We start from the raw sequence: 144,179 nt of genomic DNA, 5'->3' as shown, positions 1-144,179 counted from the left end.
AAAGAGTGACACAGTCAATTTCCGTGAAATGATAAAGACTGTGGGGAAGCATTTCTCTGGCATTCAAATATTTACAAGCAGGTTGTAGGTGTAATAAGTACATGGTATGGATGATTAGATGATAATCCTGTACCTTGTTATGAAGTAATAGAATTAGTTATATTAAATCATAGTTTTCATGAAAATTACATTTTAAAAACTTTCCTTGTCATTAGATGTCAAAGTTCAGCAAAGTATTATTCCCCCCCCCCCACCACCATCCAAATTTAGTTTAATTGACCCCAAACTACGATTTTTGTGGTTTGCATTAACAGTTTTCTTCCTTATCTGGTTACACACAACTCCTGTATAAGTTTCTTCTTACTGGCAAAACTCAGCAGTTACCTACAATTTCATCCTATATATATATCATCTTACTAACAATTTCGGGAAGTCAGTTTATCCTGCTTATAATATGTACACACCCCTCAGAACATTGGAAGCAACTCAGAAACCACTGCCTCAAAATCCTTTGTCTGTGGGCAACTTATTTTGTGACAAAAATGAAGCATTTTGTCTTGTTTTAATTTGGTAGCAATCCATTTAACTCTGTCACAAGACATAGGGGAACAGATTTTTCAATATGATGAGGTTTGTACTGGAAGCTTGTTGGGGTGGGACTTTCACCCACTAGGATGATCCCACTGAATTTTGTAGGGTCAGCATTATAATAATGTGAGTGGACTGTCAGCACCATTAGAGCTCAATTCTGGGGGGGGGGGCGAGGGCAGAAGATTGCACACCATTCCACATTTAACTATCTGTAGCAGCTTAACGGTGCAATCCCCTAATTGAGAAGATGGGAGGAAGGTACACTAAAGTGATGCAAAGAAGTATGTCTCAGGGTGCTACAGTAGGACACAGGGCCCCAAATGAGGTAAAGGAGGGATTGAATATTTGGGACAGAGGGACGAAGTTCAAAGGACTGGTGCTGGCACAGTGAAGGGAGATGGCACTGGCAGTCAATGCCACCTCTAACATTCCCTCCACAGCAACATAGTGCTAGAAGAAGTTCAACAACCTCACAAGAGCAGTCAAGGTAAGAGGAGGCACAGATATTATACCAATGCATAATAAGCATGTTTCCCATTTGCACCACCTTGTCCTTACTGTTTTGAATGCCATCTACAATTTTCCAGCAATGTGCATGAGGTACCACAAAACTCTTCACACCCCCTCTTTACAACAACAACTTGCAGTTATATAGCACCTTTAACATAGTAAAACGTCCCAAGGCGCTTCACAGGAGCGTAATCAATCAAAATTTGACACCGAGCCACATAGGGAGATATTAGGACAGGTGACCAAAAGCTTGGTCAAAGAGATAGATTTTAAGGAGCATTTTAAAGGAGGAGAGAGAGGTAGAGAGATGGAAAAGTTTAGGGAGGGAATTCAAGAGCTTAGGGCCTAGGCAACTGAAGGCACGGTCGTCAATGGTGGAACGATGAAAATCGGGGATGCAAAAGAGGCAAGAATTGGAGGAGTGCAGAGATCTCAGAGGGTTGTAGGGCTGGAGGAGATTTCAGAGATAGGAAGGGTGAGGCCATGAAGGGATTTGAAAACAAAAATGAGAATTTTAAAATCAAGGCCTTCCTGGACTGGGAGCCAATGTAGGTCAGTGAGCACAGAGGAGATGGGTGAACAGGATTTGGTGCAAGTTAGGATACGGGCAACAGAGTTTTGGATGAGCTCAAATTGATGGAGGGTGCAAGTGTCCCTTCAAACTCAGCCTAAGATGAAGGCAAGTAGTGAGAAGCTCACATGATATACGGTTGCTCATTTCCTACAACTGTTATCACCCCACTAAGCAAAGCTTACTGACACCTGGCTTTGATTCCACGTATTGACAAACAAAGGGCCTTCAAACTGCCTTCTCCTTGAAGGAGAAAGTGATTGATAACAATTGCCAAAGTACAGGCACAGGTGATGGACTGCACCCGTAATCTCCAGTCGCAAACCCCATATGAGAAGGAAGCCCTGGAACTTTTGGTAGGCATGTGACAGAAGCACTGGGAGATGGGAAAGTAGGAGAGGAGAAGGCAGATGCGGGTTGGTCATACAATTCATGTTCTCATATCTCTTCAGTTACTGTAGCACACATATAATCTGTTATCACAATACATTGTTAATCATGTCATTCGTTGTACTGAAAGTGCAATGGCCATTGTAGTGGTTATCTACCCCTGCTTTATGCTCCTCTTTTTTGACCTCCTAGATGTGCCACAACAACAAACAGAGAAAAAGCATCAAGTCGAACCTAACCCAGCACCTCTTCACACACGCAGTCAATTTCTCCCTCCCATGCACCAGCCCAGAGACACCCACCTAGGGGCAGGAGCAATTATTGAGCCTGAGGGGTGCTCAGGGTGAGGCACAGAGCATGAGTGAATAAGACGAGCTAGGGCTTGAAGATGAGGCAGCATGCATTTTGATCAGGAGACATCTGCCCTGGCCTGAGGAATCCTCTATACCCAAATCTCAGGGGTCCTGTATTTAAAAGAAAGATGCATATAAAATATCAAATACATGTACGGGAAATGGAGATAGTGTCCCAGAACAAACTGCAACATGTCCCCCCTACTCAAGAGAGGAACTAAAGACAGTGATACCATCTGGCATGGAAGCTATAACTGCTGCCATGGATGGCTTGGATGCCAGAGTGAAGAGGATTGTTTCCTCTCGTCTCCAAGTGATTGCAGCTGGAATCCAGACACATGTCTCTCAGGGTTTCAACAATCTGATAAGAACATAAGAACATAAGAAATAGGCCATACAGCCCCTCGAGCCTACTCCACCATTCAATAAGATCATGGCTGATCTTTTACCTCAACTCCACTTTCCGCCCTATCCTGTAACCCTTGGTATCAATGATTGGTATCATTCAGGCAGCATTGCTACCGATCTGTGGCCAACTAGAGCCAAAGCCCAATGCTAATGGATGATGATGCCATCTCTCAGGGCAGCACCACATGTGTCCTCCTCCCAACCTCCTCAGGGTCAGGCTTGCCTTGCAATGGCAGATGAGACACAACCTCCACAGGTTCCCCTGGGGCCTCAGCTGCCTGAGATGAGGGCCACCGTTGTCCCAAAAGGCTCACCAACCAGCCACTTTGTACCTTTCTGCTACTTAGGGAGCACATAATGACAGGCATCAAGGGATCACACAGTGCAATGATCTAGTTACATTAAAGATATGGTTGCACGACTGTTTTTGACTAGGTGGGGGAGTGCCTTGGATGATGTAACGGAAATGGTGTGAGGCGAATCATGTTTCTGATAGCCAAATAGTGGCAGATTAATAACTTATTTTTGGAAAGGGGAAGCATGGAGACAAGACTATTCTTGCTGTGGGCTGTGATAGCAATTAGGTGAAGGTATCTCAATTAGCTGTGCTTGAATATATCTTGCAGCTGGCAAAGTGTTGTCATTTGCAACCTCTTCCTGCAGCAGGTCCTCACCTCTCTGGTCACCCTGCTGCCCTTGTCCTCCATCCTCCTCTTCTTCCAGAGCTTGCATGTAGGGGCCTCTTTGAAGAGCAAAGTTACGCAACATGCAGAACACCACCATGATTCTTGACATCCAAGCAGGACTATATGGCAACGCGCTTCCTCCGATCAATCGAGGCACCTGAAACGTGCCTTCACAATGTTGATGGTCTTCCCGATTATTGTTGTGGTGGCACCATGGACCTCATTGTAATGGAGGTCAACTGGTATCCTAACAACCCGAACTGGTGTCATCAGCCACGACTGCAGGGGATAGCCCTGAACTCCAAGGATCCACCCAGACACTTGTCTTTCCGTAGCCAAGAGTGATGGTATGGTTGACTACGTCAAAATGAACGAACTGCGGCAGCTTCCAAGAAAGTGAGCATTATTGATTGTTGTGGTCCAAAACCATTTGTACATTCAGTGAGTGAAAGCCTTCCCTGTTCAGGTTGTTGATTGCATTGTGAAAAATGGCACAATGACATGTGGGTGCAATTTCTCACATCTTGCATCTTGGGGTAAATGTGCAGGGGCCCTGTTATGCTGATGATCAATATCATAGTGAATCAGTGACGCTGGCCAGTACTAGCATCTTGCAATCCTTGATGTATTGGTGCAAAACCGATTGATTAATTTTGCAAAGATCCCCAGAAGCCAATCAAAATAACCCTAAAGAAATTGAGGATGGTGGTGATCTTTAAAGACATTGGGCAACATTTAGCATAACTCATAGATTGCTTCCCGAATGACACATAGAGGGTAAATTTCCACAGGGGTTCTGTAACTTCAGCAGAAGAGCTGCGAAAAATCCCATTAAAAGGGTGTTGGCAAAGTTACAATGGATGAGCAGTAGAACTTCCCATGAAGGTTCATCCTGTAACCTTCACAAGCACTGTTTGTTGTTTAACTGAAGATGGGACTGCCTTGGTCTATTAATGCAAGTGCAGGGGTACCTGCATTTGGGGGCCAGATGCCTCCTCTGCTGTCTAATGAGCAGGTTCTCTCTATGTCCCTGTTCCTCATCCTCACTTTCTTTCTCCAAGTAACAAAGATAAAGGGGCAATAATAACAGAGAGGCCATTGCCTCCTCTGTGCAATGTTTGAGAGAAAAAAATGGGAGCTCTGGAGAACAAGGCAGAAAGGTCAACACAGCAGTAAGCTTCTTGACATAAGAACACAAAAAAGTAATGAAAATGGTTGTCCTGCGGCACAGTTACAGCAATTTAAAGTTGCCGTGAAATATAACTTGAAATCAATTTCCAGCTGTTGACAGCTGCCTAGCACTGCTGAACACCTATTACACACTGGTTCTTAACGATGGGCAGGTCAGCGGTGCAAATATTGGGATATTCTGACATTTAAGCCCCAATATTTACGGGGAGGTGAGGAGGGTGCTGGGGGGAGGTTTGATGGCCGGGAAAGCCTTAAATACGGGTTCCTCGGAGGTCCTACTGATATTTAACAACAGGACCTGATAGAAATGTTTTGAATTGGTTTCCTGGCTGCAGCCAGTCAGATTGATGGGCTGGCTGGCTGTCAGGCTGGAAAGCCTGTGGCACCAGGCCGCAACCGGAGAGTGGAGAGGAGGGAGGGAGAGAGGGAGAGATCGTGGGATGTGGAGGACATTGGGCAGGGAGGGGGGGGGGGGGTGCCAGGAGAAGATAGGGGGCCATGGAGGACATGGGGTGGGGGGGGCGGATCAGTTGCTGGGAGAAGATCGGGATGGTCCGGGAGAAGATCGGGGTGGCTGGTGGTGGGAGAAGATCGGGGGGCCATGGAGGAAGTTGGGGAGGGCAGGAGGGTCTGTTGCTGGGAGGAGATCGGGGGGGTGGGGTAGGGCGCCCGATCGCGGCGGGGGGGGGGGTTCTGATTGATGTAGTCGGTCGACAGGGTGGTTTAAAGGTTAGTTTGGGGGGCCAGGGGAAGCACACCTGCTCCTCCTGGACAACAAGCCATACTGGAAAGGCACTTACCTGTTCTATCCAGCCGTTCTCGCCTTCCTTCAGCTGCCGGGTTTCCCATGGCCTGGATAAACCGGCCCCCAGGAGTTAAATGGGAAACAGAAGTAAAATCTGAGGCAAGCAGCCTCATTAAAATATTTTATGGATGGATCCACCTCCGGAGAGCAGGTTAATTGCTTGCTCCCCACCTCCCCCAACCCACCTCCGTTAAAATCGGAAATGGGTGCGTTGGAGGCAGGTTGGGGTCAGGTTTGGTATTCTTTTTATATTTAACACCCCCCCCCTCCCCACCCCTCACCTTCCCCCCCCCCAACCCGTCCTGGTGGGTTAAAATTACTCCCTTAATGTCAAGTCAGCATTTCAATTTTTATTTAATGATGGACACCAATATTTGGGTGGGTGCTGCTGGCCAGTTACATCACTTCTAGGGGAAGGACACAGATCACATTGTTAGGGCCTGAGACGCAGCATAATCCATCACAGCCCCAATTTCCGACCTCGCCTGCCCAAAATTGCACGGTATCAGGTGTAACTAAATTGGGAAACCTAACCCAAGGAGTTTAAAAAAACATCCGCAGTCACAATCATGTCCCCAGCCTAATTCGATAGAAATGTTGCAGTAATTTTTACATTTACCAAGAGCCGTAGGCTTGAAGGGAGGAGCCAAGCGACATTCAAACAAAAGCATACTGGATGGTTTGTTTAGTTACTGTTAAAAATTCTGAGTCTACACTAAATCGTCTCCTGGTTCAGTGTCACCAGTGTCTCTTGTAAACAGACTGTCCCTTACAGTCAGGAATTTACCTTGACTGCCCAATTCCTATTCATGTGATAGTAAGACCCAGGTGGCTGCAACAATGAAATCTATTGTTGTATGAACTGGATGGTGTATGTGCTGCCATATTCACCTATCTTCTGAGAATTGTAAACAATTTTACAACACCAAGTTATAGTCCAGCAATTTTATTTTAAATTCACAAGCTTTCGGAGATTTTCTCCTTCCTCAGGCAAATGTTTGAGGAAGGAGAAAATCTCCGAAAGCTTGTGAATTTAAAATAAAATTGCTGGACTATAACTTGGTGTTGTAAAATTGTTTACAATTGTCAACCCCAGTCCATCACCGGCATCTCCACATCATATCTTCTGAGAGACAGATTGATTAACATGTGAGTGAGACAAGGGGAAATAAAAATAATCAATGAGTTGGTTTATTTAACAATCAATAAGACAACATAGAGAATAACATTGATATTAAATGTCACCTTACTTCGTACTCCTCATAACATAGAAAGTAATAAAAACCACCACACTGTCCCTGTTAACAGGTTAAATAGAAGTTTTCTGGTCAGGAATTCCTCTGAACCTGTCCGACTCTATCTTAAGGAGACCATGCTCACCCCCTGCCCACCCTCTTTTCCAGGCATTCCAAAGCTGCCTGTCGTTGCAGACCATGGGCTCAATTTTCCAGGGAAATTGCGGGAGCGTTGGGGCGGGGGGGCTCCGAAAATCAGGGAAATCCCGAGCAGGTTCGGAAACCGGCTCCAACCCGCCGACTTCCGGGTTCCCCATTGACGCGTCTGGGTGCACGCGCGTCTCCCGAATGCAGAAGTCCCACCAGCAATTAAAGCTGGCGAGACGATAGTTAAGACACTTATTTAGATACTTAAAGTTATTTTTTATTCGTTCATGGGATGTGGGCGTCGCTGGCGAGGCCGGCATTTATTGTCCACCCCTAATTGCCCTTGAGAAGGTGGTGGTGAGCCACCTTCTTGAACTGCTGCAGTCCGTGTGGTGACAGTTCTCCCACAGTGCTGTTCGGAAAGGAGTTCCAGGATTTTGACCCAGCGACGATGAAGGAACGGCAATATATTTCCAAGTCAGGATGGTGTGTGACTTGGAGGGGAACGTGCAGGTGGTGTTGTTCCCATGTGCCTGCTGCTCTTATCCTTCCAGGTGGTAGAGGTCGCGGGTTTGGGAGGTGCTGTCGAAGAAGCCTTGGTGAGTTGCTGCAGTGCATCCTGTAGATGGTACACACTGCAGCCACTGTGCGCCGGTGATGAAGGGAGTGAATGTTTAGGGTGGTGGATGATGTGCCAATCAAGCGGGCTGCTTTGTCCTGGATGGTGTCGAGCTTCTTGAGTGTTGTTGGAGCTGCACTCATCCAGGCAAGTGGAGAGGATTCCATCACACTCCTGACTTGTGCCTTTTAGATGGTGGAAAAGCTTTGGGGAGTCAGGAGGTGAGTCACTCGCCGCAGAATACCCAGCCTCTGACCTGCTCTTGTAGCCACAGTATTTATATGGCTGGTCCAGTTAAGTTTCTGGTCAATGGTGACCCCCAGGATGTTGATGGTGGTGGATTCGGCGATGGTAATGTCGTTGAATGTCAAGGGCAGGTGGTTAGACTCTCTCTTGTTGGAGATGGTCATTGCCTAGGACTTGTCTGGCACGAATGTTACTTGCCACTTATGAGCCCAAGCCTGGATGTTGTCCAGGTCTTGCTGCATGCGGGCTCGGACTGCTTCATTATTTGAGGGGTTGCGAATGGAACTGAACACTGTGCAATCATCAGCGAACATCCCCATTTCTGACCTTATGATGGAGGGAAGGTCATTGATGAAGCAGCTGAAGATGCTTGGGCCTAGGACACTGCCCTGAGGAACTCCTGCAGCAATGCCCTGGGGCTGAGATGATTGGCCTCCAACAACCACTACCATCTTCCTTTGTGCTAGGTGAGACTCCAGCCACTGGAGAGTTTTCCCCCTGATTCCCATTGACTTCAATTTTACTAGGGCTCCTTGGTGCCACACTCGGTCAAATGCTGCCTTGATGTCAAGGGCAGTCACTCTCACCTCACCTCTGGAATTCAGCTCTTTTGTCCATGTTTGGACCAAGGCTGTAATGAGGTCCAGTGCTGAGTGGTCCTGGTGGAACCCAAACTGAGCATCGGTGAGCAGGTTATTGGTGAGTAAGTGCCGCTTGATAGCACTGTCGACGACACCTTCCATCACTTTGCTGATGATAGAGTAGACTGATGGGGTGGTAATTGGCCGGATTGGATTTGTCCTGCTTTTTGTGGACTTAAAGTACTTAATTTTGTCCACATTAAGGCAGGGGTCCGATTTTGAAACATCCCCAGCGTGTTTCCCGTGCTGTGGGAAACACTCCATGTTCTACCAGACGTGTTTCAGCCGGCAGCCAGTTGGATATTCAAATGCTTGTTTGACAGATGGGGAGAAAAGGTGAGTTCTTGCTGCAGGGCACTCAGTTCTTTCACATAAACTTTTGGCTGCGAGATCTTTGTGTTTTCACTGAAAATTCTTACTTTGCACTCACAATTCTTCTGTTCGCACATATTTAACAACTTTTTGGACCCCCTCAAACTCACCATCAGGATGAGGGGGGGGGGGGGGCGCCAAGGCTGCATTCATCACTACATCCGAGGACAAGCAACATCACCAGCCTCGCCAGGCACTTCCGCCATTTGCAGCTCCACAGCACAATGCTGCGCCACAGGCACCTGAACAAGAGCACAGAGGGCAACAACAGAGAGGGGTGCCGCTTGAGGAGGCCCCATCGATATCTGCCACCCACATGGAGGAGGAGGAGGTGGAGGAGGCCCCATGGGCAGAGCAAAGGCTCACCTGGCTGCTCGTGAGGCCAGGGTGTCACTGATATGTGAACAGTTCTCCTAACATCAGAAAGTGCGAACAGTGCAGTCCTCACCGCCTGGAAAGAGCAGCGCCAGCGCCAGCCCCCCCACTCCTCCCTGCACAAACAGTCCTGCAACTACACATACACCCACTGTAAAGTGACCCAATGAGTGGCATCAAGTGTCGCCATTCATGGAGAACCTCATGAAAGGGCCCAATCACAAAAGCCAGTCAAGAATGGGCAAGATGTGGCAGAATTGGTGACAATCATAAAATTTAATATAATTTTAACAAAAACTAAATATAAATGAAAAGCATGACAGTCTATCAAACACCCTCGTGCATCCCCATCATGCTCACAAAACCTTTGCCTTTCTCGTCCGACGACTTCTACGTGCTGCATCCCCTGTGGCTGCAGCAGATGTAGTGGGAGGTTGCTCATTTTCATGCCCTGACTGCTTAGATGCTTTGAGCCTACGCCCTCTGGGTTTGGAGCCCGTGAGGGCCCCTCCAAAGACCTGCACCTGTGCAGGGGCAGACTCGGCCACCTGGAGAGGAGGCAGCATTGCGGGTATTGGTTGAGAGGGGGCCAACGGGTGAGATGTGGGAGCATTTTGAGTGGCGTCCCCACTTCCACGTCCCCTTTCGCCATCATCCCTCCCCTGGGCCAGGGCCATATAACTCCTACCACTCTGCTGGACAACAATTTGGAGGACATGTGTGATGCCTTGTAAGGCCAGTGCTATGTATCTGTTTGCCTGTTTAAGGCAGCAGAATGTTGATCAGCCTGAGTCCGAACAGCTGTTGTCAGAGCCTGAATGGACTCATTTGTGAGCCATGCTTGAAGCTCAATGGAGGCTAGCCTTCGCTCCATCACAGATATTCTTGCACTTACCTGTGACACTATCTCAGAGAGTTGCTCACATCCCTGTGACACTATCTATGAGATTCCCGCACTTACCTGTGACACTATCTCAGAGATTCCCTCATGTCCCTGTGACACTATCTATGAGATTCCCGCACTTACCTGTGACACTATCTCAGAGATTCCCTCATGTCCCTGTGACACTATCTATGAGATTCCCGCACTTACCTGTGACACTATCTCAGAGATTCACTCATGTCCCTGTGACACTATCTATGAGATTCCCGCACTTACCTGTGACACTATCTCAGAGATTCCCTCATGTCCCTGTGACACTGTCTCAGACATTCCCTCCCGTACCTGTGCCACCATTCCACTCATGCAGGAGTTGAACTCCTCCATCCTCTGCGCTATTGTGGAGAATACGCGTGGCACCTGTTCCAGTACCTCACAAATGTGCTGCTGTCCCTCGATTATTCTCCTTTCAAAGGATGGCCCCCAGGGTTCCACATCTCTGCAGCTGCCCCTGCCACCAGTGTCTGCTCGTGCTCACATGTGTGGTAACTCACCAGGTGCCAACCCAACTAACTGAGGACTAGGACCCACCGAGGTGTGAGTACCTGCGCTAGTGGATGGCTCACTCAGATGTGCCGTGCGCCCTAAGAGGCCGGTAGGTCCTCTGAGGAATCACCGTCTGCTGTCAAAGTGGTCGCTGAAGGCCCTGTAAGAGAACAGAAGGCAATATTAAGCGTGATCACAGATGTGTCATGTTACGATGAGCATACTGAGGTGCTGAAGATGGCAAGGTATGTTAACATCAATTCATATTGTGTCATCAGACATTTGTTGGGTGCCTGTCTCACCATCCCCGACGGACAGGCACTCGAGGGTTCGGCTGAGCTCCAGCGCCTCCTGCCCCGCGTCTGTAGGGACAACGATTTGTTGCGGTCCCCCCTCCGGTCCTCGCCCTCTCCCGTGCATTTTGCACTCTCTTCTAGAAGGGGAGAAAGTACAGATGCGTGAGTGAGTGACCAACCGATTAATGCATTGGTTTGGGTAAGGCTGACCGTGAAAGAGATGCATCAGAGGGTGAGTAAGAGACAGAGCCATGACATTGGATGAGGATTGGGTTGAATGGTAGTGGTGGGGTGATTAATGGGGAGGTGAGGGAGTGCTGAGGAAGTGCAGGTAAGTTAAGGATGGGCTTTGAGTGGGTGTGAGGAGTGATGTGATAGAGTAGTGTTGGCAGTGCAGAATGAGTTGGGGGGGTGGGGGCGGTGATGTAGAAGACGGAATGTAGGAGAATCAATAAGTGTACTCACTTTGGCTGACCTAGTTAGGTCATTGAAGCGCTTCCTGCACTGGATCCAGGTGCGGGAGATGTTGCTACTGAGAGTGGCCTCCTCTGCCACCTCGAGCCAGGCCTTCTTGGTGGCAGAGGCAGGCCACTTCCTCCTGTCCACTGGGTAAAACAGATCCCTCCTCCTCCTCACCCCATCCAGTAGCAACTGGAGAGAGGCATCATTGAATCTTGAAGCAGCCTTGCCCCTGTGCTGCTCCATTATGGTGGTGGGCGTTTGCTCCAGGGAAAGCCATTGGAGTAATGGCCCTTTAAATAGAGCTCCTCCAGCTGACAGCCTGTGATGTGGATGCGCAGTCCGCCCGCTGTGTACCTTTCAGACAGCAAACCCAGAAGTCACGTTAAGTGGCACCAATTGAATCACGATCGCGTGGGAAATGGACATATTTTAAAGGTCTGGTAACCTGAACGCCCATTCACCCCCCCCTGCTGCCGTCCTGCCTCCAAACTAATATCGGGGCCCATGTGTTCCCCTTTCTTTTGTTCCCTAGTCAGGCACGAAACCAAGTGATTGACTTCTGACCCTCTCCCAGCTCTTCATGTCTGTGGAATGGCCAATAGAATTGACAATTAAATCAGTTGTCGCCCTATGAGGACTTCTAGAAAATAAACTTCTGCTGGGCTCAAATGAATGGACATTCCAACACCTAATGGGTGTGAATGGGCCACGAAATTGTCCAGACTACCATAAACCCAAATTGAAGTGCATGAAAGAGGCACCGCTTTGTGTCACATTTTGTTTAATAATGCTCCTGTGAAGCACTATATAAATGCAAGTTTGTAGTTGTTTTGGGTTTGTCTATTTCTGATACATATCCCCCAGCACTGGCTGTTCTGTGGATTTAATCCCTTAAGAAGATAACGGGTCGGACATTAAGGACTGAGGTGAGGAGGAATTTCATCACTCAGAGAGTCGTGAATATTTGGAATTCGCTCGGTCTGTGGATGCTCAGTCGTTGAGTATATTCAAGACTGAGATCAATAGACTTTTGGACTCTAAGAGAATCATGAGATATGAAGATCGGGCGGGAAAGTGGGGTTGAGGTCGAAGATCAGCCATGATCTTATTGAATGGCGAAGCAGACCCGAGGGGCCGTATTGCCTACTCCTGCTCCTATTTCTTATCTCATGTTAAATTCAATTTCATATCATTATTTCAATACAAGGTGCACCAACATTTTTTGGTGGCCAAATAGATATTTCTGAAACATGACAGTTATGTTTGTGACTAGTAGCTCTATTTGAAGTTAGCTGACAATTATTTAAATCCAAGCCATGGAAGTTGTTTGAGGGATATTTAAAAAGCCTGAACTTTAAGTTGCACTGATTGGAGTCAGTTGCAACTTTCAGAGAGTCAGGTTAGGCCATTAGGTCCCGCAATGGGAAAGACAAAGAAAAAAAGATTAACAACAACAACAACTTTAATATAAAAAAATGTCCCAAGTTGCTCCATAGAAGGAAAATGGATGCTGAACCGTAGAAGAGGTGGTGGAAAGGTTAGTGCTGGGTGTCAGTGGCATACGTACCAAGCTGACCCCATGTCTGCATGATGTTGTTAAAGGGCAGCATATAGATGAGGAAGAGGTGTGGGCCAGCAATGGATCTTGAGGGTCCACAAAGGTGATGGTGCATCAATTGTAAAAAAAGCCATGGTAGAGATTTTTTTAAAAATTCATTCATGGGATGTAGACTTTGCTGGCGAGGCCAGCATTTATTGCCCATCCCTAATTGCCCTTGAGAAGGTGGTGGTGAGCCGCCTTCTTGTACTGCTGCAGTCCGTGTGGTGAAGGTTCTCCCACAGTGTTGTTAGGTAGGGAGTTCCAGGATTTTGATCCAACAATGATGAAGGAACGGCGATATATTTCCAAGTCGGGATGGTGTGTGACTTGGAGGGGAACGTGCAGATTGTGTTGTTTCCATGTACCTGCTGCCCTTGTCCTTCTAGGCGGTAGAGGTTGCGGGTTTGGGAGGTGCTGTAGGACAAGCCTTGGCGAGTTGCTGCAGTGCATCTGCAGATGCTCTGGCTTTGATTGAATAGGCGTTGGAGGCCGAGGAAAGATAATGCACAACAATCACAATCAACAACAACTCCCATTTATATAGCGCCTTTAATATAGTAAAACCTCCCAAGGCGTTTTACAGGAGCATTATCAAAAAAAATTTGACATCGAGCCACCTAAGGAGATATTAGGACAGGTGACCAAAAACTTGGTCAAACAGATAGGTTTTAAGGCGTGTCTTAAAGGAGGAGGGAGAGGTAGAGAGGCGGAGAGGTTTTGGGAGGGAATTCCAGAGCTTAGGACCTAGGCAGCTGAAGGCACGGCCGCCAATGATGGAGCAATTAAAATTGGGGATGCGCAAGAGGCAAGAATTGAAGGAGCGCAGATATCTCAGAGGGTTGTAGGGCTGGAGGAGGTTACAGAGATAGGGAAGGGCGAAGCTATGGAGGGATTTGAAAACAAGGATGAGAATTTTAAAAATCGAGGCCTTCCCAGACCGGGATCCAATGTAGGGCAGCAAGCATAGGGATGATGGGAGAACGGGACTTGGTGCGAGCTAGGATATGGGCAGCAGAGTTTTGGATGAGCTCAAGTTTATGGAGGATGGAAGATGGGAGACCAGCCAGGACAGCATTGGAATAGTCAAGTCTAGGGGTAACAAAGGCAAGGATGAGGGTTTCAGCAGCAGAGGAGCTGAGGCGGGGCGAAGACGGGCAAGGTGGAAGTAGGCAGTCTTGTTGATAGAGTTGAAATGTGGTCAGAAACTCATCTCAGGGTCAAATAGGATGCCAAGATTGTGAACAGTTTGATTCAGCCTCAGACAGTGGCCAGGGAAAGGGATGGTGTCGGTGGCTAGGGAATGGAGTTTGCGGCGGGGACTGAAGACAACGGCTTTAGTCTTCCCAACATTTAGTCACAGAGAATGTTGTTTGTGTCTTTAATTTAGGGGTGTTTTAATGCTTTGGGAGGGTGAGAATCTGATTGGAGAGATTAAAACAGGGAGGGGCAGGTGAAGTGGGCATGGATCTGGAAGGCAACAACATGTTCAAGGATTGCAGAGAGGAAAGGGAGAATGACAATGCGGTCGTAATTAGTGAGGACAGAGCGGTCAAGAGTGAATTATTTTGATGGGAGGCTTGATGACGGAGATTTTCAATAATAGAGGGACAATGCATGAGGAGAGGGAAGTATTTACAATATTGGGTAAATTGGGGGCAAGGAAGGGAAGTTGGATTATCAGCAGTTTTGTGGGAACGGGGTCAAGGGGGCAGGAGACAAATCTCATGGATGGAATAAGCTTGGGGAGAAACTGGAGAGAGGGACATGGGCTCAATTTTAACTCATGGCTAGACTTGTGGCAATTCGAGCCGCATTCCTGTGCAGGAGCGCCAGCAAGGGACCCGCGAGAGTTGACCCCGGCACAAGGGAAGCCCAGGGGAGGCCTAAGATTTCCTTGTGTGGTCCAGAGGAGCACTCCTGCTCCTCCTGGTCCACATGAAAATTAACATTTTTTTTAAAAAACGTACCTTGCTGAGCCTCTTCCAGCCCTGGCTCCTCTTCCCGGCAGTTTGGCTTGGCAGGGAAGCCATCGCTGCTTCCCCACTCAGGCCCCAGGTTAAAATAGCAGATTGTGCCCCGATTACATTATTAAAGTCTGATCTACATATTTAAAGACAGCACTGATGTTCTTGCCACCTGCAAGTTAAAATTGCATATGGCAATATTGGGATGGGGAAGGAGAGGGTAAGTCCCCTGTTCCATTTTAACTGCCTCCTCCTCCTTCAGCCTGGTTTTACCAAGTTAACATTGACCCCAAGGATTCAGTGCTAGTGAGTGGACAGGATGAGGGGGGCAGGGGTTGGCTTAGTGGACAATTGGAGGAAGGGGGAAGGAGCAGAGGCAGGTGAATGGATGTTCTCTATCTTGGAGATGCAGGAATCTATGAGATCCTCACATTTGTTGCTGGAGGTGAGGGTGGAGGGAGCAGGGGAGAGGGTTTTAAAGAAGCCATTGGTAATAGAGAAAAGATGCCTGGGGTTATCTTTGCCTTCCAGGATGATCCGAGAGTAGTAGACCATTTTGGCAGAGGACGGCAAGGCCGAGCCAAATATAATCCAGCCAGATCTAACGATTGAAGGCTAAGCCAGTTGTGCGCAGGTTTACACAAGTTTCTACCCCTTACACTTGAGGGTGCAAAGATGGGATCCATATCAGTGGGAACGTCCAGAATAAGAGACAGTGAAGATTTTGCTGATTACAAGCGCATCAAAGGTGCAGGTGAAGGAGTGGTTGAGCAAATCAGCAGCTACAGAGGTATTGTGACAAACAGAGAACCAAAAGGCTATGCAGTACGGAATTTGAGAATGTGACTAAGTAACTTGGGGGAGAGATTTTTCCAGGGGGTGATGTAGAAGCAAGTGGGGTTGAGGGAGGATAAGGAAATGTGGATGGTGATGGATACAAGGAAGTGGTTGGAATAGCTTTGTCAGTGAGCTAGACGACAGGAGTGGAGAGGTCATGGGTGATGGCCAGGTTAACAGATGACCATGGATATTGGTAAGAGAGTTTATGTGGAGGGAGAGGTTTAGAGAGGACAGAAGGGTCATGGTAGGGCATGGGGAGCTGAGATGGAGGTTGAAATCACCGAGGATGAGTTACTCAATGCAGAGGCTCAAGGGAGAAATAAGGGAGGATATCTTTGGGTGAAACTTAGGGTGGGGTTTATGGGGCAGTGGACAATGAGAATTTTAAAGGAGAGGTAAGAGGGGAGGAACAGAGTGAAGTGCTCGAAGGAGGAGAAAGTGCCAGAGCAGAAGGCCAAAGTGTGGCTTGCTGATAAGGATCATGGTGCCACCTCAGTAGTGTGGACAGGGAAGATGGTGGAAGGTGTAGCCAGATGAGGAAGCTGCGGGAAGGGGCAAGGTATCACCGCCTACGAGCCAGATTTCAGTTAAAGCCTGGATGTCAAAAGGATGATCCACAATAAGGTGATGGATGGCAAAGGCCTTGTTCGTTTGTGAATTTTGTGTATATAAAAGTTAACAACAAAAGAAAAGCTTAGCATAGAAATATCAATGCTCCAAAAATAATGGAGAGCCAAACAGCACTCATCGTTATTTGAGGGCAAATGGAAGAGCAACTTCCGGCGAGCGTGCATGCACAGTCAAACGTGCAAATCCGAATGTTTCTCTCCGAGATACCCTGCTTGTCCGAAATCTGCGTGGGAAGGACAGGTCGCCGGTGAAATGAATGGACCAGCGCAAAGTCACTGCACTGCCCAGCTGGAAACAAACTAATCTACACAGAAAAAGGTATGTTGAGTTTTTAAAGCCTAAACTAACTTTTAACGGCGTGGTATGTTACTGCCAAACAACCTCTCTGGCACTGAAAATTAACTTTTAAAAATGTGGAGTCTCATTCCTTCCAATTTTAATTGTTGTTAGACATTTAAAAATATATATTTTTTTTACTTTTTATTCCTGTCTTTTAATTCAATATTTCTTACTCTCTCTTTATTTCACTTTCTCTAACTGATTTTACATTGAATTAACTGATGTAGCTTGCACTTCCTGGTTCTGACTGCATGGCTTAACAAGGATTCTTCAATCGAATTGGTTGAGGAGACAGAGAGATCCTTTCTCCACGCACACAGCTCACAAAGATTCCCAGCAGAGGATGCTTCACTTTTCGCAGCTCACCATTAGAGGAAGTTCCCCCACTAGAGCCCGCGGATCGTTTGTGGGCAAGTTTAAATCTAATGAGCCGCTCGTTCATCGCTCAGAGCAAATCCAGGCCATTGATACCCCTTTTATTTTTGTTCGAGGAACTGGTTTGTAGAATATCTATTGTAAAATGTATGTATACATTATATTATCGTTATATGTTCCTTTCATCTTTTGTTCAATAAATTTGCCTATTAAAGCATGAAATCCAGAAACTTAACTGGACCAGCCACATAAGTACTGTGGCTAAAAGAGCAGGTCAGAGGCTGGGTATTCTGCGGAGAGTGACTCACCTCCTGACTCCCATGACTTGTGCCTTTCCACCATCTACAAGGCACAAGTCAGGAGTATGATGGAATACTCTCCACTTGCCTGGATGAGTGCAGCTCCAACAACACTCAAGAAGCTCGACACCATCCAGGACAAAGTAGCCCGCTTGATTGGCACCCCATCCACCATCCTAAACATTCACTCCCTTCACCACCGGCGCACCATGGCTGCACTGTGTACCATCCACAGGATGCACTGCAGCAACTCGCCAAGGCTTCTTCAACAGCACCTCCCAAACCCGCGACCTCTATCACCTAGAAGGACAAGGGCAGCAGGCACATGGCAACAACACCACCTGCACGTTCCCCTCCAAGTCACACACCATCCCAACTTGGAAATATATCACCGTTCCTTCATCGTCGCTACGTCAAAATCCTGGAACTACCTTACAGCACTGTGGGAGAACCTTCACCACACGGACTGCAGCGGCTCAAGAAGGCGGCTCACCACCACCTTCTCAAGGGCAATTAGGGATGGGCAATAAATGATGGCCTTACCAGCGACATCCACATCCCATGAACGAATAAAAAAAAAATCAGGCGTTGTGATGCTTTGCTGCTTTTTGAAGATGGGAGAAGATGACACAAAATAGATCCAATAGTCAAAGTAACTTACAGAAAAGGTGTTCTGTTTGTTATCAGAGCCTATCTAGACATCAGAACTGGTGATGAAGCTCTTGATCCCATGAAGAACTAAGAACTCACTTATTTGAATAATCTAAATATAGATGCCAGAGTATCTAGGAAAATGTAATAGCCATCACATCTTGACATTTCTTTAGTATCTTAGACCTTTTGTCCATGGTATCACTTGACCCACTCGTAACATCACTGCTGGTTCAACCGTGTACCTTTAATCAGCCTTGGTTTCTATATCCTTTACCCAATATACAAATTTATCTTATACAACTTAAAATTAACTTGCCTGCACGGCCTACATTGTATCCTTTCTGTTTGAAAACCAATTACGTTAGGCCCGAGGGTAGGTGGTACACACAAGTCAATGTGCACCTTCAAATTAGAACTGATTACATTCTTATCCAGATAAAAGATAAGCACTTGGAGTTCCCTGTATCCCTTGAATTGGAGACTATCAATGTTCATCCCCAGAGAAAATGTCAAATGCATCTGTATGCGCTTTCTCAATTGAAATCTCATTCTTGAGTAGGTCAAGTGAGGGCCGACATGCTGTTAGTGTTCAAAAATAATTTGAGACACGGCAAAGGAAGTGCAGTGAAAGGAGACAGAATTTGTTGCTTTCTTGTTGAAATAAATTGAACGTTTGTTTTTACAGTCCTTTGAAGCAACAAAGAATTGCAACATTATTCTTTGTTTTAGGGTCTTTGCTGCTATAACCTTTTGTCTAATATCTCAAATTCATGAAACTGGTACCTTTGCTCTGTAAGCTAGCAACTACACTAATAAATGACCTTTCACTTTAATAAATGGGGTAGGAGAATCCTTTTAGGATCTTAAGACCGTAAGGTCAGGTATTGAACTTCGGATTTTTTTTTTCCGCTGTGGATTCTTTTCCACTGGGACCTCAATTGAAACTGCCAGAGCTTATTGTACCTGTGACCTTTAATAGCTATGAGTGGCTGGAGTATTGTATTATTTCCCCTGGGCTTCTTATAACACCCAGGTTCTAGAGTGCAAAAAGTGATTAAGGCTAATGCAGCCTGTGTGGTCATGGTGTGAAAGATCTGTAAATATACTCTGTGCGTGCAGGTGTCTTGACATTTTATGAGGCAGACAGTGACACAAACTGTGACACGTGTACAATGGCTAAGTCCATCCAGTTGTTGTTAGTCGGTCAATAGGCAAGACCGAGCTCAGTTGTGTACGCACAGCGGGAGCCTCGGTTGATTTCAAAGTCAGCGAGATAAAATGTTACTGGGTGGGAACGGTGTGGACTTGGCCGATATTAACCCCTCCTGCGCACTGCTCCCGCCGGGCGGGGGAGAGGTTGGTAGAAATCAACGCTCATGATTTTCTCTGTTTGCAGCAAGATTGTAAGCATGCTGGGGAAGATTTTAACTCCCTCCCGGTACCGGGCAGGAAGGGACAGTATCTAGGCAATTAAAATCAAGGCAGTTAACCTGCCGGCCCATTCCCACTCCACCACCATTTTAACTCAAGCCTTCCGCTGGGCGGCCCAGGCGCCCGTCCAAACTCAGGCAGGAGCCTCATTAATCTATGCTAATCGAGGTCCTATGACGTATATAGGATCCCGATGCAATTTAGAGGGCCCGCTGGATGCCATGGATGCTCCACTCAGTAAAACCTGATGGTCAAGAGGAAGAGACCCCAAGCAGGTACGTTTAAAATTATTTTTGTGGAGCTCGGGTGAACAGGAAAGTTAAAATCTCTTTCTAAACGTGCTTATGATTTTGCCACAGATAAGAGAACATGTATGGGGTTTAGCTTGCTTAATGTGTTAGGTTTAGAGCACATTCTAGTTGTGCATTAAGGGACAGCCATTTTGTGAGTTGGTAATCATTGAATAGGCATTAACTACTGTCCTAGCTCTGAAAATTGTTCCTGGGATTAGTTTTTCTTAATGTACAGACCTGGCATCAATGCTTCTTTTTGATTGTTAAACAGCAATTAACTTAAAATCTGCAGATTTACTCATTCACACATTAATTTCTTCCATTTAAAAAGGTGCTTTTAAAGCATGGGAGGGAGCAGGCTGATTAGTACTATTAAAATTTAACTCTGGGTCAGTTTTGGGCAGGTGAGTTTTCATTTCAGTTTTAAAACTCACCTGCTTCAGCCAAAAACAGAATGGGGGGGTGGGCAATTTTAACCTAAATGCCCGACGGGAAACTGAGATGGTCGACCGCCCATTTTACACTCCATTTTGACTTCATAGAATCATATAGAATCATAGAAGTTACAACATGGAAACAGGCCCTTCGGCCCAACATGTCCACGTCGCCCAGTTTATACCACTAAGCTAGTCCCAATTGCCTGCACTTGGCCCATATCCCTCGATACCCATCTTCCCCATGTAACTGTCCAAATGCTTTTTAAAAGACAAAATTGTACCCGCCTCTACTACTGCCTCTGGCAGCTCGTTCCAGACACTCACCACCCTTTGAGTGAAAAAATTGCCCCTCTGGATCCTTTTGTATCTCTCCCCTCTCACCTTAAATCTGTGCCCCCTCGTTATAGACTCCCCTACCTTTGGGAAAAGATTTTGACTATCGACCTTATCTATGCCCCTCATTATTTTATAGACTTCTATAAGATCACCCCTTAACCTCCTACTCTCCAGGGAATAAAGTCCCAGTCTGTCTAACCTCTCCCTGTAAGTCAAACCATCAAGTCCCGGTAGCATCCTAGTAAATCTTTTCTGCACTCTTTCTAGTTTAATAATATCCTTTCTATAATAGGGTGACCAGAACTGTACACAGTACTCCAAGTGTGGCCTCACCAATGCCCTGTACAACTTCAACAAGACATCCCAACTTCAACAAGACATCCCAACTCCTGCATTCAATGTTCTGACCAATGAAACCAAGCATGCTGAATGCCTTCTTCACCACCCTATCCACCTGTGACTCCACTTTCAAGGAGCTATGAATCTGTACTCCTAGATCTCTTTGTTCTATAACTCTCCCCAACGCCCTACCATTAACGGAGTAGGTCCTGGCCCGATTCAATCTAACAAAATGCATCACCTCACATTTATCAGATGGAGAACAAATAGGGCAGTGTGACCCAATCCTGTCAGTTACCCGCTGAGCCGGTTTGGTTGGAATTTTCCCAGGGTTGTTTTAAATCCCAAGTCTCATTGTAATTTTACCGGTGAGTTTCCAACTGAATTAGTATTAGTAAAAAAAATTGTGCTGGTGAAATTAATGGGACTGAAAGCCAATAAATCCCCAGGGCCTGATAATCTGCATCCCAGAGTACTAAAAGAGATAGCCATGGAAATAGTGGATGCATTAGTTGTCACCTTCCAAAATTCTATGGATTATGGAACAGTTTCTGCAGATTGGAAGGTGGCAAATGTAACCCCACTATTTAAAAAAGGAGGGAGAGAAAACAGGGAACTACAGACCGGTTAGCCTAACATCAGTAGGGAAAATGTTAGAGTCTATTATAAAGTATGTGATAACAGGACACTTAGAAAATATCAACGGGATTAGACAAAGTCAACATGGATTTATGAAAGGGAAATCATGTTTGACAAACCTACTGGAGTTTTTTGAGGATGTAACTGGTAGAATAGATAAGGGAGAACCAATGGATGTGGTTTATTTGGATTTTCAGAAGGCCTTTGATAAAGTCCCACATAAGAGGTTAATGTGCAAAATTAAAGCACACGGGATTGGTGATAATATACTGGCATGGATTGAAAATTGGTTAACAGACAGGAAACAGAGAGTAGGAATAAATGGGTCTTTTTCGGGGTGGCAGGCAGTGACTAGTAGGGTACCGCAGGGATCAGTGCTTGGGCTCCAACTGGATGCAGGGAGGATGTTTCCCCTGGCTGGGGGTCCAGAACCAGGGGTCACAGTCTCAAGATACGGGGCAGGACATTTAGGACTGAGATGAGGAGAAATTTCTTCACCCAGAGGGTGGTGAACCTGTGGAATGCTCTACCACAGAAAGCTGTGGAGGCCAAGTCACTGAATATATTTAAGAAGGAGCTAGATAGATTTCTAGACACAAAAGGCATCAAGGGGTATGGGGAGAGAGCGGGAATATGGTATTGGGATAGAGGATCAGACATGATCATATTGAATGGCGGAGCAGGTTCGAAGGGCCGAATGGCCTACTCCTGCTCCTATTTTCTATGTTTCTATGTTTCTATGAATTGGCTGACCCAACTGGAAACCTACCCACTTCATGGCAGCAATTTCCGGCAGGTTAACCAGAGGCTTATTTAAAGCGAGAACGCACCTCTTAAAGGGAGATTTCATTCCCTTCTGGCTGATTCCGCTGTTTCATCGCTGCAAGGTGGAATTTGGTCAAAAATTAGTTGCAGGCAAGCCCCGATCTATTCTGAGGCCTCCCTCGAGGCTCTTGTGGAAGAGATGAGGAGGGTATACCTGTTCCCCAGCAGTGCCAGGAGAGTTGGCAGATGTGCTGTTCACTAAAAAAGAGAAAGATTTCAGAGGGCGTCAGCTCCAGGATTTTCACCCCCCAGGATGGGATACGGTGCAGGAAACGCTACAATGAACCTACTAGAGTAGCAAGGGCGAGTACTGCTCTTCATTTATTCCTCTCTCTTAACAACACATGGCAGCACGGCCCTCCCCCGCCACTCTCAACACTTCTCTCCCCTCCATCACTTCCTTCACCACCCAGCACAAGGCCATGCTACACACATCTCTCATTCTCATTACAAACACTCACCTCTTCCTTGCTCCCTTCACACCAACCACTAGTACCATTCACTTTTTAGCCTTTGCAGAATCACCAACATCTCTTAGGATTCTTTCCTCACTTCACCCTCACTTCCCATTCAACACCTCTTCATCGTGCTTCTTCTTCTTCCTCCCGATGTATGCACTACCAGCATAAGCCCCACACACCGCACACTCCTTTCAGTATCCATTCCCTAACACCCGCCCTTCTCTTCCTGCAGAACAAAACGGCGCACAATAATTCTGAGAGGAGTAAGACTGGGACAGGACGAGCTAGCCATAAGCCTGAGCATGCTGGAGCAGGATGCCATGGAAATTTGCAGGCCTGCCAGAGCTATGCTCATCGGCTATTTCGAGGCTGGGGGCTTCACTAAACAGGATCTCTGACAATTATTGTATCCCTTCATTAAGCATTGGAAAAACACACATTCAGCCAGCTTGACTACATCAAATAACATTGTAATGTATGTCTTCTGCAACTGGGCAGCCTCCCTTTTCACTAGGTCCTTCTCAACAGCCAGAGCCCCCGAAGAAAATACCACGGAGTAGGAGAACCCTTCTGAAGAGACACCATCATGCGCACTATCACAGAGCTTGCCTTAGATTAGAAAGGCTGGATTCGAGCGTGAGGTAGCACCTAGCACTAATGCACAGGAGCAGGCAGTGGTGGCAGGGCAGCCCAGAAGACAGCTTGCTGTGAATGGCGAGGACCGTGACGGAAATAAAAATCAGGAAAGATATAAAACGGGCTGCCAGTTCGCTATCACCTGTTTTATAATGTTTTATAATAACCTGTTTTATAATGTTTTATAATAACCTGTTTTATAATGTTTTATAATAACCTGTTTTATAATGTTTTGTAATTTACTACATTACAGTGACAATATTGGTTAAAGAAACAATTACAGTTGTGAGGAGGGATGATATGTTAGAAGGATCATCAAATGAGGCCATATAGGTTGAAATGAAGAACAAAAAAGGGGCAATCACACTGCCTGGAGTGCACTACAGACCCCCAAATGGTCAGAGGGAGATAGAAGAGCAAATATGTAAGCAAATTACTGCAAAGTGCAAGAACAATAGGGCAGTAATAGGGGATTTCAACTACTCTAATATTAACTGGGCTAGAATCAGTGTAAAAGGTATAGAGGGCACAGATTTCTTCAAATGCAGTTAGGAGAACTTTTCTAGCCAGTACGTAGCAAGCCCAAGAAGAGAGGGGGCAGTTCTGGATTTAGTTTTAGGGAATGAAGCTGGGCAGGTGGAAGGAGCATCAGTAGGAGAGCATTTTGGTGGTAGTGATCATAATTCAGTTAGATTTAATGTAGTTGTGGAAAAGGACAAAGACAGAACAGGAATAAAAGTTTTCAATTGGGTCAATTTTATTAAGCTGAGATGAGATTTGGCAAAAATGGACTGGAAACAGCAACTTGAAGGTAAATCAGTGTCAGACCAGTGGGAGGCATTCAAGGGGGAGATAGTGAGGGTTCAGAGCAAATATGTTCCCACAAACAAAAAAGGGTGTGACTCCCAAATCTAGAGCCCTCTGAATGTCAAGGACCATACAGGGTAAGTTAAGGCAAAAAATGGAAGCTTATGTCAAATACAGAGAGCTCGATACTGCAGAAAGCTTAGAGGAGTATAGAAAGTGCAGGGGTGAAATTAAAAAAGGAAATTAGGAAGGCAAAGAGAGGGCATGAAGAAATATTGGCAAATAAAATCAAGGAAAACCCAAATATTTTTTTAAATACATAAAGAGCAAGAAGATAACTAAGGAAAGAGTAGGGCCTATTAGAGACCAAAAAGGTAACCTGTATGTGGAGGTGGAAGATGTGGGTGTGGTTCTTAATGAATACTTTGCGTCTGTCTTCACAAAAGAGAGGGACATTGCAGACATTGTAATTAAGGAGGAGTGTGAAATATTGGATGGGATAAACATATCGTGAGGGAAGAAGTATTAAGGGGTTTAGCATCTTTGAAAGTAGATAAATCGCCAGGCCTGGATGAAATGTATCTCTGGCTGTTAAAAGAAGCAAGGGAGGAAATAGCGGAGGCTCTGACCCTCATTTTCCAATCCTCTCTGGCTACAGGCGTGGTGCCGGAGGACTGGAGGACTGCTAATGTTGTACCGTTGTTTAAAAAGGGAGAAAGGGATAGACCGAGTAATTACAGGCCAGTCAGCCTAACCTTGGTGGTGGGTAGCGCATTTGATGTACTCTACATGGATTTTAGCAAGGTTTTTGACAAGGTCCCACGTGGCAGACAGGAAAGTAAAAGCCCATGGGATCTAAGGAAAAGTGGCAAGTTGGATCCAAAATTGGCTCAGTGGCAGGAGGCAAAGCGTAATGGTGGACGAATGTTTTTGTGACTGGAAGGCTGTTTCCAGTAGGGTTCCGCAGGGCTCAGTACTAGGTCCCTTGCTTTTTGTGGTATATATTAAAGATTTGGACTTAAATGTAGGGGGCATGATTAAGAAGTTTGCAGATGATATAAAAATTGGCCATGTGGGTGATAGTGAGGAGGAAAGCCGCAGGAAAATATCAGTGAACTGGTCAGGTGGGCAGAAAAGTGGCAAATGGAATTCAATCCGGAGAAGTGTGAGGTAGTGCATTTGAAGAGGGCAAACAAGCCAAGGGAATACACAATAAATGGGAGGATACTGAGAGGTATAGAGGAAGTGAGGGATGTTGGAATGCATGTCTACAGATCCCTGAAGGTAGCAGGACAGGTAGATAAGGTGGTTAAGAAGGCATATGGCATACTTTCCTTTATTAGCCGAGGCATAGAATATAAGAGTAGGGAGGTTATGTTAGAACCATATAAAATGTTAGTTAGACCACAGCTAGAGTACTGTGTACAGTTCTGGTCACCACATTACAGGAAAGATATGATTGCACTCGTGGGGGTACAGAGGAGATTTATGAGGATATTGCCAGGACTGGAGAATTTTAGCTATGAGGAAAGATTGGATAGGCTGCGGTTATTTTCTTTGGAAAAGAGACTGAGGGAAGATTTAATCGAGGTGTATAAAATTATGAGGGGCCTAGATAGAGTGGATAGGAAGGACCTATTTCCCTTAGCAGAGAGGTCACTAACCAGGGCGCATAAATTTAAAGTAATTGGTAGAAGGATCAGAGAGGATTTGAGGATAATTTTTTTCACCCAGAGGGTGCAGGGAGTCTGGAACTCACTACCTGAAAGGGTGGTAGAGGCAGAAACCCTCATCACATTTAAAAAGTACGTGGATTTTCACTTGAATTGCCCTAATCTACAAGGCTACGGACCAAGTGCTGGAAAGTGGGATTAGGCTGGATAGCTCTTTTTCAGTCCACACAGACACGATGGGCCGAATGGCCTCCTTTTGTGCCTTAAATTTCTGTGATTTCTTTCTATGAAAATGTCCTTCATTGGCTGTAAAGCGTCTTGGGATGCCCTGAGGTGATGAAAGACGCTATATAAATGCAAGTCTTTCTTTCTTTTACACTATCACAAAGTCAAAATCTGCCCCATACAGTCTGTGATAAATATAAATTTCCATAAATAAAAAGCATTTACCCCATAAAACGCTCAAAGTTCATCATTTATCCAATTTCCAAGTTTTAGATAAAAACAGGTTATATCTCAAAATGGTTCAGCAGAAATATTTCAATTCAATGTATACTATTAAAAGTGACATTTGATTAAAAAATAATCCATTCTTTATAAACAATCTCTTAATTTTTGAGAAGTGACAATAAACTACAAACAAGCTGTTTCATTCCCATTGCTGCCTGTCATGTGATAATGGGCTGGATTTTGCTGTGAGCTGCAAATGAACGCCGCCAGCCATTCATTAGACTTACACTTGCCCATAGACTTTCTATGAGCTTTTGCATGGCAAATTCCTGTAAATTAGAGATCCAAAAAGCGTGGCCCCCTCTACAGGGCATCTGGACCTTTGTGAACAGGGCAAGCAGCTGTGAATCTCCTCAATCAATCAGAATGACGCATCGTTAATAAGCAGTGTAGAGACAGAACCAGGAAGTGTAAGTTAGAATAGTGAATTCAATGTCAAATCAGTTACAGTAAGCGAAATAAAGAGAGGGAAAGAAATGTTGGATTAAGAGACAGGAGACAGAAAGAAAAAGTAAGAAAACATTGCTATATTTAATTTTTTTTTAAATGTCCAATAATAATTAATATTTGAAGGAATGAGACTCCACACTTGTAAAAGTTAATTTTCAGTGCTAGAGAGATTGTTTGGCAGTAATTAAGACTTACCACTCCATTAAAATGGTACTTACACTGGAATAGACAAGCCCTAACTTTTTTGGCGAGTTTAGTCTGTATCTATTAGGCAAGTCCAGGAACTTCACGCGTTCAATACGATGTGCCAGCAGCGAGTTGCAGTTTTTACACTGCTTTTGGAGGAGCAGTGCATCTCGGACAGCAAGTTACGGATTTCTGCGCATGTGCGGTCGCCGGAAGTTACTGTCCATTTGCACATGAATAACAGAGAGTGCTGTTAGCCTCGCCGTTATTTTTACAGCAATATCCGGCCTAATATTTGTTTCTGTTCACATATGTTGCTTCTGTTTTCTCTTCGAGAAGGTCACAATAGAAAAGCACAATTGTAATATATTTATATAAATTTACCACTTGCCTGAAATAAAAGCTTTGAGAATTTAATCTCCAGTTTCTTTCAAAGTCTTTTGGCAAAAAACAAAGAAACCGTCGAGCCTTCACAGGACGAGGTGACACACCCTTCTCCCCTTCAACTCTTGTTGATGCACAGATTGCAAACTGGGAAATACTGAAAAACTGTACATGCTCTGAATGTAGAGATGTGATTGAAAGGTTTCTTTTAACTGCTGAGGGATTAAAATTAAATGATCACTCATTAAAGGTGCACAAGCAATGTGATGTAGCTATACGGAGAGTAAATAGGGATTCAGGTTGTATTAGGTCATTGAGTACAAAATGAAGAGTATTATACTTTGACTACATAAGGCTCCAGTATGCTGCACATGATGAAGGGCATTGAGGGTTTGGAGAAGGTGCAGAGGAGGGGATCCAGGATGATACTCAACCTTAGATTTCCTAATTATGTGGATAGATTTCGAGAGTTAAGATCATTTACTTTGGATAAATTGAAGCTGTAAGGGCATATTATTGAGGTTTTTATATGATGAAGAGTTTGGACTCAGTCCAATTAGGTTATTTGAGATGGATATGTATGGTAGGACTAGAGGGCATCCATGTAAACCTGTAGGCAACGGGTTAGGTTAGAAGTCAGGAGGTATTCTTTTCCACTGTCACCCTCCTCTAAAACAGATAACTGAAACATGCGGTAGGTGAGGATTTGCTACAGTCGTTAAAAGGGAACTTAACAAATTCCTGAGAAGAGAACATTTCCAATTAAAGGGTTAGTTGGGATTATGGAGAGTTTAACAGTTACTGTATTTTACTGGAGCTTGCTTGATCACCTTTGGGGCTCAGAAATTTCTCAGAATTTTTCTTGAATTGGCTGCAGGATTTTTTCTCTTTTTGTTTGCTTTTTCCAGGAGCACTCCGAGGAGGATTAGCTTGGCGTCGTTAGGTGGTGGGCCAAGATGCACCGAGTTGACTGCTGTCTGGATGGGGTGGGCTTGCTGGGCCTGATGGTCTTTTCTTGCCCCTTATTTTGTATATCCGTATGAATGCATTTGTGACTTTATTGCATATAGTAACCCGAGTAATTCTTCTTCCATTACATTAATATGCATGCAACACATAAATATTACATGTACTATGGTTAACATGCTACTTGCGACTGGAATTTCCACAGGGCTTCTGCGAATCTCCCTGCCATAACTTCGGTGGAAAATCAGCAGAAACCGCAAAGGAACGGCCGTTTAGACTGTTTCTCCAGTGTTTCTGCTGACCTTCCACTGAAGTAATGGGGGGAGGGGGAGATCGGGAGAACTCAGTGGAATTACCCCCCTACCCCGTGGTGTTTATTGTACTTTCATCCTATGTACAATAAACAGAACTCCATATGAGACTAACAGCTTAAGAGTAATTTCCCAGAAAATGGACTGCTTTGTGCAATCAATTTTTGGAACAAACAACAAGTACGAAAGCCAAATCCTCTGAGTGCTTTGGTTTAAGAGAATTTCATATAGAATTTCATTTGTTGTTTTATCGTTATTACCACATTTAAAAAAAATCTTTCAGTCATGTCAGTGGTTTCCATGAGAAATATTGAAAGACTTAAAAACATTTCCCTCAAAATCACATCTTATAAAGGTTAGCATCTGAATATGAAATTTTATCTTTCATTATTATAATGCAGATGGTAACCTGTTTTGACTAAATGAGTTAATCCCCCTGTTAAAATAATGAACCGAGGAATTTTATATAAGTGCATTAAGGGGTTTGTACATTAATCTTTGTACAGGATAATATCATGGACAATGCAACAGCTTGTAAGATATGTTGGATAATAGGTTTGTGTTGCTGCTGATTTCTTTTAAACCTTGTGGTAATATGGGTTAAATTAGGCTTTGGTCCAATTTCATTTGGAGTACTGTGTCCAATTTTGATTCCCCCACCCATCACCTTATGAAGGACATTGTGACACTGTGGATCACTGAGCTATAAAGATAAACGATGCCTTGGGTTTGTACTCAGTGGAGAGACAGAGACTTGCAGGGTAACTGAGCCAGGTATTTTAGACTATTAAAAGCATGTAAGTCATGCGAGTAGTGTGAGGCTATCAGCTCAGATAGCACTAGGAACCATCCATACAAATTGAGGAAGTGAGGGGTGAGGTTGGAATTTCCAGAGGTGACTCCTCTGTGGAACAGGATTTTGGAAGAGAAAGCGGACTCTGATTCTATACAGTTTAAAGAAGGCATTAGATAGATTTCTGGAATACAAGATGATCATGGAAATGGAAGGTGAGAGTAAATTATTTCAGAAAATGGAGTGTGGATCTGTGACCTCCTGGTTGCCTAATTGCCCATGTTTGGGTCAGAGAGGAATTTTCAACAGAGTATTTCAAATTGGCTAAAGGTCTATGGTGTTTTACCTCTCCCAAGTGATAGGGAGTCTAGGACTAGGGGATATAGCCTGAAAATTAGAGCCAGGACTTTCATCAGTGAAGTTAGGAAACACTTCTACACGCAAAAGGCTGTAGAAGTTTGGCACTCTCTTCCGCAAACGGCAGTTGGTGTTAGCTCAATTGTTGATTTTAAATCTAGGACTGGTAGATTTTTGTTAACCAAAGGTATTAAGGGATATTGGGCTAAGACAGGTTTATGGAGTTAGGTCACATCAGCCATGATCTCATTGAATGGTGGAACAGACTCGAGAGGTTAAATGGCCTACTCCTGTTCCTTTGTTCCCATTTTCCTACGTCCTTGGGTAGGGAGGAAGGGATGGTTGATATACAGCCATAAAATCAACCAAAGGAGGGAGCAAGCATGAATGGGCCTGCTGGTCTTTTCCTTTCCTGGATATATGAATAAACATTGTGGGCGCTAAATTGGGCTGTGTAGCGCCCATTGTTTCAGCGCTACACGGCCTCTCTGACATCCAAGATGGCGTCTTGAATGCGCATGCATGTTTCCAGCGTGACGTGCGCTAGACGCCATCTTGGTATAGGAGTTAGCGCATGCGCAAATACCGAATGTTGGAAACATGTAAAGTAGGGAGAAAATGCGTGCAATCAGTGTGCAACGCTGATTTAAAGTGATAGACACCATTTTGGACTTTAACGCTCAACTCAACGCACAATCTTAACCCCAACCATCTGAACGTGTCTTACAGTGCCTGAAGGACCCCCACTAGTGCTATTTAAAGGGGCCATGCAGGTGTTGCAGATTAGTTGCTGGATTATTGCTTCTGGCTGCTGGACGAGTAGGAAGTGTTTTTTGAAGCTCCCTATTCTTACTCAGAGTTCCTAAATTACTTATGAGAGTGCTTTGGCAGGTACTGCCTTACGGGTCGGAAAGTTACAACCGTGGTTGAACAACATTCCTGCCAACCATGTGCGGTCTGCTAAGGCCACGCATAGCAGTTCAAGCTGTGTGGAGACGGAGGACAAGGAGGCGCAGGGCACTGAGCAGGAGGCCCTACCCAATGAGGGCCTTCCGGGATCAATTCTCTTACTTCAACATGACCGAGGAGGATTGCATCCAATGCTTGAGGTTCACCAAGGAAGCCGTGACCGAGATCTGCCACCTGGTGCGGCCACAACTGCAGCCTCAGAGTAGGGCGAGGACAGCATTGCCTGTGGCGCTGAATTTCTATGGCTCAGAATCATTTCAGGCCTCTGCTGGCGACATATGCAACATCTCGCAGTATGCAGTGCACTGCTGCATGAGGGAGCTCACAGACGCACTGTACCAGATGAGGAATAGGTTCATCACCTTCCCTCTGCACAGAGACAAGCAGAACGAGCGAGCACAGAGCTTCGTTCGCATTGCTGGCTTCCCCATGGTGCAGGGTGCCATTGATTGCACACATATTGCCCTTATGCCCCGCATATCAACTCAGCTATCTTTGTCAACCAAAAGGGCTTCCACTCCCTCAACGTGCAGCTGGTGTGCGACCACACGCATCGAATCATGGAGGTCGATGCCCGCTACCCTGGAGCAGTCACGACACCTTCGTCATGCTGCAGTCCAACGTGCCAGCTATCTTTCACCTGACTCGGCAAGTCAAAGGCTGGTTACTGGGCGACAACGGCTATCCCCTCACGACGTGGCTCATGATACTGGTCAGGAACCCATGCACACGTGCACAGCAGGCCTATAATGAGAGCCATGCTGCCACACGAAACATGGTGGAGCACACCATAGGCCTCTTCAAACAATGTTTCCACTGCCTGAACCAGTCTGGAGGAGCCCTGCAGTACTCCCTTGAGCGGGTGGGCAGATTTGTGGTGATATGCTGCATGCTGCACAACCTCGCCATCATGAGGGACCAGCCTTTGCTACCAATGATTGCAGAAGACCCTGAGCCGGAGGTGGGGGAGGAGAAGGCTGAGGAGGAAGAGGCAGAGGAGCAGGAGCAGGAAGAGGCTGAGGAGGAGGAGGAGGGAGTGGAGCCGGAAGAGGAAGTGGAGGAAGATGCAAGGGTGCAACAGGAACCACACGCCTTGTCTGCAAGGGCTCTGCGTGCTCGCCTGATCCGTGCCCGCTATCAATAATTTGAACTATATCCCCCAACTCACCAACAATCCTACACTCCCCACCTTTCTGCTCACACCAGACAATCAAATCACCCTCCATCTGATTACACATTAGTGTCCCTCTCAACTCATTGCATAAATAAAAACCACCACCAAATGCAAAATCAAAGTCTCATTTATCAATGAATAAATGAAATTATGCAAACATAACAGAACTACTCACCCTTGTGCATTCCCTTAGTGCCTGTTGTCCGTGTGCCTTTACCTATCCTAGTGCTCCTACGAGGTGCTTCCCCAGTGGCTGGAGCATGGGTGGTGGGAGGCTGCTGGCCTTTAATGGAGGAGCGTGCAGATGGCCTTGGAGGACGACCTCGAGCAGCTCTGGGCCTGGAGGGCCCGGCTTCAGACTGCACCATCGCAGCATGGGCTGCAGCAGTCCGGCCTGGCTGGCCAATAGGCAACAACAGGGGCACTGGTGGAGTGGCAGGGGTGGGCGCAGAAGGCTATCATCCTGAGAGAGGACAGCAAGTCCGACTGCCATGGTGCCACTGCCACTCTCCCGGGGCAGAGCCTCAGCACTTCTGGTGATCGGCTGGAGAACGGATTGCTGGAGTGCTGTGATGCCCCGGCAGCCCCGTTCCACAGTGGTCCCCAGACCCACGATAGCAGCAGTCTGAGCTTCCAAAGCAGCCATCTGAGCTGCAAATGCAGCAGTCAGACCTTGGATGGCAGATGTTTGTGTTGCAATGGATGCTGTGACATCAGTCATCAGACGCTGGTGGTGAGTTCCACAGGTGCGCTGATGGAGGTGACCACCCGTTCCATGTTGGAAAGGATGGGCTCCAAGCTCTGTGCAAAGCCCTGCGCCAAGTTGGAGTGGCGTAGGCTTTCTGGCAGGTTTTCTAGTGCCTGAAGCATTTGGTGGTGTACGCCCATCAGCCGTCTTCTGTAGCCTGGCTCATCAAAGTCCTCATCTGACTCCTCTGCAGCAGAACTAGTGAGCAACCTCGCTCGAGCGACCTTGCACCTGTGGTATCCGTTCCCCCCGTCCCGGCTCCTGTGCACTTGTGCTCGGTGTCTCACCACGTGCAGATCCCTCCTCTAACCTAGCCTCTAAGGGATGCGCAATGTCAGTCTCTGAGCTGGTGGAAGCAAGTGTTAGATCGAGTGATGGTGTGGCTTCAGTGTCCTCCTCCTCCACCTCCTTTTCAGACGGTGCCACCACGTGTTCTTGGGTATCTGCAATGACAAAGGGAAAAAGGTTGAGTTGTGGAATGGGGAGAGGAGCAAGTAAGATGTGTGCACTGACAGCATGTGCAGCACATGGGTCAGAAAAGATTATGGGAGGAGGGAGATGTGGAGAAGGAGAAGGAGCATTAGATATGCAGAGACCCCCTTCATCGGGACCTCCAGCGTGGCATGTTGTGACGGCTGCAGCTATGGCCCACCCAATGATCTGAAGCACTGTCTCCTCTGGGGGGTGAGGACATGTAAACATGCCCGTGCACCCTCAGGTCTCTCCAGCTGCCCGCTGTTATGCGCCATCTTCTCCTGCAAGACAGAGGACAGTGTGTCAGTGAGTGTCTGCAAGGTGTGTGAGTGATGTGCCTGTTGTGGTCGAATAGCTGCTAGTTTGTGTGACTTGTGAGTTGTGGTTGTGTGGCCTGCAAGTGTGGTACTAAGTGCGGGTGAGATGCAGCATGCCGAATGCAGCATTGCGTATGGATGGGCAGTGTTTGTTGATGGGTGTGTGATGGGGAGTGTGATGCATGGAGCAGTGGTACAGTTGGTAGGATGTGCCACTTGACACTTGCATTCACTCACCTTGACCACTTGTGTCAAATCATTGAACTTCTTTTGGCACTGCACCCACGTGCATGGTGCAATGCTCCTGACGTTTACTTCCTGCACCACAGCCTGCCAATGCCTGCGGAGCTTCAGTCTGGAGGGTCTTCGGCCACCCTGCGGGTACATGCTGGCCCTCCTTTCATCCACGCCTTCCACCAGGGCCTCCAGACAATCATCAGAGAAGCGTGGAGCCTTCTCTCATGCCGGTCCAGCTATTCTTGTGGCCATCTTTCCCTCCTGCAAATAAGCTGTTTACTTGCCATTTGAAATGTGCACCGGCATCTTTAAGAGGTGCAGGCTGCTGATGACGTGCGCTGTGCACACCCCATTTCCAACTTCCTCATTCTCCGTGCAGCCTCTCAGCACCGTGGGTTGCGTTGGCTGCAAGGAGATAGCATGGTAAGTAGCAGGCAGCATGAAGTTCACGTGCTGCCTGCGTAGAGGCCATCGAGCGCTGGGTACTAGCATCGCGCTACCCCCACCCAAAACGGACCCTTATCCAATTTATCCCCCTAAGCGTCTCTGCAGTCTTTGCCTTTGAAGAGAAATGGTGAACCTACTCAAAGTACTGCGTGTGTACCAGATGACTAGAAAGACACATACATCAGTGGATGCTTTTTTAAGCACATCCACCGAGGGAATTATGATATTATATATATCATATGGCAACTATGTTGACTGCATTGACATAGACCACCTTTAACCCGTCACTGCATCAATAAGAAAATATCACTGTAGCTCAATAGAATCCATCACTTCTGCTAAGCTTTGCCAGAGATCAGCCAAACCAGATTATGTTCTCTCGGCTTTCTTTATATCCTTCAAAATGTGCAATGCAGCATATCCATTCTTATAGAGCACTTCAGCAATTTCAAAGACCTAAATTTCTCAGTGTACACAATAAGTATTGCCAGGTTCTCCACAACAAATTGATTCCATATTTGGCGGGGGGGGGAGGGAAGGGGAGTCCATTCTACCTTATCATCAAAAACACTTTTTCTTCAGAATAATAAGCTTATCAAATATTGACACCTGGGTAGGAATGAAAGATAGATAATGTCATATTTTGATTAATCAAGATAGCTCATGTGTTGCTCTTCAATGAGCATCACTGTTCATATACTCGACACCTGAAATGACTCAGTAGCTCCTTCTAGAATCATAGAATGGTTACAGCACGGAAGGAGGCCATTTGGTCCGTCAAACCCATGCCAGCTCTTTGTAAGAGCAATCCAATTTGTCCCATTCCTCTGCTCTTTCCCCGTTCTATTAATAATCAAATGCCATTAGATCTATTTCCAGCAGCTGAACAAGGTAATGCCAATCTGTGCATGAGCCCTGATTAACACCAAACCAGAAAAATCTATATTAACACTTGGTATTTTGCCACATTCCATCACCAAGGGAGTAATTTTAACCTCCCCGCTGCTCCTGGCTGGGCTGGGGGTGGGAGGGTAGTAAAAATTGCTGATTTCTTCAGCAGGACCGTAACCTGGCTCCAAAGGGCCGACCTCCAGGATTAACCCAGGCACGTTTGGATGCGCGCGCACATCTGAAACCTGGAAGTCGCATTCCCTATTAATGCCGGCGGGTGGATCGTAAAAGGGGCAATTTATCTACTTCAAATACTTAAGGCAGCTAATTTTTTGTGGATTCTGCACCTGAAACAAATTTTTACCTTACCTGCACGTGCTTCCCCTGGCTTCTCAACCTCGCCAGTGAAACGGAGGCGAGATTCAGGCAGTAGTTGATTTGACCCTTTAAACCTGTGATTGACACATCTCAAGAAAAGCTCAGAGATTGCAGCTGGTCTCTCAATTCTCTCAAGCAAACGTTTGGCTGAGAGTTCTTCTTGTGTTGAGATTGAGAGTTCTTCTCGTGTTGAGACTGAGAGTTCTTGGTTGAGGCAGCTTTAGGAAGACTTTGCAGCCTCTAAAACTGACAAGATCAGGATCGGAGGCGCAATGGATGTATTCGAGAGGACATCTGAGGAGGAGGAAAATGAACATCCATGTCAGCTACGTCTGTGCTGTGTTGGGATCTGCTGGTGAACAAGACAGAGGTGCACAACAAGGACCTGGAGAACAGCAGAGAGGGGACCGACAGAGTGGCCGATGTCGCAGGAGGCACTACCCACGGAGAGGGTATACAGGCAGAGGCTGAGCTTCCTGGACCTCTCTGAAGAGCAGGGCCTACACAGGCTCAGATTGAGTCGGCAGGTGGTCGCAGACATCTGCAGCCTACTTGAAGAAAATCTGCTCCCTGCTGGGCCTGGTGGCCACACATTGCCCGTCACAGTCAAAGTAATCACTGCCCTCAATTTCCTCACCTCCGGAACCTTCCAGGGCGCCACGGGTGACATCTCCAGGGTCTCTCAATCATCTGCACATAAGTGTATATGGCAGATGAAGGATGGTTTGTTTACCGATTACATGAACTTCCCCAGCGACAACATCAGCCATACTGAGCGGGCAGTGGGTTTCACCCCTTTGGCTGGCTTCCCACGGGTACAGGACCCAATCGATTGCACACATGTGGCAATCCGAGGACCACCACATGAGCCTGGAGTCTTCATAAACCGAAAAGGATATCACTCCATCAATGCACAGCTGGGGTGCGACCACAGGAAGAGATTTCTACAGGTGTGCGCCAGATTCCCTGGTAGCTGTCATGATTCCTTCAGCTTGTGCCAGTCTAACTTTCCAAACCTCTTCCAGACAGGAGACAGACTTAAGGGCTGGCTCGTTGGAGACAAGGGATACCCCCTGCAAACGTGGCTTATGACATCTGTGAGAAACCCCACCAACGAGGCACAACAGTGGTACAATCAGAGCCACATGATCACTAGGTGTGTCATTGAGCAAGTGATAGGCATGTTGAAGAAGTGCTTCAGGTACCTGCATAGATCTGGGGGAGCCCTTCAGTACTCGCCAGTGAGGGCGTCCAGAATAATCGTGGTGTGCTGCGTCCTGCGTCCTGCACAACGTAGTGCAGCAGAGAGGGCTACAGGTGGAGGACCACGACACGCTCATCAAGCATCCTCTGCTGGCCGCAACAGTGAAGAAGAGGAAGAGGAAGAAGACAAAAGGGAGGATGAGGAGGAGAACGATGAGGAGGAGGAAAATGAAGATGGGGCACCCATTGTCAGACCATCCATGCACATTGCTGTCCGTGATACCAGGGATACCCTCATCTCTAACAGGTTCTCGTAGTGAGAGTTGCAAAATAAAGAATTTGAGATACTCAGACCGCCTAGAACAACCACCGCCAGCACCACCACCACCAATTCCAACCCCTCCCCCCCCCCCCACCCCCACCATCTCTTTGCACAAAACAGTCCTTCAACCACACATACACCCATTGCATACCCCACCAATGGGTCCCGTCATGTCTTGGCATTCATGATCAAGCAAATGAAAGGGCGACTTCACACTCGGGACGCAATAATTGCCAATAGTCAAAGTGGTGATACTCAACAAATTTATTGTGCCAATATAAGAAAAATGATAAATTAACAACATGACATTTCTTCAAACACACTTGTGCATACCCTTGGTGAACTACAATTGCTTAACCTTAAGCTTTCTATCACTTCTATGTAGTGCATCCCCTATGGCATCAGCACCAGTTGCTCACATACCTGCCCTGACAGCTGAGATGCTCTTGGCCTGCACCCTCTGGGTTTTGGAGCCCTTGAGGGCCCCGCCAAAAACTGCTCCATCTGCACCTGTGCAGGGGCAGACTCGGCCATTGGGAGAGGAAGCAGCATTTTGGGTTCTGGATGGGAGGAACAGGTGAGAGGTGGGAGCATTTTGAGTAGAGTTCCCACTTCAATGTCCCTTTTCAACATCATCCCTCTCCCGGGCCAGCGCCTCATCACTCCCACTGCTCTGCTGGACAGCAGCTTGGTGAACAAATGTTCCGCCTTGTAAGGCCACAGATAAGGTATCTGTCAGCCAGTTTAAGGCGGCAGACATGTTGGCATCCAAAGTCCGCTTAGCCATTGTCATGACCTGCATAGACTCATTTGAAAGCCGTGCTTGAAGCTCAATGGAGGCGGACACCCTCTCTATTGCAGATATTCTCGCACTTATCTGTGACAACAATCCACGAATGTTGGAGTTGGACTCCTCCATCCTCTCTGCTATTGTGGAGAGTGTGCGTGGCATTTTTTCCATTACCTCGCAAAGGTGCAGCTGTAGCTCAATCATTCTCCTTCTAAGTGATGGCCCCCGGGGATCAGCATCTCTGACCAGCTGAGCAGAGCTTCGAGTAGAGTGCGCCCTCCGGCACAGACTCTCCACAGCTGCCCCTGGCACCAGTGACTGCTCATTCTCACTTGTGAGTGCTGAATCAGCAGGTGACAACCCAACTATCAGACTAACAGGACCCACTGAAGTGCCAGTATCTGCACTGGTGCATGGTTGTACGTCATGTGATGATGCATCCTCAGAAAGAATGAGGCCCTCTGAGGAATCAATGTCTTCCATCGCATCTAATTCTTCTTGAACTGAAGAAGGCCCTGGAAGTCAAAAGAAAGTGATATTAGTTATTCATTGGAAAATTGACAATCTTTCCAATGATCATACTGAGATCTTTCACAATTCACTCATTGATGAAATAAATTTGTCATGTGCGTGAAAGATGTCAAAGTTCTGTCACCAGCCATCTGTGGGATCCCAGTCTCTCCATTTCTGAGGGATGATGCAACTGTCCCACTTATTTCTATGGTTTCCTTCTCCGCATCTGTTAGCTGTACTATCTGTGGTGGACCACTCCCAGTTCTCGTCCTCTCCCTTGCATTTTGCACTCTCTTCTCCTGCATGGGGAGAAAGAACAGACCTGTGAGTGACTGAAGGTAACTGAAGGTGCCGTATTCACCCGATGAATGATTGCTTTGGGTGAGGCTGATTATGAAACAGCTGCATCAGAGGGTGACTAACAGACAGATGCATAACATTGCATCAGGATTGGCAGTGGTGGGTGCATAAATGGAGAGGTGAGGAAGTATATAGAAAGTGAAGGATGGTTGATGCTGAAGCTTCACTACGCGTGAAGAGTGATGTGATAGAGTAGGAGTGCCAATACAGAGTGAGGGTGGGGGTTTGGTGTTGTTGCACAACGCAGGACGTGGGTGAAATATCAAATGTACTCACTTTTCCTAACCTGGTCAGGTCAGGACATTAAAACGCTTCCTGCACTGCAGCCAAGACCTGGGCATAGTGCTCCTGCAGTTGACCTCTTCTGCTATCTCTAGCCAGGCCTTATTAGTGGCAGAACCAGGTTTCTTCCCTCCTGCTTCTCACAGCACCCAACAGTACTTCAAGGGATGTGTCTGAGAACCTGGGTGCTGCCTTTCCTCTATGTACTTCTACAATGTTATTTCCTTCTTTCTCCTCCAAAATCCATTTTTATACTGGCTCTTTAAATAGTGGAATTCAGATCGCATCATGCGGGTGCACAGTACGCCCACTGCGCAGCTTGGAGTCGAGAAACCCAGAAGTAAAATTAAGTGCCTTCAATTTAGTTGCGATCACAAATTTCGATCCACTCAGATGACTTCCAGGTTTCCCACACGATTATCTACCCACCCGCTGAGTTCTCGCCTTCTGGTAAAAATGATGGCTCCAGTCTCTGTTATTAGTATTTTCCCTTGTTTCAAGTGACTTATTTTAGTAGTGTATCCTGTAGCTTACTATTCAAAGTAGATGAAATTCAACAGCCTTGTTCAAGCATATCCCACACTAATACAACAATCTGAACACATGCTTAGAAAACTGACATAAGCTGACCAGCAACATCAAAAAAGCTGGCACAGATGCTAAACAAGTAAATACACTGAGCGTACACTGGTACACAGGCTTGTAACTTGAGCTCTTCATTTGTTTGGAGAGAAAAAACCCCACAAATATATGAAAGCAAAAGGCATTACAAATAATGAAGTTAGAAGAGTTTTTGGTAGACTGTGACATAAGTGGTTAACTGTTAAACTATACATATTCTGAACTAATTATAAGAACAGCTGGGCAATGTGCCCAAGATTTTCCAATATTTTCTGTTGGTGGGCGAGGTGCCTTACTTCCAGTACATACTTAGAAAATTACCCACAAAAAATCTCCTGCTGAAATGCTTTAGTGACTGATGTGCCAGAATATTTATAAGCTTCGTTAAACAAGTTGATAAAGGAGAAATGGACTCCCATAACTCAGTTGTCCTTGACCGAAAGCCCCTTAATGTTCACTTTTTAAGTTGACAAACCCAGCTGAAGGGCCAACACCTGTAGAGTGGGACCATCAAGTTTGAAAAAAATAAAAGAGAAGACAAGTTAAATCAGGAAGTGGTGATTAACTGATGTCAAGCTTGAGTTTTAGAAGCTTGATGATTACAGGACTAAGGAAAGACAAAGGGAGGAAATGAGTTCCACAGTTTTGGTGTCTTGTCATATTTTCAGCTTCGGAGAAATAAGAGGAGCACTGACTGCAGTAACATTGATAGAAGAGAGTAGTGCGACTGAGTGGAGTCCAGAGACAAGAGCAGGATCAGTAATAGAACAACAAGCTTTTCTTGTATCCTATCTAAAACCGTGAGAGAGCAGCTAATGAGCCTCCACAAATATAGGAGCACATTTCAAGGCTTGGCTCTGATGTTGCATGAACCCACCTTGAGAGGCTCACTGGGATTTAGTTCCCTGACCAAGTAACACAAAACACTTCTGTAGGCAACAAGAATCATAGAATCATAGGGCTCAATTTTTGCACCCCCGGATGGGTGCGTTCGTGGCAGGGGGGTTGCGAAAATCGGGGATTCCCGGGGCGGGTCCGGAGCCCGGCTCCAACCCGCCCACTTCCGGGTATCCCAGTGACGCGCTGACATGCGCGCGCAGCCCCCGCATGTGGGACTCCCGCCGGCAATTAAAGCCAGTGGGGTGCCACTTAAAGTAATTAAACAGGTACTTCAGGTTGTTTACAGACCTGATTGACCTGGTATTTTAGGAGGGCTGGGATTTTGAAATTAATTAAGACTGCTTCCTGTACTGAGGGAAACACTCCCAGTTCAAATGGACGTGTTGCAGCCATCAGCCTGTTGCAGCTGCAAAGGTCCATTTGACTGGTGGGGTGGGGGGAGACCCTCACTCATTGCAGGAGGCCACTCTGTCACTTTGGACAAAGTTTGGCCTCCACCACCCTCCTCCTAACAATAAAATTCACCAACTTGCTCACTTACCCCGGTGTCCAGACACATGTACCTATCTTGCGGACCCCCTCAGATGTACATCTTCCGGATGGGGGCCGCCGTAGCTGCAGTCATGACCTCCTCGGAGGGCGAACAGCATCACCAGCCTCACCAGCCTCGCCATCCACGCCGTCCACCTCTGACACGTGGAGCTCCACAAAACAGTGCTGTGACACATCCACCTGCACAGCAGGAGGGAGGGCAACGGCAGAGAGAGATGCGTCGCAGAGGGCACTACCCTCGCCACAGGGTCCACAGACTGAGGCTCAGCTTCCTGGACCTCTCTGAGCAACAGTGCACATGGAGGCTTAGAGTCACTCGACATGTAGTCGTGGACATCTGCAGCCTCCTTCATGCCGAGCTGCTCCCGGCTGGCCCGAGCACCATCTTCTTACCTGTCGCTGTCAAAGTCACCACTGCCCTCAACAACTTCTCCTCCGCATCCTTCCAGGGTGCCACCAGGGACATCTCCGACGTCTCTCAGTCGTCTGCACAAAAGAGCCCTGCAAATACACCTACATGCACTCTGCAGTGACACAATGGGTGGCATCAGCTGTGGGTCTTCACTGTGATGCTCAGGAAAGGGCATTATTGCACAAACCAGACAAGATTCGCAAAGACGTGGCAGTAGTGGTGAGAATATAATATGTGATGTGAGTTGGTCAGAGATTAAATATAAGTAAAAACCATGACAAACCCTCAAACACCCTTGTGCATCCCCTTCATGCTCACGACACTTTTGCCTTATGCTTCCTACTGCACATATGTGATGCGTGCCCTGTGGCTGCAGCACAGGTAGTGGCAGGTTGAGTGAGGCTGACCGTGAAAGAGATGCATGAGAGGGTGAGTATGAGATAGAGCCATGAGATTGTATGAGGATTGGGTTGAGTGGTAATGGCGGGATGAGTACTGGCGAGGTGAGTAAGTGCAGGTAAGATGAGGATGAGCTTTGAGTGGGTGTGAGGAGTGATGTGACAGAGTAGTGTTGGCAGTGCAGAAGGAGATGTGGGGTGGGGGCGGTGATGTGGCAGACGGAGTGTCGGGGAATGAGTAAGTGTACTCACTTTGGCTGACGTTCTTAGGTGATTGCAGCGCCTCCTGCACTGTATGCAGGTGCGCGATATGTTGATGGTGCAGGTGACCTCCTCTGCCACCTCGAGCCAGGCCTTCTTGGTGGCAGAGGCAGGCCGCTTCCTCCCTCCCGCCCGGGAGAAGATCTCTGTCCTCCCCCTCCTCCTCACCCCATCCAATAAGACCTGGAGTGAGGCATCATTAAACCTGGGAGCAGCCTTCCCTCTGGGCTGCTCCATGCTGTAATTTTTCCTACATTCTGCAGCATCAGTCAGTGGAGGACTGCCCCTTTAAATAGGGCTCCTCCAGCTGACAGCCTATGCTGCACATGCGCAGTCCGCCCGCCGCGCAGCTCAGCAGCGGGAAACCCGGAAGCAGGGGTAAGTGGATCCAATCAAGCTGCAATCGCGTGCGGAGCACCCCGATTTCACTGGGCGCATTACCCACGCGTCCAGTTGACCCCCCCCCTCCCCGATGCGAACCCGTCGCCATGGTAATATCGAGCCCCATACGTCCATATGCTTTTCTACAGTCTTTTAGAGATCAGTATAAAAAGGGTTTTATTTTTGGAAGTCCAGAGAGCCCTTATAGTGATAAATGCTTAGCATAATGAGTCCAGTGGGGTAAGGGAGATAAAAACATTAGGAATGTTCAAGATGCAGTTGAATGCAATAATGACAGACTTAGGGAACTGGAGGGGTGAGATTCAATGGGCCAGATAGACTTTTCTAATCCTCGGTTTTAATTATGTTCTTATTCTTTCAATAAGATTTCAGTGTAGCTCTACATAAGCACTTTATTAATCAGAAAGTACTTGATGTTTAGCATACATAGTTAAAGTTTATTTCCCTGTAATAAACATTGAAATTTCCTCTGTTTAATTGGGCATGTTTTTTTATTTGGAAGCAAGGAAAACAATAACCCATCACAGTGATGCCAAGTGTAAATAACACGTTTCAGTGCAACTTATTCCACCATCTGTTTGCAACCAAATGAGAAAAGATTTACCAAACACTTTCTCAGTATGGCAGTGCTCCTTTAAGATTCCTAAATACTGTCTACCGCCATTACAACCATGTCTGCCGTATAGTGAGACTGACTGGTATTTTTTTTGAGCCCTGATTTAGACACAATTACTGTTTGTATAATGGAGTGGTACAATGGCCCCAATTTCAAAGGGGGGGGGCGGATATGGATCACGTGAGCCCCGAAGCGGACACAGACTCAAAGATTCCGGGGACGTGAAGGCCGAGCCTATCTTAACAGTCAGGCCTCATTTCCATTAATTTTCCAGGTGACCCGTCCGAACCCGTCCAGATCCATTACCTGGCTAGCAGGTGGGAGCGGGAATTCGGCGGCAGGAGGCTGCAGCGGGGGACTCGCAGGATCGCTCCCCGGCAGTCAAATAAGTGGGGGGGGGGGGGGGAGCGGGAGAGGGTGCATTGGACGCGATCAGTGGGGGCAGGGGGAGAGCCCATGGAAAGGGATGCCTAAGGATTCCTTGTGGGGTCTGAAGGAACACTCCTGCTCCTCCTGGTCCACAAGGACACATTCATTTTTTTTTAAAGACTTAATTGCCCGGGCCTCTTCTGGCCCATGATCCTCCTCCCGACAGGTTTGGTCTGACGGGGAAGCTGTCACTGCTCCTCTGCTCAGGCCTCAAACTAAAATTGCAGAGCAGGTCCTGATAATGCCAGCTGCATACTTACACAAGACCTCACCAGCTTGGGGCGGGTGTCCTCCAGACAATGACCATCTCAAATAAGAGGGAGTCTAACCACCTCCTCTCACATTCAATGGCATTACCATTGCCAATTCCCCCACTATCCTGGGGGTCATCATTGACCAGAAACTGAACTGGACCAGCCAAATAAATGTCATAGCTACTAGAGCAGATCAGAGGATGGGTATTCTGTGGTAAGTGGCTCACCTCCTGACTCCCCAAAGTCTCTCCACCACTCACAAGGAAACAAGTCAGGAGTGTGATGGAATACTCTCCACTTGCCTGGATGAGTGCAGCTCCAACAACACTCAAGAAGCTCGACACCATCCAGGACAAGGTAATCGCTTGATCCGCACCTCATCCACTAGCCTAAACATCCACCCCCTCCATCACCGACAGACCACGGCTGCAGTGTCAACTGTCTACAGGATGCACTGCAGCAACTCGCCAAGCCTTCTTTGCAGCACCTAAATCTGTGACCTCCACTACCTGGAAAGACAAGGGCAGCAGGTACACGGGAACACCATCACCTCCAAGTTCCCCTTCAGGTCACACACCATCCTGACTTGGATATGTATCACCATTGTCGCTGGGTCAAAATTCTGAAACTCCCTACCTAATAACATTATGGAAGCACCCTCATCACACCGACTGCAGAGGTTCAAAAAGAAGGACAACATCCCGAAAATTAATTTATTTTAAAGAGTAAACCATTGGTCTGGAGGTCTGATGTATTGTACCAGATCAAGCAATCAGTCATGCTGAATGTTAACAGCAAGTCAATCACTTCCAACTACAATGTTTTTTTGCTTCTTGCAGGCCAAGGCTGTTTTATAAAGACAATTGCTAAAAAGTGCTGGCATGAAGAGCAGAATATCAGATCCTAATGACTCTGTTCATACATGTGCAAATAAGCCAAACAGACCTGGAAGGTCCCAGGTTTAATCTTCGGTTTGTGCTTAGTTAACTTATCTGAAACTGATGATAGTTAAGTGCATTAGATCCTCTATACTTGGGGTTGGGGTGGGGGGAGGGGGGGATGGAAAAGCAGCTAAGGCTTCTACTACTGATCAATAACAGCAACTCCTGCTAGAAAATGTGTATGTGTTGGCATCAGACAGGATGGGCTCGGCTATAGTGCCCACATGGTGAAATGGCCTGCTGACACGTAAGGGATAACGTGAATTATTGCTGCTGATTGGGAGCTTTGTCTGCCTGCAGTGCATAGGTGGGGGCACTTGGCCCACAACTTTCCAACTTTTACAATGAACGGATAGAAAAATACGGTCAGCCCGCTTCCAAATTTCTGTTTTGTGCTGCTGACAAGTGAGACTCGCCGCTGGTAATATGGACATCTAAAATGACCCCTTTACTGTCTATGCTCACACATGAAGGTGATTGGCATCTGTAGAACCGTACCCCAGCAGGAGCCAGTGTTACCAGAAGAGAATAGGGGGGACGACGACAACGACGACTACTACTACCACCACTACCACTGCTACTACTACTACTACTACCACTACTACTACTACTACAACAACAACAACAGCTCACATTTATATAGTGCCTTTAACATTGTAAAACGTCCCAAGGCGCTTCACAGGAGCGTAATCAAACAAAATTTGACATTGAGCTACACAAGAAGATATTAGGACAGGTGGCCAAAAGCTTGGTCAAAGAGGTAGATTTTAAGGAACATCTTAAAGGAGGAGAGAGAGGCAGAGAGGTTTAGGGAGGGAATTCCAAAATTTAGGGCTTAGGCAGCTGAAGGGATGGCATGGCCACCAATGGTGGAGCCATGAAAATCGTGGTTGTTCAAGAGGCCAGAATTGGAGGAGCGCAGAGATCTAAGAGAGTTGTAGCACTGGAGGAGGTTACAGAGATAGGGAGGGGCGAGGCCATATAGAGGAATTTGAAAATAAGGATGAGAATTTTAAACTCGAGGCATTGCCGGACCAGGAGCCAATGTAGGTCAGAGAGCACAGGGGTGATGGGTGAACGGGACTTGGAAGTTAAAAAAAAGGAACACAAGACCATCTGCAATATTGGCTAAACAACACACGTACACCAAAACATGAATGAGAAAGGAAATCCTATTTACTGAACTGAATAGCAGTTATTGGAAAGAATTAAATATACAGGGCACAGCTTAAAGTCCTTTGTGTGCTATGTGTAACAAAAGGATAAACTAATTTGTAACGAATGGGTTTATGATTTTCTATACTGAGTGGACTGAGAAAATCTTCCCTCAATGTGCATATCTCCTACCAAGCCTTACTAGTTTAAGAGATGAAGTGCAGAGTTTAAACATCAACGGATGTTAGGATATAAATAACTGCAAGTTGAACATGAGCAGGAATCAATTAAATGCTCCAACTGGCACAACTAAGGGGCAGTCTGATCTATTATTTAAATCACATTCAATTTAAACTGAACTGAATAATTTAGTTTGGTGAGAAGGTAAATAAATAGTGATTCCTGTTATTATCATTCTTCTGTTTATAGATCTAAAATGGTTTATGCATGAACCTTGTTGGAATAAAATTACAATACAAAAGGTCAGTTTTGCCAGTCACCGCTTTTGTAATCTTAAATTGTTTTTGATTCTACGGGCAATGTGGAAAGAATGGTATGGATTGTACATGATTGATTTACCAAAAACTATTAAAATAAAGCATGTAGGTACATGTTGAAAACATGATAAGAGTCACAAATTGACAACAAAGAGTGACTTCATCATATAAAACAAAAGCTGGCTATTGCCAACCAGTTTTGTTTGGTTACACCCCTGTTCAAAAAGGGGGAAGAGGATAAGATAGCTTCATCCTGTCCTTTAACATTGAGGAAGACAGCCAAAATATTATCTCATTTTTTGCAGTGAGTTCTTTGATGAATGATAAGACCGATTTTTGCTCCAAATGAGCGTCCGCAGATTGAACATCAGTGGATTCCGGATACACCAGGTTGGGGATCTTGTTTTTTCAGGTGAGACTTCCTCAGCTGCTGTTTACGTTCATAGTAGGAGGTGTCTTCATGGATTGTTTATTGCCATGCTTTCTTATCTTGAGCAAGTTGTTCACACTAATGGACGTCCATTTGGCACTCAATCAGAGTTGTTTTTAAGCTGTCTTTATATCTCTTTTGCTGTCCACCATGAGATTGCTTCCCAGTTGTCAATGCGCCATAAAAGATCTTCTTTGGGATTCGTTCATCAGACATTTGCACCACATGACCTGACTAGCCATTCCTTCATGATCAGAGTATCTATGCTTGGCATGTTAGCTGTTTTAAGAACGTTGGTGTCAGCGATCTTGTCTTGCCATCTGATCCTCATTCGTCATCTCAAGTGGCTTAAATGAAAGTGATTCAGTTTCTTAATGTGGTGTGCATATGTTGTCCAAGTTTCACTAGTGTAAAGCAGGTATAAACATCAGTGCTGTATACTTTGAGCTTGGTCTGCAGGGTGATGCCTCTCTTGTCCCAGAGGCGATTACGGAGTTTGCCAAAAGCTAAGCTGGCTTTGGCAATTTTGCGGGATGCTTCTGTATCGATATGAACTTCTCTAGACAGGAGGCTACCCAGGTAGGTGAATCTGTCCACAGCCTGAAGCGTGTGATCCCTGATAGTGATAATAGGTGGAGTGTAATCCTTGCCTGGGGCTGGTTGGAAGAGTACCCCTGTCTTTTTAAGGCTGATAGTCATGCCAAATTGCAGGCATGGTGTTACAAAGTGGTTCATGATTGTTTGTATACCATCCTGGCAATAGGCCACAAGAGCACACTGTCATCAGCAAACAGGAGTTCACGAACAAGTTCCTCCAGCACCTTTGCTTTAGCGAGTCTGCCCATCTGCCCTGAATCTGATCTTGACTCCGATTTCAAGATTATTGAAAACCATGAGAAGCACAGAAGTAAACAAAATGTTGAAGAGTGATGGTGCAAGGACGCAATCTTGCTTAACCTCTGATTGCTGTCAAGTGGGAAGGCACCTGGTTCTAATGCTATCCCAGCTGATTCTGTGACTTTTTAACTTACCCATTAATCACTAATGCAGAACCTTGTCAAAAGCTTTCTGAAAATCCAAATATGTATCCACCAGGTCAGCAATGTCTTTGTAAACCTACTAGGTTGGTTAAACATAACCTCCCTTTCCTAAATCTACACTGACTGTCCTTTAACACATTTGCCTGGAATTCCTGCCTGGGATTGTTCCACTTGTCCACCATAACCTGGCCGGGGGAAACCCTGGAGAAATGGCATAAGTGGCCATTTACTCTATTTCTTTGAGATTTCTGCTGATCTTCCACCGAAGTTACAGCAGACGGTCGGAAGAACCCCCATGGAAATTCTACCCTATTAATAATTTCCAAGTGTTCAGCCACTAGGTCTCAAGATTGTTTCAAGGACTCTCATGATAGCAGCTGTTAAATTTGCTGGTTTATAGCTTCGAGATATGTATCTTGATCCTGTTTTAAATAATGGAGCTTGGCTGGCCATTTTCAAATGCTTGCAAGTCTCTTGCAAATTTAGCAACCGCTCAGAAATGACAACCAAAGCTTCACTGAATACAGTCTCCATCTCCTGTAAGACTTGATTTGCAAATGGTAGGAACAAAGATCTTGGCCTATTTTAAGAGCATTATATGGGCAAATTACAATGTATACTGACATTTTAGGCTGGTTACATTACCAGGAGTTCCAGTTTGATATTCTGTGTGGTTAAGATAATGTCATGCTGTACAGTGAAAACATACAAATGCCATTCAGGTATATCAAAGCTAAACCACAAACATTGGTGGAGGTAGAGTATTTTTCTATGGGTCAAAGTTTTATATCTCAATCTTGCTGAAAATATGGTGAACTTTACAATGATATTTCACTTACATTTACTTAGTGACCCACTAACTTCTTTATATTGATCGAAGGAGATCAACTAAAACTCAGCAGTGACATTTTAATATGAATGCAATGCATTGATCGGTTTCCATCACTTCTGAAAAATATGGTTTCGCTATGTAAAATACAACACATGATATAAAGGTTCTGACTTAAACCTTCAGCTGCAACAACATGCCAGAGTGTCAAATTAGCTCTGGAAGGATGCAATGAAACAAGGAATTTTGTTGCTGAAATTTCATCGCATAAGACTAGAATTGTTCAAAGGTCTGGCTGCCATTTTGCTAGTTGCCAGTGGAGGATCAAATCACAAGCTACTTATCAATGAGGAAGGCAAGGAAGCCCATCTTAAATCTCCCAACCTGAACAACCCAACATTGCTGTGTCTAATTGTTTCTCACCAGGAGGGTTAGGTTAGAATTACCCCATAGAATCTTACTACAATGTATCACAATGACGTATGAAGTGGAGAATTGACTTATTTTGGGTGAGTTGTAGTTCCTGACTGTGCTTTTCAACTTTGAGAGTGGGCCGATAGCAGCATATTGATACCATTACAGAAAATAATACCATTCACCAGGAGGGGCAGTAGCATGAAAATTTCTGACTAAATTAATTTGCACACAAATATTAGTTATGGCATAATATTGTGTTAAAGGCACAGCCTCTGTAAAGAGGGTATTCTTTATTAGAGTACTTGGACACAGCAAGGGGAGGCTGTGGAGATTCTGTCCTCGACCCCTTTAGGAACATAGGAACAGGAACGGGCCATTCAGCCCCTCGAGCCCGCTCTGCCATTTGATAAGATCATGGCTGATCTGTGATCTAACTCCATATACCTGCCTTTGGCCCATATCCCTTAATACCTTTGGTTGCCAAAAAGCTATCTATCTCAGATTTAAATTTAGCAATTGAGCTAGTATCAATTGCCATTTGTGGAAGAGAGTTCCAAACTTCTACCACCCTTTGTGAGTAGAAATGTTTTCTAATCTCACTCCTGAAAGGTCTGGCTCTAATTTTTAGACTGTGCTCTCTAGTCCTAAAATCCACAACCAGCGGAAATAGTTTCTCTCTATCCACCCTATCCGTTCCCCTTAATATCTTATAAACTTCGATCAGATCACCCCTTAACCTTCTAAACCCCTTTGCATTTGATCCACTCAGGCCATGAGTTACAAATTTAGTAGCAACATGTTTTCAACAGTTTGATGAACCATTGTGTGGGGGAAGCAGAAAGTAATCATCCAACAGGGGGGAAAAAATAAAAAGGCAGTAATTCCCAAAGATTTGCTTTCGCCTTTAAAGCAGAGTGACAGAAGCTCTTTCCAAAGTTCAGTTCTTGGGTGCATAAAGTGATTATAAACCCTTAAAACTAAAACATGCTTTGTAATATTTCAATCAATTAAAGCAAATTATAATATCCTAGCAGAATACAGCAATTTAATCTCAGAGATTACAGTGAACCTCAGATTAATCAATTGCCTTAAAATGTTTATTTAATGTCAGATAGCATTAACAGAAACGTTAAGAACCAATAATTGTGATATTGGAAATGCACTTAGTTATTTTTCAACTGGAAAATTCAAAGAATAATAATTACAAGCATTAATGAGTTAATTTAATTTCACATGACAATAAGGAACGGATCAATAAACACATCTTAACAGCCTTCATTTGTTTAATTTCATGCAATAGTATGTCCCTGGGGGAAAGTTCAAATCAGAAATATTAATAACACATTTTATTTACTGTTTGAATTAGCTTGAGGAAGACAGGTAGTAAATTCTGAAGAATAATCTGGAATTGTGGGAAGCCTTTATAAATACAGTTTGATTAAGGCACAGATACTTTCATTATCACGGACTCGATATTACCAGGGCGGCAGGTTCACAGCGGGGGGGGGGGGCGATTGGGCGCGTAGGTAACGCGCCCGGTGAAATCAGTGTGCTCCGCAGGCAATAGCAGGCTAATTGGAGCCACTTACCCCTGCTTCCGGGTTTCCCGCTGGTAAGCTGCGTGGCGGGCAGACTGCGCATGTGCAGCGAGGTCTGTCAGCTGGAGGAGCCCTATTTAAAGGGGCAGTCCTCCACTGACTGATGCTGCAGAAAATAGGAAAAATTACAGCATGGAGCAGCCCAGGGGGAAGGCTGCTCCCAGGTTTAATGATGCCTCACTCCAGGTATCATTGGATGGGGTGAGGAGGAGAGGGAGGACAGAGATCTTCCCCACGGCGGGCGGGAGGAAGCGGCCTGTCTCTGCCACCAAGAAGGCCTGGCTCGAGGTGGCAGAGGAGGTCACCTGCACCACCAACATATCGCCCACCTGCATACAGTGCAGGAGGCGCTTCAATCACCTAAGTAGGTCAGCCAAAGTGAGTACACTTACTCATTCCCCTACACTCCGTCTGCCTCATCACCGCCCCCACCCCATATCTCCTTCTGCACTGCCAACACTACTCTATCACATCACCCCTCACACCCACTCAAAGCTCATCCGCATCTTACCTGCACTTACTCACCTCGCCAGTACTCATCCCGCCACTACCACTCAACCCAATCCTCATACAATCTCATGGCTCTATCTCATACTCACCCTCTCATGCATCTCTTTCACAGTCAACCTCACTCAACCTGCCACTACCTGTGCTGCAGCCACAGGGCATGCATCACATATGTGCAGTAGGAAGCGTAAGGCAAATGTGTCGTGAGCATGAAGGGGATGCACAAGGGTGTTTGAGGGTTTGTCATGGTGTTTACCTATATTTAATTTCTGATCAACTCACATTACATATTATATTGTCACCACTACTGCCACGTCTTTGCAAATCTTGTCTGGTTTGTGGAATAATGCCCGTTCCTGAGGATCACTATGAAGACCCACAGCTGATGCCACCCATTGTGTCACTGCAGAGTGGGTGTAGGTGTATTTGCAGGGTTCTTATGTGCAGACGACTGAGAGACGTCGGCGATGTCCCCGGTGGCACCCTGGAAGGATGCAGAGGAGAAGTTGTTGAGGGCAGTGGTGACTTTGACAGCGACAGGTAAGAAAATGGTGCTTGGGCCAACCGGGAGCAGCTCGGCATGAAGGAGGCTGCAGATGTCCACGGCTACATGTCGAGTGACTCTGAGCCTCCATGTGCACTGCTGCTCAGAGAGGTGCAGGAAGCTGAGTCTCGGTCTGTGGACCCTGTGCCGAGGGTAATGCCCTCTGTGACGCTTTCTCTCTGTCGTTGCCCTCCCTCCTGCTGTGCAGGTGGATGTGTCACAGCACTCTGTTGTGGAGCTCCATGTGTCAGAGGTGGGCGGCATGGACGGCGAGGCTGGTGATGCTGTTCGCCCTCCGAGGAGGTCGTGACTGTAGCTACGGCGGCCCCCATCCGGAAGATGTACATCTGAGGGGGTCCGCAAGGTAGGTAAATGTGTCTGTGTGAAAGTTGGTGAATTTTATTGTTAGGAGGAGGGTGGTGGAGGCCAAACTTTGTCCAAAGTGACAGAGTGGCCTCCTGCAATGAGTGAGGGTCTCCCCCCGCCACCTGTCAAATGGACCTTTGCAGCTGCCACAGGCTGATGGCTGCAACACATCCATTTGAACTGGGAGTGTTTCCTCCAGTACGGGAAAAAGTCTCAGTTCATTTCAAAATCCCAGCCCTCCTAAAATATCAGGTCAATCAGGTCTGTAAACAACCTGAAGTACCTGTTTAATTACTTTAAGTGGCACACCGCCGGCTTTAATTGCTGGCGGGAGTCCCACATGCGGGGGCTGCGCGCGCATGTCAGTGCATCACTGGGGAACCCGGAAGTCGGCGGGTTGGAGCCGGGCTCCCGACCCGCCCCGGGAATCCCCGATTTTCGCAGCCCCCCCGCCACGAACGCACCCGATCGTGGATGCTAAAATCGAGCCCCACATGTCGCAGCTGCTGAGAAAATATACAGTTTTATTAAATAAAAGTACAGCCCAACAGTAATCAGAGAGTCAAATGCTCCATTTTTACCGGGTCCCCTGGTCTGCCAGTCTTAGTGGGCTTGATGTTACCAGGGCTGCAGGTTCGCAGCGGGGGGAGCCACGCGCACGGTGAAATCAGTCTGCCCCCCCGCGCGATCGCAGCCTAATTGGATCCACTTACCTGGTCTTCCGGGTTCCCCGCTGCTGAGCTGCGCAGCGGGCGGACTGCGCATGCGCAGTAAGCTCTGTCAGCTGGAGGAGCTCTATTTAAAGGGGCAGTCCTCCACTGACAGATGCTGCAAGATATAGGAAAAATTACAGACTGGAGCAGCCCCGGGGGAAGGCTGCTCCCAGTTTAATGATGCCTTACTTCAGGTATCATTAGATGGGGTGAAGAGGAGGGGGAGGACAGAGATCTTCCCCCGGCGGGCGGGAGGAAGCAGCCTGCCTCTGCCACCAGGAAAGCCTGGCTCGAGGTGGCAGAGGAGGTCATCTGCACCACCAACATATCGCGCACCTGCATACAGTGCAGGAGGCGCTGCAATGACCTAAGTAGGTCAGCCAAAGTGAGTACACTTACTCATTCCCCTACACTCCGTCTGCCACATCACCGCCCCCACCCCACATCTACTTCTGCACTGCCAACACTACTCTGTCACATCACCCCTCACACCCACTCAAAGCTCATCCTCATTTTACCTGCACTTACTCACCTGCACATCCCACCACTGTATATGCAGGACTCTTTTGTGCAGATGACTGAGAGATTTCGGCGATGGCCCCGGTGGCACCCTGGAAGGATGCGGAGGAGAAGTTGTTGAGGGCAGTGGTGACTTTGACTGCGACAGGTAAGAAGATGGTGCTCGGGCCAGCCGGGAGCAGCTCGGCATGAACGAGGCTGCAGAGGTCCACGACTACATGTTGAGTGACTTTGAGCCTCCGTGTGCACTGCTGCTCAGAGAGGTCCAGGGAGCTGATCCTCGGTCTGTGGACCCTGTGGCGAGGGTAGTGCCCTCTGCGACGCATCTCTCTCTGTGGTTGCCCTCCGTCCTGCTGTGCAGGTGGATGTGTCACAGCACTGTGTTGTGGAGCTCCACGTGTCAGAGGTGGACGGCTGGTGATGCTGTTCACCTTCCGAGGAGGTCATGACTGCAGCTACGGCGGCCCCCATCCTGAAGATGTACGAAGGTGAAAAGCTCCGAAAGCTTGTGATTTTCAAATAAAACTGTTGGACTATAACCTGGTGTTGTAAGATTCCTTACATTACTCCACCAACAGCTATCTTGCTTAGGCATTTCAATTGTTTCGCATTTAAACGATTGTTGACATGGATATGAAACAGTTTCAGGTAAATTCACGTATGGTATGTGTTTTTTTTATAAAGCATTTTTGCCCTGCCTTGGTTTCACCTTTGCTGTGCTCCATTCTGTGGACTAAACGGCAAATTGTACAACCTAGTGCAATTGTCGACACCAGTGTAATGTAAAAATTGGTACAGGTAATGTGGCGTGAGAGTGGCCCTGGAGACGACTGTCCCTCCGATAATTTTGTTTTGTTACCTTCCTTCCCATCCTGTACAGAAGCTCCAGGTCTTCAACTGGTGCTTTCCCATGGTGGTACGAGTGAAATCAGGAATACAGCATGGGTCGGATCTCACGCCCAAACCCACCTGCCACCATTCCCTGGCACGGCATGTTTTTGCTGCAGTGCAATCCACCACAATGTGTCCATCATACTTATTATGGTATTTTATGAAACTGGTATTCCACCACTGTCTCACTCTAATATATTTCTTGAGAACAAATGCCTTTCCTGTTGTCATGGCTACATGTGACTGTAAATATTTAGTAACCTAGTGAAGAGAGCACATCTCAACTGAAAAGCTCATCAGGTTGCATGGAAGTAGGCATGGACTCAGACTCGAAGAGGGAAAATGAGCAGCCAATTTCAATTTCAATGGAACTATTTGACATGGTCGGTGATGCATAGAGGGAACAGTCCAGTTTGTGCGGGAGTCGAACAGATAGGGGGTGAAATTGGTCTTTGGCAGTAGTGTAAAATAGGTGATAGCGAATCAGCAGCCCAAAGTCAACGGTTAAAGTAAATCGGGCGGGTGTAAAACGGGCTGCCGACTCCTTATCGCCTGTTTTACGTTAGCACTGAAGACCAATTTCACCCTCGTTGTGTTAGAAAATTCCAGGGGGAACTGATAGCCATTTGATCCACATCAACCATGATCTAATTGAATAGCGGAACAGGCTTGAAGGGTGGAATAGCCTACTCCTGTTTCTATGTTCCTAGAGAGTTGACTGATATGAGCGTTAGAGTAGTGTATTTTTACAGCTTTTTTGACTGGCCATATGGATTTTAATGGTCTCCTCTGGTCCTATGCATTACGTTCCTATGAATTTGAACGGATTGAAATCTCAGATCCAGTCGTCGTATAGCAAAGAGGTGAAAGCATTTATTAAACTTTGGCCATCTGGTGTAATAAATTCCACCATTTCTGACAGGAAAAACCCACAAGTTATAGGTGTAAATTTATTATTCATTGTTACCGTACTGAGAAAAATAATTCCTATAGAAAAGTTTGTTAATACTTGATAACTACAGGCCAGTCAGTTTAACCTTGGTGGTGGGGAAGCTTTTAGAAACGATAATCCGGGACAAAATTAATAGTCACTTCGACAAGTGTGGATTAATAAAGGAAAGCCAGCATGGATTTGTTAAAGGCAAATCGTGTTTAACTAACTTGATTGAGTTTTTTGATGAAGTAACAGAGGTAACAGAAAGGGTTGATGGTGGCAATGCGGTTGATGTTGTGTATATGGACTTTCAAAAGGCGTTTAATAAAGTACCGCATAATAGGCTTGTCAGCAAAATTGAAGCCCATGGAATAAAAGGGGCAGTGGCAGCATGGTGTAAGAATCTATCAAAAAAGCTAAGAATCTATTAAATATGAAATCAGCTGTAAACACATTAAAGACTGAGATTGAGTAGCAGAACCAGGCAGTGGGCAAAATATAATGAAGCAGCAGCATGGAAAACTATTGACCATTCTAACAGAACAATGGGGTCAGATAACAGGAAAGCTGCACACCCTCAGGAAACTTCCTGAGTCAGCAATTTTGGAGAACCTTCGTTCTGCTTCTGCGAAAATGGTACCAGTTGCAGGATGACCTTTGAACCTATTCTAGAAATATTTTGACCACCCTTGCCCAGATAAGAGAAAGAGGCACTGATACTATTATCTAGCCCACCACCTGCAAACAGTACGTGCAAAACTGCATATTCCTCAGGCAGAAATAGGATATATAAAGACTGGCTTTTAGCCAGAAGCCCCACAGTCAGAGAAGGAGGAGAGTTAGACATATCCAGGGGATCCGTGCTAGCTTCAGGCCTAACCCTATGAAACTGTGCGAGAGTTAGATACTTCCTGGGGATGTAAATGCTAACTTCGGCCTAATCTGTGTAACTCTTTGAGGAACAACTCAGAATGGGTCATCTGCGCCAGCTGTCCTGTCGCCAAATGGGTAATATCATGCTTGTTTAAGACTGCTTGTTACTGCTCAATGATTGCTATATAAAATGATCAAATGCCGACTGTGAACAATAAAAACCTCAATTCTGCAACCAATACAGTGTCAGGTGGGATTAATTGAAAGGAATCACCGTACCTCTGTACGGGATTCTAAACAATGGCGAGCCAGCCAGGAGCCTAACCAACAGAGTTGACTTTTTGTCATTCACAGATAGGCTCGGCCGACCTGATTGATCACCATGTCGGTTGGGTAGGGAACCCTTGAGACACCACATTGGTTGTGTAGAAAGCCCTTGAGGTTGTCTTGAGGGGAGTATAGGTTTTAATACATACCACTAACAAAGGCGGAGAATGGCCGAAGGTCTGTGTAAAGATATGGACCTGTCCAAGCACTTGAGTCCGAAGGACGTGACTTGGCTGTTAGCAAGTCTGACCTCGGAGGGATTGACCTACAGTGCCACCCGAGAAAGGATTCAGAAAGAGGTAGAAGATAAGAAGGTTGAGAAATTATGTGTAAGAGACTTAGTGTCGTTTTTGACTAATCCAGAAGGGACTCATGTCAAAAGGCGACAAAATGCATTCAAAGTCAAGTAACTGTGGATAAGATTGTGCAGGAGGATGAGGAGAACATAGGAACTTGTACTGTATTAGTTAAAACCTGTCAGACTTTTTGTGAGGTGGAGACTAAGATGAAAAAACTGGACAAGGAGAAAGAAATTTAAGAGGATTGGAAAGCGGGTTGTTTCTTGTTGTTTCAGCCACAGGAGTTAGGGAGGTTGAGAGAGTAAGTTGAAATTCAGAAGGGTAGGTTGAAAGATGAGGAATAAAGAAGAACAAAAAGAAAGATGGAGGGACCTTCACCATACCAGGCCTGGATGAGGACACAGACTGTGAGCTTGAGACTTTGAGTCAATACAGAATGGGGTTCTATGATGGAATCAAGAAGGAGAAAGGGAGAGGATCACAAGCTACAGAGTGTGTTCTTTTGTTTTCAATGTACTGTCCCTTTAAAAAGTCTGTTCTCATTCTGAGTGCTTTCTTTTCGCTTTCGTGGGCTGTGGCCCTTTTTAATGTTTGTTATATGTTTCCCTTTTTGTGCAATGTAACAAAGATTTTGTTTAGCTGTGAAAGCAGTTATTTCCAGTATTTTCAGTTGGTTGGAAAGGCGTGCCTGAAGAACGAACAAAACAAAAGACAATGTAATGTACGCATGTGTTATGTTGATAAGTTTATCTGTTTTGTCTTGTGTTTAATTCTGATATTGCTGAATTAAAATTGGAGATACTGTGGTTAACTAACCTATCAAATTGTGGAAACCAGACTTTTATTGTGGCCACAGTAAAATTCTGGTTCTTATAATAAAAAATGTGAGCGTCTTAAATTCCGGACATGAGATCATTACATAAAAATTGGCATTTTGAATTTCTTAAACGCTTAATGATTTGAAGCAAATGTCGAGTGATTTGAAGTTAAGTTGTGTTGAGTATTGGTGAGCGTGAATTGATGTGTTAAAATATCGGGACATCTTGAAGTAACTCTATGGGCTCAATTTTAAACTTAAATTTCAGGTGCGTTGGGGGCGGAGGGGCTGCGAAAATTGCAAAAATGCACAGCAGGTTCGGAAGCCGGCTCCAACCCGCTGACTTCTGAGTTTCCCATAGACGCACCTGTGTGCGCACGGGCGTCCCGAATCTTGAAATCCCGTCGGCAATTAAAGCTTCTGATTCACCAGGTGTGAAGGGCCAGGGCAGGCAAAAATAAAATAAGGGCTCGATTTTACTGACGGGTTTCGTGTGCGTTTCCAGCGGGGGGGCCCCGAAAATCCCGATATCCAGGCACGTGACCGGATCGCGCCACGATCACGCCCACTTCCGGGTTCCCCGATGACGTGCGGGGGTGCGTGCGTAGCCCCCGCTGGTGGGAATCCCGCAGGCAATTAAAGCCAGCGGGATGCCACTTGAGTGTATTTATTTTGCTTGTTCAGGTCATTAACTGACCTGATTAAGGGACTGTGTGTGATTTTGGAGAAACATGGGACTGTTTCACACACTGGGGGAAACAGTCCTAGTTGAACTGGACGTGTTGCAGCCGTCAGCCTGTGGCAGCTGCAAAGGTCCATTTGACAGGTGGGGTGGGGGAGACCCTCACCCATTGCAGGAGGCCGCTCTGTCACTTGGGACAAAGTGCGGCCTCCACCACACCCCTCCTGACGGTCAAAGTCACCAACCTGCACACTCACCCCGGGGTCCGGAGACATGTGCCTACCTTGCGGACCCCCTCAGATGTACATATTGCGGATGGGGGCCGCCGTAGCTGCAGTCATGACCCCCTCGGAGGGAGAACAGCATCACCAGCCTCGCCATCCACGCCGTCCACCTCTGACACGTGGAGCTCCACAACAGAGTGCTGTGACACATCCACCTGTACAGCAGGAGGGAGGGCTACCGCAGAGAGAGACGCATCGCAGAGGGCACTACCCTCGCCACAGGGTCCACAGACCGAGACGCAGCTCCCCGGACCTCTCCGAGCAGCAGTGCACACGGAGGCGCAGATTCACTCGACATGTAGTCGTGGACATCTGCAGCCTCTTTCATGCCGAGCTGCTCCTGGCTGGCCCCAGCACCATCTGCTTACCTGTCGCTGCCAAAGTCACCACTGCCCTCCACAACTTCTCCTCCACATCCTTCCAGGGTGCAGCCGGGTACACCGCCGATGTCTCTCAGTCGTCTGCGCGGAAGAGCCCTGCAAATACACCTGCACCTACTCTGCAGTGCCACAATGGGTGGCATCAGTGATGGGTCCTCATAGTGATACCCAGGAGCGGGCATTATTGCACAAAACAGATAGGATTCGCGGAGACATGGCAGTGGTGGTGCCAATATAATGTGTGATGTGAGTTGTTCTGAAATTCAATATAGGTAACACCCATGACAAACCCTCAAACACCCTTGTGCATCCCCTTCATGCTCACGACACGTTTGCCTTACGCTGCCTACTACACATATGTGATGCATGTCCTGTGTCTGCAGCACAGGTGGTGGCAGGTTGAGTGAGGCTGACTGTGAAAGAGATGCATGAGAGGGTGAGTATGGGATAGAGCCATGAGATTGTATGAGGATTGGGTTGCGTGTTAGTGGCGGGGTGAGTACTCGCGAGGTGAGTAGGTGCAGGTAAGATGAGGATGGGGTTTGAGTGGGTATGAGGGGTGATGTGACAGAGTGGTGTTGGCGGTGCCGAAGGAGATGTGGGGTGGGGGCGGTGTTGTGGCAGACGGAGTGTAGGGGAAAGACTACGTGTTCTCACTGTGGCTGACCTACTGCGGTCATTGGAGCGCCTCCTGCACTGTATGCAGGTGGGCGATATGTTGGTGGTGCAGGTGATCTCCTCTGCCACCTCGAGCCAGGCCTTCTTGGTGGCAGAGGCAGGCCGCTTTCTCCCGCCCGCCGGGAGGAAGATCTCTGTCCTCCCCCTCCTCCTCACCCCATCTGATGATACCTGGGGTGAGGCATCATTAAACTGGGAGCAGCCTTCCCCCTGGGCTGCTCCATGCTGTAATGTGTTCTATTGGTTGCAGCATCTGTCAGTGGAGGACTGCCTCTTTAACTAGAGAGCCTCCAGCTGACAGATCGTACTGCACATGCGCAGCCCGACCGACGTGCAGACCAGCAGCGCGGAGCCCGGAGGAGCAGGTAATTGGATCCCATTAGTGTGTTGCCTGCTACGATCGCGCGGGCAACCCAATAATTTCAGCGAGCGTGTTGACCACGCTCCCGAAACCCAACCCGCCGGAAACCCGCAGGCCTGGTAAAATCGGGCCCTAAATAAATGAAATAAAAAACCATTGTACAAAGTTAAAACACAAAATCAACCTACCTTTCCACCCTGCTCCGACGTCCGATGTCTCCCTCTCCAATGTCCCTCTCAATCTCCAATATCTCCCTCTCTGATCTCCCCGTCTTCCTCCCCTCGATGTCCCCCCTGATCTCCCCCTCTTCCCCCCGCGATGTCCCCCCGATCTTCCCCTCTCCCCCCCAGTGTCCCCCCTGATCTCCCCCTCTTCCCCCTGTGATGTCCCCCCGATCTTCCCCTCTCCCCCCCAGTGTCCCCCCTGATCTCCCCCTCTTCCCCCCGCGATGTCCCCCCGATCTTCCCCTCTCCCCCCCAGTGTCCCCCCTGATCTCCCCCTCTTCCCCCCGCGATGTCCCCCCGATCTTCCCCTCCCCCCCCCACTCCTCGCACCGATCGTCCATTCCAGCGCTGGATGATGTCTCGCTCTCTGCCTTTCTCTTCCCCCCACCCTCGGCGTTGCAGCTCCTGTCGGCAGCCAGCCTGTCAATCAGGGGCTGCCGGGCGCGAAACCCGGAAAGAACTTTAATCACCATCAATGACACTGCGATCGTGTCGGATACGGTAAGTTTTTTTTAATTCAGGTTTGCCACGCCCACGTTCACCCCCCCACCACCCCCCCCCCGTCGCTGCCAACCCACCACCATTTCAAAATTGAGCATCATTCATAGAATGGTTACAGCACAGAAGCAGGCCATTCGTCCCATCGAGCCTATGCCTGCTCTTTGTATGAGCAATCCAGTCAGTCCCATTCCCCTGCTTTTTCCCCATAGCCCTGCAAATTGTTCCCTCCCCCGGCACTCTCTCTCTCCGTTCCCTCCCCCTGCACTCTCTCTCTCTCTCTCTCTGTTCCCTCCCCCTACACTCTCTCTCCGTTCCCTCCCCCTACACTCTCTCTCTCTCCGTTCCCTGCCCCTACACTCTCTCTCTCTCACCGTTCCCTGCCCCTACACTCTCTCTCACTCTCTCCGTTCCCTCCCCCTACACTCACTCTCACTTTCTCCGTTCCCTCCCCCTACCCTCACTCTCACTCTCTCCGTTCCCTCCCCCTACACTCTCTCTCTCTCTCTCCGTTCCCTGCCCCTGCTCTCTCTCCATTCCCTGTCCCTGCTCTCTCTCCGTTCCCTGCCCCTGCTCTCTCTCCGTTCCCTCCCCCTGCTCTCTCTCCGTTCCCTGCCCCTGCTCTCTCTCCGTTCCCTCCCCCTGCACTCTCTCCGTTCCCTCCCCCTGCTCTCTCTCCGTTCCCTCCCCCTGCACACTCTCTCTCCGTTCCCTCCCCCTGCACACTCTCTCTCTCTCCGTTCCCTCCCCCTGCACTCTCTCTCTCTCCGTTCCCTCCCCCTGCACTCTCTCTCCGTTCCCTTCCCCTGCACTCTCTCTCCGTTCCCTCCCCCTACACTCTATCACATTTCAGTGAAACATAATTGTTCAATTATGTTTTACTGAAATGTGATAGCTGTTGGTAAACTGACCCTTTGATCTTGTAATTGATGGTGGTCAAACCAAAGTGACCATGAAGAAGAAAAAGATGGTTAAAGGATCTCTGCTGACTCTGTGATAACGATCTGGAGTCGTTAGATTGTACAGCAGAATTGTTTCATAGAATATTTAAGGTTAATAGTAGGAAATACTATTGATTTCTGCTGTTTTTAACGGATTTTCAATTACTACGGATGCATAAAAATTGGTAAATCTTTTGTGCCTTCATAGCTCATGTTTTGAAAATTGGAAGTTGGAGATGTTGAAATTTATGATCCAGAGTTTAATTATATTGGATTTTTGTACAACCTCTCACTGTTATAAAAGCACAAAGAATTTTTGGGAAAAGATCAATTTGAACTTCTTTAAAGCATTTTTGTTTTAATGACATCACAGCTAAAGAAAAACTGCTCATGTGATTGACTCCTCCCCCACCCCCGCTGGTTAATCTGCTAACCCATAAGTAGTTTTATTGTCCCTTAGTGAGTTCTGAGAGAGAGAGGGAGAGAAACTTTGGGAGATAGACAGAGAAGCTCGTCAGTCTCTCCCATGTTCCTCTGCACATGTTTCAGTTTAAAGGGATTATTCTTTAAAATAGATCATTTAGTGCTGATGGCGTAGTATTTTAGATAAGCATATAAGATTTTTAACTTTCCTAATTTAAGTGGATATTTCCCCAGGTGATAGAAGGAAATATTGGGCATTATTTTTTGCTCCCTTTGCTGACTGCTCCTTCTGGAGTGAGGTAATTAGATTCACTCACAGAAACGTGCGTGGAGTCCTCTCTGATCCCGGGATAAAGGGTGACAGAAGAAATTTAATACAAACAAATGAACTAAGAGCAGGAGTAGGCCATTCGGCCCCTCGAGCCTGCTCTGCCATTTGATAAGATCATGGCTGATCTGATTGTGACCTCAACCCTACTTTCCCATCTACCTACTATAACCTATAACCCTTGTTAATCAGGAATCTATCTAACTCAGCCTTAAAAATATTCAGTGACCCTGCCTCCACCGCTCTCTGGAGAAGGGAGTTCCACAGACTCACGACCCTCTGAGAGAAAAAAATTCTCCTCATCTCCGTCTTAAATGGGAGACCCCTTATTTTTAAACTGTGGCCCCTAGTTCTAGTCTCTCTCACAAGAGGAAACATCCCCTCGGCGTCTACCCCTTCAAGTCCTCTCAGGATCTTATATGTTTCAATAAGATCACCTCTCATTCTTCTAAACTCCAATGTATACAGGCCCAACTTGTCCAACCTTTCCTCATAAGATAACCCCCTCATCCCAGGAATCAGTTGAGTGAACCTTCTCTGAACCGCCTCCAAAGCAATTATGTCCTTTCTTAAATAAAGAGACCAAAACTGCACACAGTATTCTAGATGTGGTCTCACCAATGCCTTGTACAACTGTAGCAAAACTTCTCTACTTTTATATTCTATTCCGCTTGCAATAAATAACAACATTCCATTTGCCTTCCTAATCACTTGCTGCACCTGCACACTAACGTTTTGTGATTCATGTATTAGGACAACCAGATCCCTCTGTACCTCAGAGTTCTGCAATCTCTCTCCATTTAATTAATAAACTGCTTTTCCATTCCACCTGTCAAAGTGGATAAGTTCACATTTGCCAACATTATACTCCATCTGCCAAATTTTTGCCCACTCACTTAACCTATCTATATCCCTTTGCAGACTCTTTATGTCCTCTTCACAACTTACTTTCCTACCTACCTTTGTGTCATCAGCAAATTTAGCAACCATACATTCGGTCCCTTCATCCAAGTCATTGATATAGATTGTAAATAGTTGAGGCCCAAGCACTGATCCCTGTGGCTCTTCACTCATTACATCTTGCCAACCTGAAAATTACCCATTTTTGCTACTCTCTGTTTCCTGTTAGCTAATCTATCCTTTATCCATGCTAATATGTTACCCCCTACACCATGAGCTCTTATTTTGTGTAGTAGCCTTTGATGTGGCACCTTATTCACATAATGAATTGTTTGTTATTTTTAACCTCTTGGGCTCTCAAGAAGAGCCACAATGGATTTCCTATTTCTCTTTTTAAACAGAGAGTCACGGTTTTCGGGACCGCAAAAGAGTTGGTGCAGGAAACAATCCAATCGTGTTAAGAATTTAAGACCATATCTGCAGACATCAGCAGATATCCAATATCACAGCGGGTGATGATTTCGACTGAGACTTTGCCTCTCGAAGGCTCGGCTTTAACCCATTCAGGGTTATTTATTGTCTTTCGAGACAGAGTGCTTGAGGTGGGGAGGTATGGGAGTTACATCCAAAAATAATTACAAGCACTCTGTTTCTACCCGAAAACCACAAAGCCTGGAGATAATTTGTTTCTGAAATTGGAATTGATAAGATAAATTGATATGAGTTTCTGTTCAAGCACTCGAAAAGGGAAAAGTTACCAGGAGTTTAATGGGATAATCAAAATATATTTTAAAATAAAAGAAGTCCAGTCTAAATGGTTCTTCATCCAATGATGTTTATCAAGGAAGAAAGTATTTTGGGGAAATAAAATTGTACATTGACAAGTCCTGCCAGTCCAACAGTACTGCTCTCTGGAATTAAGATAATTTTAAAATGATGGAATGGACTCAGGCATAATGTAACGGGATATTTTGGGAAACGAAAAGGACTCCAAGAAGAATTTAATAAAATAAACCAAAAAATATTCCTACTGGGCCAGCCTGTAAATATTGTATTGGACAGTAAAGTTTCTCCAGGGCTTATGAATGAGATGAAATGGTAATATAATGGGATGTGTAAAATTGGATGAGAGGAAGTGATTGAGAATTAAAGTATAGAAACAGAGAAATTACACCACCAAATGGGAATTTCTCTAAAGTCATTGACCGAGGCATGGTTTACCAAAAGATACCAATCCGGTTATAAATGTACAATCTGGTGAAAGTCAGGGAGGTGTAGTTGAGAATAGTAAATTGATAGCTTTCTCTTCGAGATATTGAGGCCGATTTTCGGATGGCGGCGCGGGTGCGTAGGGGGTGGGGGGGCTCGTAAAATGGCAGAAACCCGGAGCGGGTTCGGAGCCCGGCATCAACCCGCTGACTTCCGGGTTCCCCGGTGATGCGTTCAAGTGCGTTAGCACTTCCCGAATGCAGGACTCCCATCAGCAATTAAAGTTGGCGCGATGATAATTTACATAGTTAGTCAGATAGTTGAGGTACTTGAGACCTCATTGAGTGAACATTTTGGCAGGGGTGCAATTTTGAAGGATCCTCAGCGTGTTTCCCGTGCTGTGGGAAACACTCCCTGTTGGAGCAGACGTGTCTCAGCCAGCAGCCAGTGGGTGATGCAAAGGATTATTTGACCAGGTAGGGGGAAAACCTCATTTATTGCAGCAGGGCACTCTGTCACTTCAGACAAAGTTTTGGCTGCAAGACGTTTGTCTTTTCACTCCAGATTCTTAATTTATACCCCAAACTCTACCGTGCAAACACATTTACCTACTTTGCAGACCCCCTCAAACTCTCACCGTCAGGATGAGGGGAGCCATAGCTGCATTCATCGCTTCATCCGAGGACGAGAAACATCACCAGCCTCTCCAGGCACGCCGTCCACCTCCGTCACATGGAGCTCCACAACACAGTGCTGCACCACAGGCACCCGCACAACAGCATAGAGGGCAACAATAGAGAGAGCAACGTCGCAGGAGGCACTACCCTCGACACAGGGTCTACAGACCGAGGCTCAGCTTCCTGGACCTCTCTGAGGAGCAGTGCACATGGAGGCTCAGAGTCAGTCGCAGGTAGTCGCAGACATCTGCAGCCTCCTTCATGCCGAGCTGTTCCCGGCTGGGCCGAGCAGCATCTTCTTACGTGTTGCTGTCAAAATCACCACTGCCCTCAACTTCTTCACCTCCGGATCGTTCCAGGGTGCCACCGGGGACATCGCCGGGGTCTCTCAGTCGTCTGCACACAAGTGCATAAGGCAGGTCACCGACGGCTTGTTTCGCAGGGCCTCGCACTATATAAACTTCCCCATGGATGACCTCAGCCAGACGGAGAAGGCAGTGGGATTCCACTCTGTGGCTGGCTTCCCACGGGTGCAGGGTGTAATCGATTACATCCACATATCAATATGAGCACCTCCACACGAGCAAGGACTGTTCATCAACAGGAAGGGCTATCACTCCATCAACACTCAGCTCACCTGTGACCACCTCAAGAGATTCCTTTAAGTGTGCACCAGATACCCTGGTAGCTGCCATGATTCTTTCATCCTCCGGGAATCCAAAATCCCGCCCTTCTTCCACGCACCGAACACCCGTAAGGGCTGGCTCCTCGGGGACAAGGGATACCCCCTGCACACGCGGCTCATGACACCTCTGAGGAACCCCACCACCGAGCAACAGCGTCGATATAACGACAGCCACATCGCTACCAGGTCTACAATAGAGCATGCTATAGGGCTGCTCAAGATGCGCTTTGGGTGCCTTGATCATTCTGGGGGAGCACTTCAATACGCACCAGACAGAGTGGGATGCATTGTTGTGCAACATGGTACAACAGAGAGGGGTGCCATTGGAGGAGGCCCCATCCGCCTCTGCCACCCACATTGAGGAGGAGGAGGAGGATGAGGATGAGGCAAAGGAGCAGGAGCAACCCATGGGCAGAACAGTGGCTCACCTGGCTGCTCGTGAGGCCAGGGAGTCACTGATATGTGAACGTTTCTCCTAAAATCAGACAGTGTGAAGAGTCCAGTCCTCACCACCTGGACAGAGGAGTGGCCACACCAGCGCCCCCCCCGCCCCGCCCCCTGCGCAAAACAGTCCTGCAACTACACATAGACCGATTGTAAAGTGACCCAATGGGTGTCATCAAGTGTGGGTGTTCATGGTGAACCTTATGAAAGGGACTTATTGCACAAGCCAGTCAAGAATGGCCAAGACGTGGCAGCAGTGGTGACAATAATAATATTTAATGTGCGATTAACAAGAAACAAATATAAATAAAAAACATGGCCAACCGTCAAACACCCTTGTGCATCCCCTTTGTGCTCACAAAACCTTCACCTTTCGCTTCCGACTACTCCTACGTGGTGCATCCCCTGTGGCTGCAGCAGAGGTAGTGGCAAGTTGCTCTTGTTCATGCCCTGACTGATTAGATGCTTTGGGCCGACGCCCTCTGGGTTTTGGTGCCCGTGAGGGCCCCTCCAAAGACTGCACCACCTGCACCTGTGCAGGGGCAGACTCAGCCACCTGGAGAGGAGGCAGCATTGCGGGTACTGGTTGAGAGGGGGGCAACGGGTGAGACATGGGGGCATTTTGAGTGGTGTCCCCACTTCCACGTCCCCTTTCCCCTGGGCTAGGCTCACACCACTCCTACCACACTGCTGGACGACAGTTTGGAGGACATATGTGATGCCTTGTAACGCCATTGCCAGAGTATTTACCTGCTTGTTTAAGGCGGCAGAATATTGTTCATCCTGAGTCCGAAGGGCCGTTGTCAGGGCCTCAGTGGACTCATTTGTGAGCCATGCTTGAAGCTCGATGGAGGCTAGCCTTCCCTCCATCGCAGACATTCCCACACTTACCTGCGACACTATCTCGGAGATGCCCTCACGTCCCTGTGACAGTATCTCAGAGGTGCCCTCCCTTACCTGGGCCACCATTCCAATCATGCAGGAGTTGGACTCCTCCATCCTCTGTGTGATTGTGGAGAGTGCGCGTGGCACATGTTCCAGCACCTTGCAAATGTGCTGCTGCCCCTTGATCATTCTCCTTTTAAAGGAGGGCCCCCAGGGTTCAGCATCTGTGTGCAGCTGAGCAGAGCCTGGAGAAAAATGCTCCCACCGACACGGACTCTCCACGGCTGCCCCTGCCACCAGTGTCTGCTCGTGCTCGCATGTGTGTGGTGACTCACCATGTGCAACCCCAACTAAGTGAGGACGTGGACCCACCGAGGTGTGTGTATCTGCGTTGGTGGATGGCTCGTTCAGATGTGACGGTGCCCCCTCAGAGGCCAGCTAGTTCTCTGAGGAATCACCCTCCGCTGTCACAGCAGTCGCTGAAGGCCCTGTTAAGAGAACAGAAGGCAATATTAAGTATGATGACAAATGTTGAGGTGCTGAAGATAGCAAGACATTTTAATATCAATTGCTATTGTGAGTGCTGAATGTTAAAGTTCTGTCACCAGCCGTTTGTCGGGTGCCAGTCCCCGACGAACAGGCACAAAATGTGGGTGAGGCTCAGTTCCAGCGCCTCCTGCTCCGCGTTTGTGAGGACGACTAGATGTTGCGGCCCCCCTCTGGTCCTCGCCCTCTCCCGTGCATTCTGGGCTCTCTTCTGTAAGGGGAGAAAGTAGAGAGGTGTGAGTGAGTGATGGTGACGTGGCCAACCGCTGAATGCAATGGTTTGTGTGCGGCTAACCATGAAAGAGATGCATCAGAGGGTGAGTATGAGACAGAGGCATGACATTGTATGAGGATTGGGTTGAGTGGTAGTGGTGGGGTGAGTACTGTGGAGGTTAGGAAGTGTTGAGGAAGTGCAGGTAAGTTGAGGATGAGCTTTGAGTGGGTGTGAGGAGTGATGTGATAGAGTAATGTTGGCAGTGCAGAATGAGTTGGGGGATAGGGGTGGTGATGTGAAAGACGGAGTGTAGGAGAATGAGTAAGTGTACTCACTTTGGCTGACCTAGTTAGGTCATTGAAGCGCTTCCTACACTAGATCCAGGTACAGGGAATGTTACTGCTGCTGGTGACCTCGTCTGCCACCTCGAGCCAGACCTTCTTGGTGGCAGAGGCAGGCCACTTCCTGCCGTCCGCCGGGCAAAATACATCCCTCCTCCTCCTCACAGCCATCCAGTAGCACCTGGAGTGATGCATCACTGAATCTAGGAGCAGCCTTTCCACGGGCTGCTCCATTGTGTAATTTTGGGTGTTGGCTCCAGGAGCAACATTGGAGGACTGCCCCTTTAAATAGGGCTCCTCCAGCCGACAGCCTGTGACGCGGGTGCACATTCCGCCCGCTGCGCAGGTTTCTGACGGGAAACCTGAAAGCCACGTTAAGTGGCTCCAATTTAGCTGCGATCGCATTGGGAACGGACGGATTTTACTGGGCGGGTTAACCACGTGTCCAATCGCCTCCCCGCTGCCATCCCGCCTCCCCGGTAATATCAGGGCCATTGTGTCCTTGCCTATACTGAACAATGAGAAAACTGTATTCGATAGCCTGGCCATTACCTGAGACAACAGGACCGTGCAGGTGGAGATAAGCAAAAACCTCCAGACGCCCCCCGATCTTTTGATAAGATAACCTGAAAGCCCAAGAATGGCTACAGTGGACATGAAAGATACAAATGTATGTTGCCATCAATTGGAAATGGAGATCAGGATGAAGAACATGATTACAAGGGCCTACGGCCTGATGAGCTATTGTAACCACTCTTTAAACAGAGCTGTTGCACTTACAGGATTGAATCTTACTGGACATATGACTTGTGCCATGGAAAACACATTCAGAAATACCACAAGGAAAAAGGGACTGGCCATCAATATTCAAGAACGTTACCATTCAAGAACGTATGTTGCGTGTGAGGCGACCGGTATGCGGAAGTGCATGATGAAGATGCACTGAAGAAAGGTCTTAGACATGCTCAGTTACTTGACAACAGCACGACATGAAATGGTTAATGTGGCTCAGGAGAGTGAGAAAACCTGTTAAGCAAGGCACTGACACATGCTCCATAGAGAAACCGTTTGATAAAGTGCCACATAATAGGCTTGTCAGCGAAATTGAAGCCCATGGAATAAAAGGGGCAGTGGCAGCACGGATATGATATTTGCTAAGTGACAGGAAAAAGAGAGTAGTGGTGAACGGTTGTTTATCGGACTGGAGGAAGGTATACAATGGTGTTCCCTAGGGGTCGCTACTAGGACCACTGCTTTTTTGATATATATTAATGACTTAAACTTGGGTGTATAGGGCATAATTTCAAAATTTGCAGATGACACAAATCTTGGAAGTGTAGTAAACAATGAGGAGGATAGTAATAGACTTCAACAGGACAAAGACAGGCTGGTGGAATGGTCAGGCACATGGCAGATGAAATATAATGCAGAGAAGTGCAAAGTGATACATTTTGGCAGGAAGAATGAGGAGAGGCAATTTAAACTAAATGGTACAATTCTAAAAGGGGTGCAGGAACAGAGAGACCTGGGGGAATCTGTGTACAAATCTTTGAAGGAGGCAGGATAGGTTGAGAAAGCGATTAAAAAAGCATATGGGATCCTGGGCTTTATAAATAGTCAAGCAAGGAAGTTATGTTGAACCTTTATAAAATGGGAGATCATCTTTGTGAATTGGTGGTACCAACGCAACTTGTGTTTACCTGGCCTTCGGTGAGCCATAAAAGCTTGGCAATGAGGCCGAGATTGCATAAACCAGTGCCATGACATAAAGGCAGCCTCAAACACGAGCTGGAGACTTGCTGGTTCGGCTACAACTGGAGTATTGTGTCCAATTCTGGGCACCGCACTTTAGGCAGGACGTGAAGGCCTTAGAGAGGGTGCAGAAAAGATTTACTAGAATGGTTCCAGGGTTGAGGGACTTCAGTTACGTGGATAGACTGGAGATGTTAGGGTTGTTCTCCTTAAAGCAGAGAAGGTTGAGAAGAGATTTAATAGAGGTGTTCAAAATCATGAAGGGTCTGGACAGAGTAGATAGAGAGAAACTGTTCCCATTGGCGGAAGGGTCAAGAATCAGAGAACAAAGATTTAAGGAGATTGGCAAAAGAACTAAAGGCATCATGAGGAAAATCTTTTTTACGCAGCGAGTGGTTGTGGTCAGGAATGCACTGTCTGAAAGGGTGGTGGAGGCCGATTCAATTGTGGCTTTCAAAAAGGAATTGGAAAAGTACTTGAAGGGAAAAAATCTGCAGGGCTACGGGGAAAGGGCAGGGGAGGGTGACTAGTTGGATTCCTCTTTCGGAGAGCCAGCATGGGCTCGACAGGCCAAATGGCCTCCTTCTGAGCTGTAGCCATTCTATGGGGGCAATTTTGAGGTAGCACCCAAAAGGAAGTGAAATCCGTGGACCGACTGTTCTGCCCGCCCGTTCATGCTGGCTTGAGGCTCGAGACATTTTGACGCCCAGGCAAGCCGTGGGTGCCAGGTGGATGCCGATTCTGGGAGGGCAGGCAAACAGCTCCTCCTGGGCCCACCAAGAAAAACAATTGAAAGCTTCCTGGGCCATTTTCTGGGCAGCCTCAAGCGATCCCTTTCAGGACCATTGGCTAGGCCGCTCATAGCCTGGATAAAAATGAGTGGAATATACATAGTGCACACATTTGTACCTGAAAATTGCGATTAGGTTCATACAATTGGTATAGGAGCTCGATTTGTATATTTCAGCAGCCTCCCGCATGTTTCAGGTGGGAGGGCTGCTTGCCCACTTATAGGCCGCATGAAAATTTCATCAGGTGGACCTTGGGCGCCAATGGGGGGACCAAGGTTACCCCCACCCCCAATTTTTAATTGATGATTGTCTATTTCTCAGGCGGTTGAAAATTGCCTTATATTTGTAGTGTTAATGGATGTGAAGTCCTATCCTCTACTTTGGTAAAAGGTTAACATCATATAAAATGTTTACAGGCAGTGAGAGGGTCAGGAAAATAAATTGCTTCTAAATTTCAAAGTAATGTACGTTTACTGTCACATCTAAAAGAAAATGTAATCTATTTTTACAGTCTCTTTTAAGATGAGGTATCCAATTAAAATAATATTGACTTGACAATTTGGTTCAAGAGACAAGGTATTGACCATTCGTTTTAACACTGAAAAGCCACAGAAGATTACAATATAGATTTTCCTATAAAATTCCAGACCTGAAAGGCAATCTCAGATTTGAAACTCAAGCCCCAAGGCATTAATGACAAGGGCAGAGGCCCAAACATTTAAAGCAGTCATTGCTTAAAAACATTAAAGGTTTTGATTGGGATGGAAGTGAGCTGTTCGGTTTTCAGTGGGTCCTTAATTACAACTAAAACAGAGTTTCCTAATGCTGCGTTTCCTAACACCTCAATTTTAAAATTCTCATCCTTATTTTCAAATCCGTCCATGGTCTCGTCCCCCAAATCTCTGTAACTTCCCTCAACCCTACAACTTTCCGAGATCTCTACGCTCCTCCAATTCTGGCCTCTTGCGCATTCCCTATTTTCATCGCTCCACCATTGGCGGCCATGCCTTCAGCTACCTGGGCCCTAAGCTCTGGAATCTCCTCCCTAAACCTCTCTGCCTCTCTACCTCCAATTCCTCCTTTAAGATGTTCCTTAAATCCTACCTCTTTGACCAAGCTTTTGGTCACCTGTCCTAATATCTCCTTATGTTGCTCAGTGTCAAATTTTGTTGGATAATGATCCTGTGAAGCGCCTTGGGACGTTTTAGTATATTAAAAGCACTGTATAAATGCAAGTTGTTGTTGTTCAGATTGGCCCTTTACAACAAGGCTTCATCCTGCTGTGGTTGAATTCAGTTCAAGAGTTCACTGAGTACTTGTGGAATGAAGAAAAGTGCACATGGTCACCTTATTCAAAAAGTAATTAAAATCAAATCCAGGGAACTTTGGACTAATGAGTCTAACCTCAGTGGAGAGTAAGATAATGGAAAGCATCGTAAGGGGTGCTATTAATGAGCATTTAGTTTTTACAGGGGTTATAGGGGGTACACATCAAAAGCTTCAGGAAACAAAGATCATGTACAAGAAGGAGCCATCCACATAAACAGAGGAAGCAGAGGTTAGATATCCAGATGTTTTATTTTCCTTAGAGGATGATGGGCCTTAGAACAGGATTCAAGGAGAAAGACTGATTCTTTATAATTTTTCAAGAAGGCAATAGGTGGACCTCTGGAAAGACAGTGATCGCATAAGAACATAAGAAATAGGAGCAGGAGTAGGCCATATAGCCCCTCGAGCCTGCTCCGCCATTCAATCAGATCGTGGCTGATCTTTGACCTCAACTCCACTTGCCCGCCCTATCCCCATATCCCTTGATTCCCTTAGTGTCCAAATATCTATCAATCTCAGTTTTGAATGAACTCAACGACTGAGCATCCACAGCCCTGGGGGTAGAGAATTCCCAAGATTCACCACCTTCAGTGAAGAAATGTTGCCTCCTCTCGATCCTAAATGGCTGACCCCTTATCTTTAGACTATGACCCCGACTTCTGGACTCTCCGGCCAGGGAAAACAGCCTCTCAGCATCTATCCTGTTAAACCCTCTAAGAATTTTATACATTTCAATGAGATCACCTCTCATTCTTCTAAACTTCAGAGAATGTAGGCCCATTCTACACAATCTCTCCTCATAGGACAACCCTCTCATCCCAGGAATCAATCTAGTGAACCTTTGTTGTACCGCCTCTATTCTTCATTAGGTAAGGAGACCAAAACTGTACACAGTACTCCAGGTGTGGTCTTACCAGAGCCCTATATAATTGCAGCAAGACCTCCTTACTCTTATACTCCAATCCCCTTGCAATAAAGGCTAACATTCGCTTTCCTAATTGCTTGCTGAACCTGCATATTAACTTTTTGTGATTCGTGTACAAAGACACCCAAATCCCTCTGACTGCCAATATTTCTTCATTTTTCTTAAAGAAAAAATATTTCTGAATTTAAAGATATTTTAAAAATCTTTTAAAATATTTAAAAGATTTTTATTCTTTTAATAAAAAGAATTTTAAAATTCTTTTAAAATATTCTGCTTTTCTATTCTTCCTACCAAAATGGATAATTTCACATTTCCCCACATTATACTTCATCTGCCATTTTCGCTCCCATTCACTTAACCTGTCTATCTCCCTTTGCAGCCTCTTTGTGTCCTCCTCACAGCCTACTTTCCCACCTAGCTTTGCATCGTCAGCAAACTTGGATACGTTACACTCGGTCCCTTCATCTAAGTCATGAATAGATAAGGTAGATAGTCAAAATCTTTTCCCAAAGGTAGGGGAGTCTATAACGAGGGGGCATAGATTTAAGGTGAGAGGGGAGAGATACAAAAGGGTCCAGAGGGGCAATTTTTTCACTCAAAGGGTGGTGAGTGTCTGGAACGAGCTGCCAGAGGCAATAGTAGAGGCGGGTACAATTTTGTCTTTTAAAAAGCATTTGGACAGTTACATGGGTAAGATGGGTATAGAGGGATATGGGCCAAGTGCAGGCAATTGGGACTAGCTTAGTGGTATAAACTGGGCGACATGGACATGTTGGGCCGAAGGGCCTGTTTCCATGTTGTAAACTTCTATGATTCTATGATTCTATAATATATATTGTAAACAGCTGAGGCCCAAGCACTGATCCTTGCAGCACCCCACTAGTTACAGCCTCCCAACCCGAAAATTACCCGTTTATCCTGTTTTTTTTCCGTTAACCAATCCTCAATACGTGCTAATATATTACCCCCAATCCCATGAGTCCTTATCTTGTGTAACAACCTCTTGTGTGGCACCTTATCAAATGCCTTTTGAAAATCCAAATATACTACATCGACTGGTTTCCCCCTTATCTACCCTGCTAGTTACACCCTCAAAAACTCTAATAGATTTGTCAAACATGATTTCCCTTTCATAAAAACGTGTTGGTCAAATGGAAGGTAAGAGAAACTCATTCTAAATGGTAATTAATGGTTTTGGGCCTTCTGGAACTTGCCTGATCGTCCATGAAGGGTTTGAGAGGAATCTTTGTTTGAGCATTCCTGAGTGTTTTGACTCTCCCAGGAGGTGGGGAGTGGCAATAGGAGGGTTGGTATTTGGGGATGAAATAAGCAGGTGAAGGTGAACACAGGTAGGCCTTACGTATAGGGCTTCTGCCGCACTTCTAGCAAAGTTACAGTGGAAGTACCAAAAGCAGCTGTGAGCACATTCCCAGCCGTAAACATAAACACAAGGACTCTCACTGTTAAGGCTGTATTGGTCAGTCAACAAAATTGTAAATTTAGAATTGGTTATGATCAACTCATTCTTTATGTGTAATGGAATAAAATGCCAGCAGAGGGAGTGTTGATTAACTGTAAAGATAGAGGAATCTAGAACAATCCTGTTTCGGGCAGAGAGTGTTACAGGGATCTTTTCTTAGTTCAGTGGGAAGCTAGTAAGGATCTTGAAACATCTAAATAAAGCTCTGTTTCATTGTTTCCCAATTGCATTTTAAAAAGAACCCATTGTGCATCATGGTGGCAATGGTCATTATTGTTTGTTTAAAACAGAAGTCAAGAAGAGACAATGAAAAATTAAGCTTGCCAGGGAACAGAGTGGAGAAAAGTTTGGAACAGATGAAGAGGCCTACAAATAAATAGGAGAAAAGATGATCAATTGATTTGAATCTGGAATGCACTGCCTGAAAGGGTGGTGGTGGAAGGGTCATTTGTGGCTTTCAAAAAAGGAATTAGATAGGTACCTGAAGGAGAAAAAATTGCAGGGCTACGGGGAAAGAGCGGGGGAGTGGGAGTAGCTGGATTGCTCCTGTAGAGAATCGGCGCAGGCTCGATGGGCCGAATGGCCTCCTTCTGTGCTATAACCATTCTATGATTCTATGAAAGATTTAAAATGTATTTAAGCAAGAACCGAATCAGATCAACACACCTTGGATGGGTGAGGAAGTTGATGATATTTTGTGCTCTTTACAAATTTCTGAGAATGATGGAGACATTTATGAATCAGTACGAGATTGAAATAAAAATAATTTTGTAGTGTCCAGAGACCTGAATTTTTGAAACAACTAAATTCAATCAAGGAAACAGGAAGAAACCAATTCAGTGGATGGTTTTATCAGCTTTATACTGTTTAGACAAACAAGGTGTCTGTGGTACTTTGCATGACAAAATGATTCATGATTCTATTGTAGTGGGATAATGAGACAAGTAACTGTTGAACCCTGAGTTAACCTTTGATAAAGCAATTAGTTAATTGAGACAGAATGAAGCTATTAACGGACAGCAAGGAATAATTATGTAGCAACCAGTGGGGGTGTCAGTTGAAAAAGGGGGAATATCATAATTACATGGTATTACATAATATTTACAGCACAAGATCAGGCCATTCGGCCCAACAGGTCTGTATGTTTATGCTGCACACGAGCCTCCTCCCACCTTATTTCATCTCACCCTATCAACATATCCTTCTATTCCTTTCTCCCTCATGTATTTATCTAGCTTCCCCTTAAAAACATAACATTATGTCAAAACATAATCCCAAACAGGATTATAGAAAGAGAGTGAAGATCCTGGGGGAACAGAGAACCTGTGGAATGCACTACCAGAGTTAGTGATTGAAGCAGAGACCATGTCAACATTTAAGAACAGGTTAGACTGGTGGTTGAAGGAAAAGGGTGGAAAGGGATGAGGGAATAGGGCAGACACATGGGATTAGGAGTACGGCTCATGTGGAGAACAACACTGACTGGTTGGGCTGAACAGCAAATGGATCACGGGAAGGTGCAAAAAGTGCAAGGGAACTCGGGAGAAGTGCTTCAATGGCAGAAATAATGTTAGAATTTCCATGTCAATCCATGTCAAACCTGTGGAGATATGGGAGATTCCTTGTACATCTCAAACATTTATGTTTGGCTCGAGAAATAGAGTGCCATAATTGCCACTAAATGGTACCCTTCCAGGAGTATGCTTGAAAGAAAAAGCAGTTGATGACATTTTAGAGGTGACCCAGAATGAATAGCATGAGAGAAAGAAAGGAAGAATAGTAAAACTGCTCCTTGGAAAAAACCCAATTGAGTTTAAAATGAATACAGCAAGTTGCATTTATATAACAACTTTAACTTAAAAAAAACTTCACAAGGCACTTCACGAACAGAAATAACATAGCCTCAACCATGGAACGCCCTCCATGGTTAGGAGCAATGACTAAATGCCTGATCGAAAATAAGGGTTTTGAGAAAGCCTTTAAAGGAGAATAGGGTCATGGAGATGCAGAAGATGGGACCAGGGTGGGTATGATAGCCTAGTGGTTATGGTCCTTGAGCAGCAATCCAGAGATCTTAAATCCCACCATGGCAAGTTGTGAAACTGAATAAATCTGGTAATAGGTAGGCTAGTACCAGAAAAAAAGACTATTGTTAAAAATCCAAATGGTTCATTAATTTTCTTCTATCTCTACCTGATCTGGCCTACATGTGATTGCAGTCTCAGACTATACTAGGGATGGGCAATAAATGCTGCCTAAAGAGTAAATTTTAAAAATGTGACTGCTGCCAATGGTGGGGCAAAGGACGTGGAGACAGGCAAAAGGCCAGCAACAGCAAATTCGTGCTTCTTGCAAATCTCCGATTTTAATCGCTCCACCATTGGCGGCCCTACCTTCAACTGCCTAAGCCCTAAGCTCTGGAATTCCCTCCCTAAACCTTTCTACCTCTCCACCTCTCTCTCCTCCTTTATGACGGTCCTTAAAACCTACCTCTTTGACCAAACTTTTGGTCACCTGTCCGAATATCTCCTTATGTGGCTCGGTGTCAAATTTTGTTTGATAACGCTCCTGTGAAGCGCCTTGGGGCATTTCACTATGTTAAAGGTGCTATATAAATGCAAGTTGTTGTTGTTGTTGTTGTTGTTGTTGTTGTTGTTTGAAGGGACATAAAATGGGAGGAGGTTGCAGAAGATAGGGAGGTACAAGGTCTTGGAGGGCGTTCAAGGTGAGGACAAGGAGATTAAATTAAATATACTGGGGTCCAAGGAGCCATTGTAGGTCACAGAGGATGAGCGTGATGGGCAAATGGGATGGATACTCATGACTACATTTGAAACAAGTTGGAAATTGTACAGGGCGGAGGATTATAATCATCATTATAAATGAGAGAAAATCGTGCTAAGAGTTTGTACAGGTATGGAGAAATATGGGTAGGAGTGAAGGTAGGCAATGGTGCGCAGATGAAAATACGCTTCTTGATAATTGACAGGATAGGGGGTTTAAAGCTTAGCCTAGAGGAGGAGGCTCTGCAAACATCCCCATCCTCAATGATGGCGGAGTCCAGCACGTGAGTGCAAAAGACAAGGCTGAAGCGTTTGCAACCATCTTCAGCCGGAAGTGCCAAGTGGATGATCCATCTCGGCCTCCTCCCGATATCCCCACCATCACAGAAGCCAGTCTTCGGCCAAATCGATTCACTCCACGTGATATCAAGAATCGGCTGAGTGCACTGTAAACAGCAAAGGCTATGGGCCCTGACAACATCCCAGCTGTAGTGCTGAAGACTTGTGCTCCAGAACTAGCCGTGCCTCTAGCCAAGCTGTTCCAGTACAGCTACAACACTGGCATCTACCCGACAATGTGGAAAATTGCCCAGGTATGTCCTGTCCACAAAAAGCAGGACAAATCCAATCCGGCCAATTACCGCCCCATCAGTCTACTCTCAATCATCAGCAAAGTGATGGAAGGTGTCGTCGACAGTGCTATCAAGCGGCACTTACTCACCAATAACCTGCTCACCGATGCTCAGTTTGGCTTCCGCCAGGACCACTCCACTCCAGACCTCATTACAGCGTTGGTCCAAACATGGACAAAAGAGCTGAATTCCAGAGGTGAGGTGAGAGTGACTGCCCTTGACATCAAGGCAGCATTTGACCGAGTGTGGCACTAAGGAGCCATGGTAAAATTGAAGTCAATGGGAATCAGGGGGAAAACTCTCCAGTGGCTGGAGTCATACCTAGCACAAAGGAAGATGGTAGTGGTTGTTGGAGGCCAATCATCTCAGCCCCAGGACATTGCTGCAGGAGTTCCTCAGGGCAGTGTCCTAGGCCCAACCATCTTCAGCTGCTTCATCAATGACCTTCCCTCCATCATAAGGTCAGAAATGGGGATGTTCGCTGATGACTGCACAGTGTTCAGTTCCATTCGCAACCCCTCAAATAATGAAGCAGTCTGAGCCCGCATGCAGCAAGACCTGGACAACATCCAGGCTTGGGCTCATAAGTGGCAAGTAACATTCGCGTCAGATAAGTGCCAGGCAATGACCATCTCCAACCAGATAGAGTCTAACCACCTCCCCCTGACATTCAACGGCATTACCATCACCGAATCCCCCACCATCAACATCCTGGGGGTCACCATTGACCAGAAACTTAACTGGACCAGCCATATAAATACTGTGGCTACGAGAGCAGGTCAGAGGCTGGGTATTCTGCGGTGAGTGACTCACCTCCTGACTCCCCAAAGCCTTTCCACCATCTACAAGGCACAAGTCAGGAGTGTGATGGAATACTCTCCACTTGCTTGGATGAGTGCAGCTTCAACAACACTCAAGAAGCTTGTAAGGGGTTTCTTTTTTTACTGTTTCTCGGGCTTATAATAGGTCAGCCAGTTATGTTTTCCTGAGCTGCCCTGCCCGCAGTGCGGTTGCGAATCGCTTACCCCTTCCTGATTCTGAGCTGAGGACTTATCGAGTGGTAACAAAGACAGACAAACAGACCAGTGGATTGGTACAAGGAAAAACAATGTTTATTAATAAGAAAACTAAAACTACAAGGTAAACAGTATAATACAGAAGATAAAGAAATCGCTATGGATGTAATACAGTCTTACACTTATCGGGTTGAAAGAAACGGACATATCGAGGGAAAATTCTAAAATCACAAGTTTAGCAATATCCCCTTTAACCCCCACCCTTACACTTATGCTAGGTTGTCTTGTGGCGGCCAGAAAATGAATGCTCACCAGTGAAAACAGATGAAAAGGCCTGGCCTCTGTGCCTGCTGTTGCCGTCGACATGTGGTTGCGAGGTTTACTGAATGGCCTTCCTTCTTAGTTGCTAGCAGACAGACAGGACAGGGCCAAGAGGCGAAGAGAACAGCGGAAGAGAGAGATATACTGGGCAGCCCCAGTTATACCCTCTTGGTAACAGGTTTTTTTCATACCTTATCAGCTTGCTTCATTGTTTGATTTAAGCACGAAACGTAAGACAAAGCACCCCATCTCTGGCCCATTTACATTAATGGCCATTTCCTGTATCGATCTGTTCGCTAACTGCTTTACCATTGTTCCGAATGTACCTTGATGGTTCACCTTTTGTCCTGCGATCACTTCCTGCTCGAATTTTGATGTGTTTGCCGGCCATGCTGATAGCTTGCCTCAGGGCTAGAATGCAGCTGCATTGTTTAAAGAAACCTGTCTGAGACACGAAGCCTGCCGAGTTGTTGAGAATGCAATTACAAATCTGCCGGTCCTCGGCCATGTGTCTGACTGCAGCCATTTTGAGAGACCTTGGATTTTTTAAAACAGTCACACCAGGGTTTCTTTAATAACTCCAATAAATCTTCGGGGTGGGGGGAACTTGTGAAATTTTGCGAATCCCTTCAAGCTCGACACCATCCAAGATAAAGCAACCCGCTTGATTGGCACCCCATCCACCACACTAAACATTCACTCCCTTCACCACCGGCGCACTGTGGCTGCAGTGTGTACCATCCACACGATGCACTGCAGCAACTCGCCAAGGCTTCTTCGACAGCACCTCCCAAACCCGCGACCTCTACCACCTAGAAGGACAAGAGCAGCAGGCACTTGGGAACAACACCACCTGCACGTTCCCCTCCAAGTCACACACCATCCCGACTTGGAAATATATCGCCGTTCCTTCATTGTCGCTGGGTCAAAATCATGGAACTCCCTTCCTAACAGCACTGTGAGAGACCCGTCACCACACGGACTGCAGCGGTTCAAGAAGGCGGCTCACCACCACCTTCTCAAGGGCAATTAGGGAATGGGCAATAAATGCTGGCCTCGCCAGCGACGCCCACATCCCGTGAACGAATAAAAAAAAACAGGGTCTCCTCTTTGAACTGCTGACGTCATTGTGATGAAGGTGTTCCCAGAATGGTATTACGTAGGGAATTCCAGGATATTGTCCCTGCATAATGAAGGAATGGCAATATGTGTCCAAGTCATGATGGTATGTGACTTGGAGGGGAATATGGAGGTGATGGTATTTCCACAACATTGTTGCTCTTGTCCTTCTTGGTGGTTAAAGTCACAGGGGAGTGATGTGCTGTCCAAATGAACTTGGTGAATTGCTCGAATACATTCTGTAGATTGTACATACTACAGCCACAGTGCACCAATGGTGGAGGGAGTGAATATTGGGTCCAGTAGCAAGGGCACAGTTAACTGCTCTGTCCTTGCTAATGTCGAACTTTTTGCGTGTTGTTGCGGCTGCACCCAATCATGTGAGAGATGAGTATTCCTTCACAATCCTGATTTGAGCTTTGTAGATGGTGGAAAGGCTGAGAGGGGTCAGGAGATGAATCACAAATCACATTGTATCCAGCTTCTACCCTGCTTTTGGAGCCTATTTGTTGTTGTGGATGGTCAAGTTCAGTTTATGATCAATGATGACCACCAAGGTGTTAATGGTGGGGGCTTACATAGAAACATAGAAAATAGGAGCAAGAGTACGCCATTCAGCCTTTTGGGCCTGCTCCGCCATTTAAAATGATCATGGCTGATCGTCTAACTCAGTACCCTGTTCCTGCTTTTTCCCCATATCCCTTGACTCCTTTAGCATTAAGAAATATATCTATCTCCTTCTTGAATATATTTAATGACTTGGCCTCCACTGCCTTCTGTGGTAGAGAATTCCACAAGTTCGCCACTCTCTGAGTGAAGAAATTTCTCCTCATCTCAGTTCTAAATGGCATACCCCGTATCCTGAGACTGTGACCCCTAGTTCTGGACTCCCCAGCCACCGGGAACATCCTCCCTGCATCTAGTCTGTCTAGTCCTGTTAGAATTTTATATGTTTCAATGAAATTACCTCTCATTCTTCTAAACTCTAGCGAACATAGGCCTAGTCGACCCAATTTCTTCTCATACGTCAGTCCTGCCATCCCAGGAATCAGTCTGGTAAACCTTTGTTGCACTCCCTCCATGGCAAGGACATCCTTCCTCAGATAAGGAGACCAAAACAGCACACAATTCTCCAGATGTGGTCTCACCAAGGCCCTGTATAACTGCAGTAAGACATCCCTGCTCCTGTACTCAAATCCTCTTGCAATGAAGGCCAACAAACCATTCGCCTTCCTAACTGCTTGCTGCACCTGAATGCTCGCTTTCAGCGACTGGTGTACAAGGACACCCAGGTCTCGTTGCACCTCACATTTTCCCAATCTATCACCATTCAGATAATAATCTGCCTTTCTGTTTCTACAACCAAAGTGGATAACCTCACATTTATCCACGTTATACTGCATCTGTCATGTTCTTGCCCACTCACCCAGAGCTCACATTCCACCCCAGCTTTGTGTCGTCTGCAAACTTGGAAATGTTATATTTAGTTCCCTCATCCAAATCATTGATATATATTGTGAATAGCTGGGGCCCAAGCACTGATCCCTGTGGTACCCCACTAGTCATTGCCTGTCATCCGTTTATTCCTACTCTCTGTTTCCTGTCTGTCAACCAATTCTCAATCCATGCCAGACTTGGTGGTTGTGGTGCCATTGAAGGCTAAAAAGAGATGATTGGGCTTTCTGTTGTTCAAGATGATCATCACCTGGCACTTATATAGTACGAATATTACTTGCCACTTGTCAGCCCAAGCCTACATATACTAGAACCGAACAGAAGTTCAGACTCATCTCAACAGTGACTGCAGATACTCTAGAATATAATTGGCAGGGAGGATAGACCGAGCTGTGTGTCATTGCACAACCTTCTGCCACATGTCATAATAATCCCAGACAGTGGAAGTCTTCCTGGGTCTAAGTCGGATCTGAACCAGATCCTGCTCCATGGGCTACTTCATTATCAGAGGATTTGTGAATGGAGTTGAACACTGTGGAATTGCCAATGAAGAGCTCCACTGCTGACCGTATGTCGAAGGGAAGGTCATTGATGAAACAGCTGAAGATAGTTGGGCCAAGGACACTTCCCTGAGGGCCTTCTGCTGTGATGCCCTGGGGCTATGATGACTGGCCTTGGACACCCGCAACCACCTTCCTTTGCATCAGATATGACTCCAGCTACTGGAAGTTTTTGCCTTTAACCCTTATTGGCTTCAGCTTTGCTCCGACTCCATCGTGCTATGCTCGATTGAATTCTGCCTTGATGTTATGGCCAGCCACTCTTACCTCTGCTCTAGCATTCAGCTCTTGGACGCACGAATGGATCGAGGTTATAATGAAGTCTGGAGCTGAGTAGTTCTTGCGGAATCCAAACTGAGCGTCGGTGAGCAGGTGTTGCTTGATGGAGCATTTGTTTAATTTTTGAAATATTATCTGAGTGTTCATCAGTTCCGCCTATGGAAAGATTCGAGAAGTGTGTGTAGGGCTACGTGTAAGTTTACGGTATCCAGTTCATAAGACAAGGGGGATGCATTGTTACACTTCCCCGGGTTACTCTATCATATAGGTAGATATTGGGCAGTAGGGTGCGTTTCCACAATGAGAGAGTGTGCACTCCTTAGTGGGCAAAAAAAACATTCTGTCAGTGTAAGTTGCTCAACAGCTTTCCTATATTCATTTCATTTATTTGTTCCTTTATCTATTTCATTTACTTTTTCTCTCCCTCCCCTGCCGTCAAGCATCTTGGAATATTTTCTATATGTTAAAGATGCTATAAAAATGTAATCCTCTGCTGCTTGGTTCAGAACCTTTTCAATACAATGATGTGTTTCTCTGTCAGAATCTTGGCTGATAAAAACCTTAATAGGAATTGACTGTACAACTGTTGGTTCCACATTTGGACCACTTTTGCTGTCTTCCTGCTATGCTGAGATGTGTAGCACTGTCTCAATTCCCTTTTTTCACAATGTCAGCTCATTTTTGCTCAGTTTGCTAACGTTAGCAAAAAGGTCAGCGTGAGTATAAAGTGGGAAAACCAATTTCATCAACTTCACAGTTGGTGCTCCTCAGTTTTCCTGCCGATTTCTTCCGTTCATATTTCCCGTGTTCTCTTCCATTTTGGAGCTGTTTTCCTCACCTTTTGTCTTTTCAATGCCTTTTCACAGCCTGACTGAGATGACCTTTAGTATATCGTCCAGCATCTTTTACTTCTTTTTAGCTTGCTAAAAAAAACAATCTAGAGAACAGAGACTATCGGATGGCCTATGTGAAAGATAGGCCAGCTAGCCTGCTAACATAAGACCTATGCAAAGCAGCAATAAATTATCTGTGTATATTAATTTATTTATGCATTTAGTACATTCAGTTCAAACTTTAATAACCTTCTGTTGCTTGAAATATTTAGGAAATTCCACTGTGGAAAGCTGTTGAAGGTTAAAACTATAAACTCCTAAATTCCTCGTTTTTTTGTGACATCTTACTGTGTGCTATGAAGGCTAACAGATGTTAAAGTTATCATTAATATAAAAACATCTGCTCATTAGCTGACAGTTAATTGCATGTGATGTTTTGGGATACAATTCTGCTTCACTAATGGCACTCATTACACTATTATAAGTGTATTGCATCATTATAAGATAGCAAGATGAAGTCTCATGTGACATGTAAAAAGTGAATGAAGCCTATTCAGCACCTGATGTAGCCATGAAAATTATCTCATTATAGAATAATGCAGTTGATGGATTCCTCTCACATGAAAGGAATGGGCTTCTTTTGCTCTACTAATACTTTTTGCCAAAACATTGCTGCAGCAAAGGCTGTAATGATTTCAGATTTTCAGTGTCCATTGGAAGCAATGGATTAATGATTAATAAACACAGTAACAAATTAAAACAAGGTCCAACAGCCATCTGGAGGTCAGTTATAGACATGATTCAATGGGATCTTGCAGCAATGTGTTATACATATTTTATGTACTTTCAAATAGTAGTATCATAGTATGTTACAGCACAGAAGGAGACCATTCAGCCCATTGTGCCTGTGCCGGCTCTTTGAAACAGGTATCCAATTAGGTATCCCACTCCACTGCTCGTTCCCCGTAGCCCTGTAATTTTTTTTCCCTTCAAGTATTTATCCAATTCCCTTTTGAAAGTTATTATTGAATCTGCTTCCACCATCCTTTCAGGCAGTGCATTCCAGATCATAACAACTCTGCATAAAAAAATGTTTCCTCATGTCACCTCTGGTTCTTTTGCCAATCACCTTCAATCTGTGTCCGCTGGTTACCGACCCTTCTGCCACTGGAAAAAGTTTCTCCTTATTTACTCTATCAAAACCCTTCATGATTTTGAAAACTTTTATCAGACGTGCTCTCAACCTTCTCTGTTCTAAGGAGAACAACCCCAGCTTCTCCAGTCTCTCCATATAACTGAAGTCTATTCTTTTTAAATAGGCATATATCCTTCCCAGAGATGTTTAAAAAAGCACAGAATAGACTATAGGCCAATCTACTGAGCTCATGCTGCCAGCAGAGCTCCTCACCTTCCGCGGCCGCAACTGCAGAGAAGCTGCCCTCGAATTTGCGTCCATCAAGGGCTATAAATTGGGCTGCGTAATGCCCATTTTGTAGGTGCTATGCGGCCTCCTAAGGACTCAAAATGGTGCCCTGAATGCTCACGCATACTGCTAGCCTGACGTGTGCCGGATGATATCTTGGTAAAAGCATTTACGCAAGCACAGACAATGATCGCCGGCACCACGTAGAGTAGGGAGGATATGCGGTAGATCAGAGATCGGTGCGCAATGCTGATTTAAAGGGACAGATGCGATTTTGGAACTCAACGGTCCAGCCAAAGCACTCTCTTAACCACGCGTATCTGAACAGGCCATAGATGGCCTGGAGGACTCCCCAACAGCGCAATTTAAAGGAATCATGCAGGTGTTGTAGGTTAGTTGCTGGATTCTTGCTTCTGGCTGCTGGTAAAATTGTACATGTTTGTTGAAGCTTCCTATACTTGGAGAAAGTTGCAATATTATGTAGAGAGTGGTCTGGCAGGTCCTGCATTACTGTTGGTGTCATTTACAACCGTGTGCTGAACAAGGTTTCTGCCAACCATGGCCTGCTAATGCTCCTGCTGGGCATTGAACATGACTGGGAGCATGCAGAAAGGCCATGCAGAGCAGGCCAAGCTGGGAGGAGAGGGAGGAGGGGGAAGAGGAGGCACAGGGCACTGAGCAAGAGGCCGTATCCAATAATGGCCTTCAGGGATCAATTCTCTTACCTCAACCTGAGCGAAGATCAGTGCATCCGACGGCCGCGGTTCACCAAAGAGGTTGTGATGGAGATTTGTCAACTGCTGAAGCCACAACTGCAGTCTCAGAGCAGGGCAAGGACAGCATTGCCTGTGACAGTGAAGGTAACCGTGGCGCTGAACTTTTATTGCTCTGGATCCTTTCAGGCTGCTGCTGGCGATATGTGCAACAACTCGCAGTTTGCAGTGCACTGCTGCATAAGGAAAGTCACTGAGGCTCTGTACGAGCTGCGCAACAGGTTCATCACGTTCCCTCTTGACAGAGAGCAGCAGAATGAGTGAGCACAAGGGTTTGCTCGCAAGCAGGCTTCCCCATGGTGCAGGGTGCCATTGATTGCACGCATATTGCCATTCGTGCTCCACATCTGCAGATTTAATTTACTTACCTGTGCCCCATAATTCAGTTACCACCACAGCTCATTTGCAACAAAGGTGGATTCTCATTCCACTGGGAATTTCTGGAGACATTAAATTGAGATCCCATCGGTCTGGATAGAAAAGATCCCATGGTACCTTTTCAAAGAAAAGCATTGCGTTCTCCCAGTGTCCTACCAACATTCATCCCTAAACTAGCACCTCAAAAAACAGATTAACTGGTCATTAGCTCATTGCTATTTGTGGGACCTTCCTCAATGCAAAACCTCCGTAACAACAATGACCATACTTTAAAAGTAACTTGTTGGCATGAAGCTCTTTGAGACATCCTGATGTTGTGAAGCGAGCGATATAAATGCAAGTTCTTTTTTACCTATTATTTCTATTTGTGGTTATCATTTTATTCCTACTCCGAACCAGACATTTTTATTTGGCTCCTTTTTAAACAACTTTAATTTATACAGCTTGGCGGGCACTCCAATAATGGCCTTTTGTGCATCCACGATTTTCATTGCTCCACCATTGGCGGCCGTGCCATCAGCTCTGGAAATCCCTCCCTAAAACTATCTAACTCTCTCTCCTCCATTAAGATGCTCCTTCAACCCTACCTTTTTGACCATGTTTTTGGTTACCAGACGTGATTTCACTGCTGCGGTCTGGTTCACTTTTAGCTAGACTAGTGGTTGGAGTGCCGAGAAATTCAGCGTGCTCCATATCTTCTGTTATCCAAGGAGTTTCCTTTGAAGTTGGTCACAGTGAGGTCGGTTAGCCACCAGCTAGGCAGTAACCGACTAAATTAATTTTTCTCAATTTCATGATACAACCGTACAATTAGGCACTTAAATGCCCTGGGGACCTTAGTAATAATTATCACTGCTACAATGCACTTTGAATAAGACATCGTTCAGAAATTAAGGTTGTGATGGGGAACAGGGTACAATATGACAAATGACAAAAAAAACCAGCCTGTCAAGCTCTTCCTTGCAATCTGTTCAGCAGACCCAAAGACAAAGAGACATGACATCTATATTAACGCAATCCTGAGACATCACAGGTATTAATATTAACAGAAGACTACCTAATCAAATATTGATGCAGTGTATCTTAAGAAACACTTAATTCATAAGATGCAATGCCTACATAGCAGTCTCCGCACTTCAAAAAGTAATTTGTTGTGTGAAGCACTTTGAGATGTTTCTACTGTATAATTGCAAGGGTTTTTTTAAAATTGATAACCTATTGTTAATTGTTTCAAAACAAATGCTGACATTTTGAGCAGCGATAAACGTAATGTTTTCCTTACACTGTGGATCAATGTCAGAGCGTCAGTGTGTTAACTAACCAACTGCTGGAAATTCATTACATTTGGGATAAAATGCTCACTCACTCCACATTCGACAAAATCTCTGAATTCACACAGGTTAGAGCAATAAACCTGGATTTTCCACTCCTGGCCACCCATTCTACCTGAGAGTGGAAAATGGATGTGAGGTTCCATTTTGCTGGACCTCCGTCCACTTTGCATTGTGTCTCAGTTGCCGGGACAAATGAGGGCCAGCATGTCAGAAGTGATCATCCCAAACAGCTGGGAGCTTCATTTTAATATTTATTTGGGGGCAGGTATCTCCTTAGAATCATAGAATCATAGAAGTTACAACATGGAAACAGGCCCTTCGGCCCAACATGTCCATGTCGCCCAGTTTATACCACTACGCTAGTCCCAATTGCCTGCACTTGGCCCATATCCCTCGATACCCATCTTCCCCATGTAACTGTCCAAATGCTTTTTAAAAGACAAAATTGTACCCGCCTCTACTACTGCCTCTGGCAGCTCGTTCCAGACACTCACCACCCTTTGAGTGAAAAAATTGCCCCTCTGGATCCTTTTGTATCTCTCCCCTCTCACCTTAAATCTGTGCCCCCTCGTTATAGACTCCCCTACCTTTGGGAAAAGATTTTGACTATCGACCTTATCTATGCCCCTCATTATTTTATAGACTTCTATAAGATCACCCCTTAACCTCCTACTCTCCAGGGAATAAAGTCCCAGTCTGTCTAACCTCTCCCTGTAAGTCAAACCATCAAGTCCCGGTAGCATCCTAGTAAATCTTTTCTGCACTCTTTCTAGTTTAATAATATCCTTTTTATAATAGGGTGACCAGAACTGTACACAGTACTCCAAGTGTGGCCTCACCAATGCCCTGTACAACTTCAACAAGACATCCCAACTCCTGCATTCAATGTTCTGACCAATGAAACCAAGCATGCTGAATGCCTTCTTCACCACCCTATCCACCTGTGACTCCACTTTCAAGGAGCTATGAATCTGTACTCCTAGATCTCTTTGTTCTATAACTCTCCCCAACGCCCTACCATTAACGGAGTAGGTCCTGGCCCGATTCGATCTACCAAAATGCATCACCTCACATTTATCTAAATTAAACTCCATCTGCCATTCATCGGCCCACTGGCCCAATTTATCAAGATCCCGTTGCAATCCTAGATAACCTTCTTCACTGTCCACAATGCCACCAATCTTGGTGTCATCTGCAAACTTACTAACCATGCCTCCTAAATTCTCATCCAAATCATTAATATAAATAACAAATAACAGCGGACCCAGCACCGATCCCTGAGGCACACCGCTGGACACAGGCATCCAGTTTGAAAAACAACCCTCGACAACCACCCTCTGTCTTCTGTCGTCAAGCCAATTTTGTATCCAATTGGCTACCTCACCTTGGATCCCATGAGATTTAACCTTATGTAACAACCTACCATGCGGTACCTTGTCAAATGCTTTGCTGAAGTCCATGTAGACCACGTCTACTGCACAGCCCTCATCTATCTTCTTGGTTACCCCTTCAAAAAACTCAATCAAATTCGTGAGACATGATTTTCCTCTCACAAAACCATGCTGACTGTTCCTAATTAGTCCCTGCCTCTCCAAATGCCTGTAGATTCTGTCCCTCAGAATACCCTCTAACAACTTACCCACTACAGATGTCAGGCTCACTGGTCTGTAGTTCCCAGGCTTTTCCCTGCCGCCCTTCTTAAACAAAGGCACAACATTTGCTACCCTCCAATCTTCAGGCACCTCACCTGTAGCGGTGGATGATTCAAATATCTCTGCTAGGGGACCCGCAATTTCCTCCCTAACCTCCCATAACGTCCTGGGATACATTTCATCAGGTCCCGGAGATTTATCTACCTTGATGCGCGTTAAGACTTCCAGCACCTCCCTCTCTGTAATATGTACACTCCTCAAGACATCACTATTTATTTCCCCAAGTTCCCTAACATCCATGCCTTTCTCAACCGTAAATACCGATGTGAAATATTCATTCAGGATCTCACCCATCTCTTGTGGTTCCGCACATAGATGACCTTGTTGATCCTTAAGAGGCCCTACTCTCTCCCTAGTTACCCTTTTGCCCTTTATGTATTTGTAGAAGCTCTTTGGATTCACCTTTGCCTGATCTGCCAAAGCAATCTCATATCCCCTTTTTGCCCTCCTGATTTCTCTCTTAACTCTACTCCGGCAATCTCTATACTCTTCAAGGGATCCACTTGATCCCAGCTGCCTATGCATGTCATATGCCTCCTTCTTATTTTTGACTAGTGCCTCAATCTCCCGAGTCATCCAAGGTTCCCTACTTCTACCAGCCTTGCCCTTCACTTTATAAGGAATGTGCTTACCCTGAACCCTGGTTAACACACTTTTGAAAGCCTCCCACTTACCAGACGTCCCTTTGCCTGCCAACAGACTCTCCCAATCAACTTCTGAAAGTTCCTGTCTAATACCATCAAAATTGGCCTTTCCCCAATTTAGAATTTTAACTTTTGGGCCAGACCTATCCTTCTCCATAGCTATCTTAAAACTAATGGAATTATGATCACTGGTCCCAAAGTGATCCCTCACTAACACTTCTGTCACCTGCCCTTCCTTATTTCCCAAGAGGAGGTCAAGTTTTGCCCCCTCTCTAGTCGGGCCATCCACATACTGAATGAGAAATTCCTCCTGAATACACTCAACAAATTTCTCTCCATCCAAGCCCCTAATGCTATGGCTGTCCCAGTCAATGTTGGGAAAGTTAAAGTCCCCTACTATTACCACCCTATTTTTCTTGCAGCTGTCTGTAATCTCCTTACATATTTGCTCCTCAATTTCCCGTTGACTATTTGGGGGTCTGTAGTACAATCCTATCAAAGTGATCTCTCCCTTCTTATTTTTCAGTTCTACCCATATGGACTCAGTGGGCGAACCCTCGGATATATCCCCTCTCACTACTGCCATGATGTTCTCCCTAATCAAGAACGCAACTCCCCCTCCTCTCTTCCTTCTTCCATTTCCCAATATTTGGGCAAGCAGGACATCATTTCCAAAAGATGCCCAGTGGAATGAGTGACCATCTTTGTTGGGAATGAGCTGTGGTGGTAACTGAATTATAGGGCACAGGTAAACAAATTAAATCTGCAATAGTTTAGCCAGTTCTTGACTGTTTTTGATGATTTTTTTAAAAAACATTCTACTGGACTTGAGCCAAATGTTCTACACAGGAACATAGGAATTTACAAGGCAAAGATTATTGCAGGATCCTGGACATTTCCAGACCGGGGGGGCAGTCAGTCGGGGGAGATCGGGGGTCAGTCATCGGTGGGGGGGGTGTCAGTCAATGGGAGGGGTCATCCGGGGGAGAGCGGGGGTCAGTCATTGGAGTGGGGGGTCGGCAATCGTTTGGGGGGGGTTCCGTGCTCGTTGGTGGAGGGTCGTTGGTGGGGAGGTCGTGACCGTTGAGGGGTGGTCACTACAGGTAGGCTTGTTGGGCCTGGGGGAAGCACTCCTGCTCCTCCAGGCCCATAAGCTGTGCTATAAAGGCACTTACCTGCAGTTTCGTGTCTTCTTGCCTCCTCCCACGTAGTGTGAAGGAGAAGGCCCGGGAATCCCGGCCCCCAGAGGCTAAAATCATAAAAGCTTTGAAAATGGACGCCAGCAGCCTCCTTGAAAGCTTTTAATATCGCCCGCCCCTCGTCCAGCCCCCATGAAAACCGGAAATGTTATTTGGTTTCCAAGGCGGGTTGGGGGCGGGTTTTAAATTTTTGGAATTTTTACTGCCCTGCCCCCACCCAACCATTTTTCCAGGCTAAAAGCATGCCCGATGGCTTTAATGACCCTTCTGGAATGGGGTGCCCAAAACTGCACAATGTACACTAACTATGTGGCACAATTAATGTTTTGAATAAATTCATCATTACTTCTCTATTCTTGTACTCCATTCCATATTTATAAACCCCAAATTCTATAGGTCTTTTTATGACTTTATCTACCTTCACTTGCATTGCCGCAGTCTCTAAAGTGTGGATGTTACAATAGACTATGAACACATCTCTTCAGTCTGGGTTTGATTTGAACCCAGATCTTAGAAGTAAAAAGGTCATTGTCTAACCCATTGAACCCAATTGCCCATGTACAGCATGCTAAATCACCAAGATTGAACTCATCGCTACGGAACTAAATATGGCAATCAATTCATTGGGGTAGAAACTACATAATAAAACTACAGTGAAAGGGTCCCTCATTTGATGCTTCTCTTTAAATGCTGCTACAAAAAGGGTTAGATGGTCAACCAAGCTGGGTGCCAAATAGATTGCTATACAACAAAAGAGTGTGGCATCATGCATACAGAAAATAGCAGAAAGAGGGTAAAGTATGTGGCATGTCTGCCCTGTTTTTATTCTGAATGGATGGGCTATTCAAATCAGAATGTTTAGACTGGGCCACAATATTGAAGCTGAATACTCACAGATGCTAATGTGCTTCAGAACAATATATGAGCAGGCACTGTCTTTTGACACCAAAGCATGATAGTCATTTTTAATTTTATTATTAAAGTAATGATAGCACTTACATTATCTTAAAAGTAAAATATTAACATTTCAAAAATGAATTAATATAGGCACATTTTGGATTAAGATTAAACTGTGTTATTAAAGATTTGGGAAATATAGTCTGTCTTTTTCCTTCAAGTCATAACCAAATGATTATGCTAATTTTTAAATCAAAGAACTTCTCAGAATGTTCCAGATATTCCAGATTTTTTTTTCTTCTCTCAGATTCACCTTCATTCACGTGTCACTAATTCTAGGAGGTCTTTGATTTCACACATCACATTTTAAATTAGAACTGACAATTCAAAATAAAACACAGACATCTGAATAATGGAACTGATGGAAAATTGGCAGTGGCTCAGATTTTAATTTTGCACTGAAAGACTCCTGCAGACCTGGTACTTATAGATATGACTGTCTGGTAAATGAATTTATTCCAAAGCTAGATGGAAAAATGGGTTGACACAATAAAGAAAATCTTTTCTTTGGAAAATCCTGTTGAAAGCTCCTGAGGAAACCTTGCACTTTGCAGGTGAATAAATAACATTTTTGCCTAATCTGCAACAGTTCCTTCATAACTGTGGGATACTGCAGGCACTCAGAATTAAATTTGAGTAAAGCCCAAAAATTAATGTTTTAATCTTTTACTTGTACGCGAGCCAGGGCTGAGAAAGGATCTCTCCTCTGTGGCTGATTTGCATTGGAAGATGTAGGCTACCACCCTCTAACTCATGGATTCATTTAAATTTTGAATGTAATCCTGGGTGATTTTGTAGAAGAATTAGTGAACAACTTGCAGCAAGAGGAGAAAGATTAATGAGGCATTAATATGACAGAGATGATTTTGTTTGGCAGTTTAATTCAGCAAGGTCATTGCAGAACTGCTCTCTGTCTACAACTGACAACCAGGTAGCTCTAAAGGAAGGTCAACAGGTTGCAAGAAATTTATCCATTAATTGATTGGTTTCTTTTTAATTATACCAGTAGTGAAATATTTGTCCCAGCACAGACATTTAAGAAAAATCCTTTTCAATGATTGACATCAAGAATGTGGTAACAAATGAGTCAAAAACACCCTGGAGGGAGTGGAATAGCCTGTGTAGGTCCCTAATCAGCTGTGCTGTGCCCACCCCTTGTTCCTCTCAGGCCAAGAGCACCTTAAATTACTGTACAAATATACCGTGTTGAGAATATAAATTAGTAGTCTGTGAGAATATACACCAGAACTATATCAGTGTGAGAATATACAACAGAACCATATCAGTGTGGGAATATACATCAGAACTATATCAGTGTGAGAATATACACCAGAACTATATCAGTGTGAGAAATATACACCAGAACTATATCAGTGTGGGAATATACACCAGAACTATATCAGCGTGAGAATATACAACAGAACCATATCAGTGTGGGAATATACATCAGAACTATATCAGTGTGAGAATATACACCAGAACTATATCAGTGTGAGAAATATACACCAGAACTATATCAGTGTGGGAATATACACCAGAACTATATCAGTGTGAGAATATACAACAGAACTATATCAGTGTGAAAATATACACCAGAACTATATCAGTGTGAGAATATACACCAAAACTATATCAGTGTGAGAATATACAACAGAACCATATCAGTGTGGGAATATACATCAGAACTATATCAGTGTGAGAATATACACCAGAACTATATCAGTGTGAGAAATATACACCAGAACTATATCAGTGTGGGAATATACACCAGAACTATATCAGCGTGAGAATATACAACAGAACCATATCAGTGTGGGAATATACATCAGAACTATATCAGTGTGAGAATATATACCAGAACTATATCAGTGTGAGAAATATACACCAGAACTATATCAGTGTGGGAATATACACCAGAACTATATCAGCGTGAGAATATACAACAGAACTATATCAGTGTGAGAATATATACCAGAACTATATCAGTGTGAGAATATATACCAGAACTATATCAGTGTGAGAATATACACCAGAACTATATCAGTGTGAGAAATATACACCAGAACTATATCAGTGTGAGAAATATACACCAGAACTATATCAGTCTGAGAATATACACCAGAACTATATCAGTGTGAGAAATATACACCAGAACTATATCAGTGTGAGAAATATACACCAGAACTATATCAGTGTGAGAATATACACCAGAACTATATCAGTGTGAGAAATATACACCAGAACTATATCAGTGTGAGAATATACACCAGAACTATATCAGTGTGAGAAATATACACCAGAACTATATCAGCTTGAGCACAGAGATTGAACCTCTAACAGAATGAAGCGCTAACAGAGTGAGGACATTCAACTGGGAATTTGATGAGTGTGGGAATTAAATGCAGAGGGGGAAGGAGATGCTAAGTGATTTAAACCAAAGCACTGAGCAGAACACGAGGAATCAAAACAAGGCAAGGAGGAGCACCGAGGGTGTCAGTAAGTATTTATTTCATTGGTTACTGTTTTTTAGTGCTTGGTTAGTGTTTTACTATCAGATAAACAGTAAAGTGCCTTAAAGTTGAACAAACAGTTTAAATAACTGTTAGCTAACATGGCAGGACAGCTGGGGCCTGTTGCATGCACATCCAGTGCCATGTGGGAACTCGCGAACACTTTGTGTGTCCTGGAGAACCACGTCTGCAGGAAGTGCTGCCAACTGCACGAGTTCAGGGTTTCTGAGCTTGAGGGGCGGCTGGTGTCACTACGGGAAGCTGAGAGTTTCGTGGATATCACCTTTCAGGAGGTGGTCACCCCGCAACTACAGAGAGGGAGTGGGTGACCACCAGACAGACTAGGAGGAGCAGGCAGGCAGTGCAGGAGTCCCCTGGGAGTGTGGCAGTGTTGAATACCAGTGAGGGTTTTGACATCTCGGGGGAATGCAGTCAGAAGCAAATCCACGGCACCGTGTGAGACTCGGCTGTACAGGGAGGCAAAAGAAATGCAGTTGTTATTGGGGATTCGATAGTCAGGGGGATAGACAGGTGTTTCTGCAACCGCCGATGTGAGTCTCGCAAGGTGTGTTGCCTCCATGGTGCCAGGGTAAAGGACATCACTTAGCGGGTGCAGAACATTTTGAGGGGGAAGGAGAACAGCCAGAAGTCGTGGTCCATGTGGGAATCAATGACATAGGAAGGAAAAGGGTCGAGGTCCTGCAGTCGGAGTTTCAGGAGTTAGGGAGGAAGTTATAAAGCAAGACCTCAAAGGTAGTAATCTCTGGATTACTCCCAGTGCCACTCACTAGTGAGTATAGGAATAGTAGGATAAGACAAGTTAATGCATGGCTGGAGCAATGGTGCAGGAGGGAGGGCTTCTTCAGATTCCTGGGGCATTGGGACCAATTCTGGGGCAGGAGGGATCTGTTCAAGATCGACGGGTTGCACCTCAACAGAGCTGGGATCAATGTCCTCATGGGGAGTTTAACTAGTGCTGTGGGAGAGGGTTTAAACTAATTTGGCAGGGGGGTGGGCCCCAGGATGAAACATTAGAGAGGAGAAATAAGGTACACAGAGGAATGGGAGGGACAAGTAGCACTAGAGTAAAGAATAGATCAGAAATTGGAGGGATCAGATAGGGAGCAAATGCAATGCAACCTATGAGATTGGAGTGCAAGTGTGTAAATGCACGTAGCGTGGTAAATAAGGTTGGTGAGCTGCAGGCTCAAGTCGCCACATGGGACTATGATATAGTGGCAATAACAGAGACCTGGCTCAAAGAAGGGGAGGATTGGGGACTTAATATTCTTAGCTATAAGGTATTCAGGAAAGATAGGGAAGGAAAGAAAGAAGGTTGGGGGGGGGTGGTCGCAGTATTGATCAAAGGAACTATTATAGCACAAGAGGGAAAGGAAGGGCATCCAAAGCTCGAGCTCCCTGGATGATTAAAGATATAGAGATTAAAATGAAACAGAAAAAGGAGGCTTATGATGAATTTAGGGTTCATAATACAGAAAGTACAGAGGAGATCTAAAAAAGGGAATAAGAGGGGCAAAGAGAGAGTCTGAGAATAGATGAGCGGCTAACATAAAAGGGAACCCAAAAGTCTTCTTTAAAAATATAAATAGTACAAGGGTGGTCAAAGGAAGCGTGGGACCGATTAGGGACAAAGAAAGATCTTTTTGTGGAGGCAGAGGGCATGGCTGAGGCAATAAATGAATACTTCACATCCATCTTCACTAGAGAAGAGAATGCTGCCATTGTAGCAGTAAAGAGTGTGCGGTTCAATACTCCTTTAACAAAAGACATTTGAAGGAAAGGGTTAACTGTGCCCCTTTTAAACAAAGACATTTGAAAACCTGTAAACACAGTAATGTGGTAAACTGTATTCTCGCAAATCCTGTTTTTCCCTCACTGACGCTGATGACATTGGAGAAGTGTGAGTTTCGGGATCGAAGACATTGTTCTGCGGATAGATATCTAGATTATTAAATAAATAAGCTAGATGGATAATATTGAGCTCAAAGCGTTGTCAGGCTTTCAAATCACATAGGCTTTTCAAAACACAAGCTTTTTAACACAGCAGGGGGTAATGTAAGAAAAGGCAACAACGACATCCATCAAAGGCTTCAGATCGGGAAAGCAATGATAGGTGTGAAAAGGCATTGGCCCTCTCATTCCTATCCGATAGTCTATTCAAAGAGCTGAGAATTGTGAAACATCAAATAGTATTGCATCCAGCATATGGTTAAATGGTATAAGGAATGGATTTGAAGCCACTGAAGCAATCAAAATTGGAGACGTAAGGACCATTAAGAATGTCTGGGTATAGAAATGTAAGGGGCTATCTCTACAGAAAGGCCATAAACAGAGACAATAAAGGGGCCTTTTACAATCCATCGTTCCAGCACAAGGTCTTTTATACATTAAAGGGTCTCCAGTCGCATGATCAATGCCGAAACGGTCACTCATTGAAGGATGTTAATGATTGAGGCATAGCAACAAGGAGCAATTAGGCAAAAAGCATGACCCTCCCCAATCCTACGTCCTATTGGTAAAAAAACAATATGAAAGGAGACTTTGAGAGAAGAACAGTCTCTTCACCACCCGGCAGTCACAAGGAACGCACACTGTAGTTGAACATCATGCAAGAAGAGGACCTTGAGTTCTGAAAAGCTGATCAACCTTCAGGCCCAATGAGCAAAATCCTTGGTTTAAAGTTTGTAAATGTATTAATAATTTGCCTGATGTGTGTATGAATTGTTAAGTCATTACATAATAATGTTGTGAATTATGAAGTGTATAACGGGATTTTATAGAGGAAAGTTACATGTATGGTTTGATTTTGCTTCATGAATGCTCGTATGAATGATAATGTCATTAAATATTTACCATGAGTGAGGGTGGCTTTCTTTGCTTGACAAATCGTCCATGTCCAAGAATCACACAAAATAAGGAATTCCCTACAGGAGGAGGTAGTAGCGATATTGGATAGGATAAAAATAGATAAAGAGGAGATAAATAAAAGATTGGCAGTGCTCAAAATAGAAAAGTCACCCGATGGGATATATCCTAGCTTCCTGAGGGAAGTGAGGGTGGAAATTGCAGAGGCCCTGGCCACAATCTTCCAATCCTCCTTAGATATGAGGATGGTGCCGGAGTACGAGAGAATGCAAAAATGTTACAACCCTGCTCAAAAAAGGGAATTACAGGCCAGTCAGCCTAATGTCAGTGGTGAAACTTTTAGAGACAATGATCTGGGACAAAATTAATTGTCACTTGTAAAAACATGGTTTAATAAATGAAAGCCAGCATAAATTTGTTAAAGGCAAATCATGTCTGACAAACTTGATTGAGTTTTTTGATGAAGTAACAAAGAGGGGTGATGAGGGTAGTGCAGTTGATGTTGTGTATATGGACTTTCAAAAGGCATTTGATAAAGTACCACATAATAGACTTCTTTGCAAAATTAAAGCCCATGGGATTAAAGGGACAGTGGCAGCATTGATACAAAATTGGCTAGGGGACAGAAAGCAGAGAGTAGTGGTGAATGGTTGTTTTTCAGACTGGAGGGAAGTATGCAGTGGTGTTCCCCAGAGGCCAGTATTAGAACCGCTGCTTTTTGATCTATATAAATGACCTGGACTTGGGTATAGAGGGTATAATTTCAAAGTTTGCAGATGACACGAAACTCGGAAATGTAGTAATCAATGTGGAGGATAATAACAGACTCCAGGAAGACACAGACAGACTGGTGAAATGAGCAGACACATGGCAGATGAAATTTAATGGAGAAATGTGACGTGATGCATTTTGGTAGGAAGAATGAGGAGAGGTGATATAAACCGAGTGGTATAATTTTAAAGGGGGTGCGGGAACAGAGACCTTGGGGTGCACATATACAAATCTTTGAAGGTGGCAGGACAAGTTGAGAAGGCTGTTAAAGCATATGGGATCCTGGGCTTGATTAGTAGAGCTTTATAAAACACTAGTTAGGGCTCAGCTGGAGTATTGTGTTCAATTCTGGGTACCACACTTCTGGAAGGATGTCAAGGCCTTAGAGGGTGCAGAAGAGATTTACTGGAATGGTGCCAAGGAGGAGGGACTTCAGTTATATTGATAGACTGGAGAAGCTGGGGTTGCTCGCCTTAGAGCAGAGAAGGTAAAGAGGTGATTTGATTGAAATGTTCAAAATCACAAAGGGTTTAGATAAATTAAATAAAGAGAAGTTGTTTCCAGTGGCAGAAGGGTCAGTACTAGTGGACACAGATTTAAGGTGATCGACAAAAGAGCCAGAGGCAACATGAGGAAACATTTTTTACGCAGTGAGTTGTAATGATCTGGAATGCACTGCCTGAGACGGTGTTAGAAGCAGGTTCAATAGTAACTTTCAAAAGGGCATTGGATAATTACTTAATGGGAAAAAATTTACAGGGCTATGGAGAAAGAGCAGGAGAATGGAACTAATTGGATAGGCACAATGGGCCAAATGACCTCCTCCGGTGCTGTACCTGCTATGATACTATGATACACCAGAACTATATCAGTGTGAGAATATACACCATTACTGCATCAGTGTGAGATTATACACCAGTACTGTATCAGTATGAGAATACACACTGAGGACACAAGGTGTTCAGGAAAGATAGGGAAAGAAAGGAGGGGGGTGGCAGTATTGATTAAGGAGAATATTGCAGTCCTGGAGAGAGAGGATGTCCTGGAGGGGTCAAGGACAGAATCTATTTGGTTAGAATTAAGAAATAAGAGGTGCCATTACACTACTGGGTGTATTCTGTAGGCTACCAACTAGTTGGAAGGATATAGAGGAGGGAATTTGCAGGGAAATTACAGAGAGGTGCAAAAGCTATAGAGTAGTGATAACTGGGGAGTTCAACTATCCAAATATACATGATGTGGAGATGCCGGTGATGGACTGGGGTTGACAAATGTAAAGAATCTTACAACACCAGGTTATATTGTTGGACTATAACCTGGTGTTGTAAGATTCTTTACATTTATCCTAATATAGACTGGGATAACAATAATAATATAAGGGGCAAAGAGAGGAGGAATTTTTGAAGTGAGTTCAGGATAACTTTCTTAACCAGTATGTTTCTGGTCCAACAAGGAAGACGGCATTGCTGGACTTGGTTCTAGGGAATGAGGCGGGCCAAATGGAGCAAGTGTCAATGGGGGAGCATTTAGGGAGCAGCGATCATAGTATCATAAGGTTTAGAATAGCTATGGAAAAGGACACGGACCACTCTAAAGTAAAAATACTCAATTGGAAGAGGGCCAATTTCAATGGGATGAGAACAGATCTGACCCGGGTAAATTGGAATCAAAGATTGGCAGGCAAAATTGTAATTGAACAGTGGGTGGCCTTTAAAGAGGAGATGGTTCGGATACAGTTTAGGCACGTTCCCAGGAGGCAGAAAGACAGGGCAACTAAAGCCAGTGCTACCTGGATGACAAAAGAGATAGTAAGATGAAATGGAAAAAAAGGGGCGCATGACAGATGTCAGGTTGATAACACAAGTGAGAACCAGGTAGAATATAAAAAGTTCAGAGGGGAATTGAAAAAGGAAATAAGAGGGGAAATGAGACAGTATGAGAATAGACTGGCGGCCAACATAAAAGGGAATCCAAAAGTCTTCTACAGGCATGTAAACAGTAAACGGGTAGTAAGAGGAGGGGTGGGGCGGATTAGGGACCATAAAGGAGATCTACTCATGGAGGCAGAGGGGATGGCTGAGGTACGAAATAAATACTTTGCATCTGTCTTTACCAAGGAAGAAGATGCTGCCAGAGTTTCAGTAAAGGGAGATATAGTTGAGATACTGGATGGGCTAAAAATTGATAAAGAAGAGGTACTGTAAAAGGCTAGCTGTAATTAAAGTAGATAAGTCACCCGGTCCGGATGGGATGCATCTTAGGTTGCTGAGGGAAGTAAGGGTGGAAATTGCAGAGGTACTGACCATAATCTTCCAAACATCCGTAGATATGGGGGGTTGTGCCAGAGGACTGGAGAATTGGAAATGTTACACCCTTGTTCAAAAAGGGTGTAAGGATTAACACCAACTTTAGGCCAGTCAATTTAACCTCAGTGGTTAGGAAACTTTTAGAAATGATAAAATCCGGGACAAAATTAATAGTCACTTGGATGAGTGTGGATTGATTAGGGAAAGCCAGCATGGATTTGTTAAAGGCAAATCGTGTTTAACTCACCTGATAGAGTCTTTTGATGAGGTAACAGAGAGGGTAGATGAGGGCAATACGGTTGATGTGGTGTATATGGACTTTCAAAAGGCGTTTGATAAAATGCTGCACGGTAGGCTTATCATCAAGATTGCGGCCCATGTAATAAAGGGGGCAGTAGCAACATGGATACAGAATTGGCTAAGGGACAGGAAACAGAGTAATGGTGAACAGTTGTTTTTCGGACTGGAGGGAGGTGTACAGTGGTGTTCCCCAGGGGTCCGTGCTGGGACCACTGCTTTTCTTGATACATATTAATGACTTGGACTTGGATGTGCAGGACACAAAACTTGGAAGGGTAGTAAACAGTGAGGAGGATGGTGATAGACTTCAAGAGGGTAGAGAGGCTGGTGGCATGGGCAGACACATGGCAGATGAAATTTAACGCAGAAAATTGCGAAGTGATACATTTCAGTAGGATGAATGAGGAGAGGCAATATAACCTAGAGGGCACTACTCTAAAATGGGTACAGGAACTGAGATCTGGGGGTATATGTGCACAAATCGTTGAAGGTGGCAGGGCAGGTTCAGAAAGCGGTTAAAAAAGCATACAGGATCCTGGGCTTTATAAATAGAGGCATAGAGTACAAAAGTATGGAAGTCATGATGAACCTTTATAAAACACTGGTTGGGCCACAACTCGAATATTGTGTCCAGTTCTGGGCATTGCACTTTAGGATAGATGTGAAGGCTTTAGAGAGGGTGCAGAAGAGATTTACTAGAATGATTCCAGGGATGAGGGGCTTTAGTTACGTGGAGAAGCTGGGGTTGTTCTCCTTGGAACAGAAACAGTTGCGAGGAGATTTGATAGAGGTATTCAAAATCATGAAGGGTCTAGACAGAGTAGATAGAGAGAAACTGTTCCCATTGGCTGAAGGGTCAAGGATCAGAGGACATAGATTTAAGGTGACTGGCAAAAGAACCAAAGGTGACATGAGGAAAAACTTTTTTACACAGCAAGTGGTTGGGATCTGGAATTCACTGCCCGAGGGGGTGGTGGAGGCAGATTCAATCATGGCCTTCAAAAGGGAACTGGATAAGTATTTGAAGGGAAAAATAATTTCAGGCCTATGGGGATAGGGCGGGGGAGTGGGACTAGCTGGATTGCTCTTGCATAGAGCTGACGCGGAATTGATGGGCCGAATGGCCTCCTTCCATGCTGTAACCTTTCTATGATTCTCTGATTCTAGTACTGTATCAGTGTGAGAATATACACAGTACTGTATCAGTGTGAGAATATACACCAGTACTGTATCAGTGTGAGAATATACACCAGTATTGCATCAGTGTGAGAATATACACCAGTACTGTATCAGTGTGAGAATATACACCAGTACTGTATCGGTGAGAGAATATACACCAGTACCGTATCAGTGTGAGAATATACACCAGTACTGTATCGGTGAGAGAATATACACAGTACTGTATCGGTGTGAGAATATATACCAGTACCGTATCGGTGTGAGAATATATACCAGTACCGTATCGGTGTGAGAATATACACCAGTACTGTATCGGTGTGAGAATATACACCAGTACTGTATCGGTGAGCGAATATACACCAGTACTGTATCAGTGTGAGAATATACACCAGTACTGTATCGGTGTGAGAATATACACAGTACTGTATCGGTGTGAGAATATACACCAGTACTGTATCGGTGTGAGAATATACACCAGTACTGTATCGGTGTGAGAATATACACCAGTACCGTATCAGTGTGAGAATATACACCGTACTGTATCGGTGTGAGAATATACACCAGTACTGTATCAGTGTGAGAATATACACCAGTACTGTATCGGTGTGAGAATATACACCAGTACCGTATCAGTGTGAGAATATACACCAGTACCGTATCAGTGTGAGAATATACACCAGTACTGTATCGGTGAGCGAATATACACCAGTACCGTATCGGTGTGAGAATATATACCAGTACCGTATCAGTGTGAGAATATATACCAGTACCGTATCGGTGTGAGAATATACACCAGTACTGTATCGGTGTGAGAATATACACAGTACTGTATTGGTGTGAGAATATACACAGTACTGTATCGGTGTGAGAATTTACACAGTACTGTATCAGTGTGAGAATATACACCGTACTGTATCGGTGTGAGAATATACACCAGTACTGTATCGGTGAGAGAATATACACAGTACTGTATCGGTGTGAGAATATACACAGTACTGTATCGGTGTGAGAATATACACAGTACTGTATCGGTGTGAGAATATACACCAGTACTGTATCGGTGTGAGAATATACACCAGAACTATATCATAGCATCACAGAACGGCTACAGCACAGAAGGAGGCCATTTGCCCATCGAGCCCGTACCAGTTCTTTGTAAGAGCAATCCAGATCGTCCCATTCCCCCATTCTTTCCCCGTAGCCCTGTAAATTTTTTCCCTTCAAGTATTTATCCAATTCCTTTTTGAAAGTCCCGATTGAATTTGCTTCACCCGTTCAGGCAGCACATTCCAAATCATAACTACTCGCTGCATAAAAATTTTTTTCCTCATGTTGCCTTTGGTTCTTTTGCCATCACCTTTAATCTGTGTCCTCTGGTTCTCGACTCTTCCGCCAATTGGACCAGTTTCTCTTTATTTACTTTATCTAAATCCTTCATGATTTTGAACACTTGTGTCAAATCTCTTAACCTTCTCTGGTCAGCTCTTTCAAAGAGCCAGTACAGGCATGATGGGCCGAATGGCCTCCTTGTGCTGTACCTACTATGATACACGAGTACTGTATCAGTGTGAGAATGTACACCAGTACTGTATCAGTGCTAAATTGACTCCCAAGCACAAGAAATAAGAGGGCATTTTAAATCCTGGGCAATAAACCGATGTGATGCACGGGAGTCCGGTCCAGGAGCTGCAGTGGGAGTTCTGGTCCATTTTAAAGGCCAGGTCTGATTGACATTCCTCTGGCCAGCTGCCCACCCGAAAGGATGGTCCAGAGGCGGCTCACCGGCTTTGGGCCTATGAAGGACTGGGCGTCCCTGTGGCCAACAGGCTGGCAGACAGGTAAATTTGCAGGGTGGCGGGGGGTGTTGTTCAGCAGGTTTACACGGCTGCTCCTCTGGGCTCCACAAAGATACATTTTATACTAAGCTTAAAGGCCCTCTGCTGGGTGTCCGCCAGGTGTTACTGAGTGGGGCGTCGAGCGCCAGCACCCTGCTTAATAGGCAGGTAAAGGAGTATCAGGGTCTGAGCTAAATGGTAACCCCAATTTGCATGTATTTATGATACTCCCACCTGATTCAGGTGGGCTCTTCAGCCGCCCAAGAAAACAGTGGCATTAAAATATACCGCTTGGATTTTAATGGGTAGAAGGAGCTAAAAATCTATCTTTAACCTTTCCCTTGAGGAGTGAATAAGAACTTAACAAATGTAAATAATCACTCGCTCGAATATAAGTTTCACTGGAGAGCTTTAAACGAAGATGACGTCATGAAAAATAAATTGTTGAAGTACATAACAAAAACATGTGTATACAAAAATGGTGAGTAGCTACAGGAACATGCCTTCTGTTCAGAAGGTCCAGCTACCTGAGACCACCAAGGAAAATCTGGGGTTTCCCCTTCCTCGCCACAAGAGCTAGTACCAACACCGAATGGCCCAGCAACATCACGTGACCAACCAACGTGTGAAGGTACATTTCATACACAAAAAAAAATGAATCAAAATGAGCCACTACGTGTAGCTCCCTCCTAGATCGATGATCGTAGAGCGAAGATTGAAAATGAAAGATTAGTGTAGCTCAAAAATGCTATCACGATAGTTAAATATTGCAGGTACATTAAAAAAAAGAGTCAGAATGAGCCACTACACCCTATTCACTTTATCAAAATCCTTCATGATTTTAAAAGCCTCAATTAAAACTCTTACCATTCTCTGCTGCAGCAGAAGTAGTCCCAGTATCTCAAGTTTGACCTCATAACCAAATGATCCAGACATACAGGGAGAGAAACAATTGTACAGACACTTGCCGATAGAAACGTTCAGACACAAGGGGGCTCAACTTTGAAATGGTGGCAGGTTGGCAGCGGGCGGGGGGGTGAATAAACAAACATTACTGGTTCCGACGCGATCGCATCGTAATTGATGGCGATTAACCTGCTCTGATTGACAGGCTGGCTGCCTTCAGGAGCTGCAACGCAATGTCGGGGCGGGGGGGGAGGAGAAAGAGAGAGAGCGAGACGTCATCGGGTGCTGGAACATAAGATCGGGGTGGGGGGGGGGGAGAGTGGAAGATTGTGGGAGTGAAGAAGGGGAGATCAGGGGGACATCAGGGGACGGGAAGAGGGGGAGATCGGAGAGGGAGACATTGGAGATCAGAGCAGGGTGGAAAGGTAGGTTGATTTTGTGTTTTAACTTCGTGCAATGGTTTTTTATTTAATTTATTTTGTTTCTTTTTGCCTGATCCGGCCCTTCACTCCTGGTTTCACCAGGCATGAATCAGAAACCGTGGGAAAGCCACCCAGGTAAGTTAAAAATTATTCTAACTATGTAAAATGTCACAAGTAAAGTGCCTTAAGTACCTCAATGAAGTACATTTGGCTCTTTAACTAGCATCCCGCTGGCAATTAAAGCCGGCGGGACTTCCGGATTCGGGACAACCGCGCACACAGGTGCATCCGTGGGGAACTGTTGGAGCCGGGCTCCGAACCCGAACGGGATTTCCCCAATTTTCGGAGCCCCCCCCCCGCCCCCAATGCACCCGCAATTTCCAGGGAAAATCGAACGCCAGGAGAGAAATGGAGAGAAAGTCAGACACAAAAAGAGACAGTTCAGTCATATTGTGAGATGGGGTGAGGAAGAAGCACAGGCACATTGGGAGAGAGAAGGATAAACACAGGAAAGAGAAAGAAAGAGGTGAGGAGAGATATGGAGAGATTTTCAGCCACATTGGTCACCGATAGGTACAGAGATAGAAGAGAACAGGAGGGAAGAGAAGAGAGAACTTGTATTCATATAGTGGCTTTAACATCTTTGGGATGTCTCAAAGCACTTCACATCCAATTAATTAGTTTTGAAGTGCAGCCACTGGTGTGATGTAGACAAATTAAGTCGGCAATTTCTGCACAGCAAAGGCACACAAAGAGCAAATCAGATAAATAACCAGACCCAGTGAATCTAATTTTTGGTGGTGATGGTTTAAAGGACATCCGATGTTGGCCAAGGACACCAGAAGAACTCTGTGCTCTTCTTCAAATAGCGCCACAAGACCCAGGGGTCCATTTAACTTTTCATCCAGCATCTCCGACAATACAGCACTCCTTAAATGCTGCTGTACATGTCAGCCTAGATTGTATGCTCAATGTTTGAACTCACAACTTTCTAATTTAGAGGTGAGCGTGCTCCCACTGAGACAAAGGGGTAATTTTAAGCCCCAAGAATGGGTGGGCTGGGGGCAGGTGGGCAGTAAAAATTGTTGATTTATTCAGCGGGACCACAACCCAGCTCCAACGCACCCACTTCCGGGTTTAACTCAGGCATGTTTGGATGTGCAAGCGCAGCCGAAACCCAGAAGTCACATCCCCTATTAATGCCGGCGGCCGGCTTGTTAGAGGGGCAATGTAGGTAATTTAAATCGTTGAGGTACTTAATTTTTTTGTGGATTCTGAACCTGAAACGAATTTTACCTTACCTGCACGGGTTTTCCCTGGCTTCTCAAACTCACCAGTGAAACGGAGGCGAGATTCATGCAGGAATTAATTTGACCCTTTAAACTTGTGATTGACACATCTCAAGAAAAGCTTAGGGATTACATCTGGTCTTTCAGTTTTCTCAGGCAGACGTTTGTCTGAGAGTTGTTTGTGTTGTGTCCCTGTTCACTCTTCTAGCCATCACTCAATTAAATTAAATAAACTGAAAATACTTAATTGTTAACATCCTGAATCAATGTTGAGTGTGTGCACATGCTTATATTTTTAAGAATGATGACAACATCTGAAATATTGGAAGATTCTGCAGTCAAGTTACTTGAAAGAATCATAACATTTCATAAGAACTTGACTGTGTTGCTAATAAAAATTATAGAATTCCAAATTTGTTTCCAATTCTCAATTATTATTTGCCTTTGTGTGCTCCATCTCCTCCCTTCTTTTTCTGGCTTTCTCTCGCTCCATCTTTGGCAATAGGCTTTCCATAGATATTTATTACAAGCTCGGACTCCCACAACTATTTGGATTGAGTTTCTTCCCACCCCACTTCCAGTAAATACTTCATCCCTTTCTCTAATTTTCTCCTTCTCTAATACATCTATTTTCTACACCAGAGTTCCTAAAGGTCCTTCTTTTTCCTCAGCTGAGTCTTCCCTCAGCAGTGGTTGACAGGCCTTTTAATTGAATACACCTCATTTCCCATGTGCATCCGAATATAACTGCCAGGGACATCTGTTATGGTTTTCACCTTTCACCAGCTAATGCTGGTGCTGTTTGGAAGTTCAAAAAATGAATGCACCGATCATCAAATCGCTTCTCTCCTTCTCCAGCTCACCTCCTTTTCTCCCTCTCCCCCCTCCTGCTCCCTCTCTATTCCTCCCCTCCTCTTTCATTTTCCCTCTCTCCTCTCCCTTACCTTATCCATGATGTGGAGATGCCGGTGATGGACTGGGGTTGACAATTGTAAACAATTTTACAACACCAAGTGGAACATTTCTCACCACGATGGACGTCTCGGCACTATACACCAGTATCCCCCACGATGACGGCATCGCTGCGACAGCCTCAGTACTCAACACCAACAACAGCCAATCTCCAGACGCCATCCTACAACTCATCCGCTTCATCCTGGATCACAACGTCTTCACCTTCGATAACCAGTTCTTTACCCAAACACACGGAACAGCCATGGGGACTAAATTCGCACCCCAATACGCCAACATTTTCATGCACAAGTTCGAGCAGGACTGCTTCACTGCACAAGACCTCCAACCAACACTATACACCAGATACATCGACGACATTTTCTTTCTATGGACCCACGGCAAGGAATCACTAAAGAGACTACACGATAACATCAACAAGTTCCATCCCACCATCAAGCTCACCATGGACTACTCCTCAGAATCAGTTTCTTTCTTGGACACACGAATCTCCATCAAAGACGGGCACCTCAGCACCTCACTCTACCGCAAGCCCACGGACAACCTCACGATGCTCCACTTTTCCAGCTTCCACCCTAACCACGTCAAAGAGGCCATCCCCTATGGACAGGCCCTGCGAATACACAGGGTCTGCTCAGACGAGGAGGAACGCGATGGACACCTACAGACGCTGAAAGACGCCCTAGTAAGAACGGGATATGACGCTCGACTCATCGATCGACAGTTCCGACGGGCCACAGCAAAAAATCGCATAGACCTCCTCAGGAGACTAACACGGGACGCAACCAACAGAGTACCCTTTGTCGTCCAGTACTTCCCCGGAGCGGAGAAACTACGCCATGTTCTCCGCAGTCTTCAACATGTCATCAATGAGGACAAACACCTCGCTATGGCCATCCCCACACCTCCACTACTCGCCTTTAAACAGCCACCCAACCTCAAACAAACCATCGTTCGCAGCAAATTACCTAGCTTTCAAGAGAACAGCGTCCACGACACCACACAACCCTGCCACGGTAACCTCTGCAAGACATGCCAGATCATCGACACAGATACCACCATCACACGAGAGGACACCACCCACCAGGTGCATGGTTCATACTCCTGTGACTCGGCCAACGTTGTCTACCTCATACGTTGCAGGAAAGGATGCCCCAGAGCATGGTACATTGGCGAGACCATGCAGACGCTGCGACAACGGATGAACGGACACCGCGCAACAATCGCCAAACAGGAGGGTTCCCTCCCAGTCGGGGAACACTTCAGCAGTCATGGACATTCATCCACCGACCTTCGGGTAAGCATACTCCAAGGCGGCCTTCGAGACACACGACAACGTAAAATCGGCGAGCAGAAATTGATAGTTAAGTTCCGCACCCATGAGGACGGCCTCAACCGGGATCTTGGGTTCTTGTCACGCTACACGTTACCCCACCAGCGAACAAATGTTATCTGTTTTTAATATAACGTGTCAGTTGCTGTCTTTTCTATGTTTCTACCTCTCTATCTCTGTTTTTTTTTTGTTTGCTGTTTTTTTTTTGGTGATTTGTATATTCTGAGACCTGGCAGGTAACACCTGTCTGTCTGCACACTGATTGCCTTGGCAACGGGCAGTTGAAAAAACTGTCTGTACTCACCAAGCATTGTTCTGTGAATTATAAATGCGATTTCATTTCGAGGATTTCATTTTCACATCGTTCACCTGACAAAGGAGAAAGCCTCCGAAAGCTTGTGAATTTAAAATAAAATTGCTGGACTATAACTTGGTGTTGTAAAATTGTTTACAATTACCTTATCCAGTCCTCTCATCTCTCCCTCACCAGCCCCCCCACCGTCCTCGCCCTCTATCCGCCCTCTCTCCCCTCCCCATTCCTCCCCTTCACTGCCTCTCTCTTCCCTACACTTCCTCTCCCTTTCACTCAGTCTGCCTTCACTGTTCTCACCCTCTCCTTTTCTCTCACCTCTCCCCTCCCTGTCTTGGTTCAAATTTCTCCCTTGGTCGACATGAAAAGTTGCATTGGTTTTTGACTCCCCGTGTGCAATGCCAGGGGAGATCAAGGAGAAAAACTGCAACCAATGCAAAGAAATCTCTCCCGCGCAGCACCACCATTGCATCACTTTCTACATCCCCCAGTGGAATAATAAATGTTGCCCCCACTGAACTGATCATTAAAATAAAAATCAAAACCCACCCACTGAGCAAATATTCTGGCATAGGATCACAAACTCTCATTCACCCCATCACCAAAATTGCTGGTTAGGATATTAAACCAGTGTTGATGCCGAGACACCTCCCCACAATGGTCGAGACCCCCCCTCCCCGCCCCGGTGAACAAGATCCACCCCAATGGTGGAGACCCCCACTCCCATGGTGGAGAGCACCCCCCCCACCCCGCCATGGTGGAGACACCCTCCAATGGTGGAGACCCTCCCAAAGATGTCGACCCCCCTCCCATGGTTGAGAGTCCTCCCATCCCTGGTGGAGTCCTCCCTCCTGATGGTGGAGACCTCAGCCCCTATGGTTGAGAAACCCCCCCCCCCCACCTCACCCCGCCATGGTGGAGACACCCCCCTCCCCTGAAGGTAAAGACCTCCCCCCAATGGTGGAGACCTCCCCCTGATGGTCACCTCCAGCATCAGATCCCCACTCCCCCCACCACCCATGTCCTCCACGGCCCACCCTCTCCCTCCTCTCCGATTCCCGACTGTTTTCCCTCCCGAAAGCAAGCCAGCCGGCCTGTCAATGTAGCTGGTTGTCGAGTGTGAAACCAGGAAGTGGAATCAATGGTATTCAATTGAGTTGCGATCGCAGAATCCAGTGCACTCATTTCATTTACGGGTTTCTCACGCAATTATCTACCCGCCCACTCAGTTCACAGCTCCGTGCTAAAACCATGCCACTTGGGGCACGATTTTAGCCCCGAAGTTCGGGTGCGTTGGGTGTCGGGGGCAATCAAAATCAAGGATTTGTGGAGAGGGAAGGAATCCTGGCTCCAACCTGCCGAAAAACTCGCATGACCCAGACGCATCTGGTGTGCACGCACTTCAGGAAGCTGGAAATCCCGCCGGCTCGATATTTAAAGCAGGAATTAAGATAGTTAAAGTCATTGAAATGGTGACTTTTATTTTTAATGATGAAGGGAAATGATTTCAACGCTGCCTCAACAAGTTTCCAACAAGCTGGGTGAAACACGCCAATGGAAACCTAGGTGGGTTGCAGCTGGCAGCCATTTGGCCATTTAAATCACTGTTTGACAGATGGAGATAAAAGGTGAGTTATTGTAGCAGGGCATTCAGTTCTCTCAGACAAACTTTTGGCTGGGAGTTCTTTGTGTTTAGACTGAAAATTCTTGGTTCACACTCAGAATTCTTCTGTTTACACATATTTAACTACATTTTGGACCCCCTCAAACTGACATCAGGAAGGGGGGTGCAATGGCTGCATTCACCAGTACATCCGAGGAGGAGTCACATCACCATCCTCGCCAGGCACGGTGTGCAGTTCCACCACTTGCAGCTCCACAAGACAGAGATGCACCACAGGGACCCGCAGAGGAGCAGAGAGGGGAACAACACAGGGCCCGACATCGCAGGAGGCACTACCCTCGTGAGAGGGTCTACAGACATAGGCTGAGCTTCCTGGACCTCTCTGAGGAGCAGTGCCTACGAAGGCTGAGAGTGAGTCGCCAGGTGCTCGCAGACATCTGCGCACTCCTTTACGCAGAGCTACTACCGGCTGGGCGTGGTAGTGTCGCATTGTCTGTCAAAGTCACCACTGCCCTCAATTTCTTTGACTTTGGATCATTCCAGGGTGCCACCGGTGACATCGCTGGGGTCTCTCAGTCGTCTGCCCACAAGCGCATACGACAGGTCACCGATGGTTTGTCTTGCAGGGCGTCCCACTACATCAACTTCCCCATGGACGACCTCAGTCAGACGGAGAGGGCAGCGGGTATCCACTCTGTGGCTGGCTTCCCACAGGTAAAGGGTGTAATTGATTGCACACATGTAGCAATCCGAGCACTTCCACACAAACCAGAACTGTTCATCAACAGAAAAGGATATCACTCCATCAATGAGCAGCTCGTTTGCGACCACCGGAAAAGATTTCTTCACGTCTGTGCAAGATTTCCTGGCAGCTGCCATGATTCCTTCATTCTGCAGGAATCCAACATCCCGGCCCTCTTCCACACACCAAACAGACTTAAGGGATGGCTCCTTGGAGACAAGGGATACCCCCTGCAGATGTGGCTCATGACACCCATGAGAAAGCCCATAAGCGAGGCACAGCGTTGGTACAATGACAGACACAGCGCCACCAGGTCGGTCATTGAACTTGAGATAGGACTGCTTAAGATGTGATTTTGGTGCCCAGATCGATCTGGGGGAGCTCGTCGCTATGCATCAGTGAGAGTGGATAGAATTATAGTCGTCAATTGAGTCCTGCACAACATCGTGCAACAGAAAGGGTTACCGGTGGATGAGACCCGAAGACGTTTGTGGGGTTCCATTCTCAGCATCCCCGAGGGACAGGCACTCGACCATGCATCTTATTTCCAGGGCCTCCTCCTCCGCCTCGGAGCAGACCACTATTTGTTATGGCCCCCCTCCAGCCCTCGCCCTCTCCCGTGGATTCTGAGCTCTCTTCTCCTACAAGGGGAGAAAGTACACCGTGTGAGTGAGTGCGGGTGAAGAGGTCAGCCGATGAATGCATTGCTTTGGGTGAGGCTGACCGTGAAAGAGGTGCATCATAGGGTGAGTATCAGACAGAGACATCACATTGGATCAGGATTGGGCTGAGTGGTAGTGGTGGGTTCACAAATGGGGAGGTGAGGAAGTGCTCAGGAAGTGAAGGTAAGTTGACGATGAGCCTTAAGTGGGTGTGAGGAGTGATGTGATGGAGTAGGTTTTGCAGGGCAGAATGTAAGTGGAGGAGGGTGATGTGCACCACTGAATGCAGGTGAATCAGTAAGTGTACTCACTTTTCCTGACTTTGTTAGGTCAGTGAAGCTCTTCCTACACTGCATCCAAGTGTGGGAGATGTTGCACCTGCTAATCACCTCCTCTGTCACTTCGAGCCAGGCCTTCTTGGTGGCAGAGGCAGGGCGCTCCCTCCTGTCCACCAGGTAGAATATTTCCCTCCTCCTCCTCCTCCTCCTCCTCCTCCTCCTCACCCTGGCCAGCAACACCTCCAGTGAGGCAACACTGAACTTTGGGGCAGGCCTGCTCTTCAGAATTCCTCCTTTCTGCAGCAAAAGCCATTGCATCAATGGCCCTTTAAATACAAACACTCCAGCTGACAGCACGGCATGCGGGTGCGCAGTCCGCCCACTGCGCAGCTTTCTGACGGAAAACCCGGAAGCCATGTTAAGGGCCATCAATTAAGTCGCGATCGCGTGGGGAAAGATAAGGATCTTTTTTTCAGGTTTCCCGTGTGTCCATTGACCCCCCCCCCCTGCTGATATCCTGCCAGCATATTAAAATCCTACTCTTGGAGTCATAAATATTACACAGGGATGGTTTTGGTTATTTATGTCCATGGATAAATTTCTCACATGAGTGGAGCACTTATGAGGATGTGCTTAGAAAATGTGAAACTAAAATAATTTTGCTTCAATGCTTCAAGATTTTGCTTCAACGAAATTAGATGTGCTTCCCCCGATTTTAATGTGAATATACATTAGCACCACATCAGTACGAAAACCAGTATATAACTTTTTTGTACAAAAGTTATTTTTTTAATTTTCAGTTTAATGATCGATTTTGCCCACATCATTGATTGTTTGCGAGCTTTCCTGCTTCAACTTGTAATCTGCTTGTTTTTAATGTTTACTTTCTTGAAATAAAACATGGGTAGGAAAAGTAAACTCTATCCCCCCCGCCCCCGCCACCGAATCAAAAAGTAAAAGAGACAGTGATTTAAAAAATAAGATTAGAGACGCAAGGAGAATATTGGGCCTACAGATGGGTGGATGCTGGAAGCTGGATCTTGAATGACTCTAAGGTTTTCACCTCTATGCCGGAGTGAGCCTTTGGTTTAGTGGAATGTGCAGGGTACAAACCCTGCTCCAGACTACCCGGGCGAGTGGAGGTCGGAGCTCCAGGTTTGAATTCTGGGTTGGCATTCAGCAGGATACTCGTGTCTGGTGGGCGTGGGTGCTCCCCCCCGCCCCCCCCGACCCCCACTCATCGTATGGGTTGTGGGGGTCCATAAAACCCTCCCGCTGCATAGGATTAACCACCTTATCAGCTGATATAAAGATGGTTAAAGCCATGGATGGAGCATTCACGACGTGGCCTGCCAGACTGTCAATCAGCCTGTGAATCCTTCCATTACTACATGCTGTTCTCCAAGTGAAGAGTGTGAAGATACAAAATGAACAATAAGCTCTTGATCTATATGGTTCTGGTTATTTATGTCCATGGATGAATTTTCCGCAGGATTGGAGCACTTAATAATCAAAACCAAAACCAACCTACTCTACCTGATCTATTCCAACAGTTGATTAATCATTGTGTGAAGAAATTCTTCCTAACATATGACTTAAATTCAACTTTCCCTAAGCTGAATCCAAACCTTTTGTCCTACTGTCATGGTTTCCCTTGAAACAGTACTCTGGATGTACCTTTTTTGGATGCCATCTTATATATTTAGGTTTCCTCTGAATTATTTTCTTTGAAAGTCTAAGAGCACCTTATTTCTCCAGTCTATCCTCATAGCTCCACCCTCAGACACTGGAGATTAGTCATAAAACTCTCCTCTGCACCACTCCAGACTGTAAATATTTTCCATGTGTTTAAATGACCAAAACTGGGCACAATACTCAAGGCGTGGTCCAACTAGAGGACTTTACAGTTTTAGAATGACTGACCAATAAGGCCCAAATTTGTTATATTGGCATTTTTGGAGCTGCGCTTAAGTATGATAAGGATGCACCCATGCTGGTAACAACGAGGCTGACCTTACTGAAAATTAGGAGCCTATCCCCTTTTGATAATTGGAATTGGCTTCCAGCATCTGGTAAACTGGTGTTTGGCTGAAGGGAAGGATTACTGGGAAAGCAACAACTTTTAAAATGCTGCTGCTCACCCTCAAAGGGGAGTCCTTTCTGTAATTTGAGAACAATTTTTGTTGAAGCTGCAATTGAGCCAAGAGACAATGAGGGTAGAGCTGCCCCTTTTCAGAAAGATGTATTGGAGGTGCTATTGCGGGAGATGCAGCAGAGTAGGGCGGCACTGTTTGGAGTGGAAAGCCACCCTCCAATGTGGCAGCATGGATGGAAGTAGCTGAGAAAGTGAATGAAGTATCGCAGGTCTGTTGGACATGGATACCAATAAGGAAAACATTTAACGGAATCAGGAGGAGTGCCCGAGTATTAGTACTGAAGAATAGCCATGGCATGAGCCAAAATTGTAAGTTGTAGCACCTTCAGGAATGTACCACACAAACCACCCAAGCAAACTTTCTATACAATTGTTGCAAGCCTCTTTGTTCTATATAATTGTAGAAAGCTGCAAGACAGAATTTTTGGAAGGTACATAAATACCTTGCACTATGACAAATAAATGCCGAAAGCCTACTCGGAAGCTACAATGCCACCAGAACCTCCGTGCATGCTGCATTCGACTGCACACACTCAAGGAGGCAAGTGCAATGGACACAGAGCTGTCTGTCTGGGTGTTCTGCCAATTTCTAACACTTGGCTGTCTTGTGTTTGCTTTCAGGAAAAATCTGCGCACAGCCAATATAAACAAACACACACAGGCAGTGGGCCACCACATTCAAAGCAGCCGGCCTAGTATGAGGAGATTGCCTTTGCCAAATTTGCTCCTGAATCTGGAAGGAGCACATAAGGGAGATTACGGAGGCATGCTGTATCTGCTTAGCGAGTATTCTCTTTTTCTTACTCTCATTTATATCCTTGCTCACTCTCTCGCCGGGAGGCATAAATTGTACAACAGTATCTTGACAAATAATATCGTTGGGAATTTTCTTGTGGGTCTCTCGATTGACTGTTGGAACTTTAGTGGAAGATTGAAGGAAACCCTGTTTACGTGGCGTATCTGGGTTTTCCATCGATCTTCCGCCAAGGTTACGGTGGCTGATCAAGAGAATCCCTGAGGAAATTCCCGGCATATATTGACACCTTATCTTTGTTATGGGAACAAGGCATTCTGTCCTGAAACCACAGTAACACATATTCCATTTTTCCTCCTATAGGCAGTTCCCAAGATGAGCACAATGCAGTAGGTCACACCAAACACTCCATCTGGTACAAGAATCCTGAGGTATTTAGATAAAGAAAGAAGAAAAAAAAATTGCATTTATATAGCATCTTTCACATCATCAGGACATCCTAAAGGGCTTCACAGAAAATTAATTATTTTTGAATTGTAGTCACCGTTGTGTTATAGGTAAATACAACAGCCAATTTGCGCACAGCAGGGTCTTACAAACAGCAAATAAGATAAATGAGCAGTTAATCTATTTTGGTGATGTTAGTGAACTCCCTACTGTTCTTCAAGTAGTGTCATGGGATCCTTTACGGTCACCTGAATAGGTAATCAGGGTTTGACATCCCATCTGAAACCAGCACATCTGACAATGCAGCATTCCCTCAACACTTCATTGAAGGATCAGCCTAGATTGTATGCTCAAGTCCTGGAATGGGACTAAACCTCAGCACCTTGCGATTCAGAGGCAAGTGATCCACCACTCAGCTAAGCTGACACTGTAAAGCAAGTCCGGAGAGACAGCACCATGTGAAACACACCTCATGGGAGGAACAGCAAGCTGCTGAGGGATACAGCCCCATCTGTTTCTCTGCCTCTTCCTCTTTTTGCCTGTAAAAGACAGAGGGGGGCCAGGTTGCTAGGTGCTTGGCAAAAGGTGGAAGAGGAATGAAAGAGCCCAACATCAAATTTGATAACATCAATTTTAATCTTATTTCTGGCTTGTGTTTGGAGGGGTTTTATTGCTGTTGCCAAATACTTTGACACCCGTTATTTGCTGTGGGCCAGGAGTGCTGCCTATGATCTGTTGATGGGTGAGGTTCACCAGTGGTGGCACAAAGCCAAAAAATTATTCCCTATTTCTGCACTTTTTTTTTGTTTCCACTTAGTCAGGAGTTCTCGTTGTAGTACTTTCCCACCTGAAAAGAGCACCTCTGACAATGCAGCACTCCCCCAACACTTCATTGAAGGATCAGCCTTGATTGTCTGTTCAAGTGCTGGAATGCGGCTAAAACTCATGGCGACCTGATTTAGAAGCAAGGGATCTACCACTCAGCTAGGCTGATAGAGTCTGAAGTCTGAAGAGACAGCACTATGTGAAGCACATCTCAGGTAAGGAACCGCAAGCTACTGCTGAGGGATACAGCTCCATCTGTATGATTATAACAGTAGTGGCACAAGAGATTTTTTCCATTATGTTTTTTTGAAGGAAGAAAAGGAAGACCAGCGGAGGAATGTCAGGTAGTCCGTGCTGCACCAGAGGTGTGCTGCATGAATCACAAATACCTATCTGTATCACACACATCTACAGACAGAGGCACACGCACACCTTGATTCATCAGATGAGCAGAGGCTGCCAAAATAAGGGAGGCCATGACTCAGTTCTGTCACATAGTGACACAATGGCCCGAAATTTAAACCCTGCGAGCTGCCTGGGGATGTCCAGCAGGCATCCACACCTCACTGGTCTCATTTAAATGAGGCCCGATGCCCAATTTCAAAATGTCAAAAATGATAATGGAATTCAGTTAAGGCCTAGGAAGATGGTGCGGACAAGAAGGTCACTTATTATTACTTACATTTGGCAGTGATAACTAAAAGGAGGTTAATGAGAATATCCATTCAGCCAGTCAGTTGATTAACTTTATAATTAGATGTGCAATCACCAGGCCATTATCTGTGAGCTGAACTATTACTATGATACAAATAGGCCTGATAATCTGTCATCTTTTTCAAACGTAACTGGCACTACATAAAAAAAATCCTTCAATCATTAATTTATCAATAACCATCAATAATAAAATTTGATCGAAGGCCTATAATCCACATGTCCCATACAATTCCCCTTTTCAAATGTCAATGCAAAAACTTTATTAAACACTATAGTTATGACATAGGTTGGTAATTAGTTGGAAGGTAAAAGACAAAGAGCAGGGATAAATGGTATGTACTTTGTGCAGTGTGTACCATTCATAGGATGCACTGCAGCAACTCGCCAAGGCTTCTTCAACAGCACCTCCCAAACCCGCGACCTCTACCACCTAGAAGGACAAGGGCAGCAGGCACATGGGAACACCACCACCTGCACATTCCCCTCCGAGTCACACACCAACCCAGCTTGGAAATATATCACCGTTCCTTCATCGTCGCTGGGTCAAAATGCTGGAACTTCCTTCCTAACAGCACTGTGGGAGAACCTTCACCACATGGACTGCAGCGGTTCAAGAAGGCGGCTCACCACCACCTTCTCAAGACCAATTAGGGATGGGCAATAAATGCTGGCCTCGCCAGCGATGCCCACATCCCATGAACGAATAAAAATAAAATTTTGATTGGCGGGATGTGACAAGTGGTGTCCCCCAGGATAGTGGGGCCTCAGCTTTTCACCAATATATCAATGACTTAGATGAAGAAATAGAGAGTTGTATATTTAAGTTTGCAAATGACACTAAGTTAGGAGGCACATTAAGTTGTGTAGTTAGAAACAGGAAGTTACAAAGGGACTTAGGCAGGTGAAATGAGTGGGCAAAACTGTGACAGATGGAGTTCAATGTGGAGAAACGTGAGGCCATTCACTTTAGATCAGACAAATCGGAATATTTTCTTAATGGCGAATGACTAGGAATTGTGGAGGAGCAAAAGATTTTCTGTGTCCAGATACACAAATCAGTAAAAGCTAGTGATACAAAAAGTAATCAAAAGACTAATGTAATGTTGGCCTTTATTTCAAGGGGGTTGGAATACAAAGAGGTGGAAGTGATGCCTCAGTTGTACACAGCCTTGGTCAGACCTCATCTGTATCCAATGTTTCCATTGAAATCAATGGAATTGAAAATTGGGTGGTTTCTATAATGGGCGGCTGATCCACAATATCAGTTTTATGCAAGTTGAAAACCTACACCACTGTTTGGAACTTCTAAGGAGAGTTAGGTAAGGCAGTTTACACCTGTAATTGATGAGAAAAGCAAAAAATATTGTTATGTAAGAAAATTGATTACAATGCAGTTTAGCAGTTGATTGCAAACTGTTTATTATTCTCTAATGTGTGCGGACTTAGTGAAGCTTAATAACTACTGTAAAGACATAGTTGCATTACTGCTACTGCTGGCTTGTTCCATTACTATTTAATACATTTGTTTGACAGTTAAAACCTAAACTAAAGTCTAGAGTATTCTGACGAGAAGACCAAACTGTGGAGGCCCAGAACAGAGCTGAACCTTGACACGCTATGAATTTTACATAGATATCAGGTGAAACGTGATATCAGCAAATGAAAACACTTCTGAGGATGTACAGAGCTGGGCCTCACCTACAAGAAGCCATAAAAAATCCAGTAACAGAAACAAAAACATAGCAACAGTAACTCTATTATAACATTCTGATATATAACGGTCTGTGATATATTCCACCTTGCCTATTCCTCCAAGAGGGCAGTGGAAGATTAAAGGCTAGACAAGTGTGGAGTTTAGTCTGAGCAGGAGTTTGGCTGTAGAGCGAATTCAACCTTGAGTTAAAGTTTTCCCTCCCCGCCCCTCCCCACTGAAAATTAATACTTGTGAGACGTAAAAGGTGTTTGATTCTTGCCGAGAGTTTGGTGCTAGGTCATGCAAGACACAGTGCTATGAAGTTCAGGTCATCGGGATAATGTAGAAAGAGAGGAATGACTAACCATTCACAGTGGCAACAAAGAGAGACAGGACTCACAGGTTCAGGGAATACCTGAATTACTGGAACTATCAAATAGATATTTAGTGTTTGACAAACATGAAATGGATTGTGACAGAAACTCAGAAGAGAACAGCCCTGAGCAACATTGTGGCATCTTGGGTCAAGGGACTATGCAAGGGGTCACAGGCAGGTAGACTACAAGAATAAGAGAGTGGTAGTAGTTGATGAATCTATAGTTGGGGATATAGACAGCTCTTTTTGTAGTCGTGACTGGGAGTCCCAAAAGATATATTGGCTTCCTGGTGCCAAGTTAAAGGACCTCATAAAACAGCAATGGGCCCTTCCGAAGGTGGTGTCAGCTGGATTGGGAGCAGGAACGAAGCAGTAAAAGTTTCCCCAACATTTCAGGGGCCCTACTGCCCTGTTTCCAGCCAGCGGTATGAATAAAATTCTCCCCCATTATGTCCCAGCTTTCGCTGATGGCTTCTACGAGGACCTGTTAGGTTGAAACTTCTGTCTGTCCTAAACATGGCCCTTGACTTTTGAGGGGGAAGAGCCAGGGCTGAGGGAGGTAATCCCCATGCTGGGAATTTCCTTGTCCCTGACCTGGAGTACGAAGAGTGGCTGATAACCCGGGCTCAAGGAGGCATTTTTGCAACCAGCTCAACGTAAGTGGTGCTCACCTGGGACTCTATGCCTGTTTCTGGCCTGGACCCCTGAAGAATATCTCAACATTGCCAAGAAATCAGCCTCTTTGTTAGAGGACCAATTAGCCCTAAAAATATTTTCTAAGATCGATCTTGGCGCTGGCATGCCCTCGGGCAGCTATGCGGTGCTGCATTACCTGATGCCGCTTCTTTTGGCGGGCACACAAGATGTACCCATAACGTAGCAGGTTCCCGCTATTAACATTCAAATGGGGGAACCTCCCCCTAACCCCAAATACTTCTGCAGAGTGAGGAATGGAAGATTCCAGCAGATGCTCTCAGGCACGTTGTTCCTGCATGGTTTTCCATGGTGGGGTGGGGTTCTGACGGTACAATGAAGCATATGGTCTAGTAGGAGAGCAGGTAACATTTGGTTCCTAGTGACTTTGCATTCGTTTGTGGATTATTTAAGTTCCTGTTAGTCTAGTGGAGTGGGCAGCACATAAGGCTGCTTTTACACTGCAAACTTTGCATTGGTGTTTAACACTTTTGTTTTGTACTGATGTGAAGAAAATGTAGTGTAAACCCAGTGTCTGGGCCCAAACTGGCTCGAGTGAAGCAGAGTAAGACTGTTTCATTAGAACACTAAGGTTACATAGAATCACAGAGAAATTACAGCACAGAATCAGCCCATTCGGCCCAACTGGTCTGTGCCGGTGTTTATACTCCACATGAGCCTCCTCCCACCCTACTTCATCTAACCCTATCAGCATAACCTTCTATCCCTTTCTCTCTCATGTACTTATTAATGCTTCCCCTTAAATGCATCTAATGCTATTCACCTCAACCACTTCATGTGGTAGCAAATTCTACATTCTAACCACTCTGTGGGCAAAGAAGTTTCTCCTGAATTCCTTATTGGATTTATTAGTGACTATCTTATATTTATAACCTCTAGTTTTGGATTCATAGTGAAGATGTAGTTTGATTCTTCTTCAGTCCAATGAAGGATATAGCATGCAATCTCTGGTAGTCTGCTGGTTGTTTTTGGATAACAGGCAATAGCTCAACCTAATGGACAGAAAATCACAGAGAAGCATATGCCTGAATTTCCAATATGTGCTCCCGGCAATTTAAAATCTAAGCCTGGAGTCTTAATTCGTAAAATTATCATTTAGATGTGTAAATTTTGGATATCAGAAATAGAAAATCTGAATGGTTCAGATTCAGATCTGAATCTAAATTTGATTCCTCATTCCTGGTGGATAAGGAACATTACCTTTAATTGTAATATTCATACATATTATAGCATAGTGATGTGCAACATTAAACAACTTGAACTGTGGCACTGTAATCCTAAAATCCATAAAACTAAATGTAACCAATCATTTTAAAATGGCAAAGAATCAAATTTAGATACTGATAAATCTGTTGGTACATCACAGGAGTGGATCATAGGAAATACAAAATGAGCTGTGAGCTTTTGTTCATCAAGTGGGAGGGCCGGGTAGATTGGCATAGAATGTGGTGCTAATTAACAGGAATGACTAAACAGTGGACACCTGTTCCAATGAGATCACTGGAAGCCTGACAACCCACACTAGAATCATAGAATGATACAGCACAGAAGGAGGCCATGCGGCCCATCGTGCCTGTGCTGGCACTTTTAAAGAACTATCCAATTATTCCCACTCCCCTGCTCTTTCCCCATAGGCCCAACAAATTTTTTCCCTTCAAGTATTTATCCAGTTCCCTTTTGAAAGTTATTATTGAATCTTCTTCCACCATCCTTTCAGCCAGTGCATTCCACATCCTAACAATTCGCTGTGCAAAAAATGTTTTCCTCACGTCGTCTCTGGTTCTTTTGCCAATTACCTCATCTGTGTCCTTTGGTTACTGACCTTCTGCCACTGGAAACAGTTTCTTCTTATTTACTCTGTCAAAACCCTTCATGATTTTGAATACCTCTATTAAATCTCCCCTTAACCTTCTTTGTTCTAAGGAGAACAATCCCAGCATCTCCAGTCTTTCCACTTAACTGAAGTCTTTCATCCCTGGTACCATTCTAGTAAATCTCCTCTGCACCCTCTCTAAGGTCTTGACATCTTTCCTGAAGTGTGGTGCCCAGAATTGCCCATAATACTCCAGCTGAGGCCTAGCCATTGTTTTATAAAGGTTTATGTCCACTAGTTCCTAAATTTGAATTGTGCATTTATGATAACAGCATGAGCTTCAGGGCTCGTTACAGTGAGTTCTGGCTTTGGAATATCAAAATTGCATGGTGAGTATTGTTTGATTGATGTGAAGCATCCAAGCACAGCCCAACAGGTTGCAGGAGATAACACAAGGTCAGAATTTGGCAACTGTGCTCAGTTGGCAGTGAACAAAACAGAGCAACACAAACTGAAACCACTTCAGTAAACTGACTAATTCCTTGTGCTTTCATCATGTACAGAGGGATTTAGCACTACTACATCATCACAGCAAGGCATGTTGGATTCCGTTCAAAACCTTTAGGAGCTGTTCCTTGAATCATTTTCTTTTCAATGTGAAACACCTGCAGAAACCACAGTATGAAAGGGAAATCTAATGGATAATGGTTCACCTTGTTGACTGTGATGTGCAGTACTGAGATTAAAATAGGAATTAGATGTTATTTGGCCGCAACAAATGACACCCAATGATGTCCAAAAAGTTTCCGGGAATTTTTTTCAATAATCTGCTCTCTCCTGAAGGTAGTGACCCATGGTGGGACACGTTTCCACAGGGACCAGGAAATCCTCTATCCTACCTAGGTAGTCATTCTTCATGGGGTGATTTTATGAATCTTTAATGCTGCCAGGGCGTCTTGCCCACTGGCAGCACATATCAGAAATTCAAGCATGTACTGCCAATGCCATTCCAACCATATGGTTGGAATATTGTAGGCAACACATGCCCAAATTTCCAATATATGTTGCTGAAGTTAGGCAAGACACCCCAATGGCAATGGAGGATCAAAAAAAAACATCGTGTAATTCTGGCAATTTGGCCACAACTAATTCTGTCCTCATCTGATGACCATATTTTCCAGCTGGGGTTATTAGATAGTAGTGAAGAACGTGAACCCAGGTAGGATCTTCTTCTCTCTATCTTAGGGACACAAGCTAATTGTGCTCATATCTCATGTGTCACAGACCATGACTCAAACCTGAGACTTTTCTAATATGCATGTCTAAGGAAGGCTTTACCCCACCTATTTATCTACTGAGACGTTAGTGGAGCCTCCACTTGTAATTACTTCAGTAGAATCTCTAAAAACACCAAACTTCTTTTGCTATCAAGTTCATGGATTTGATGATCTTGCTTGATACTTTGGACTGGGCACCTGAGCTGCAAAGGTGGAAACTATGAATGTTTATTTTGGGGCAAAGAAAGTCTATGAAAGAATAAGAAAGAAAGAACTTTATATAGCGCCTTTCATAACCTCAGGACATCCCAAAGCGCTTTACAGACAATGAAGCACCTTTGAAGTATAATCACTGTTGTAATGTAGGAAGGGCAGCAGCCAATTTACACACAGCAAGGTCCCACAAACAGCAATGTGATAATGACCAGATAATCTGTTCTAATGATGTCGGTTGAGCAGTAAATACTGGCCATGACACCAGGAAGAACTCCTCTGCTCTTCTTCGAAAGAGTGCCATGGGATCTTTTACGTCCAGCTGAGAGAACAGACCGGAGCTCGGTTTAACGTCTCATCCGAAAGACGGTACCTTCGACAGTGCAGCACTCCCTCAGTGCTGCACTGAGGTGTCAGCCTGCATTATGTGCTCAGGACTCTGGAGTGAGACTTGAACCCACAACCTACTGACTCAGAGGCGAGAGTGCTACCAACGAGCCACGACTGACACCATTTAAAAATAAAGGTGACCATTTAAAATAAGTGTCTGCATATGCGGGAAAGTATTGTTTAGCTTTTATAAAGGCTCAAAGTGGTTTTAAACTGTTTGTCAGAGTTTGCCACGAGTAGCCTGGTGGAGAGGGCAGTTGCCAGGAAAGAATGAAGGATGAGGGACTTCAGTTATGTGGAGAGACTGGAGAAGCTGGGGTTGTTCTCCTGAGAGCAGAGAAGGTTAAGGGGAGATTTGATACAGATGTTCAAAATCATGAACAGTTTAGACAGAGTAAATAAGGAGAAACTGTTTCCAGTGGCAGAAGGGTTGGTAAGAAGAGGACACAGATTTAAGGTGATCGGCAAAACAGCCAGAGGCGACATGAGGAAACATTTTTTTATGCAGCGAGTTGTTATGGTCTGGAATGTACTGCCTGAAGCAGATTCAATAATAACTTTCAAAAGGGAATGAAATAAATATTTGAAGGGGAAAAAATTTGCAGAGCCATGGGGAAAGAGCCGAGCGAGTGGGACTAATTGGAGAGCTCTTTCAAAGAGCTGGCACAGGCACAATGGGCCGAATGGCCTCCTCCTGTGCCATACCTACTATGATAAAGGAAACCCAATGCGACGGCACAAAATGAGTGTCTGTGACGGAGCAGCAACTAGCCTCTGCTTGAGGTGGGTATGAAGAGTGTTGCTCTGTTTGGAACTCAGGGTGCCCTCCGTAGAGGACACAATACACCATACCTGTCAGGAAGTTTTGGGCAGTCTCAATGGTCTGTATAATGTCTGTAGGAAGTGAGCATGGAAGCAGGAGAAGACAACAATGATGGCGGCGGAGCCAACAACAACAACAACAACAACTACTACTACTACTACTACTTGCATTATCATGGCACCTTTAATATAAAGAAATATCCCAAAGTGTTCCTAAATAGACATACTGAAAACAGACATCAAGCCAGGAAGTGAAAGATTAGGAGAGATGACTAAAAGCTTGTTCAAAGATCTTGGTGTAAATCTTGGCTCTTGGTGTAAATGTTTAAGGTAGAAGTGAACTTCACACCCACAGGAAGTGCTGTCTGTCTGGCATAAGTTGGCTGTAGGTTGGCCTCCAGGATGGTATAGCTTCTATTGTGGAGACTCTGTAGACCAGTCTCCTCTGACATGCCCAGGAAGGAGTGTCTAGGCCAGTAAACTATAGAGCCTGGGGTAAGGACAAGGCATACGTTGCACCTCAGAAAATTGCTCCTGCCTTTCTTGTCTCCTCATAAAGTGATCTTTCTCCTCCAAAGTATGGAGTGCCCATTGGAACCCCCAAAGCAATTCCTATCCTGAGCACTATGCTTGTTGCAAGTGAAATTGTAGCTATTAGCAAGACTGTAAAGAAAAGAGTGGTACATAAAAACCTTGCAATGCAGGTTTATACAGCAACAGCATGTAATGCACTAATGAAAATACAGATGAATCTGTGTAAAAGGCCAAAAAACAATTATATTTTCTAGCCAACACTGAAAATCCTAACACATCTTTAAAGATGAGGGCAGCCAAACGTTATATGATTATTTTATATGGGTGAGCTGCCTGAGAAGGAGGCGGCATCCCAAAACACGTGAAATCTAGCTTGGTACCAATTTGTATAGGAATTAGAAGTGAAATGTGACCCATACTCATGAGCAGTGGACCGTTCAAAGTGTACATAGCCCTAAAATGAAGCATGCGGGCAAGCTGAGCTCCATGCCCAATTCTGTAACCACACTCCCGACCTGTGAAGATCCACTATAGGGACTGACCTACACAACATTTACTCCATAGTGCCTTTAGGGTAGTGAAGTGTGTTAAAGTGGATCACCAAGAGTGAAGGGTGTAATCAACACTAAGTAGAAACTAGGAGAAGGCTGGGGGAGATGAGTAAAAGCATAAACAGGCAGGTTTTAGGTGATTTTTGAAGATGGAGTTGTGGCAGATGGAGGGATTTAGGGAAAGATTTACTGTGTGCTGGGCCATGATGGCCATGGTGGAACAGAAGGAGGGTAGGAATGTACAGAAGTTCAGACTCAGATGAGCGGAGGGTGTGAATTGGGATACAGGACTGGAAGAGATTACAGAGACAGGGTGTGGTGAGGCCATGAGGGATTTGTAAATGAGGACGAGGATTTTGAATTCAATGTGCTGGGTAATGGGGAGCCATATTACTGAGTGAGGACTTGGATGAAAGGTAACCAGGGCTTAGTGTGAGATAGCATGGAGCGGCAGAATTGTGGATGAGTTGGAGTTTGTATGGGGTGAAGCTCAGGAGGCTGTTAGGAAGATGGAGGAAATGTTGATCCTGGAGTTTTCAACAGAATGATGTAGGGATAGAATGTGCAACATTTCAGATGTTAAAATAGGCTGTCTTTGTGATGGACTATGTAAGGTTTCAAATTCAAATCAGATCATGCAGGACACCAAGGAAGTGTACTGTCGGGTTGAGTTTGAGTGAGCAGCCAGGGAGCAATTTGGAATTAGGAGTGAGGGTGCGGAGTTTCTCCCAAGAATCAAACAGGATCACTTGGGTTTTGCCAGTGTTTAACTAGAGGAAGTTTGGCTCATCCATGACTTGATGTTTGGTAGACAGGTCAAGTCAAGCTCAGAAGGAATAACGTGAACAGACAGGTAATTTAACTATTATACACCAGGTGATGAGTATAGAACAGATGACGCCTGTGGAGGTATTTGAGGCTGAGAGTCTTGGAAAAATCAAGAGGGAACTGGATAGATATTTCAGAGAGATAACAATTGGGGGCATCGCTGAATCAATCAGATGGTCTCAATGGTTGCATTAATAGTTTATATTTCTGGATTCAAGAAACTGCACAAAGTGGAAATGAATAAAATGATGGGAGTGAGCAGATTGAAAATTAATTGAATGGATTAAGAGAAAAGAAACAGATGTAAGTTACTGGAGTGAGAAAATATCTCTGATAACTATCTGATTTTATATTTTGCAGCACTCCATAGCTTCTGGGACAATTATCCAAAAGTGCTGAGCTAATGGATAGCATTAATATGGTTTTTGATAATAAAGTGATTCGAGTCATAATGGATGAAACTCATTATACGACTTGGTGATTTTCTCAAGGACCATGTAGAGAGATTTCCTTTCGTTCATAGCTGGCGCATTTTTAGCCCTGTGCTTTTCAATGGCGACCGGCCTATTCAAAGCCAATTTTTAGCCATGGGGGACATTTTCAACGTCAGTGGGAGCGGGAAACTGGCGGTAGCAGATTGGCCGCCCGTTATACACCCCACCTCATTTTCCTTTCCATTGAAGGATAATCAGGCGGAGTGTATAACAGGCGGCTGATCCACTATTGTCAATCCCCCACCACCACCCCACCAACATTAAATGTTATCCCCTATTTGTCAAAGCATGTTTATAAGTATTCAGTTTCAATAAAATCAAAGTAACTAATCCAGAAATATTTCTCTTGGAAAAATGCCGCTAATCACTCCTTTCATCCAGAAAACATGACATCCTAATGACCCACCACGTATCAGGGAAATTTTCTACTTGCGCCCAAAATGGGCTTAATATCAGCAGTGCTCTCTTGGCGTTTTATTTATATTAATTCTGTTCTTGTAACCAGTATTAGAGAATCAGGTGTGCCTAACAGGGAGAAAGAAGAAAAGGGAATTTCATTGTTGGAGAAAAAGGACATATATTTGAAAACTGATTTATGGGCCAAGGACTCTATATGCAAAGCTAGAGCCTGAAGGGGAAGTGGGGTAAAGTAATCCACTGAGAAATTGTCCTTAGGTCACATCAGCAGGTGATTGTATTCCAGACCAGAGTCATGGTGTAAATATGTACCTCTTTGGAAATGTACCTGCTATTGCACCTTGTAGTATGGTTGCCTGATGAATGAAAGGAAATGAAAGATTAATAATTGCTATATCTGGCTCACAATATCACTCTAGTTTGCTACAGATTAACCTATTGGAGCACTGAAAATCTAAAGAACTGGTGCTGAAATGGTATGCAATGGGTTTTACTGTGAACAGCAGTGACTATCAATCATGTAATCAATGACTAATGCTAGTTTAATGTTAGCATTTTGCAGTCATTTCATCTTTAATTGTGCACAGTATGTAGCTACAGACGCAGCCTTCAAGTTGGAAACAGAAAAACTGTTAGCTATTTTCACCCCAAATTTGATAAAATACTATGATGATACCAGACAATACTTCAGAACTTTCTTTTCTACAGTGTTTTTTTTATATTTAATTTTGCACCCATTTTAAAAAGTATTTTCTTTACCTCTTCAGGTTAACCCATACCAGGTACCGTTCCCCAACTGGAAGAGTTCCCTGCTGATACTTCTTTATAATTCCTTTTCCATCTGAACCTGAAAAAAAACTCTTCCCTCAAGTCACTTATAATTTAAGTTTCAAACTGCCAACTACATAGCCTTTGGTCCTGCATTCACCACAATACTTCTGCAGCTATCGATCTGTTCAACCACTCCCTCTCCTCCAGCTTTGATGCCCTCGTCCCCAGTAAAACTGTTACTCTCTCCCATCCTGGTCATTTCCCTTAGTGTGGCCCCCATCTTTGTTCTCTCAACTCCAGGAGTGCAAATCTGAGGGTATCTGGCTCACGAGCATTTAGTCATCCATCACCAGATCTGGCAAGGACTGCATCAAGTGCCTCGATCTCCTTCACAAAACCACTCACTACTCCAGGATGGACCTGGAGAGCAAAGATAACCTCTGGCTTCTTGTCTTCTTATGCCCATCTCCCTGCCTCCTTCAACCTCACCTCTGAAGTGTGAGGGCCTCATTGACTTTTTTTGTCACTGAGATTGAGACCATCCATTGAGCTGCCTCTGCCATTTCCCCTTTCCCCTTGACCACCAAGTTAAACCTCCTCCCAAGGCTAACCCCTCTCCCTCTGCTCCGGCCCTGATCCTATATCTTTCTCTAGTTTCTCTCCTTTCGCCCATGCCCTCTCTGAGGTCATCTTGTCCATGTGACCCATCTCTTGTTCCCCTTGACCACGTTCCCACTAAACTGTTGACCACTCAATTTCCCTTTCCAGCCTCCATGCTAGCTGACGTTGTAAATGCTCTCCTCTCCTCAGGTACTGTCCTGCTCCCTTTCAAAACTGCCATTATTACCCCATCCACAAAAAATACATCCTTGACCCCTCTGTCCTTGTGTACCTATGCTCAATTGTCTCACAAGTCCCTTTTTGAATCTTGCCAATTAGGCTTTTGACCCTGCCACAGCAATGAAAATGCCCGAATCAAAGTCATAAATGACAGTGGTGCATTTTCCCTCCTCATCCGCTTTGACCTTTCTGAAATCATTAACACAGGTTGACCACATTGTCCTCCTCCAATGCCTCACCTCCACTGTGCAGCTCAGCGGGACTGATCTCACTGGATTCCAATCTTACCTATCATAGCCAGCACATATCCAGCATTGGCTTTTCTTCCCACCCTGCACTATTACCTCTGGAGTCCCTCAAGGATCTGTCCTTGCGCCCCTCCTTATCCTTATCTGCATGCTGCAACTTCACAACATCACTCAAAATGGGATCAGGTTCCACAAGTACAAGACGCAGCTCTCCCTCTCTGCCACCTCTCTCACCCTTTCCATTGTGTTGTTAGCCTGCCGGTCTGACATCCACTCTTGGATGAGCTGCAATTTCCTCCAGTTAAACATTTGGAAGACTGAAGCCATTGTCTTTGCCCGCCCCCCTCCACCCCCCCCACAAACTCTGTACCTTTGTCACCGATTCCATTCTCCCTCTGGCCAATGCCTTAGGTTGAACCAAACTATTCGCAACCTCAGCATCCTATTCAGACCTGAGCTGTGCTTCGCATCTCATATCCTCTCCAACACAAAGATCGCCTACTTCCGCCTCCGCAACACCGCCCTCCTCTACCCCTGCCTCAGCCAGCTGCCATTCTCAAACCCTTTTCGGGCACTATGTGAAAATCTTCCCCAAGGTCTCTCTCACTGATGTAGCCAGTTCAAGAACAGCGCTGATAAAATCCTGGGAGTAGGGGACTGTGAGCTCAAAGAAACGGTGTGGGAGAATAATAAAGGTGGAGGGGTGCTGGAGGTTCTAAGATACATGACATTGAATAGTAGGAGTTCGATACATGCCTGAGAATTCCCACACTTTAAATTCCCAGTCCCACATGAACTGTCTCCCGGAGATAGTGCTCGCTCCGCCCATTTGTACCACGGTCCTAAAACCGGCAAAGGACCCCGATTTGCACATTTAAGCAGCCTACCGTCTGTCTCAGGTGGGTAGGTTGCTCTGCCATTTACAGGCCCACCTGAATATTGTATCATCTGGGTCTTGGGCATCGATAGGGCTGTCAAGGTGCCTCTCAATTGTTGGCCGTCGTATTTCATGCGACAAACGGACAGCCGGTCATTAAAAATTCCCTCCCCTCCCCCACTTGTCTCCTGTTCTCACTCTCAAAGCTCTATCCAAACAGTCCAGGACAGGATAAAGAAAAACTCACCACAGATGAAAATGTACAGGCAAACCCAGACTCCACAATACCTTGATGTAATTTGTTCAAATGTAAAAACATTTGTCTCATCAATTCAGCCAAGAGGTAATTGTCAGATTAATATTGATGGAAAAAGTCAACAGCTTTTTAATATAAGATAAATTTGTGAATATGTAATATATGGGGAACTTCGAATGATTTTGTAAATAGACTAAATTATTCACTGAAAGTCCTTATAGTCATTTCCCATCTATCAGAGACATGTGTCAATTTGGGTTTGGTATTCCAAGAACACAAGAACATTTAACAACATGGAAAAAGAGATCACACCTGGGACCTTCAGGTGTGTGTGGGTCAGTACTACACTAGATGGAACACTTACTCCCTAAACAAAATGGGAGTTCTTCTTGAAATTTATATTGACTTTTACAATATGCCTTTCTTTCATCTATCACTCTTCCAAGATAATCATGCTTAGACTTATCTGTGCTGTTGTCAGTGACAGAATATGCTACCGTCTGAAAAAGCTGGACAGCATTTCAAACTCTCTTGGGCATCCTGATTAAAATGTAGAGTTAGATGACTCTTATAATATGTTTTTTTGCTCCATCAGCCTTCCAAGATTAATTGTATGAAAAAGCAGAAAATTATGTCTTGACAGGCATGTAAGTGGATTACAGCCCAGTGATGCATGAAAAAGCCTTCTGGCAAAGTGAGTAGGTGTAGGACTGATGTGAAAGTCCAAAGTGTTTTCCTTAGGGTCATTTTGTTTTCAGAGTAAAGTAACTGCATGTCATCAGCACCATCTCAATGAATTATACAGCAGGAAAGATGTGACCTCTGCACCAATAATGAAATGGTTCTGCTTATTTTCCCCTCTGTCGAAGCATTTGTATCTCACACTGACTTCTCAATGTAAAATGACAGATTTTGGACTGTTAAGGGTCATGATGGTTTAAGAGTAAGGATATCCAAAGAAAAAGCTTGGGAAACTTTTTGCAAAAATAAGGAACTTGTAATATTTGAGAGAGATGGGCCCCGATATTAATTGGGGGACGGGAACAGAGCGTGCGAAGATGGAAGCAGGTGATGAGCCCATAACTTCGTGAGATGTAGAGTCGGCCAGGCATCATTTCCTTAACGCTTCCAGGTTTTGTGGCCCGTTCACATGTCTGCGGGAGTCCCATCCACTCACAAGCTGCAATTTCCAGTCTGAGTGCCAGCCACTATTTAAAGCCTCAGTCCACCTTTTCAAGGGAGGCCGCATTCAGTGAGGGCTTACATTACAGCAATTGTAAAGCATTGGTGCAAGTTGATAAAGATGGCTGCATAGAGAGGATAGGTGGCCCCCAGGTTCTCTGAGGCCACAATAGCTGCCGCGAGGATCAGGACGGACGTGCTGTTCCCCACAAGTGTGAAGAAGAAACCTGCTGCTGCAACTAAGAAGGCCTGGATTGAGGTGGCTGAGGAAGTCAGAAGCAGGAGTCTGATGCTGAGGACCTGGATCCAGTACAGGAAACATTTCAAAGTTCTCACTAGGTCAGGAAAGGCCAGTACACGTCCTTCTTTACCCAGCTCTTGCAATCTGCTTTCACTCCGTCTTGTCCCTCCTACACCATTCACTCCAATCGTCACCCCTGCATCACTCTCCTCACCACCAAGCACAACGGCACACTGTAGTGCCTCCCATCCTCACTCCTAACACATGCTCACCTATCGCTTCCTCCTTTCACTGCTGCCACTAACGCCATCCTCATCTCTTCTCCACTAAGTTGCTTGATCTGCATTTTCTCTAAGCAAACGACCTCAATTCACACTGTAGCCACTTACCGCAAATGCATGACATCCCCACTTCTATAATATCTGCCTGATTTTCCCTTTTGCCTTATGCACTACATGCAATAGAAGCACACGTCCTTGCTAGCCGCTCATAGGTAAAGGGTCATAATACTCTCCTACCCCTTTTGCAGAAGAGAGTGCAAAATAGTAGGGAGAGGGCTAAGACCGTGGAAGACCATGGGAGTATGTGACTGTGACCCTAGCAGAGGAGGAGGCACTGGAGATAAGCGGCTCCTGTAACACACTCAGCATTGATGACGGTGAGGTTGGCAGCTCCGCAGAGTAGGGTGACTGATTTAACTGTAGACCCCCCTTCATTTCCAACAACCAACTGCGCCGTCAACCAACTTAAGCATCTCAACCAGTATGGTGCAAATTGACCTTTTCTTACTACCATTACTAAATCTTCACCCTTTCTTCTTTCCTCAAAGATCTTCACATGAAGAACATGAGTCCCTGCCTACAGAGGAAGAAGATTTCTCGGAGGAACTCATCCCTCCTGAGGACACACTGTCACACGCTACATGCACTGCAGACCCCAGCTCTAAGACTGGCACATTGAGTGAGTGTGTTAGTTAGATAGGTGGGCCGGCACCTGATAAGTCTCACAGCACAAGTGAGCAGGAGCAGATAATGGTGGCAGGGACAGCCGAGAAGAATAAGCACCGGATGGCACCATCTCTCCAAGCTCCGCTCAGCAGGACAGAGATGTAGATCTCCGGGGTCTAGCCATGAAAAGGACCACGCTGAAGGCACAAGAACAAATGTGTGAGGTGTTGGCAGTGCTGCCAGGTACTCTGTCTACAATGGCAGGGAGGATGGAGGATTCCACTTCCACTATCTGTGGGGTGCTTTCGCAGAGGGTCTCCACTCTGCAATTTATCCTGGAGCATGTGGCACCTCCAGGAACACTGCAGTCAGGCTCTCACAGCCGGAGTCCATGCAACCAGCCTTTGCAACCATGATAGAGGCTCAGATGGCTGCAATACAGACTGGGCTCCAACGTCTGTTCCACCATAGAGAAACTGGCGGACAGGGTAGATTGAGGCTTCTGAGTCGCCACTCATTTCCTCTAGTCTGCTCTCCCGTAGACCAGTAGGACTGATGTGCCACTGCCCCTAGGTAGGGAGGTTGGCAGAACGGGCACAATTTGCGGCACCCTCTGTCAGAATGTCAGCGCGTCTCGTCCCTTGCCACTCTCTCAACCAATACCCAACATGGTGCCTGAACTCCAGCTGCCTCAGACAGCCCCAGCAGAAGTCCAGAAGCAGCAGTCTGTAGCAGGGCCCTCATGGGCTCCAGCACTCAGAAGTCGTTGGCCGGGTACAAGTAGATGCACAGCAGCCTGCTCAAGCCACTGGAGTTGCACCTCGTAGAAATAGTAGACCTAGGAAGCCATCGGTTAAAAAGAGCACTGAGGGTTAACCCATGGGGTGTTTTATTACTTAACATGCAACTATTTGTTTTCTTGTGCACATGAACACCTTTTTCACTTTTGTCACTTTTGTGTTGTGTGCACTGTGCTTTCAAGGCGTGTTCTGTGTGTGCCTTGTCACTGGGCCAGATGTTGCTGTGAGTGCTGTTCGTTAGACTTCCACTTTCCCATAGACTTTCAGTGACCTTTGGCACAACAAGTCCCTGGAAATTAGAGATCCAAAAAGCATGGCCCCCTCTACAGGGTATCTGGGACCTGAGTGAGCAGGGCAAGCAACTGTGTATCTCCTTATCCAAACAGACTGACGCATCTATAACAACAGCACAGAGTCTGAACCAGGAAGTGTAAGTTACAATGGTGAATTCAATGTCAGATCAGGTACAGAAAGCGCAATAAAGAGAGGGAAAGAAATATTGAATTAAGAGACAGAGATAAAAGAGACAGAAAGATAAAGTAAAAGAAAAATTATTACAATTTTCTTTAAAGTCCAACAATAATTAAAAGCTGATGGAATGAGACTCCACACTTGTAATAGTTAATTTTCAGTGCCAGAGAGGTAATTTGCTGTGAACGATGGCCATCCCCATGCCTCCACTACTCGCCTTCAAACAGCCACCCAACCTCAAACAGACCATCGTTCGCAGCAAATTATCCAGCTTTCAGGAGATCAGCGTCCACGACACCACACAACCCTGCCACGGCAACCTCTGCAAGACATGCCAGATCATCGACACAGATACCACCATCACACGAGAGGACACCACCCACCAGGTACATGGTTCATACTCCTGTGACTCGGCTAACGTTGTCTACCTCATACGTTGCAGGAAAGGATGCCCCGGAGCATGGTACATTGGCGAGACCATGCAGACACTGCGACAACGGATGAACGGACACCGCACAACAATCGCCAGACAGGACAGTTCCCTCCAAATCGGGGAACACTTCAGCAGTCAAGGACATTCAGCCACCGATCTTCGGGTAAGCGTTCTCCAAGGCGGCCTTCGAGACACACGACAACGCAAAATCGTCGAGCAGAAATTGATAGCCAAGTTCCGCACCCATGAGGACGGCCTCAACCGGGATCTTGGGTCATGTCACGCTACACGTAACCCCACCAGCGGGAAAAAAAAGTTATCTGTTTTTAATACAACTGGTCATTCTCTCTCTTTCTCTTCCTTTCGGATGTTTCTCTCTCTCTCTCTCTCTCTCTCTGTCTTTGGTTCTGGCCGTTTGTATATTCGGTAGTCTTGTATCTAATGTTTCTCTGTCTGAACACTATTCAATTCCTTTGATTACCTTGATAACGGTCAGTTGGAAAGATTATCTGTAATCACCAGGCATTGTTCTCTGTCTATATATGTGGTAACTTTCAAGGAATTCCACACTCACCTGACGAAGGAGAAAGCCTCCGAAAGCTTGTGATTTTCAAATAAAACTGTTGGACTATAACCTGGTGTTGTAAGATTCCTTACATCTTTTCTAACCATTTCAGGGTGATGAAATGTATTGGGCCTAAGAGAGGGTGATTCAAGGTCAAAAACCAAGATTTGGTATTTTTAAAAAAAGGCATGTTTGGGCTTGTAAGGGAAAAGGCTGCAACAAGAGTTGGGATCAACCTCTGTAATAGACGGTTTGAGTATTGGAGTTAATCAAACTGTCTGGGGAACTGTGTGACCTCACTCAGCCCCGATCAGACATTTACATTCAGACAATAAAACCATGGAAGAGCAGTCCCCACCCAAATTACAGGACCCATTCAAAAAACATGCATAAAACAAATCCAATCAGCCCACTCCATAGAAATCTCAGGCCCAGTCAGGAAACTCAAAACCTGAGCACAACGACTTGGAGAAGCAAGGATTAATCAGGGATAGTCAACATGGCTTTGTCAAGGGAAGATCATGTCTGACTAATTTGATTGAATTTTTTGAGGGGGTGACTAGGCGTGTGGATGAGGGTAACGCAGTGGATGTGGTATACATGGATTTCAGTAAGGCCTTCGATAAAGTCCCCCACAGGAGACTGGTCAAGAAGGTACGAGCCCATGGAATCCAGGGTGCCTTGGCACTTTGGATACAAAACTGGCTTAGTGGCAGAAGGCAGAGGGTGATGGTCGAAGGTTGTTTTTGTGACTGGAAGCCTGTGGCCAGTGGGGTACCACAGGGATCGGTGCTGGGTCCCTTGCTGTTTGTGGTCTACATTAATGACTTGGATATGAATGTAAAAGGTATGATCAGTAAGTTCGCTGATGATACAAAAATTGGTAGGGTGGTAAATAGCGAGGAGGATAGCCTCAGTCTGCAGGACGATATAGATGGGTTGGTCAGATGGGCGGAACAGTGGCAAATGGAATTTAACCCGGAAAAGTGCGAGGTGATGCACTTTGGAGGGACTAACAAGGCAAGGGAATACACAATGAATGGGAGGACCCTAGGCAAGACAGAGGGTCAGAGGGATCTTGGTGTGCAAGTTCACAGATCCCTGAAGGCGGCGGAACAGGTAGATAAGGTGGTAAAGAAGGCATATGGGATACTTGCCTTTATTAGCCGAGGCATAGAGTATAAGAGCAAGGAGGTTATGATGGAGCTGTATAGAACACTGGTTAGGCCACAGCTGGAGTACTGTGTGCAGTTCTGGTCGCCACACTACAGGAAGGATGTGATCGCTTTGGAGAGGGTGCAGAGGAGATTCACCAGGATGTTACCAGGGCTGGAGTGCTTCAGCTATGAAGAGAGACTGGGAAGATTGGGTTTGTTTTCCTTGGAGCAGAGGAGGCTGAGGGGGGACATGATTGAGGTGTACAAAATTATGAGGGGCACAGATAGGATGGATACTGAGGAGCTTTTTCCCTTTGTTGAGGGTACTATAACAAGGGGACATAGATTCAAGGTAAAAGGCGGGAGGTTTAGAGGGGATTTGAGAAAGAACTTTTTCACCCAGAGGGTGGTTGGAGTCTGGAACTCACTGCCTGAAAGGGTTGTGGATGCAGGAACCCTCACAACATTCAAGAAGCATTTGGATGAGCACTTGAAATGCCATAGCATACAAGGCTACGGACCAAATGCTGGAATATGGGATTAGAGTAGACAGGGCTGATGGCCGGCGCGGACACGATGGGCCGAAGGGCCTCTATCCGTGCTGTATAACTCTATGACTCTATGACTCTAATCAAGCAAGAGCTCAACAACTCATGAAACCATCCTGAAACCACTTCACACATTCACAAACAAGTTACTCTTAACGAGCCGGCCAAAATCTTACAATAAACTGGGTCAGATTTAGCACGCAGATAAGGAGGCTTCAATTAATATAATTGAAGGCCCGTTTTCTCCAGAAGGCAGTTCAGCCAGGAGTTCGACAGCTCGGAAGATGACAGTTCAACAAGGCGAAGGGGCAACAGAAAGAAGTTCAACAGAGAAGGTCAGCAGCTCTAGAAGCAGGCCGACACACAAGAAGAAACCAGAGCAACAGCCCCAGTGACCATCAGACACCTCGCGGCAACAAAGGCCTTACGAAACAACCAACCGAATATTATTACCAACCAACCGGGTAATATTGGGCCACCGCGACCAAAGAAAACCAACTCGGGAGAAAACCGAAGATCCGCAAAGTTTCCACTCTACAATCTATTCCTGACTTACCCCAGGGTGAGTTTTCTACTCAAAAGACTCTAAATCCTATCCCTTTACGAAGAAAAGTGGGTACTCACCCGATAGATCCAATACGCACCTTACCGCATTAGCGGACACGTGAAGACTGACCAGCTACCCAGTTGAAGTCCTCTACCGCGTCCGGGGTACAGCAGACACCAATCAACACACACAGCGAACCCCGAAATCGCAAACCAGTTCAACTGTCAAGGTTTCGTTTGGTGAGCATTATCCCTGGTCCTTTAGAGCCCAACTTAGCTAGTAAAGTGGGATTGGGAGGGGTGGGGTATCTTTCTACTGTAATTTCCCTCGTGTGTATCGAAGTATTCCCCACTTTATTAGAGTGTTAAGATTGTTCTGTTGTATTTTCTCTCTTGATCAAAGTTTCTTGCACCAAAACCAGTTGTCTGCTGCACTTTTGTCACAACCCCCAAATAAGTCCAACGTCTAGAACCCAGGGAATGGGAGCGATTCAACTGCTCAGAAGTTAGAGGTGAAGCTGACACACACCACCACCCCCTACACAACACATAATGTGCTCGTTGGCCTCTGATCCAAGCCCTTGTCCCCAATTTGGACTGCTTTATCTGGGTGCTGAATTCTTCACTTCTCACTACTTTTCTTTTGCTCCCTTTATATCTTCCATGTCCCACTCACTACTTCTCAAGCTCCGCCATGTCACAGAGCACAGTTGGATCGGCGCCTGCTCTTCCTTCCCTTGGTTCCACACCCCTGAGTTTATCATATGCCGGCTTTTAGCTGTTCCTTGAGAAAAGAAATAAATAAAGAACTTGCATTTATTTATATAGTGCTTTTCACAACCTCAGGACAGCTCAAAGTGCTTCACAGCCAATGATTTACTTTTGAAGTGCAGGCCAAGAAATTGGTTTCACACCAGGAAAGGAGAGGAGGTGAGGAAGGAGGGAGGAGGGAGTGTGGCCTTTGGCTGAAGTCACCAGGCAAATATCTCAGCCACAGTGAGCCTTCCAGGTAATACCTACAAACCCCTAATCTAAAATTAATAAATTAAAGTTATTAAATAGAAAAAAGTAGCAGCGTTCAACAATAAATACATTATTTTATTTCCTTCTTATTTTGATTGTTTGTGAGAATGTAGATGCAATCTTTCCTATTAGTAATAAAAACAGAAAATGCTGGTAACACTCAGCGGGTCAGGCAGCATCTGTGGAGAGAAAAACAGAATTATAATTTCAGATCCGTGATCTTTCATCAGAACTGTTTTTATTTAAGATTTCCAGCATCCACAGTATTTTGCTTTGGCTTTCCTATTATTAGTTCCCCAATATCAGTTTTTATACAGCCCACTGTTGTAATTTGAAATTGGTTTTGCTGCTATTGCATTGTATTTTATTGTCAGCTTTCCTGCAGGAGTAGAATTACCCTGTAGCCAGAATATGGGCATTTCATTGACGAGGCCTGCACTGAATGCAGATAAAGTGTTGCAATCTCCTGGTTCTATAGAGCCTTAGAGGTTTATAACATGGAAGGAGGCCATTGTGCTCTATGTGCCTGTGCTGACTCTTCGCTGGTACAATCCAAAACTAATCCCACTGCCCTGCTTTTCCCCAGAACCCTGTACCTTCCTCTGTTTATCCATTCTATTCGCGAGTTTTTACTCAGGGTCATCAGCAGTCAGTTTATTATTCTATCTGGCTGAAGACTGTTGCTGTGCTAAAAATTTAACTTACCCAATACAAGAACAGAAATATTCCCTTGGACATCATTTCTTAGTGGGCTACATTCATCTGTTGTTTCTTCTGATCACCAGTACTTTACCTAGAAACGATGCAAAGAGACTTTTTAATTGTGTACAATGCAAGTTCAGCAATGCAGCTACCTAATGTCTCCCTGCATTCATGATTTAAGAACAATGACATATAGTAAATATGATGTGGAGATGCCGGTTAACCTGACGAAGGGGGAAGCCTCCGAAAGCTTGTGAATTTAAAATAAAATTGCTGGACTATAACTTGGTGTTGTAAAATTGTTACAATATAGTAAATATGTCTACTAGAAGAGTTCAAAATTATATTTATTTTGATCAGGTAAACAGGGGAGAAACTATTTCTACTAATCAGTGAGTCAGTAACCAGTGGGTATACATTTATTAATATCGCCCGCACCGGAGATGGACCCGGGTGGTGGGAAGGTGGGGGGGGGGTGCAATCGCAGAGGAGGAGGGGTGGCTGTGGCCCACATTATTCTTGCACTCCTGCTCCTCCTGGACCCACAACAATAATTTTAATAGTTACCATCTCGGGCCTCTTCTGCTGTACCGCCAGGTTTTATATTCCAGCCCCATGAGAATATCAGATGTCTTCCTTGTCCGCTGACCAGCTAATTTGAAAAATATAGAAAGTTTTTAAACAAATACCTTCTTTCAGACAGTACTTCAAAGTTTCCCAATCAATAACAATCCTCTTCATGATTTTAGTAGTAAATATGTAGAATAGCTTTCCTCAGATTGGAATCATTTTCCCACTCCTTTAACACTATAGAACCAAAGGAGGTGAATTTCCACACAGTGAGCTGAACTGTTTCTATGCAATGGAAAAAGATTTGCGCCTACTGGTGGTCACGAGAGGTATTTATATGAGAATTTCCTGAGTCAGGTCATTTGCAAATCTACAGGAGTAGTGATTGGCGTAAATCCCTTTTATCCGTCTCCTTAATCTACTGGAGTGCATGGAAATTAGAGTGTTGGAATATCAAGGATAACACTAAACATTTTTACAAGTATATTTATAGAAAGAGGGTGACTAAGGATAATCTAGGCCCCTTAAAGACACTCAAAGGTTATATTGTAATGGCAAATAAGGAAATGGCAGACTTGCTAAATAATTACTTTGTATCTGTCTTCACAATAGAGGAAGAAGATAAAGTACCAGAGATAGGAGGAAAACTAAAAATAAATCAAGGGGAGGAAACTACTGGATTTAATGTAAGTAAAAAAATGGTAATGGAGAGAATAATGAGACTGAAGATTGATAAATCTCCAGGACCTGATGGTTTCCACCCTATGATATTAAAAGAAGTAGGTGAGGAAATTGCAGAATCTTTAGTCACGATCGTCCAAAGCTCTCTTGATTCAGAAATTGTCCCTTTAGATTCAAAAATTGCCAATTTCATTCCATTATTTAAGAAAGGTGGAAGAGAGAAAGCAGGAAATTATAGGTCTATTAGTCCAAGGTCTGATGCGGAGAAGTTTCTAGAATCTGTCATTAGGGACAGAGTGACTGAGCACTTGGACAAATATGAACTGATCAGAGAGAGCCAGCATGGATTTGCAAAGGGTACGTCATGTCTAACTAATCTAGTTGAACTTTTGATGAGGTCACCAACATGGTAGATAAGAGAGTGTCTATGGATGTTATTTATATGGACTTCCAGAAGGCATTCGATAAGCTTCCACACAAGACACTGTTATCAAAAATAAAAGCGCATGGAATTGGAGACAACCTATTGACATGTGTAGGGAGTTGGTTAGAAGGTAGGAGATAAAGTGTAGGGATAGTGGGTGTGTACTCCAATTGGCAGGGTGTGACGAGTAGTAAATCTGTACTGGGGCATTAACTTTTCACTATATTTGTCATTGACTTAGATGAAGGAATAGAGGGCGGTATATCCAAGTTCGCTGATGACACTAAGATGGATGGCCCAGTAAGTAATGTAGATGGGAGCAGCAAGTTGAAAAGGGACATTGATAAATTAAGTGAGTGGGCAAAACTGGGGTAGATGGAGTTCAATGTGAGAAAATGTGTGGTTATCCACTTTGGACCGAAGAAAGATAGATTAGAGTATTTTCTAAATGATGAGAAGCTAGGAATTGTGGAAGAGCAAAGAGATTTAGGGGTCCATTTATAGAAATCACTAAAAGCTAGCGGACAGGTACAAAAATAATTAAAAAGGCTAATGGAATGTTGGCCTTTATCTCCAGAGGGCTGGTATACAAAGGGCTGGAGACTATGTTACAGTTGTACAAAGCTCTGGTTAGACCGCATCTGGAATACTGCGTTCAGTTCTGGGCATCGCACCTCAGGAAGGATATATTGGTCTTGAGGAGGGTGTGTGGGTGCCTGAAATGTGCCAGTGCCATAAAAGTTGAGTGTGGTGGTCACCTACATAGCCACAGAGAGAGCAATTTCAGGCTGATGAGCTTGGCTGCAGCTCCTCATGCAGTAGGTGGTAGAGCTGCCCGATTGCCTCTTTGTGAAACACACTCTTCTTATATTTTATCTCCACAGTAAGGCCTGTATATTCTTGGGGGTGGGGGGAATATCTAATGGGGTGAGTCCTCCTTAAATGCTGCCAGACTCTCCTTTGTACCATTCTGTTTTGCTCCTACTCCTAATGGCATAAATGGGCATGTTCATAGCTACTCCTGAGAAGCACTGACTGTGTGCAGGGGTGTGTCGGGGGCAGGGGGCGGGTGGAATCTATGTAAGCAACATGGCAAAAAAAGTCCCTGTGTAAAGCATTTCCCAGCTATAGAAATCGCTAGCCAAATTCTCCAGATTCTTCAGGCTCAGAAGTATTTACCTCCGCTTGTCTCGGCTGATTCTGGCAACAGCTACGCCTTGTAATTCTCAGGCTAAGTCACACTGGATGTACTGTGACTGGCACAGCTGGAAACTCGGAACTGTGGTGCCACTGACCCTCATTACAATATACCTAAGTGAGAGCACCCAGGACTCGGTGGGCATAGGAACAGAGGAACAGGTGGAGGCCATTCAATCCCTCAAGCCTGTTCCGCCATTCAATTACATCATGATTGATTATTTCAAAATATCAGTGTCATTTCTTTGGACTCAGAAGCACAAGTGTATTCCTTAATATTCATTCCATGTTGTAAATTTCTATGTAAGGTGGGAACATGTGGGTAAATTCAGCAGTCCTGTGCTTCAGTGGCAAGCCACACTTGAAGCGATTGCAGTTTTGAGATAGATCTACAACACGTGCATTTCCTCCAAGCATGATTCCCCGCTGGGAGCACGGGATTGTTAATTTGAGCTGATAGATTAATAGAATGTTACAGCACTGAAACAGGCCCTTTGGTGCATCAAGTCTGCGCTGGTGTTTTTCTCCACATGGGCTTTTTGGTCTAATTCCACTCTGCTGATCGCTGCCAACCCTCTTTGATATTCCTCCTTTTTTAATTAACTATCTAATTCCCTTTCAAAAAGTTTGCGGACTCTGCTTCGACAACTGTTTGAGGCAGAGAGTTTCACGTTCGAACAACCCTCTGAGTAAAGAATTTTTCTATAACTTCCCTTAAATTATCTTAAATTTGTGCTCTCTCATTAGCATCTCACCAACTAGTGGAAACCATCTATCACTATTTACCCTATTATAACCCTTTATAATCTTAAGGACTTTTACCAGGACACCCCTTAACCTTCTCTGCTCAGCTTTGTGGCAGCAATGTTGCCTCAAATGGGAATAAAAAAGAAATGTTTTTCATGTTTTATTTACATCTACAATATTTAAATCCACAATTAAAACTTGACATACTCTTGGGAATCTTTTTTTAAATTCTTCTCGGGATGTGAGCGTTGCTAGCAAGGCAACCATCCCTAGTTGCACTTGTGAAGGTGGTGGTGGGCCTTCTTCTTGAACTGCTGCAGTCTGTGTGGTGAAGGTGCTCCTGTTATGTAAGGAGTCCCAGGATTTTAACCCAGCAATGATAAAGGAATGGCGATATATTTCCAAATCAGGATGGTGTAACTTGGAGGGGAGCTTGGAGGTGATGGTGTTCCCATGCACCTGCTGCCCTTGTCCTTCTAGATGGTAAGTTGCTGCAGTGCATCCTGTGGATGGTACACACTGCAGCCATGGTGCGCTGGTGGTGAAGGGAGTGAATGTTTAGGGTGGTGGATCGGGTGCCAATCAAGTGGGCTGCTTTGTCCTGGATGGTGTCGAGCTTCTCGAGTGTTGTTGGAGCTGCACTCATCCAGGCAAGTGGAGAGTATTCCATCACACTCCTGACTTGTGCCTTGTAGATAGTGGAAAGGCTCTGGGGAGTCAGGAGGTGAGCCACTTGCCACAGAATACCCAGCCTCTGACCTGCTCTTGTAGTCACAGTATTTATGTGGCTGGTCCAGTTAAGTTTCTGGTCAATGGTGACCCCCAGGATGTTGATGGTGGGGGATTCGGCGATGGTAATGCCATTGAATGTCAAGGGGAGGTGGTTAGACTCTCTCTTGTTGGAGATGGTCATTGCCTGGCACTTGTCTGGCGCAAATTGCTGCAGCGCATCTTGTAGATGGTACATACTGCAGCCACGGTGTGCTGATGGTGGAGGGAGTGAATGTTTAGGGTGGTGGATGGGGTGCCGATCAAGCGGGCTGCTTTGTCCTGGATGGTATCGAACTTCTTGAGTGTTATTGGAGCTGCACTCTTCTGGGCAAGTGGAGAGTATTCCATCATACTCCTGACTTGTGCTTGTAGGTGTTAGGGAGGCTTTGGGGAGTCAGGAGGTGAGCCACTTGCCGCAGAATACTCAGCCTCTGACCTGCTGTAGTAGCCACAACATTTATGTGGCTGGTCCAGTTGAGCTAAATTGGTGTTGAAATCAAGCTACAGTACCTAAACCCTCTCCTATGGATGGACTGATTGAAGATTGCTCTTAAGCAATAACTGCTGCATTTAGAAATCTTAATACTCTCAGCTTCTCAGTTCTAGTAACAAAGTTAGTCACTACTAACATTATTAACTTTGGATTCAAAACCTTTTATTGATTAAAGATAGACACCCTCTGTATATCTATCTAATAAATTAAATGACCAAACTATCTAAACTGAGCTATAAAAGTCATTGTTGGGGTAAACAGCACAGAATACAAGAATCCCAAAACGAATGGGATTTTTAAAATTATAAACAAATTATAAGGTGGTGGAAGATTGAGGATGTCCCTGTCAGCACTGAAAATGTGCATTGTGCCACAAACTAAATAAGTAAAGGGGAATCACATTACTTGAAAACTTCAATTAAACAATCTTTAATTGCCACAAAACT

The sequence above is a fragment of the Heptranchias perlo genome, chromosome 3, assembly GCF_035084215.1.
Source record: "Heptranchias perlo isolate sHepPer1 chromosome 3, sHepPer1.hap1, whole genome shotgun sequence".
NCBI lineage: Eukaryota > Metazoa > Chordata > Chondrichthyes > Hexanchiformes > Hexanchidae > Heptranchias > Heptranchias perlo.
This window is presented reverse-complemented; position numbering follows the sequence as displayed.